The following is a 101,122-nucleotide window of genomic DNA, read 5'->3' on the forward strand; positions in this document are numbered from 1 at the left end:
ATGGAATACTGTGTACAGTACTGGTCATACCAGACATGGAATACTGTGTACAGTACTGGTCAGACCACACATGGAATACTGTGTACAGTACTGGTCAGACCCCACATGGAATACTGTGTACAGTACTGGTCAGACCACACATAGAATACTGTGTACAGTACTAGTCAGACCACACATGGAATACTGTGTACAGTACTGGTCAGACCACACATGGAATACTGTGTACAGTACTGGTCAGACCAGACATGGAATACTGTTTACAGTACTGGTCAGACCACACATAGAATACTGTGTACAGTACTGGTCAGACCACACATGGAATACTGTGTACAGTACTGGTCAGACCACACATGGAATACTGTGTACAGTACTGGTCAGACCACACATACAATACTGTGTACAGTACTGGTCAGACCACACATGGAATACTGTGTACAGTACTGGTCAGACCACACATGGAATACTGTGTACAGTACTGGTCAGACCACACGTAGAATACTGTATACGGTACTGGTCAGACCATACATGGAATACTGTGTACAGTACTGGGCACCAGTGTACAAGAAAGATATAGTGGAGCTGGAGAGGGTTCAAAGACGGGTAAAAAGAAGGCTTAGTGGTGACCTAATAACTATGTATAAATATATCAGAGGACAGTACAGAGATCTCTCCATGATCTATTTATACCCAGGACTGTATATATAACAAGGAGGTGACCTAATAATATATATAATATATCAGGAAAGTACAGAGATCTCTCCATGATCTATTTATACCCAGGACTGTATATATAACAAGGAGGTGACCTAATAATATATATATAATATATCAGGACAGTACAGAGATCTCTCCATGATCTATTTATACCCAGGACTGTATATATAACAAGGAGGTGACCTAATAATATATATAATATATCAGGACAGTACAGAGATCTCTCCATGATCTATTTATACCCAGGACTGTATATATAACAAGGAGGTGACCTAATAATATATATAATATATCAGCACAGTACAGAGATCTCTCCATGATCTATTTATACCCAGGACTGTATATATAACAAGGAGGTGACCTAATAATATATATAATATATCAGGACAGTACAGAGATCTCTCCATGATCAATTTATACCCAGGACTGTATATATAACAAGGAGGTGATCTAATAACATATATAATATATATCAGGACAGTACAGAGATCTCTCCATGATCTATTTATACCCAGGACTGTATATATAACAAGCAGGCTTCTACGTCTAGAGAAAAGGAGGTTTCTACACCAGCACAGACGGGGGTTCTTTACTGTTAGAGCAGTGAGACTGTGGAATTCTCTCCCGGAGGAGGTGTCATGGTGAACTCTGCAAAAGAATATTAAAGGGGTCTGGATGCATTTTTGGAGAGTAATAACATTACAGGTTATGTATACTAGATTTATTGGGACAGAACGTTGATCCAGGGATTTATTCTGATACTTGGAGTCGGGAAGGAATTTTTACCTCTAGTATGAGGGTTTTTACCTCCTCTGGATCAACTCAGTAGGGACTCATTAGGGATATAGGTTGAACTTTATGACTCCGGTCTTTTTTCACCCTCATGAACTATGTTACTAAGTTAGATTTGGTGGATCAGATCTGATGGACTTCAGGACTGCAGAAGAATGTGCTTGAGACCCATGGGACACTACAATTCTCTGATGAGGACCATTACAGGCACCCCTCCATTCTTACATTGTAGATGTCACCCCTGGAGCTTTGGACTCTTGACATATACATTTTTTATCCCCATTTTTGGTTTTTGTAGGAGATGACCCCTCAGAGAACATCTAAAACCTTCCCCTGCCCAGAGACTCTTCAGGGTGAGAGCAGCCAACCTATGGGTCATTTTGGCTCAGCCATCACCGTTCTCCCGGACCTGACTGCCGACCAGTATCCTGAATTAGCTATAGGGGCTCCCTTAGAGGACAATGGTCGAGGAGCTCTGTACATCTTCCCAGGAAAACCTGGTGGCTTCAGGACTTCTTATATACAGGTAAATGGATGAACGCCTACATGTGCAGGATGAACCCTCAGAGAATGTTCAAAAAGTCCATAGAATGGAGAAATGTTCAGTTAAAGTGTTGCTGTCATCAAACACAAGTTTTCACATGCCAACCACTGCTGAGAGCGACCGCTGCCGGGACCCACTGTGATGTGCGTTATTCGCTGGGGAAGCAGGCGGCATTGCTCTCCACTCCTCAGACAGAGACTTGTATGCTGAGAAATGTACATATCTTGAACAGGTAGAGGAGCACAATGCCGCCCAGATCCTTGGAGAATAACTAACCATCATGGTCGGTCTTAGCGGTGTTCATTCTTAGCAGACCTGGTGTGTCTGATCCAAATGTCAAAAGTTGTTTTTAATGTCAGTAACATCTTTAATTGAGAGTTTCACCCCCGCGCCTCTCCTGTTTCCTCCTGTATATGCAGCAGGCGTCGTTTGTTACACTGGACACCACTGCACCTGTGGCTCTCCCAGGACTATCAGAAGGTGTGGAGTCTCATCCAGTCCAGTTCACTCCCAGCGTCCACATCTCTCTCAGTTGGATATTTATAGTTCCCCTTGCTCGGATTATTGGATCCTTTCTTATTGCTAGCTTTGTGATTGTATCTCCTGGTTTTCTGTACTGCGCTGCTATCTGTTACCGACCTGGCTCGTTTGACTTTTCTTATACATTTAGTTTGTGCTTCCTGTGTTTGTTTTGTTTGCTCTTTAGTTTGTCCTTTGCCGATTGTGTCCTGACCTGATCCCTGAGTCTTGCCCTGTGTTGCATTATTACTTTGCAATATCTAGGACTTTAGATAGGAAGGGACCAACAATGTTGTTGGTGCCATCCTATTAAGGAGGTGGGTACCCCAAAAGGCAGTGAAAGAGGTTTGAGCAAGCTCAGGGCCACACTTATGTCTGCCTGATGTGACAGTGAGTTCACGACCATCATGTAGTGAAAGGTAACCTGAGATTGTAGCACCACAAGAGTGCTCTGTGGGATCCCAGGCTTTCTGCATCATATCTAGTCTCATCTAGTTCATGACAGCTTTGTGCCATTTTCTGTTCGGAAAAGTTCGATACCTTAATTCTTAATTTTTTTCCACTTATGTCATTCTCCAGCGCATTTCAGGAAGTCTTCTGGGAGGTGGAGCTCAGTTCTTTGGAAGGTCAGTGGCTGGTGACAAAGACATGACAGGCGATGGTCTGCCAGATGTGACGGTGGGGGGTGAAGGCATCGCTGTCATACTGAGGTAAGAACAAGACCTCTGCCCATGGGACATGCATTATTATCCTTACACTGCTCTGCGCTGAGATGTCTCATAGGAAACGTAAGGAGCCTTTACCTAAAACATTAATCAGACATGAGCTTGAGATGGGTCTGTACTGGGCACATTTACCACCAGGTGACGACCACTATGGTGCCCATATTGGATGTTCCCAGATATAACAGGATCATAATTATCAGTAGGAGATGACTACAGCGCGTTATGTATGGATGGATCTTGAGTTTTGGGAGAAATTTCCCTTTGATCCTTCTTTGTTTTTTGTCTTCCTTGTTGATGATGTTTCTCTGGTTTAGATCTCGGCCCGTACTCCAGGCTTCGGTGTCCATGACATTCAGTCCCCGCAAGTTTCCACTTTCTTCATTTGAATGTGGAGAAAAAATCCAACGACACACGACAGAGATAAATGTCTGCTTCAACAATGAGCTAAAGAGCCGCGGAGGTGAGGTGGAAACAACCGAGGAATGGGCTGAACATAGGAAAATATTCCCACTACAGTATAGGAGAAGGAACGATATGGGGTCAGGAATAGATGGGTCCAGTAGAGGATCCACCACTATAGAAGGAATGATAGATATGGGGTCAGGATTAAATAGGTCCAGTAGAGGATCCTCCACTATAGAAGGAATGATATGGGGTCAGGATTAGATGGGTCCAGTAGAGGATCCTCCACTATAGAAGGAATTATATGAGGTCAGGATTAGATGAATCCAGTAGAGGATCCTCCACTCTAGAAGGGATGATATGGGGTCAGGATTAGATGGGTCCAGTAGAGGATCCTCCACTTTAGAAGGAATGATATGGGGTCAGGATTAGATGGGTCCAGTAGAAGATCCTCCACTATAGAATGAATGATATGGGGTCAGGATTAGATGGGTCCAGTAGAGGATCCTCCACTATAGAAGTAATGATATGGGGTCAGGATTAAATAGGTCCAGTAGAGGATCCTCCACTATAGAAGGAATGATATGGGGTCAGGATTAGATGGGTCCAGTAGAAGATCCTCCACTATAGAAGGAATGATATGGGGTCAGGATTAGATGGGTCCAGTAGAGGATCCTCCACTATAGAAGGAATGATATGGGGTCAGGATTAGATGGGTCCAGTAGAAGATCCTCCACTATAGAAGGAATGATATGGGATCAGGATTAGATGGGTCCAGTAGAGGATCCTCCACTATAGAAGGAATGATAGATATGGGGTCAGGATTAAATAGGTCCAGTAGAGGATCCTCCACTATAGAAGGAATGATATGGGGTCAGGATGTGATCAGCATTATCGGCGCTTGACTGCTCCTGCCTGGATCTCAGGCACGGAGCAGTCGCAAGTTTCCACTTTCTTCATTTGAATGTGGAGAAAAAATCCAACGACACACGACAGAGATAAATGTCTGCTTCAACAATGAGCTAAAGAGCCGCGGAGGTGAGGTGGAAACAACCGAGGAATGGGCTGAACATAGGAAAATATTCCCACTACAGTATAGGAGAAGGAACGATATGGGGTCAGGAATAGATGGGTCCAGTAGAGGATCCACCACTATAGAAGGAATGATAGATATGGGGTCAGGATTAAATAGGTCCAGTAGAGGATCCTCCACTATAGAAGGAATGATATGGGGTCAGGATTAGATGGGTCCAGTAGAGGATCCTCCACTATAGAAGGAATTATATGAGGTCAGGATTAGATGAATCCAGTAGAGGATCCTCCACTCTAGAAGGGATGATATGGGGTCAGGATTAGATGGGTCCAGTAGAGGATCCTCCACTTTAGAAGGAATGATATGGGGTCAGGATTAGATGGGTCCAGTAGAAGATCCTCCACTATAGAATGAATGATATGGGGTCAGGATTAGATGGGTCCAGTAGAGGATCCTCCACTATAGAAGTAATGATATGGGGTCAGGATTAAATAGGTCCAGTAGAGGATCCTCCACTATAGAAGGAATGATATGGGGTCAGGATTAGATGGGTCCAGTAGAAGATCCTCCACTATAGAAGGAATGATATGGGGTCAGGATTAGATGGGTCCAGTAGAGGATCCTCCACTATAGAAGGAATGATATGGGGTCAGGATTAGATGGGTCCAGTAGAAGATCCTCCACTATAGAAGGAATGATATGGGATCAGGATTAGATGGGTCCAGTAGAGGATCCTCCACTATAGAAGGAATGATAGATATGGGGTCAGGATTAAATAGGTCCAGTAGAGGATCCTCCACTATAGAAGGAATGATATGGGGTCAGGATTAGATGGATCCAGTAGAGGATCCTCCACTATAGAAGGAATGATATGAGGTCAGGATTAGATGGGTCCAGTAGGGGATCCTCCACTTTAGAAGGAATGATATGGGGTCAGGATTAGATGGGTCCAGTAGAAGATCCTCCACTCTAGAAGAAGGAATGATATGGGATCAGGATTAGATAGGTCCAGTAGAGGATCCTCCACTATTGAAAGGATGATATGGGGTCAGGATTAGATGGGTACAGTAGAGGATCCTCCACTATAAAATAAATTATATGTGGTCAGGATTAGATGGGTCCAGTAGAGGATCCTCCACTATAGAATGAATGATATGGGGTCAGGATTAGATGGGTCCAGTAGAGGATCCTCCACTATAGAAGGAATGATATGGGGTCAGGATTAAATGGGTCCAGTAGAGGATCCTCCACTATAGAAGGAATGATATGGGGTCAGGATTAAATGGGTCCAGTAGAGGATCCTCCACTGTAGAAGGAATGATATGGGGTCAGGATTAGATGGGTCCAGTAGAGAATCCTCCACTATAGAAGGAATGATATGGGGTCAGGATTAGATGGGTCCAGTAGAAGATCCTCCACTATAGAAGGAATGATATGGGATCAGGATTAGATGGGTCCAGTATAGGATCCTCCACTATAGGAGAATTAATAATATGGGGTCAGTATTAGATGGGTCCAGTAGAGGAACCTCCACTATAGAAGGGATGATACAGGGTCAGGATTAGATGGGTCCAGTAGAGGATCCTCCACTATAGAAGGAATGATATGGGGTCAGGATTAGATGGGTCCAGTAGAGGATCCTCCACTATAGAAGGAATGATATGGGGTCAGGATTAGATGGGTCCAGTAGAGGATCCTCCACTATAGAAGGAATGATATGGGGTCAGGATTAGATGGGTCCAGTAGAGAATCCTCCACTATAGAAGGAATGATATGGGGTCAGGATTAGATGGGTCCAGTAGAGGATCCTCCACTATAGAAGGAATGATATGGGGTCAGGATTAGATGGGTCCAGTAGAGGATCCTCCACTATAGAAGGAATGATATGGGGTCAGGATTAGATGGGTCCAGTAGAAGATCCTCCACTATAGAAGGAATGATACGGGGTCAGGATTAGATGGGTCCAGTAGAGGAACCTCCACTATAGAAGGAATGATACGGGGTCAGGATTAGATGGGTCCAGTAGAGGATCCTCCACTATAGAAGGAATGATATGGGTTCAGGATTAGATGGGTCCAGTAGAGGATCCTCCACTATAGAAAGAATGATAGATATGGGGTCAGGATTAGATAGGTCCAGTAGAGGATCCTCCACTATAGAAGTAAAGATATGAGGTCAGGATTAGATGGGTCCAGTAGAGAATCCTCCACTATAGGAGAAGGAATGATATGGGGTCCGGATTAGATGGGTTCAGTAGAGGATCCTCCACTATGGAAGGGATGATATGGGGTCAGGATTAGATGGGTCCAGTAAAGGGTCCTCCACTATAGAAGGAATGATATGAGGTCAGGATTAGATGGGTCCAGTAGAGGATCCTCCACTTTAGAAGGAATGATATGGGGTCAGGATTAGATGGGTCCAGTAGAAGATCCTCCACTCTAGAAGAAGGAATGATATGGGATCAGGATTAGATAGGTCCAGTAGAGGATCCTCCACTATTGAAAGGATGATATGGGGTCAGGATTAGATGGGTACAGTAGAGGATCCTCCACTATAAAAGAAATTATATGTGGTCAGGATTAGATGGGTCCAGTAGAGGATCCTCCACTATAGAATGAATGATATGGGGTCAGGATTAGATGGGTCCAGTAGAGGATCCTCCACTATAGAAGGAATGATATGGGGTCAGGATTAAATGGGTCCAGTAGAGGATCCTCCACTATAGAAGGAATGATATGGGGTCAGGATTAAATGGGTCCAGTAGAGGATCCTCCACTGTAGAAGGAATGATATGGGGTCAGGATTAGATGGGTCCAGTAGAGAATCCTCCACTATAGAAGGAATGATATGGGGTCAGGATTAGATGGGTCCAGTAAAAGATCCTCCACTATAGAAGGAATGATATGGGATCAGGATTAGATGGGTCCAGTAGAGGATCCTCCACTATAGAAGGAATGATAGATATGGGGTCAGGATTAAATAGGTCCAGTAGAGGATCCTCCACTGTAGAAGGAATGATATGGGGTCAGGATTAGATGGGTCCAGTAGAGAATCCTCCACTATAGAAGGAATGATATGGGGTCAGAATTAGATGGGTCCAGTAAAAGATCCTCCACTATAGAAGGAATGATATGGGATCAGGATTAGATGGGTCCAGTAGAGGATCCTCCACTATAGAAGGAATGATAGATATGGGGTCAGGATTAAATAGGTCCAGTAGAGGATCCTCCACTATAGAAGGAATGATATGGGGTCAGGATTAGATGGATCCAGTAGAGGATCCTCCACTATAGAAGGAATGATATGAGGTCAGGATTAGATGGGTCCAGTAGAGGATCCTCCACTTTAGAAGGAATGATATGGGGTCAGGATTAGATGGGTCCAGTAGAAGATCCTCCACTCTAGAAGAAGGAATGATATGGGATCAGGATTAGATGGGTCCAGTAGAGGATCCTCCACTATTGAAAGGATGATATGGGGTCAGGATTAGATGGGTCCAGTAGAGGATCCTCCACTTTAGAAGGAATGATATGGGGTCAGGATTAGATGGGTACAGTAGAGGATCCTCCACTATAAAAGAAATTATATGTGGTCAGGATTAGATGGGTCCAGTAGAGGATCCTCCACTATAGAATGAATGATATGGGGTCAGGATTAGATGGGTCCAGTAGAGGATCCTCCACTATAGAAGGAATGATATGGGGTCAGGATTAAATGGGTCCAGTAGAGGATCCTCCACTATAGAAGGAATGATATGGGGTCAGGATTAAATGGGTCCAGTAGAGGATCCTCCACTGTAAAAGGAATGATATGGGGTCAGGATTAGATGGGTCCAGTAGAGAATCCTCCACTATAGAAGGAATGATATGGGGTCAGGATTAGATGGGTCCAGTAGAAGATCCTCCACTATAGAAGGAATGATATGGGATCAGGATTAGATGGGTCCAGTATAGGATCCTCCACTATAGGAGAATTAATGATATGGGGTCAGTATTAGATGGGTCCAGTAGAGGAACCTCCACTATAGAAGGGATGATACAGGGTCAGGATTAGATGGGTCCAGTAGAGGATCCTCCACTATAGAAGGAATGATATGGGGTCAGGATTAGATGGGTCCAGTAGAGGATCCTCCACTATAGAAGGAATGATATGGGGTCAGGATTAGATGGGTCCAGTAGAGGATCCTCCACTATAGAAGGAATGATATGGGGTCAGGATTAGATGGGTCCAGTAGAGAATCCTCCACTATAGAAGGAATGATATGGGGTCAGGATTAGATGGGTCCAGTAGAGGATCCTCCACTATAGAAGGAATGATATGGGGTCAGGATTAGATGGGTCCAGTAGAGGATCCTCCACTATAGAAGGAATGATATGGGGTCAGGATTAGATGGGTCCAGTAGAAGATCCTCCACTATAGAAGGAATGATACGGGGTCAGGATTAGATGGGTCCAGTAGAGGAACCTCCACTATAGAAGGAATGATACGGGGTCAGGATTAGATGGGTCCAGTAGAGGATCCTCCACTATAGAAGGAATGATATGGGTTCAGGATTAGATGGGTCCAGTAGAGGATCCTCCACTATAGAAAGAATGATAGATATGGGGTCAGGATTAGATAGGTCCAGTAGAGGATCCTCCACTATAGAAGTAAAGATATGAGGTCAGGATTAGATGGGTCCAGTAGAGAATCCTCCACTATAGGAGAAGGAATGATATGGGGTCCGGATTAGATGGGTTCAGTAGAGGATCCTCCACTATGGAAGGGATGATATGGGGTCAGGATTAGATGGGTCCAGTAGAGGATCCTCCACTATAGAAGGAATGATATGAGGTCAGGATTAGATGGGTCCAGTAGAGGATCCTCCACTATAGAAGGAATGATATGGGGTCAGGATTAGATGGGTCCAGTAGAGGGTCCTCCACTATAAAAGGAATGATATGGGGTCAGGATTAGATGGGTCCAGTAGAGGATCCTTCACTATAGAATGAATGATATGGGGTCAGGATTAGATGGGTCCAGTAGAGGATCCTCCACTATAGAAGGAATTATATGGGGTCAGGATTAGATGGGTCCAGTAGAGGATCCTCCACTATAGAAGGAATGATATGGGGTTAGGATTAAATGGGTCCAGTAGAGGATCCTCCACTATAGAAGGAATGATATGGGGTCAGGATTAGATGGGTCCAGTAGAAGATCCTCCACTATAAAAGGAATGATATGGGATCAGGATTAGATGGGTCCAGTAGAGGATCCTCCACTATAGGAGAATGAATGATATGGGGTCAGGATTAGATGGGTCCAGTAGAGGATCCTCCACTTTAGAAGGAATGATATAGGGTCAGGATTAGATGGGTCCAGTAGAAGATACTCCACTATAAAAGAAATTATATGTGGTCAGGATTAGATGGGTCCAGTAGAGGATCCTCTACTATAGGAGAAGGAATGATATGGGGCCAGGATTAGATGGGTCCAGTAGAGGATCCTCCACTATAGAAGGAATTATATGGGGTCAGGAATAGATGGGTCCAGTAGAGGATCCTCCACTATAAAAGGAATGATATGGGGTCAGGATTAGATGGGTCCAGTAGAAGATCCTCCACTATAGAAGGAATCATATGGGATCAGGATTAGTTGGGTCCAGTAGAGGATCCTCCACTATAGGAGAATGAATGATATGGGGTCAGGATTAGATGGGTCCAGTAGAGGAACCTCCACTATAGAAGGGATGATATGGGGTCAGGATTAAAGGGGTCCAGTAGAGGATCCTCCACTATAGAAGGAATGATACGGGGTCAGGATTAGATGGGTCCAGTAGAGGATCCTCCACTATAGAAGGAATGATATGGGGTCAGGATTAGATGGGTCCAGTAGAGGATCCTCCACTTTAGAAGGAATGATATGGGGTCAGGATTAGATGGGTCCAGTAGAAGATACTCCACTATAAAAGAAATTATATGTGGTCAGGATTAGATGGGTCCAGTAGAGGATCCTCTACTATAGGAGAAGGAATGATATGGGGCCAGGATTAGATGGGTCCAGTAGAGGATCCTCCACTATAGAAGGAATGATATGGGGTCAGGATTAGATGGGTCCAGTAGAAGATCCTCCACTATAGAAGGAATCATATGGGATCAGGATTAGTTGGGTCCAGTAGAGGATCCTCCACTATAGGAGAATGAATGATATGGGGTCAGGATTAGATGGGTCCAGTAGAGGAACCTCCACTATAGAAGGGATGATATGGGGTCAGGATTAGATGGGTCCAGTAGAGGATCCTCCACTATAGAAGAAATTATATGGGGTCAGGATTAGATGGGTCCAGTAGAGGATCCTCCACTATAGAAGGAATGATATGGGGTCAGGATTAGATGGATCCAGTAGAGGATCCTCCACTATAGAAGGAATTATATGGGGTCAGGATTAGATGGGTCCAGTAGAGGATCCTCCACTATAGAAGGAATGATATGGGGTCAGGATTAGATGGGTCCAGTAGAGGATCCTCCACTATAGAAGGAATGATATGGGGTCAGGATTAGATGGGTCCAGTAGAAGATCCTCTACTATAGAAGGAATGATATGTGGTCAGGATTAGATGGGTCCAGTAAAGGATCCTCCACTATAGAAGGAATGATATGGGGTCAGGATTAGATGGGTCCAGTAGAGGATCCTCCACTATAGAAGGAATGATATGGGATCAGGATTAGATGGGTCCAGTAGAGGATCCTCCACTATAGAAGGGATGATACGGGGTCAGGATTAGATGGGTCCAGTAGAAGATCCTCCACTATAGAAGGAATTATATGGGATCAGGATTAGATGGGTGCAGTAGAGGATCCTCCACTATAGGAGAAGGAATGATATGGGGTCAGGATTAGATGGGTCCAGTAGAGGATCCTCCACTATAGGAGAAGGAATGATATGGGGTCAGGATTAGAGGGGTCCAGTAGAGGATCCTCCACTATAGGAGAAGGAATGATATGGGGTCAGGATTAGATGGGTCCAGTGGAGGATCCTCCACTATAGAAGGAATGATAGATATGGGGTCAGGATTAGAGGGGTCCAGTAGAGGATCCTCCACTATATGAGAAGGAATGATACGGGGTCAGGATTACATGGGTCCAGTAGAAGATCCTCCACTATAGAAGGAATGATATGGGATCAGGATTAGATGGGTCCAGTAGAGGATCCTTCACTATAGGAGAATGAATGATATGGGGTCAGGATTAGATGGGTCCAGTAGAGGATCCTCCACTTTAGAAGGAATGATATGGGGTCAGGATTAGATGGGTCCAGTAGAAGATACTCCACTATAAAAGAAATTATATGTGGTCAGGATTAGATGGGTCCAGTAGAGGATCCTCTACTATAGGAGAAGGAATGATATGGGGCCAGGATTAGATGGGTCCAGTAGAGGATCCTCCACTATAGAAGGAATTATATGGGGTCAGGAATAGATGGGTCCAGTAGAGGATCCTCCACTATAGAAGGAATGATATGGGGTCAGGATTAGATGGGTCCAGTAGAAGATCCTCCACTATAGAAGGAATCATATGGGATCAGGATTAGTTGGGTCCAGTAGAGGATCCTCCACTATAGGAGAATGAATGATATGGGGTCAGGATTAGATGGGTCCAGTAGAGGAACCTCCACTATAGAAGGGATGATATGGGGTCAGGATTAGATGGGTCCAGTAGAGGATCCTCCACTATAGAAGAAATTATATGGGGTCAGGATTAGATGGGTCCAGTAGAGGATCCTCCACTATAGAAGGGATGATATGGGGTCAGGATTAGATGGGTCCAGTAGAGGATCCTCCACTATAGAAGGAATGATATGGGGTCAGGATTAGATGGGTCCAGTAGAAGATCCTCTACTATAGAAGGAATGATATGTGGTCAGGATTAGATGGGTCCAGTAGAAGATACTCCACTATAAAAGAAATTATATGTGGTCAGGATTAGATGGGTCCAGTAGAGGATCCTCTACTATAGGAGAAGGAATGATATGGGGCCAGGATTAGATGGGTCCAGTAGAGGATCCTCCACTATAGAAGGAATTATATGGGGTCAGGAATAGATGGGTCCAGTAGAGGATCCTCCACTATAGAAGGAATGATATGGGGTCAGGATTAGATGGGTCCAGTAGAAGATCCTCCACTATAGAAGGAATCATATGGGATCAGGATTAGTTGGGTCCAGTAGAGGATCCTCCACTATAGGAGAATGAATGATATGGGGTCAGGATTAGATGGGTCCAGTAGAGGAACCTCCACTATAGAAGGGATGATATGGGGTCAGGATTAGATGGGTCCAGTAGAGGATCCTCCACTATAGAAGAAATTATATGGGGTCAGGATTAGATGGGTCCAGTAGAGGATCCTCCACTATAGAAGGAATGATATCGGGTCAGGATTAGATGGATCCAGTAGAGGATCCTCCACTATAGAAGGAATTATATGGGGTCAGGATTAGATGGGTCCAGTAGAGGATCCTCCACTATAGAAGGAATGATATGGGGTCAGGATTAGATGGGTCCAGTAAAGGATCCTCCACTATAGAAGGAATGATATGGGGTCAGGATTAGATGGGTCCAGTAAAGGATCCTCCACTATAGAAGGAATGATATGGGGTCAGGATTAGATGGGTCCAGTAGAGGATCCTCCACTATAGAAGGAATGATATGTGGTCAGGATTAGATGGGTCCAGTAAAGGATCCTCCACTATAGAAGGAATGATATGGGGTCAGGATTAGATGGGTCCAGTAGAGGATCCTCCACTATAGAAGGAATGATATGGGATCAGGATTAGATGGGTCCAGTAGAGGATCCTCCACTATAGAAGGGATGATACGGGGTCAGGATTAGATGGGTCCAGTAGAGGATCCTCCACTATAGAAGGAATTATATGGGATCAGGATTAGATGGGTGCAGTAGAGGATCCTCCACTATAGGAGAAGGAATGATATGGGGTCAGGATTAGATGGGTCCAGTAGAGGATCCTCCACTATAGGAGAAGGAATTATATGGGGTCAGGATTAGAGGGGTCCAGTAGAGGATCCTCCACTATAGGAGAAGGAATGATATGGGGTCAGGATTAGATGGGTCCAGTGGAGGATCCTCCACTATAGAAGGAATGATAGATATGGGGTCAGGATTAGAGGGGTCCAGTAGAGGATCCTCCACTATATGAGAAGGAATGATACGGGGTCAGGATTAGGTGGGTCCAGTAGAGGATCCTCCAGTTCCCACCAATTGTCCCTTTATTCCAGGTGAGACCTCGGCCTCGGTACAGTACACCCTTCTGTTGGATGCGGGCCGTACCCAGACTCGCGCCGTCTTCTCTGACACCCCACAACCCAACACCCGTATGATAAATTCATCTCAGGAACTCCAAAGAAGACAACAGTGCATTGAATACAAGATTGTCCTTCCTGTTAGTATTGTGAGAGGTGCATGAGAGGGCAGTGTATGGGGGATAGTGTATGATGGATAGTGAATTGGGGCGCTGCATGGGGGGGCAGTGTATGGGAGATAGTGTATGAGGATAGTGTATGGGGGATAGTGTATGAGGGATAGTGTATGGGGGGCGCTGTATGCGGGGGCAGTGTATGGGACAGTGTATGAGGATAGTGTATGACGATAGTGTATAGGGAATAGTGCATAAACATAGTGTATGAATATAATGTAGGAGGATAGTGTATGGGAGATAGGGTATGGGGAAGGGGTATGGGGATAGTGCATCAGGATAGTGCATGAGGAATAGTGGATTGGGGGCAGTGTATGAGGATAGTGTATGAGGATAGTGTATGGGGATAGTGTATGGGAAAGGGGTATGGGGATAGTGTATGGGGATAGTGTATGGGGATAGTGTATGAGGATAGTGTATGAATATAATGTAGGAGGATAGTGTATGGGAGATAGGGTATGGGGAAGGGGTATGGTGATAGTGTATGAGGATAGTGTATGAGGATAGTGTATGGGGATATTGTATGGGGATAGTGTATGGGGATAGTGTATGGGGATAGTTTTTGGGGATAGTGTATGGGGATAGTGTATGGGGATAGTGTATGGGGATAGTGTTTGGGGATAGTGTATGGGGATAGTGTATGGGGATAGTGTATGGGGATAGTGTATGGGGATAGTGTATGGGGATAGTGTTTGGGGATAGTGTATCGGGATAGTGTATGAGGATAGTGTATGGGGATGTGTATGAGGATTGTGTATGAGGATAGTGTATGAGGATATTGTATGGGGATAGTGTATGTGGATAGTGCATGAGGGATAGTGGATTGGGGACAGTGTATGGGGGATAGTGTATGAGGATAGTGTATGGGGGGAGGGGTTTGGGAGATAGTGTATGAGGGTAGTGTATAGGGATAGTGTATGAGGGATAGTGGGTTGGGGCAGTGTACTGGGGGGCAGTGTATGAGGATAGTATCCGGGGAAGGGGTATGGGGATAGTGTATGGGAATAGTGTATGAAGATATCGTATGGGGGGATAATGTATGGGGATAGTGTATGGGGGATAGTGTATGAGGGAAAGTGGATTGGGGTCTGTGTATGGGGGATAGTGTATGAGGATAATGTATGGGAGATAGTGAATTAGTGGGGGAAAGTGGGGGATAGTGTGTGGGGGCAGTGTATGGGGGAGTGGTGGATGGGTGGGCAGTAAATGATGGGGGATGGGGACGTGGTATTAGGAAAACAATTAGGACGCCCCATATAAGGACAATGAAGCTGCTTATACGTTTCTCTCCTGTCCCCAGGACTGTGTGGAGGACTCTCTCTCTCCTCTCCGTGTCAGTCTCAGTTTCTCATTGATTGGAAATCCTGTTCTTAGTGAGGACTCTCGGAACAACCACTTAGGAGAGGTATGAGGCCTGGGGGAGTTAGGTAGTGCTGTATGATGTGTGTGTGTGGGAGGGGGGGAAGGTGGGGCTCTAAGATGGGGGGATAGGTGGTGCTGTATGATGTGTGTGTGGGGGGTTAGGTGGGGCTCTAAGATGGGGGGATAGGTGGTGCTGTATGATGTGTGTGTGGGGGGTTAGGTGGGGCTCTAAGATGGGGGGATAGGTGGTGCTGTATGATGGGGGATAGGTGGTGCTGTATGATGAGGGATAGGTGGTGCTGTATGATGGGTGGTAGGAGAGATAGGTGGTGATGTATGATGGGTGGTAGGAGAAATAGGTGGTGCTGTATGATGGGTGGTAGGAGAGATAGGTGGAGGTGTATGATGGGTGGTAGGAGAGATAGGTGGTGATGTATGATGGGTGGTTGGAGAGATAGGTGGTGTTGTATGATGGGTGGTAGGAGATATAGGTGGTGCTGTATGATGGGTGGTAGGAGAGATAGGTGGTGCTGTATGATGGGTGGTAGGAAAGATAGGTGGTGCTGTATGATGGAAGGTAGGAGAGATAGGTGATGTTGTATGATGGGTGGTAGGAGAGATAGGTGGTGCTGTATGATAGGAGAGATAGGTGGTGCTGTATGATGGGTGGTAGGAGAGATAGGTGGTGATGTATGATGGGTGGTTGTAGAGATAGGTGGTGCTGTATGATGGGTGGTAGGAGGGATAGGTGGTGCTGTATGATGGGTGGTAGGAGAGATAGGTGGTGCTGTAGGATGGGTGGTAGGAGAGATAGGTGGTGATGTATGATGGGTGGTAGGAGAGATAGGTGGTGCTGTATGATGGGTGGTAGGAGAGATAGGTGGTGCTGTATGATGGGTGGTAGGAAAGAGAGGTGGTGCTGTATGATGGGTGGTAGGAGAGATAGGTGGTGCTGTAGGATGGGTGGTAGGAGGGATAGGTGGAGCTGTATGATGGGTGGTAGGAGAGATAGGTGGTGATGTATGATGGTTGATAGGAGAGATAGGTGGTGCTGTATGATAGGAGAGATAGGTGGTGATGTATGATGGGTGGTAGGAGAGATAGGTGGTGAGGTATGATGGGTGGTAGGAGATATAGGTGGTGCTGTATGATGGGTGGTAGGAGAGATAGGTGGAGCTGTATGATGGGTGGTAGGAGAGATAGGTGGTGCTGTATGATAGGAGAGATAGGTGGTGATGTATGATGGGTGGTTGGAGAGATAGGTGTTGCTGTATGATGGGTGGTAGGAGAGATAGGTGGGGCTGTGTGATGGATGGGAGGAGAGATAGGTGGAGGTGTATGATGGGTGGTAGGAGAGATAGGTGGTGCTGTGTGATGGATGGTAGGAGAGATAGGTGGAGGTGTATGATGGGTGGTAGGAGAGATAGGTGGAGGTGTATGATGGGTGGTAGGAGAGATAGGTGGTGATGTATGATGGGTGGTAGGAGGGATAGGTGGTGCTGTATGATGGGTGGTAGGAGAGATAGGTGGTGCTGTATGATGGGTGGTAGGAGATATAGGTGGTGATGTATGATGGGTGGTAGGAGAGATAGGTGGTGCTGTATGATGGGTGGTAGGAGAGATAGGTGGTGCTGTATTATGGATGGTAGGAGAGATAGGTGGAGGTGCATGATGGGTGGTAGGAGAGATAGGTGGAGGTGTATGATGGGTGGTAGGAGAGATAGGTGATGATGTATGATGGGTGGTAGGAGAGATAGGTGGTGCTGTATGATGGGTGGTAGGAGATATAGGTGGAGCTGTATGATGGGTGGTAGGAGAGATAGGTGGTGATGTATGATGGGTGGTAGGAGAGATAGGTGGTGCTGTGTGATGGATGGTAGGAGAGATAGGTTGAGGTGTGTGATCGGTGGTAGGAGAGATAGGTGGTGCTGTATGATGGGTGGTAGGAGAGATAGGTGGTGCTGTATGATGGGTGGTAGGAGAGATAGGTGGTGCTGTATGATGGGTGGTAGGAGAGATAGGTGGAGGTGTATGATGGGTGGTAGGAGAGATAGGTGGAGGTGTATGATGGGTGGTAGGAGAGATAGGTGATGATGTATGATGGGTGGTAGGAGGGATAGGTGGTGCTGTATGATGGGTGGTAGGAGGGATAGGTGGAGCTGTATGATGGGTGGTAGGAGAGATAGGTGGTGATGTATGATGGGTGATAGGAGAGATAGGTGGTGCTGTATGATAGGAGAGATAGGTGGTGATGTATGATGGGTGGTAGGAGAGATAGGTGGTGCTGTATGATGGGTGGTAGGAGAGATAGGTGGTGCTGTATTATGGATGGTAGGAGAGATAGGTGGAGGTGCATGATGGGTGGTAGGAGAGATAGGTGGAGGTGTATGATGGGTGGTTGGAGAGATAGGTGATGATGTATGATGGGTTGTAGGAGAGATAGGTGGTGCTGTATGATGGGTGGTAGGAGATATAGGTGGTGCTGTATGATGGGTGGTAGGAGAGATAGGTGGAGGTGTATGATGGGTGGTAGGAGAGATAGGTGATGATGTATGATGGGTGGTAGGAGAGATAGGTGGTGCTGTATGATGGGTGGTAGGAGATATAGGTGGAGCTGTATGATGGGTGGTAGGAGAGATAGGTGGTGATGTATGATGGGTGGTAGGAGAGATAGGTGGTGCTGTGTGATGGATGGTAGGAGAGATAGGTTGAGGTGTGTGATCGGTGGTAGGAGAGATAGGTGGTGCTGTATGATGGGTGGTAGGAGAGATAGGTGGTGCTGTATGATGGGTGGTAGGAGAGATAGGTGGTGATGTATGATGGGTGGTAGGAGAGATAGGTGGTGCTGTGTGATGGATGGTAGGAGAGATAGGTTGAGGTGTATGATGGGTGGTAGGAGAGATAGGTGGTGCTGTATGATGGGTGGTAGGAGAGATAGGTGGTGCTGTATGATGGGTGGTAGGAGAGATAGGTGGTGCTGTATGATGGGTGGTAGGAGAGATAGGTGGTGCTGTATGATGGGTGGTAGGAGAGACAGGTGGTGCTGTATGATGGGTGGTAGGAGGGATAGGTGGTGCTGTATGATGGATGGTAGGAGAGATAGGTGGAGCTGTATGATGGGTTGTAGGAGAGATAGGTGGTGCTGTATGATGGATGGTAGGAGAGATAGGTGGTGCTGTATGATAGGTGGTAGGAGATATAGGTGGTACTGTATGATGGGTGGTAGGAGATATAGGTGGTACTGTCTGATGGGTGGTAGGAGAGATAGGTGGAGCTGTATGATGGGTGGTAGGAGAGATAGGTGGTGTTGTATGATGGATGGTAGGAGAGATAGGTGGTGCTGTATGATAGGTGGTAGGAGATATAGGTGGTACTGTATGATGGGTGGTAGGAGATATAGGTGGTACTGTATGATGGGTTGTAGGAGAGATAGGTGGTGCTGTATGATGAGTGGTAGGAGAGATAGGTGGTGCTGTATGATGGATGGTAGGAGAGATAGGTGGTGCTGTATGATTGGTGGTAGGAGGGATAGGTGGTGCTGTATGATGGGTGGTAGGAGAGATAGGTGGTGCTGTATGATGAGTGGTAGGAGAGATAGGTGGTGCTGTATGATTGGTGGTAGGAGGGATAGGTGGTGCTGTATGATGGGTGGTAGGAGAGATAGGTGGTGCTATATGATGGGTGGTAGGAGAGATAGGTGGTGCTGTATGATGGATGGTAGGAGAGATAGGTGGTGCTGTATGATGGGTGGTAGGAGGGATAGGTGGTGCTGTATGATGGGTGGTAGGAGAGATAGGTGGTGCTGTATGATGGGTGGTAGGAGGGATAGGTGGTGCTGTATGATGGGTGGTAGGAGAGATAGGTGGTGCTGTATGATGGGTGGTAGGAGAGATAGGTGGTGCTGTATGATGGATGGTAGGAGAGATAGGTGGTGCTGTATGATGGGTGGTTTAAATAATTTTTATTGAAATTTTTTTGAGAAATTTACAACAAAGGAAAGATTGGCCAAAGAAAACAACGTGGCCAAGGAACAATACATAACAAATATAACACAGTTATATAAATATTACTAACGCAATCACTCAGCTGTATGTAGAAATATTAATTTGCAGAATCATGTCTTTGGATGTTGCGGATATTATAGACATATCCGGTAGATCATTATAGGTCATCTTGAAAAATAAAAACGTCACATAAGTAGTGTTGCTCGCGAATATTCGTAATTTTTTTTATTTTATTTTTTTTTACTTTTTATTTTTTTTTCACAGTACACATCACAGTGATCTCCCCTCTCTGATTCCAGCTTGTGTGGTGTAAAGAAGGCTCTAATACTACTGTGTGAGACCGGTGTATGAATTTTCGCATATGCGAAAATTTGTATATGCAAATTTTCGTATATGCGGATTTTTGCTTATGTTAATTAATATATATGCAAATTTCGCATATGTTAATTTTTGAATATGCGAAAATAAATCGAGAATATTACGGATATGCGAATATTCGCGAATATATGACGACTATTCGTCCATATATTCGCGAATATTCGCAAATTCGAATATGGCCTATGCCGCTCAACACTACACATAAGCAGTTTTAAAGTATTTTATAGTCCTACCTATAACTCTGCAGCGAAGAATAGGATTTTTCATGACTAGATCCCGTAGTCCTCCCCTCTCCCGTCACAGGAAGACTTACCGGAAATATGTGCAAAGTGTGACACCCAATAATCATAAGTAGTAATGGGTAGTTAGAGTAGTACCATTTAATAATATAGGCTGAACATAATTTAATGGAATGGATCCCAGAACAGCATGAAATCTAATAAAACCGTGATAGAAGTGATGTGCAGGGTTAATTAGCAACACCTAGGCCAGTGGGTAGTGCTTCGTCCAGGTCTTCTATCTCGACTCGCAGGTCCGTCTATTGTTTAGCTTCCAAGCGTACGTCGTTTCGTAAAAACAATTGGACTTGACTGCTTCTATAATGTCGGCTGTAGAAGGGACAGAAGAGGATTTCCACCTAGCTGCAAGTTGGGATCTGTAGGCTATTAGGATATGGCATAGAGGTGTTCTATAAGCGGTGTCTGCTGTGTGAAGGCCTATGTTTAAAAGTACCAGTTTGCTGGATATGGATAATGACTTGTGTGAAACCAGTTGTACTAATTCCTTCACACCTTTTTTCTTATGGTGCCTGTCAACCCGCATCCCCTCCAACATAGTTGGGAACATGAGGGGATCATGTAATGCAATTTGGCCGGGGTATAGTACCACATAGAGACCATCTTGAAAAATTGTTCTCTATGGCCTAAACACGATGTGTGTTCATTTAAAGATTTAAGAGCCTGAGCCCATTCATAGTTAGAGATTGTCAGGTTTAATTCTTTTTCCCACTTAGAATGCTGTGGCCCATTATTTATATATAGGTCGTTATTGTAGAACTGATATCATGGGGTAATTTTCTAGATGGAGTCAGAGGATAGGTTCATGAGGTCTACAAGTGTTTGAGGAATGGAGACTGTGGGTTGGGGAAATTGTTTCAAATGTTTGACAATGGTGTTATATGATCTTCTCTCTGCATCTGGTAAACCGTATATCGATTGGAGTTCTTCAAAAGATCTTAGTTTATTGTCTCTGTACAAATGTTTTAGTGAAGTAATGCCTCTATCTGTCCAAGTTTGAAGGTCAGAGAGTGGAGTATAGAGTAGGACAGATTGTATGGTCAGGTTGATTGAGTAATCAGTAGCAGTATCATTGTTTGCAGTGGGCCTTATATTCCACATTTTTATGTTGTTCGAGACTATTTTGTTTATTCTAAGTTTAGTTTTGTTTATTTTATGAGAGTTTAATAATAATGGTGTCCAGTCTTCAATACCGCATAAAGATTCCTCTAGAAGGACCCATGGCTTTTTGTCAATGGGAGGCTTCAGCCACTCTAATGACTGTTTCAGTAGTGTGGCTTGAAGATATGCCGACAAGTTAGGTAGCCCAGTTCCTCCACTTTCAGCTTTTTTAGTCATAAGTGATGCTGACAATCTTGGTTTAGATTTTTGCCATACAAAGTCTGACATTTGTCTCCTAAATTTATTCAGTAAGCTCACGGGTAATGCCAGAGGAATAGTTCGCATAAGGTACAGAAGCTTTGGGAGGATGAACATCTTGTAGACGCTAATCCTACCAAACCAACTCCAAGAGTATCTACCAAATGATGTGAAGTCTTTCTGGATGGAAGAATAAAGCTCATGGTAATTTTCCGGTATCAAATTATTGATGTCTATTGTTAGGTTAATGCCTAAATAGGAAAGAGAAGTTGTTTCCCATTTATACGGAAATGATTGTTGGATGTGTGAAGTGAGTTGTTTGGAAATCCAGGATGTTGTCTGCGAAAAGGCTGATTTTATTGATCCCATGGTCTGATGCTAAACCATATATTGAATTGTTATTTCTAATTTTAATAGCAAGGGGTTCTATGACAAGTACAAATAGAAGCGGAGAAAGTGGGCAACCTTGCCTAGTCCCATTGGTTAAGGGGAAGGGGTCGGAAACATTGTTGTTTATGAACACCCTAGCAGACGGGTTAGTATATAGAGCAAAAACTGAATTTATAAACTCTTCAGGGAACTCGTTATGGTGCAGGACTCTACTCATGAACGCCCAATTGACTCTGTCGAAGGCCTTCTCTGAGTCCAGTGATAGGAGCAGAGAAGGCTTCCGGTGACCTCTGGTCCATGAAATAAGGTCTATAACTCTACGAGCCCCATGACTAGCCTGACGCCCAGTAGTGAATCCCACCTGGTCAGGGTGTAGCAACTCTGGTAGCATATTTTTCATACGGTTGGCCAAAATTTTGCGTAAATTTTTATGTCAAAATTTATAAGGGAAATAGGTCTGAAGTTAGCTGGGGTGGTTGGATCTTTGCCTGGTTTAGGCAGGGCAACTATATTTGATGCTAGCATATCTTTCGAGAATGAACCTGTAGTGGCTGCATAGTTAAATACATTACATATGTGTGGGGATAGTGTGGTCATGAATGCGCTGTAGTATTCCGCCGAGTATCCATCCGGCCCCGGGGCCTTTCTACATTTAAGTCGTTTAATGACATTTTCAACCTCTGTGATGGTGAATGAATTTTTTAAAGCAGAGATGTTTTCTGGTCTTAATTTAGGTAGTGGACATGAAGACAAGTATTTATCTATGTCGTCGATTTCTGGATGGGACGTGTCGGGATCATCTTTAAGATTATATAGGGATTTATAAAATTTGGCTATTTCATTTGCAATTTGTTTGGGGTGGATTATTTTCGAATTATCTTTTGCATTAATCAGGAATGGGATTCTACTCTTTCTCCTAGGGCCTTTAGCAAGGGTGGCGGTGAGTCTAGAAGCTTTATTGATTTGGTGATAACCATTGCATTGAAGGTTCCTGAAATGTCTGTCTAATTCGTTAGATAGAAGGCCATACAACAGCAGTCTTTTTTTCTCTTAGTGTTTGTAAGGTTATTAAGGGTGGTAGGAGAGATAGGTGGTGCTGTATGTTGGGTGGTAGGAGAGATAGGTGGCGATATATGATGGGTGGTAATAGAGATAGGTGGTGATGTATGATGAGTGGTAGGAGAGATAGGTGGTGTTGTATAATGGGTGGTAGGAGAGGTAGGTGGTGCTGTATGATGGAAGGTAGGAGAGATAGGTGGTGCTGTATGATGAGTGATAGGAGAGATAGGTGGTGCTGTATGATGGATGGTAGGAGAGATAGGTGGTGCTGTATGATGGGTGGTTGGAGAGATAGGTGGTGATGTATGATGGGTGGTAGGAGGGGTAGGTGGTGTTGTATGATGGGTGGTAGATGAGATAGGTGGTGTTGTATGATGGGAGGTAGGAGAGATAGGTGGTGCTGTATGATGGGTGGTAGGAAAGATAGGTGGTGCTGTATGATGGGTGGTAGGAGAGATAGGTGGTGCTGTATGATGGGCGGTAGGAGAGATAGGTGGTGCTGTATGATGGGTTGTAGGAGAGATATGTGGTGCTGTATGATGGGTGGTAGGAGAGATAGGTGGTGCTGTATGATGGGTGGTAGGAGAGATAGGTGGTGATGTATGATGGGTGGTTGGAGAGATAGGTGGTGCTGTATGATGGGTGGTAGGAGGGATAGGTGGTGATGTATGATGGATGGTAGGAGAGATAGGTGGCGATATATGATGGGTGGTAATAGAGATAGGTGGTGATGTATGATGAGTGGTAGGAGAGATAGGTGGTGTTGAATGATGAGTGATAGGAGAGATAGGTGGTGCTGTATGATGGATGGTAGGAGAGATAGGTGGTGTTGTATGATGGGTGGTAGGAGGGGTAGGTGGTGCTGTATGATGGAAGGTAGGAGAGATAGGTGGTGCTGTATGATGGGTGGTAGGAGAGATAGGTGGTGCTGTATGATGGGTGGTTGAAGAGATAGGTGGTGATGTATGATGGGTGGTAGGAGGGGTAGGTGTTGTTGTATGATGGGTGGTAGGAGAGATAGGTGGTGCTGTATGATGGGTGGTAGGAGAGATAGGTGGTGCTGTATGATGGGTGGTAGGAGAGATAGGTGGTGCTGTATGATGGGTGGTAGATGAGATAGGTGGTGTTGTATGATGGGAGGTAGGAGAGATAGGTGGTGCTGTATGATGGGTGGTAGGAAAGATAGGTGGTGCTATATGATGGGTGGTTGGAGAGATAGGTGGAGGTGTATGATGGGTGGTAGGAGAGATAGGTGGTGCTGTATGATGGGTGGTAGGAGAGATAGGTGGTGCTGTATGATGGGTGGTAGGAGAGATAGGTGGTGCTGTATGATGGGTGGTTGGAGAGATAGGTGGTGCTGTATGATGGGTGGTAGGGGAGATAAGTGGTGATGTATGATGGGTGGTAGGAGAGATAGGTGGTGTTGTATGATGGGTGGTAGGGGAGATAAGTGGTGATGTATGATGGGTGGTAGGAGATATAGGTGGTGTTGTATAATGGGTGGTAGGGGAGATAAGTGGTGATGTATGATGGGTGGTTGGAGAGATAGGGGGAGACGTATGATGGGTCTGTGATCTATTTGGCCCATTCAGTCCTATAAATACCCTTTGTAGATTCCCTTTGAGAAGAACTGTGGTGTGGACGGGGTGTGTGAGGACGACCTGAGGATGAGTCTGACCTTCAGCAGGTAAGAACCAACTCCTCTCTACACAGCAGATCTCATCCTGTGTGATATAGGACGAGGACATGTAAGTCTGGGGTCATATATGTGCAGGGCCCCGGGAGGGAGTGGTAAATGTTGGGCCGCCCTTAGGATTGACTGCGGCTGTTGGGGAGATTCTTTTTGGTGCTAATCTTCCCAATTGACTCTACCTGTATATATGTGTATGTAACTATTAAGCTTAAAGCACCTCCAAGGAGCACCCCCAGCGACTGTACTTGAATATGTGGTGGCTACCTGAGGCAATGGCGTGTATATAGTACTGTTGGGGTGCTGTGACTAAAGTAGAGTTTGTGACGCTAGGGTAGAATTGACCTCCACACTCCAAAGGTAGTAGCTTCCTGGGCCAAGTACTGAGTTAATAAAGACCACAGATACAGGGTTAGGGAAACTACTTCAGTTTTACTCAGTAACAGAAACAGTTAAACATTTAGTGCACATTTGGCTGGACAATGCTTCAGGGATCACAGTTGCTTCTATTCACTATGGGACTTGTAGTCTTCCCTGACTGACTAGCTTCTTGCTTGACAGAGATTTACTTTAGACAGGTCTGAACTGAAGAACATGCACAAGACTTTGGAGCTGACAAACACTGACTCTACTCACCACCTAGGAATCCTATATCGGCACTTACCGCCAGCTTTGGACTGTAGATTTATGGACTGGAGTTGCCTGAGGGTTTTTATCTCCTGTTATCCTCTTCTTTACTAACAGGGTCTTTGGGCACTCTTCACTCCTCACCCCACTGCAGACTTGGTTCTGACTTGCTGTACCACCTGGTCGTGGGATCCTGTGGGGGGTGTTGTCACTCACAATAGATTAGTGCAGCAACTGGGTATCCTTAGGCCTGTCCTCATGTGGTGAGGTGACGGTCCACAGCAGAGGTCTGGAGGGGTCCTCCTATCTCCCTCCTCTATAACACTCAACTAACTAGCTCCTCCCCATCTACCCAGACTTGGGGGTGTGGGGCAGAAGCCCTGATTGGCTGAAGCAGTCATGTGATCCACTCACCATCCTCCTGCACAAACAAGTTAACTCTTTAACACACAAGAGCATTATAGTGCATTGACAATACATTACAGTGCAAGAAATTATACATTTATACCTGAGTAGTGGGCACAGAGCAGACACGCAAGGTGACATTACACATATACAGTATATATATATATATAGGTCTCTATGGTGTAAAGTCTACCTTAGTTTATTGCACGTCCTGTATCTGTGTCACGTCCTCCCCCAGCGCTCTCCTCCAGTTCACACTCGGTGACAGTCTCTGTTCTCTCTCGCAGTCTCTACCTGGTGGTCGGATTGTCTCTGGATGTGAACCTGACAGTGTCAGTGACCAATGCCGGGGAGGAATCATACAATACTCGTGTCCTCATCCCCTTCCCCCCAGACCTCTCTTACCGCAGGGTGTCTCTTATACAGGTATGTCTCTCTTCCCTCTCCTGTCTCTTATACAGATATGTCTCTCTCTTCTCTCTCCTGTCTCTTATACAGGTATGTCTCTCTCTTCTCTCTCCTGTCTCTTATACAGGTATGTCTCTCTCTTCTCTCCTGTCTCTTATACAGGTATGTCTCTCTCTTCTCTCTCCTGTCTCTTATACAGGTATGTCTCTCTCTTCCCTCTCCTGTCTCTTATACAGGTATGTCTCTCTCTTCTCTCCTGTCTTTTATACAGGTATGTCTCTCTCTTCTCTCTCCTGTCTCTTATACAGGTATGTCTCTCTCCTCTCTCTCCTGTCTCTTTTACAGATATGTCTCCCTCTTCTCTCTCCTGTCTCTTATACAGATATGTATCTCTCTTCTCTCTCCTGTCTCTTATACAGGTATGTCTCTCTCCTCTCTCTCCTGTCTCTTATACAGGTATGTCTCTCTCTTCCCTCTCCTGTCTCTTATACAGGTATGTCTCTCTCTTCTCTCCTGTCTCTTATACAGGTATGTCTCTCTCTTCTCTCTCCTGTCTCTTATACAGGTATGTCTCTCTCTTCTCTCTCCTGTCTCTTATACAGATGTCTCTCTCTTCTCTGATTTGTAGAGTAACAAGCGAGTGACAATTACATGTTCATCAGAGGAGACCCAGAGAGTGCTGACCTGTGGGGTGAACAGACCGCTGCTGAGACCCAACACTACGGTAAGAGACAGCTGACATGGTGCGAGACCTCATGTCATAGGAACCTAAGAGGAACCTAAGAGACAGATGACAGTCTGAGACAAAGCCCTTATCTCAAACTTATTAGACACCAGAACCATGTGATCATTATGTCCCATCAGAGAAGACACCAGAACCATGTGATCCTTATGTCCTCTCAGAGAAGACACCAGAACCATGTGATCATTATGTCCCCTCAGAGAAGACCCCAGAACCATGTGATCATTATGTCCCATCAGAGAAGACACCAGAACCATGTGATCATTATGTCCCCTCAGAGAAGACACCAGAACCATGTGATCATTATGTCCCCTCAGAGAAGACCCCAGAACCATGTGATCATTATGTCCCATCAGAGAAGACACCAGAACCATGTGATCCTTATGTCCTCTCAGAGAAGACACCAGAACCATGTGATCCTTATGTCCTCTCAGAGAAGACCCCAGAACCATGTGATCCTTATGTCCTCTCAGAGAAGACACCAGAACCATGTGATCATTATGTCCTCTCAGAGAAGACCCCAGAACCATGTGATCCTTATGTCCCCTCAGAGAAGACACCAGAACCATGTGATCATTATGTCCTCTCAGAGAAGACACCAGAACCATGTGATCATTATGTCCTCTCAGAGAAGACCCCAGAACCATGTGATCCTTATGTCCCCTCAGAGAAGACACCAGAACCATGTGATCCTTATGTCCCATCAGAGAAGACACCAGAACCATGTGATCATTATGTCCTCTCAGACCCCAGAACCATGTGATCCTTATGTCCCCTCAGAGAAGACCCCAGAACCATGTGATCCTTATGTCCCATCAGAAAAGACACCAGAACCATGTGATCATTATGTCCTCTCAGAGAAGACCCCAGAACCATGTGATCCTTATGTCCCCTCAGAGAAGACACCAGAACCATGTGATCCTTATGTCCCATCAGAGAAGACACCAGAACCATGTGATCATTATGTCCTCTCAGACCCCAGAACCATGTGATCCTTATGTCCCCTCAGAGAAGACACCAGAACCATGTGATCATTATGTCCCCTCAGAGAAGACCCCAGAACCATGTGATCATTATGTCTCCTCAGAGATGACACCAGAACCATGTGATCATTATGTCCCCTCAGAGAAGACACCAGAACCATGTGATCATTATGTCCTCTCAGAGAAGACACCAGAACCATGTGATCATTATGTCCCCTCAGAGAAGACACCAGAACCATGTGATCCTTATGTCCTCTCAGAGAAGACACCAAAATCATGTGATCATTATGTCCCCTCAGAGAAGACACCAGAACCATGTGATCATTATGTCCTCCCAGAGAAGACACCAGAACCATGTGATCATTATGTCCTCATAGAAGACACCAGAACCATGTGATCCTTATGTCCCCTCAGAGAAGACACCAGAACCATGTGATCATTATGTCCTCTCAGAAAAGACACCAGAACCATGTGATCCTTATGTCCCCTCAGAGAAAACACCAGAACCATGTGATCCTTATGTCCTCTCAGAGAAGACCCCAGAACCATGTGATCATTATGTCCTCTCAGAGAAGACACCTGAACCATGTGATCATTATGTCCCCTCAGAGAAGACACCAGAACCATGTGATCATTATGTCCCCTCAGAGAAAACACCAGAACCATGTGATCCTTATGTCCCCTCAGAGAAGACCCCAGAACCATGTGATCATTATGTCCCCTCAGAGAAGACACCAGAACCATGTGATCCTTATGTCCCCTCAGAGAAGACACCAGAACCATGTGATCCTTATGTCCTCTCAGAGAAGACACCAGAACCATGTGATCATTATGTCCTCTCAGAGAAGACACCAGAACCATGTGATCATTATGTCCCCTCAGAGAAGACACCAGAACCATGTGATCATTATGTCCCCTCAGAGAAGACACCAGAACCGTGTGATCATTATGTCCCCTCAGAGAAGACACCAGAACCATGTGATCATTATGTCCCCTCAGAGAAGACCCCAGAACCATGTGATCATTATGTCCCCTCAGAGAAGACCCCAGAACCATGTGATCATTATGTCTCCTCAGAGAAGACACCAGAACCATGTGATCATTATGTCTCCTCAGAGAAGACACCAGAACCATGTGATCATTATGTCCTCTCAGAGAAGACCCTAGAACCATGTGATCATTATGTCCCCTCAGAGAAGACACCAGAACCATGTGATCATTATGTCCCCTCAGAGAAGACACCAGAACCATGTGATCATTATGTCCCCTCAGAGAAGACACCAGAACCATGTGATCATTATGTCCCCTCAGAGAAGACACCAGAACCATGTGATCATTATGTCCTCTCAGAGAAGACACCAGAACCATGTGATCATTATGTCCCATCAGAGAAGACACCAGAACCATGTGATCATTATGTCACCTCAGAGAAGACCCCAGAACCATGTGATCCTTATGTCCTCTCAGAGAAGACCCCAGAACCATGTGATCCTTATGTCCTCTCAGAGAAGACCCCAGAACCATGTGATCCTTATGTCCTCTCAGAGAAGACACCAGAACCATGTGATCCTTATGTCTCCTCAGAGAAGACACCAGAACCATGTGATCATTATGTCCCCTCAGAGAAGACACCAGAACCATGTGATCATTATGTCTCCTCAGAGAAGACACCAGAACCATGTGATCATTATGTCCCATCAGAGAAGACACCAGAACCATGTGATCATTATGTCACCTCAGAGAAGACCCCAGAACCATGTGATCCTTATGTCCTCTCAGAGAAGACCCCAGAACCATGTGATCCTTATGTCCTCTCAGAGAAGACCCCAGAACCATGTGATCCTTATGTCCTCTCAGAGAAGACACCAGAACCATGTGATCCTTATGTCTCCTCAGAGAAGACACCAGAACCATGTGATCATTATGTCCTCTCAGAGAAGACACCAGAACCATGTGATCATTATGTCCTCTCAGAGAAGACACCAGAACCATGTGATCCTTATGTTCCCTCAGAGAAGACAGCAGAACCATGTGATCATTATGTCCTCTCAAAGACACCAGAACCATGTGATCATTATGTCTCCTCAGAGAAGACACCAGAACCATGTGATCATTATGTCCCCTCAGAGAAGACACCAGAACCATGTGATCATTATGTCCCCTCAGAGAAGACACCAGAACCATGTGATCATTATGTCCCCTCAGAGAAGACACCAGAACCATGTGATCATTATGTCCCCTCAGAGAAGACACCAGAACCATGTGATCATTATGTCCTCTCAGAGAAGACACCAGAACCATGTGATCATTATGTCCCCTCAGAGAAGACACCAGAACCATGTGATCCTTATGTCCTCAGAGAAGACACCAGAACCATGTGATCCTTATGTCCTCTCAGAGAAGACACCAGAACCATGTGATCATTATGTCCCCTCAGACCCCAGAACCATGTGATCATTGTCTCCTCAGAGAAGACACCAGAACCATGTGATCCTTATGTCCCCTCAGAGAAGACACCAGAACCATGTGATCATAATGTCCTCTCAGAGAAGACACCAGAACCATGTGATCATTATGTCCTCAGAGAAGACCCCAGAACCATGTGATCCTTATGTCCCCTCAGAGAAGACACCAGAACCATGTGATCATTATGTCCTCTCAGAGAAGACACCAGAACCATGTGATCATTATGTCCCCTCAGAGAAGACACCAGAACCATGTGATCATTATGTCCTCTCAGAGAAGACACCAGAACCATGTGATCCTTATGTCCCCTCAGAGAAGACACCAGAACCATGTGATCATTATGTCTCCTCAGAGAAGACCCCAGAACCATGTGATCCTTATGTCCTCTCAGAGAAGACACCAGAACCATGTGATCATTATGTCCCCTCAGAGAAGACACCAGAATCATGTGATCCTTATGTCCCCTCAGAGAAGACACCAGAACCATGTGATCCTTATGTCCCCTCAGAGAAGACACCAGAACCATGTGATCCTTATGTCCCCTCAGAGAAGACACCAGAACCATGTGATCCTTATGTCCTCTCAGAGAAGATCCCAGAACCATGTGATCCTTATGTCCCCTCAGAGAAGACACCAGAACCATGTGATCATTATGTCCTCTCAGAGAAGACCCCACAACCATGTGATCATTATGTCCCCTCAGAGGACATAAGGATCACATGGTTCTGGGGTCTTCTCTGAGGGGACATAAGGATCACATGGTTCTGGGGTCTTCTCTGAGGGGACATAAGGATCACATGGTTGTGGGGTCTTCTCTGAGAGGACATAAGGATCACATAGTTGTGGGGTCTTCTCTGAGAGGACATAAGGATCACATGGTTCTGGGGTCTTCTCTCAGAGAAGACCCCACAACCATGTGATCCTTATGTCCTCTCAGAGAAGACCCCACAACCATGTGATCCTTATGTCCCCTCAGAGAAAACACCAGAACCATGTGATCATTATGTCCCCTCAGAGATGACCCCAGAACCATGTGATCCTTATGTCCCCTCAGAGAAAACACCAGAATAATGTGATCATTATGTCCCCTCAGAGAAGACACCAGAACCATGTGATCCTTATGTCCCCTCAGAGAAGACACCAGAACCATGTGATCCTTATGTCCCCTCAGAGAAGACACCAGAACCATGTGATCCTTATGTCCCCTCAGAGAAAACACCAGAACCATGTGATCATTATGTCCCCTCAGAGAAGACCCCAGAACCATGTGATCATTATGTCCTCTCAGAGAAGACACCAGAACCGTGTGATCCTTATGTCCCCTCAGAGAAGACACCAGAACCATGTGATCATTATGTCCTCTCAGAGAAGACACCAGAACCATGTGATCATTATGTCCCCTCAGAGAAGACACCAGAACCATGTGATCATTATGTCCCCTCAGAGATGACCCCAGAACCATGTGATCCTTATGTCCCCTCAGAGAAGACACCAGAACCATGTGATCATTATGTCTGCTCAGAGAAGACACCAGAACCATGTGATCATTATGTCTCCTCAGAGAAGACACCAGAACCATTTGATCATTATGTCCTCTCAGAGAAGACACCAGAACCATGTGATCATTATGTCCCCTCAGAGAAGACACCAGAACCATGTGATCATTATGTCCTCAGAGAAGACACCAGAACCATGTGATCATTATGTCCTCTCAGAGATGACACCAGAACCATGTGATCATTATGTCCTCTCAGAGAAGACCCCAGAACCATGTGATCATTATGTCCTCTCAGAGAAGACACCAGAACCATGTGATCATTATGTCCTCTCAGAGAAGACACCAGAACCATGTGATCATTATGTCCTCTCAGAGATGACACCAGAACCATGTGATCATTATGTCCCCTCAGAGAAGACCCCGGAACCATGTGATCATTATGTCCTCTCAGAGAAGACCCCAGAACCATGTGATCATTATGTCCTCTCAGAGAAGACACATGACATAAGACACAGCTGACTGTGTGAGACCTCATGACATAAAAGACAGCTGACAGTGTGAGACCTCATGACATAAGAGACAGCTGACGGTGTGAGACCTCATGACATAAGAGACAGCCGACGGTGTGAGACCTCATGACATAAAAGACAGCTGATGGTGTGAGACCTTATGACATAAGAGACAGCTGACGGTGTGAGACCTCATGACAGAAGAGACAGCTGTTCTTTCAATAACCTATCCCGTGGCAGACACCCCTGGAGTTCAGTTCTGATCCCCATCTTAATGTCTGATCCTGTTCTCTTGGCCGGTCCCCATTGGCCGTGTTCACATTACACATTTACCCCATAGTCTCCTGTAATACATTCCCTATCACAGCCATCGCATGGTCAAGGACCTCCGGGGCCCGGGGCCGCTCCTGCATTCAGTCTTCTCCTCCATCTCTTTCAGGCTATCTTCTTGGTCAGTTTTCATGTTGCACCAACAGCGTCTTTGGGAGACTCCTTAGCCATGGTGGCCAATGTAACCAGGTAACCGAGCGGAGCGCCCCCCTGGGGTCCAGATGGGAGGTGACAGGTTCTGGGCTGTGGATAACTCTTCATGTGTCTCTACAGTGACAATGGGGGGTTCCCCAATGATCTCATGAAGTCTTCTACCACCATAAAAGTGCAGTACTCGGTCTACCTGACCATCACCAGGTGAGTGAAGACCAGAGACATCTGTGGTGTATGTGAGAGCGCTGATAACTCCTCTATAGATATCAGACATCTGTGGTGTATGTGAGAGCGCTGATAACTCCTCTATAGATATGAGACATCTGTGGTGTATGTGAGAGCGCTGATAACTCCTCTATAGATATGAGACATCTGTGGTGTATGTGAGAGCGCTGATAACTCCTCTATAGATATGATACATCTGTGGTGTATGTGAGAGCGCTCATAACTCCTCTATAGATATGAGACATCTGTGGTGTATGTGAGAGTGCTCATAGCTCTTCTATAGATATGAGACATCTGTGATGTATGTGAGAGCGCTGATAACTCCTCTATAGATATGAGACATCTGTGAGGTATGTGAGAGCGCTCATAACTCTTCTATAGATATGAGACATCTGTGGTGTATGTGAGAGTGCTCATAACTCTTCTATAGATATGAGACATCTGTGGTGTATGTGAGAGTGCTCATAACTCCTCATTAGATATTAGACATCTGTGGAGGATGTGAGTAGAGCAGACAATGGATGTGACCACCATAAGACCACTATTAGACCTCCATGAGACCACTATTAGACCAGACCTCCATGAGACCTCCATGAGACCAATATGAGACCACTATTAGACCACTATTAGACCACCATGAGACCATTATGAGACCACTATTAGACCACCATGAGACCACTATTAGACGGCCATGAGACCTTGTTTGAACCACTATGAGACCACTATTAGACCTCATGAGACCTCCATGAGACCACTCTTAGACCTCCATGAGACCTCCATGAGACCACTATTAAACCACCATGACACCTCCATGAGACCTCTATGAGACGACCATGAGATCTCCATGGCACTACCATGACACCTCCATGAGACCACCATGACACCTCCATAAGACCTCCATGAGACCACATGAGACCTCCATGAGACCACCATGAGACCACCATGAGACCTCCATGAGACCACCATAAGACCTCCATGACACCTCCATGAGACCACCATGAGACCACCATGAGACCACCATGAGACCTCCATGAGACCTCCATGAGACAACCATAAGACCTCCATGACACCTCCATGACACCACCATGACAACTCCATGAGACCTCCATGACACCACCATGACACCTCCATGACACCACCGTGACACCTCCATGGGACCTCCATGACACCACCATGACACCTCCATGGGACCTCCATGACACAACCATGACACCTCCTTGGAACCACCATGAGACCTCCATGAGACCTCCATGAGACCACCATGGGGCCACCATGGGGCCACCATGAGACCTCCATGAGACCTCCATGAGACCTCCATGACACCACCATGACACCTCCATGAGACCGCCATGACACCACCATGAGACCTCCATGACACCACCATGACAACTCCATGATACCTCCATGGGATCTCCATGAGACCACCATGAGACCCCCATGAGACCACCATGAGACCACCATGAGACCTCCACGAGACCACCATATTAGAGTATGTAGATGTATTCCTTTGTCTTTCAGCCTTGAAGAGTCCAGTAAATATGAGAACTTTACATCCCTGGAGCCGAGCATCAAACACGTCTACACGGTGAGGGCGGCCATGTGACCTGGGGGAATACTGGGGTATAAATACCGGTACTGCCCCCCCGGAGGCAGCTGTGACCTGGGGGGAATACTGGGGTATAAATACCGGTACTGCCCCCTGGAGGCAGCCATGTGACCTGGGGAGAATACTGGGGTATAAATACCGGTACTGCCCCCCCCCCAGGAGGCGGCCATGTGACCTGGGGGGAATACTGGGGTATAAATACCGGTACTGCCCCCTGGAGGCAGCCATGTGACCTGGGGAGAATACTGGGGTATAAATACCGGTACTGCCCCCTGGAGGCAGCCATGTGACCTGGGGAGAATACTGGGGTATAAATACCGGTACTGCCCCCCCCCCCCCCCCCCCCCGGAGGCAGCCATGTGACCTGGGGGGAATACTGGGTTGTAAATACTGGTACTGCCCCCCCGGAGGCAGCCACGTGACCTGGGGGGAATACTGGTGAATAAATACCGGTACTGCCCCCCCCGGAGGCAGCTGTGACCTGGGGGGAATACTGGGGTATAAATACCGGTACTGCCCCACTGGAGGCAGCCATGTGACCTGGGGAGAATACTGGGGTATAAATACCAGTACTGCCCCACTGGAGGCAGCCATGTGACCTGGGAGAATACTGGGGTATAAATACCGGTACTGCCCTCCGGAGGCAGCCACGTGACCTGGGGAGAACACTGGGGTATAAATACCCGTACTACACCCCCACTCCCCCTGAGGCAGCCATGTGACCTGGGGGGAATACTGGGGTATAAATACTGCTACTGCCCCCCGGAGGACATCTGTGCGCACTAATCCTTCCTATATCCCTCCGCTCTGCAGGTGAAGAATCTCGGGGTACACCCGCTCCCTCTCTCTGTCACCTTCCTGATTCCTGTCCGTCTTGGGGAAAGCACCGTCTGGGACAAGCCCAACATCACCAGTTCTGAGGTAAGTCCTAAAGGGTAAGTCCTAAAATCTCTACCGGGACTGAGATCACAATATTCTGCCCCAAAACAGCGGAAATCTCCACTGGTACTGCATGTAGACTATGGGTAATACTGAGGACTACACCTGATCCTGAGGACTACACCTGATCCTGAGGACTACACCTAATCCTGAGGACTACACCTAATCCTGAGGACTACACCTGATCCTGAGGACTACACCTGATCCTGAGGACTACACCTAATCCTGAGGACTACACCTGATCCTGAGGACTACACCTGATCCTGAGGACTACACCAGATCCAGAGGACTACACCTGACCCTGAGGACTACACCTAATCCTGAGGACTACACCTAATCCTGAGGACTACACCTAATCCTGAGAAATACACCTAATCCTGAGGAATACACCTAATCCTGAGGACTACACCTAATCCTGAGGACTACACCTGATCCTGAGGACTACACCTGACATTGAGGACTACACCTGATCCTGAGGACTACACCTAAACCTGAGGACTACACCTAATCCTGAGGACTACACCTAATCCTGAGGACTACACCTGATCCTGAGGACTACACCTGATCCTGAGGACTACACCTGATATTGAGGACTACACCTGATCCTGAGGACTACACCTGATATTGAGGACTACACCTGATCCTGAGGACTACACCTAATCCTGAGGACTACACCTAATCCTGAGGACTACACCTGATCCTGAGGACTACACCTGATCCTGAGGACTACACCTGATCCTGAGGACTACACCTAATCCTGAGGACTACACCTGATCCTGAGGACTACACCTGATCCTGAGGACTACACCAGATCCAGAGGACTACACCTGACCCTGAGGACTACACCTAATCCCGAGGGCTACACCTAATCCTGAGAAATATACCTAATCCTGAGGAATACACCTAATCCTGAGGACTACACCTAATCCTGAGGACTACACCTAATCCTGAGGACTACACCTGATCCTGAGGACTACACCTGATCCTGAGGACTACACCTAAACCTGAGGACTACACCTAATCCTGAGGACTACACCTAATCCTGAGGACTATATCTAATCCTGAGGACTACACGTAATCCTGAGGACTACACCTAATCCTGAGAAATACACCTAATCCTGAGGACTACACCTGATCCTGAGGAATACACCTAATCCTGAGGACTACACCTAATCCTGAGGACTACACCTGATCCTGAGGACTACACCTAATCCTGAGGACTACACCTGACCCTGAGGACTACACCTAATCCTGAGGACTACACCTGATCCTGAGGACTACACCTGATCCTGAGGACTACACCTGATCCTGAGGACTACACCTAATCTTGAGGACTACACCTGATCCTGAGGAATACACCTAATCCTGAGGACTACACCTAATCCTGAGGACTACACCTGATCCTGAGGACTACACCTAATCCTGAGGACTACACCTGATCCTGAGGACTACACCTAATCCTGAGGACTACAGCTGATCCTGAGGACTACACCTGATCCTGAGGACTACACCTGATCCTGAGGACTACACCTAATCCTGAGGACTACAGCTGATCCTGAGGACTACACCTGATCCTGAGGACTACACCTGATCCTGAGGACTACACCTGATCCTGAGGACTTCACCTCACTCTAGGGATGACATTAGGAACATCCACACTTTTGTATTTTTTTGTTGATTTTCATTCTTTTTTACACAACCATTTGCTGCTCCTTTTATATATATGTGTATATATATATATATATATATATATATATATATATATATATATATATTTTTTTTTTTTTTTTTTTCCGACCATTTTCTGCTCCTTTTATATATATTACCATTTTCTGCACCTTTTATATATTTAGATATTTTATCATTTTCTGCACCTTTTATATATTTTACCATTTTCTGCCCCTTTTATATATTTATATATTTTACCATTTGCTGCTCCTTTTATATATTTTACCATTTTCTGCTCCTTTTATATATATATATATATATATATATATTTTACCATTTTCTGCACCTTTTATATATATATTTTACCATTTTCTGCACCTTTTATATATATATATATATATATATTGTCACGATGCCGGCTGGCAGGTAGTGGATCCTCTGTGCCAGAGAGGGATTGGCGTGGACCGTGCTAGAGGATCGGTTCTAAGTCACTACTGGTTTTCACCAGAGCCCGCCGCAAAGCGGGATGGTCTTGCTGCGGCGGTAGTGACCAGGTCGTATCCCCTAGCAACGGCTCAACCTCTCTGGCTGCTGAAGATAGGCGCGGTACAAGGGAGTAGACAGAAGCAAGGTCGGACGTAGCAGAAGGTCGGGGCAGGCAGCAAGGATCGTAGTCAGGGGCAACGGCAGAAGGTCTGGAATCACAGGCAAGGAACACACAAGGAACGCTTTCTCTGGCACTAGGGCAACAAGATCCGGCGAGGGAGTGAAGGGGAAGTGAGGTGATATAGGGAAGTGCACAGGTGTAAACACTAATTGGAACCACTGCACCAATCAGCGGTGCAGTGGCCCTTTAAATCGCAAAGACCCGGCGCGCGCGCGCCCTAGGGAGCGGGGCCGCGCGCGCCGGGACAGAACTGACGGGGAGCGAGTAAGGTACGGGAGCCGGGGTGCGCATCGCGAGCGGGCGCTACCCGCATCGCGAATCGCATCCCGGCCGGAGGTGGTAACGCAGCGCCCCGGGTCCGTGGAACCGACCGGGGCGCTGCAGTGAGGGAAGTGTAGCGAGCGCTCCGGGGAGGAGCGGGGACCCGGAGCGCTCGGCGTAACAGTACCCCCCCCCTTGGGTCTCCCCCTCTTCTTGGGGCCTGAGAACCTGAGGATCAGACTTTTGTCCAGGATATTGTCCTCAGGTTCCCAGGACCTCTCTTCTGGACCACAACCCTCCCAATCCACTAAAAAAAAAGTTCTTCCCCTGACCTTTTTAGAGGCCAAAATCTCTTTGACAGAGAAGATGTCCGAGGAGCCGGAAACAGGAGTGGGAGGAACAGATTTAGGAGAAAAACGGTTGAGGATGAGAGGTTTAAGAAGAGAGACGTGAAAGGCATTAGGGATACGAAGAGAAGGAGGAAGAAGAAGTTTGTAAGAGACAGGATTAATTTGACACAAAACTTTAAAAGGACCAAGATAGCGTGGTCCCAACTTATAGCTCGGGACACGGAAACGGACATATTTAGCGGAGAGCCATACCTTGTCTCCAGGGGAAAAAATGGGAGGAGCTCTTCTTTTCTTATCTGCGAATCTCTTCATGCGAGAAGAAGCCTGTAAGAGAGAATTTTGGGTCTCTTTCCATATGGTGGAAAGATCACGAGAAATTTCATCCACAGCGGGCAGACCAGAGGGCAAGGGGGTAGGGAGGGGGGGAAGAGGGTGACGGCCGTACACCACGAAAAACGGAGATTTGGAGGAAGATTCAGAGATTCTGAAATTATACGAGAATTCGGCCCAAGGTAGAAGATCTGCCCAGTCATCCTGGCGGGAGGAAACAAAATGTCGTAAATAGTCACCCAAGATCTGGTTAATTCTCTCTACTTGTCCATTGGATTGAGGATGGTATGCAGAAGAAAAATTTAATTTAATCTTGAGTTGTTTACAGAGAGCCCTCCAGAATTTAGACACAAATTGGACGCCTCTATCCGAGACGATCTGTGTAGGCAACCCGTGAAGACGAAAAATGTGTACAAAAAATTGTTTAGCCAACTGAGGCGCTGAAGGAAGGCCAGGAAGAGGGATGAAATGTGCCATTTTGGAGAATCGATCAACGACCACCCAAATAACAGTGTTGCCATGGGATGGGGGTAAGTCAGTAATAAAATCCATACCAATCAGAGACCAAGGTTGTTCGGGGACAGGTAGAGGATGAAGAAAACCAGCGGGCTTCTGGCGAGGAGTCTTATCCCGGGCACAGATAGTGCAGGCTCGCACAAAGTCCACCACATCAGTCTCTAGGGTCGGCCACCAATAGAAGCGAGAGATGAGTTGCACAGATTTCTTGATGCCCGCATGACCTGCGAGATGGGAGGAGTGACCCCATTTGAGGATCCCAAGGCGTTGGCGTGGAGAAACAAAGGTCTTTCCTGGAGGAGTTTGCCTGATGGAGGCTGGAGAAGTGGAAATCAGGCAGTCAGGAGGAATGATGTGTTGAGGAGAGAGTTCAATTTCAGAGGCATCTGAGGAACGAGAGAGAGCATCGGCCCTAATGTTTTTATCAGCAGGCCGAAAGTGAATTTCAAAATTAAATCGGGCAAAGAACAGAGACCACCTGGCCTGACGAGGATTCAGCCGTTGGGCAGACTGGAGGTAGGAGAGGTTCTTGTGATCGGTGTAAATAATAACTGGAAATCTTGATCCCTCCAGCAGATGCCTCCATTCCTCAAGTGCTAATTTAATGGCTAGAAGCTCTCGATCCCCGATGGAGTAGTTCCTCTCCGCCGGAGAGAAGGTCCTGGAAAAAAAACCACAAGTAACAGCATGCCCGGAAGAGTTTTTTTGTAGAAGGACAGCTCCAGCTCCCACTGAGGAGGCATCAACCTCCAATAGGAAGGGTTTAGATGGGTCAGGTCTGGAGAGCACGGGAGCCGAAGAAAAGGCAGACTTGAGTCGTTTAAAGGCGTCTTCCGCTTGAGGAGGCCAGGACTTGGGATCGGCATTTTTTTTTGTTAAAGCCACAATAGGAGCCACAATGGTAGAAAAATGTGGAATAAATTGCCTGTAATAATTGGCGAACCCCAAAAAACGTTGGATGGCACGGAGTCCGGAGGGGCGTGGCCAATCTAAGACGGCAGAGAGTTTATCTGGGTCCATTTGTAGTCCCTGGCCAGAGACCAAGTATCCTAGAAAAGGAAGAGATTGGCATTCAAACAGACATTTCTCTATTTTGGCATAGAGTTGATTATCACGAAGTCTCTGAAGAACCATACGGACATGCTGGCGGTGTTCTTCTAGATTGGCAGAAAAAATCAGGATATCGTCCAGATATACAACAACACAGGAGTATAGTAGATCACGAAAAATTTCATTAACAAAGTCTTGGAAGACGGCAGGGGCGTTGCATAGACCAAAGGGCATGACCAGATACTCAAAGTGTCCATCTCTGGTGTTAAATGCCGTTTTCCATTCATCCCCCTCTCTGATGCGGATGAGATTATAAGCACCTCTTAAGTCCAGTTTGGTAAAAATATGGGCACCTTGGAGACGATCAAAGAGTTCAGAGATGAGGGGTAGGGGGTAGCGGTTCTTAACCGTGATTTTATTAAGACCGCGGTAGTCAATGCAAGGACGTAGAGAGCCATCTTTTTTGGACACAAAGAAAAATCCGGCTCCGGCAGGAGAGGAGGATTTACGGATAAAGCCCTTTTTTAAATTTTCTTGGACGTATTCAGACATGGCAAGAGTCTCTGGGACGGACAGAGGATAGATTCTGCCCCGGGGTGGAGTAGTGCCCGGGAGGAGGTCAATGGGACAATCATAAGGCCTGTGAGGAGGTAGAGTCTCAGCTTGTTTTTTGCAAAAAACGTCCGCAAAGTCCATATAGGCCTTAGGGAGACCGGTTACATGAGGAAGCACAGGGACACGGCAAGGTTTACTGGGAACCGGTTTTAAGCAGTCCTTGGAACAAGAGGGCCCCCAACTCTTGATCTCCCCAGTGGACCAATCCAGGATTGGGGAATGGAGTTGAAGCCAGGGAAGTCCAAGAAGGATTTCAGAAGTGCAATTGGGGAGGACCAACAGTTCAATCCTCTCGTGATGAGATCCGATGCACATTAGAAGGGGCTCCGTGCGAAAACGTATAGTACAGTCCAATCTTTCATTGTTTACACAATTGATGTAGAGGGGTCTGGCGAGACTGGTCACCGGGATGTTGAACTTGTTGACGAGAGAGGCTAAGATGAAATTTCCTGCAGATCCAGAGTCCAAGAAGGCCACAGCAGAGAAGGAGAAGGCAGAGGCAGACATCCGCACAGGCACAGTAAGACGTGGAGAAGCAGAGTAGACATCAAGGACTGTCTCACCTTTGTGCGGAGTCAGCGGACGTCTTTCCAGGCGGGGAGGACGGATAGGACAATCCTTCAGGAAGTGTTCGGTACTAGCACAGTACAGGCAGAGATTCTCCATGCGGCGTCGTGTCCTCTCTTGGGGTGTCAGGCGAGACCGGTCGACCTGCATAGCCTCCACGGCGGGAGGCACAGGAACAGATTGCAGGGGACCAGAGGAGAGAGGAGCCGGGGAGAAGAAACGCCTCGTGCGAACAGAGTCCATATCCTGGCGGAGCTCCTGACGCCGTTCGGAAAAACGCATGTCAATGCGAGTGGCAAGATGGATGAGCTCATGTAGGTTAGCAGGGATTTCTCGTGCGGCCAGAACATCTTTAATGTTGCTGGATAGGCCTTTTTTAAAGGTCGCGCAGAGTGCCTCATTATTCCAGGATAATTCTGAAGCAAGGGTACGGAACTGTACGGCATACTCGCCAACGGAAGAATTACCCTGGACCAGGTTCAACAGGGCAGTCTCAGCAGAAGAGGCTCGGGCAGGTTCCTCAAAGACACTTCGAATTTCCGAGAAGAAGGAGTGTACAGAGGCAGTGACGGGGTCATTGCGGTCCCAGAGCGGTGTGGCCCAAGCCAGGGCTTTTCCAGACAGCAGGCTGACTACGAAAGCCACCTTAGACCTTTCAGTGGGGAACTGGTCCGACATCATCTCCAAGTGTAATGAACATTGGGAAAGAAAGCCACGGCAAAACTTAGAGTCCCCATCAAATTTATCCGGCAAGGATAGTCGTATTCCAGAAGCGGCCACTCGCTGCGGAGGAGGTACAGGAGCTGGCGGAGGAGATGATTGCTGGAGCTGTGGTAGTAACTGTTGTAGCATAACAGTCAGTTGAGACAGCTGTTGGCCTTGTTGCGCAATCTGTTGTGACTGCTGGGCGACCACCGTGGTGAGGTCAGCGACAACTGGCAGAGGAACTTCAGCGGGATCCATGGCCGGATCTACTGTCACGATGCCGGCTGGCAGGTAGTGGATCCTCTGTGCCAGAGAGGGATTGGCGTGGACCGTGCTAGAGGATCGGTTCTAAGTCACTACTGGTTTTCACCAGAGCCCGCCGCAAAGCGGGATGGTCTTGCTGCGGCGGTAGTGACCAGGTCGTATCCCCTAGCAACGGCTCAACCTCTCTGGCTGCTGAAGATAGGCGCGGTACAAGGGAGTAGACAGAAGCAAGGTCGGACGTAGCAGAAGGTCGGGGCAGGCAGCAAGGATCGTAGTCAGGGGCAACGGCAGAAGGTCTGGAATCACAGGCAAGGAACACACAAGGAACGCTTTCTCTGGCACTAGGGCAACAAGATCCGGCGAGGGAGTGAAGGGGAAGTGAGGTGATATAGGGAAGTGCACAGGTGTAAACACTAATTGGAACCACTGCACCAATCAGCGGTGCAGTGGCCCTTTAAATCGCAAAGACCCGGCGCGCGCGCGCCCTAGGGAGCGGGGCCGCGCGCGCCGGGACAGAACTGACGGGGAGCGAGTAAGGTACGGGAGCCGGGGTGCGCATCGCGAGCGGGCGCTACCCGCATCGCGAATCGCATCCCGGCCGGAGGTGGTAACGCAGCGCCCCGGGTCCGTGGAACCGACCGGGGCGCTGCAGTGAGGGAAGTGTAGCGAGCGCTCCGGGGAGGAGCGGGGACCCGGAGCGCTCGGCGTAACATATATATATATATATATATATATATATATTTTACCATTTTCTGCTCCTTTTATATATATATATATATATTACCATTTTCTGCTCCTTTTATATATTTATATATTTTACCATTTTCTGCTCCTTTTATATATTTATATATTTTACCATTTTCTGCTCCTTTTATATATTTATATATTTTACCATTTTCTGCTCCTTTTATATATTTATATATTTTACCATTTGCTGCTCCTTTTATATATTTATATATTTTACCATTTTCTGCTCCTTTTATATATATATATATATTTTACCATTTTCTGCACCTTTTCCTGTCATCTGATTCCTCGGTGTCCATTGTCTCTTCTCGCCCTTTAGCCTCAGGTCACCAGATGTAGAACAATAAATGAACCTGAAGGGCCACAGAACCCCCGGGAGCTCCTGAGGACCAGTCCAGTTCTGGTAAGAACCTTCCCCATCATCACAAGATAACCCAGCAATGACCACACATCATATAGAACCTATAGGACCGCCCCGGTGGGGTCAGCCCAGAGTGCCCTCCATGACCCTTCACCCTTCTTCTCCCTCCACAGAACTGCTCCGTCGGGACGTGTCTCAGATCCGTTTGTAACATCAGCAATATGGCGCTTGGGGAAGTGGTGACGTTCACCATCAGCGGACCAGTGACCAAGGACTGGGAGACGCAGGTCCTGATGTTGTCTATGTGTCCTGTGTGATGAACACGTCCCCTTTATTATAGACAATACTATGGGGTTATGGTCTGTAGTAATATCAGGCTCCTGTACAGTATATAGGCTGTCCCATTGGAGACGTCTAGTCAGTTAGTCCTTCATGTTGGATGTATACACCATGAGAACCTCACTGGGACCACATAAGTTCTGTCCATTGATGTATATGACCCAGAGGAGGTGGTCCCATCACTCCCCGCCATCTTGTCATTCCTGGTGGATGATGGAGCTGTCCTCCCTCCGGATGTCCTCTCCTCACCCCACACACAGTCCTTGGGATACAGAGATCACGTGATTATATCCTGTATATTGGACAGTAATGGGGAAATATCATTTTCATTCTCAGACTGATCAGCAGAAAGTGACCCTCCAGAGCGCGGCCGAAATTCACTATGACCGGCAGATGTATTTCATGGAGCAGAACTTCACCCGAGCTCAGGTACAGCCATGAGACGTGTGAGAGGGGATGAGGGTCATGGTCCTTCTGGTTGGTCCTGTCAGGGTCCTCTACATGTGCTGGGACTTTATCCCTCGCTTCAGGACTGAGCAGATCTTCATGTCTCCTCCTGGTTGTCCTCATTGTCCTCTCTCTCTCTCCGCAGGCTCAGACGGTGCTGGAGGTGATCGTTCAGTATAACTACCTACCTATAATAGTTGGGAGCAGTATCGGAGGATTGGTCCTCCTGGCGCTGATCACTGCCGGCCTCTACAAGGTGACTATTATTCATGCACCAATGAACTCTATGACTAACTTCACATTTCTTACATCTGCTACATAAATGAGAACTTATATTAGAAAATAGGGGGCGGGACCATTTAGAGGAAGGGGTTTGGCCTAGCATGACAAAGGCGGCGGCTCTGAGTGCAGACTCCAGTTCTCTCTGAGTGCAGACTCCAGTTCTCTCTGAGTGCAGACTCCAGTTCTCTCTGAGTGCAGACTCCAGTTCACTCTGAGTGCAGACTCCAGTTCTCTCTGAGTGCAGACTCCAGTTCTCTCTGAGTGCAGACTCCAGTTCTCTCTGAGTGCAGACTCCAGTTCACTCTGAGTGCAGACTCCAGTTCTCTCTGAGAGCAGACTCCAGTTCTCTCTGAGAGCAGACTCCAGTTCTCTCTGAGAGCAGACTCCAGTTCTCTCTGAGAGCAGACTCCAGTTCTCTCTGAGTGCAGACTCCAGTTCTCTCTAAATACAGACTCAGTTCTCTCTGAGTGCAGACTCCAGTACTCTCTGAGTGCAGACTCCAGTTCTCTCTGAGTGTAGACTCCAGTTCTCTCTGAGTGCAGACTCCAGTACTCTGAGTGTAGACTCCAGTACTCTGAGTGTAGACTCCAGTACTCTGAGTGCAGACTCCAGTTCTCTCTGAGTGCAGACTCAAGTTCTCTCTGAGTGCAAACTCCAGTTCTCTCTGAGTGCAGACTCCAGTTCTCTCTGAGTGCAGACTCAAGTTCTCTCTGAGTGCAGACTCCAGTTCTCTCTGAGTGCAGACTCCAGTTCTCTCTGAGTGCAGACTCAAGTTCTCTCTGAGTGCAGACTCCAGTACTCTGAGTGTAGACTCCAGTACTCTGCATGTAGACTCCAATACTCTGAGTGCAGACTCCAGTACTCCCGCATCTATCCTCGCTAACAGCCCGGACTGATTAAACAATTACCCGGCTGACGCACCACCTCTTGGGGTTGCTGTTGTTGCTGAGCCGGTGGTATTGCTGCGCTAGCTGGCCCCACGGCTGAAACACTGACGCTCTTGCCTGCTTGAAGTTTCGGCTATCTGGCGCTGGGCGGTGCTGTGGGGGAGGTTGGAGGTGCCGGGACCCCCGGAGTCGGCTCCTGTGATATATAGTGAGGGCCCTGCCACCCCCAGTGTATATCCTCTGCTTACTCTGGCTGCTCCCCCTGGGGCTTTGGTGGTCCCTGAGTGTTTGATAGATGGTCTATTTCATACTGCCGACAGATATGGCCCCAAAGCGAAACAAGTCGGCGTTATTGGTAGAGACTCCCGAGTGCCGTCAAGGCTTGGAATATGAACAGATGAACTATTATTACCTTCATGCGATGATATTACCACCCGGCTACAGCGATTCGTTCGCATTGATTCTGATAAAGAGACCCCCGGGAATCTAGACAGGGAAGACTCCATCAGTTGGGGGGGCCATACTCTGCCGAAGGACAATATTGATGCCGTGAGTGAAATCTCTAATGTTTCATTGCTAAATATTATAGAGTCCAGTAGGTCAAGTGAGGATGGAGGCGGTGGCGAAGATACGATTAATATAAATGCGCCATCATTAAGGGAGGATGGAGGCGGTGGCGAAGATACGATTAATATAAATGCGCCATCATTAAGAGAGATTATTTTCTTTTAGCAATAATGGCTTGTCTGCTCAGTTGGGTCACTAACAGCAAGATGTTTCTTTTCTGCGCCACGATTTTCACAAAATGAATTCACGTATAAGAGAAGCTGCACGTATGGCTGAGGACAAACTTCATGATATCGATAGAGACTCGTCTGAGGCTACTAAAGCAATTGCTCTACTTACTTATAAAATGTTCAATGCAGATAAACAGTAGTGTTGAGCGACATAGGCCATATTCGAATATTCGTCATATTCGCTAAATTCGCATATTCGTAATATTCGCGGTTTATTTTTGCATATGCGAAAATTCGTGCATGCGAAAATTAGCATATACGAAAATTAGCATATACGAAAATTAGCATATGCGAAAATTTGTACGCCAGTCTCACACAGTAGTATTAGAGCCTTCTTTACACCACACAAGCTGGAAGCAGAGAGGGATGATCACTGTGATGTGTACTGTGAAAGAAAAAAAATATATATATATAAAAAAAACACGAATATTCGTAATTACGAATATATAGTGCTATATTCGCGAATATTCGCGAATTCGCCAATATGCGATATTCGCGAATAAAATTTGCATTGCGAATATTCGCGAGCAACACTAATAAACAGGAGAATGGAGCATGTGGTAAAACTTCTTTATTGTATCACGACATGCTTAGCGTTCCATAACATGCAGGGGAGGCGGACGGAACAGGCGGGGTGGGGAGTGGGATGGGCATCGGTCCGTATCTCCCAATCAGCGCTTCGTCAGGCCCCTTGAGGTGGGGGAGTGGGATGGGCGACAGTCCGTATGGTGCAATTAGTGCTTCGTCAGGCTTCTTGAGGTCTGACGGTCCGTATCACAAAATCAGCGCCTCGTCAGGCCCCTTGAGGTCCGACAGTCTGGCAGGTTGGGGAAGTGGGATGGGTGACGGTCCGTATCGCGCAATCAGCACTTCATCAGGCCCCTCAAGGGGCCTGACGAAGCGCAGATTGTGCGATACGGACTGTCGGACCTCAAGGGGCCTGACGAAGTGCTGATTGTGCGATATGGACTGTCGGACCTCAAGGGGCCTGACGAAGCATTGATTGCGCGATACGGACCATCGGACCTCAAGGGGCCTGACGAAGCGCTGATTGCGCGATACGGACCATCGGACCTCAAGGGGCCTGACGAAGCGCTGATTGCACGATACAGACCGTCGGACCTCAAGGGGCCTGACGAAGCGCTGATTGTGCGATACAGACTGTCGGACCTCAAGGAGCCTGACGAAGCGCTGATTGTGCAATACGGACCATCAGACCTCAAGGGGCCTGACGAAGCGATGATTGCGCGATACGGACCGTCGGACCTCAAGGGGCCTGACGAAGCGCTGATTGCACAATACAGACCGTCGGACCTCAAGGGGCCTGACGAAGCGCTGATTGTGCGATACGGACCATCAGACCTCAAGGGGCCTGACAAAGCGCTGATTGCGCGATACGGACCGTCGGACCTCAAGGGGCCTGACGAAGCGATGATTGCGCGATACGGACCGTCGGACCTCAAGGGGCCTGACGAAGCGCTGATTGCACAATACAGACCGTCGGACCTCAAGGGGCCTGACGAAGCGCTGATTGTGCGATACAGACTGTCGGACCTCAAGGAGCCTGACGAAGCGCTGATTGTGCAATACGGACCATCAGACCTCAAGGGGCCTGACGAAGCGATGATTGCGCGATACGGACCGTCGGACCTCAAGGGGCCTGACGAAGCGCTGATTGCACAATACAGACCGTCGGACCTCAAGGGGCCTGACGAAGCGCTGATTGTGCGATACGGACCATCAGACCTCAAGGGGCCTGACAAAGCTCTGATTGCGCGATACGGACCGTCGGACCTCAAGGGGCCTGACGAAGCGATGATTGCGCGATACGGACCGTCGGACCTCAAGGGGCCTGACGAAGCACTGATTGCACAATACAGACCGTCGGACCTCAAGGGGCCTGACGAAGCGCTGATTGTGCGATACGGACCATCAGACCTCAAGGGGCCTGACGAAGCGCTGATTGCGCAATATGGACCGTCGGACCTCAAGGGGCCTGACGAAGCGCTGATTGTGCGATACAGACTGTCGGACCTCAAGGAGCCTGACGAAGCGCTGATTGTGCAATACGGACCATCAGACCTCAAGGGGCCTGACGAAGCGCTGATTGTGCGATACAGACTGTCGGACCTCAAGGAGCCTGACGAAGTGCTGATTGTGCAATACGGACCATCAGACCTCAAGGGGCCTGACGAAGCGATGATTGCGCGATACGGACCGTCGGACCTCAAGGGGCCTGACGAAGCGCTGATTGCACAATACAGACCGTCGGACCTCAAGGGGCCTGACGAAGCGCTGATTGTGCGATACGGACCATCAGACCTCAAGGGGCCTGACAAAGCGCTGATTGCGCGATACGGACCGTCGGACCTCAAGGGGCCTGACGAAGCGATGATTGCGCGATACGGACCGTCGGACCTCAAGGGGCCTGACGAAGCGCTGATTGCACAATACAGACCGTCGGACCTCAAGGGGCCTGACGAAGCGCTGATTGTGCGATACAGACTGTCGAACCTCAAGGAGCCTGACGAAGCGCTGATTGTGCAATACGGACCATCAGACCTCAAGGGGCCTGACGAAGCGATGATTGCGCGATACGGACCGTCGGACCTCAAGGGGCCTGACGAAGCGCTGATTGCACAATACAGACCGTCGGACCTCAAGGGGCCTGACGAAGCGCTGATTGTGCGATACGGACCATCAGACCTCAAGGGGCCTGACAAAGCTCTGATTGCGCGATACGGACCGTCGGACCTCAAGGGGCCTGACGAAGCGATGATTGCGCGATACGGACCGTCGGACCTCAAGGGGCCTGACGAAGCGCTGATTGCACAATACAGACCGTCGGACCTCAAGGGGCCTGACGAAGCGCTGATTGTGCGATACGGACCATCAGACCTCAAGGGGCCTGACGAAGCGCTGATTGCGTGATATGGACCGTCGGACCTCAAGGGGCCTGACGAAGCGATGATTGCGCGATACGGACCGTCGGACCTCAAGGGGCCTGACGAAGCACTGGGGGTTTATGGGGCTGCAGGTGGGGATTTTTCTTTTTCCTTTTTTTTCTTCTCTTCTCTCTCCTTTTTTGGAAGGGTTACTTGCTGGGTTTACTATTACTATAATACTATGGATTTGTTTAAGCCCGGGGGGTTACTTTGTATACAGTATTAGATTTTTTTCATTTTTTTATTCTTGTTTTGAATAAATGTAATTGATTATAGTTAGTTGGAGTGTGCGTGGGATGTTAAATATTAATAAACGAAATATCTCCGTTCAGTATCTATCAAAGTTCCAACCAGCAATTTACGGCTTACAGGAGACTCTAGAGCGCGTTTGGATATATTTCAAAGTGGCGTCAGTATCCTGGTTCATCGGAATATACCGTTCAACTGTCTTAATGTATATATTGATGTTCGAGTTCGATATATATGTTTGCTGTGCACTATATATAATGTAAAACATTTTCTAATTAATATATATATCCCTCCCGCTCCCAATATGTAAAATAATGGCTATAATATCATTGTATCCAGATATTCCAATAGTCATGCTCGGTGATTTTAATATTGTAGTAAATCCAGGCTTAGATAGATGTTCACCGAAACAAACTGGTACGGGGACAAAAATACGCCATTTGGGGATTTAATGGAGGAGGCAGTTTTTTGGATTTATGGAGTTTTTTCTTGCTATTCCCCTGATTTTAACTCCTTATTTAGAATAGATTTGGCAATGGGGAATTCCATATTTAAAGGAAATTGCCTATAACGTTAGAGGTCTAAAAAATCATTCTCCATTACACCTAAAATGTTGCAGTTATAAAGATGGACCCACAAAACTAGGCTGAAAACTGAACCCAAATTGGCTCTCAACTCTGGATGAGGAAGTTATACATTTAAGTTTAGTCTTAAAGGGGTACTACCGTGCTGACAACTTATCCCCTATCTAAAGGATAGGGGATAAGTTGCCTGATCGTGCGGGGTCCCGCCACTGGGGACCCCCGCGATCTCCCACGCAGCACCCCGCTCTCATCAGGCCCCGGAGCGAACATCCGCTCCGGGTCTGATGATGGGGCCAGTGATCGTGATGTCCCAGCTCCGCCCCTGTGTGATGTCACGCTCTGCCCTCAATGCAAGTCTATGGCAGGGGGCGAGACAGCTGTTTCACCCCCAGCCATAGACTTACATTGAGGGGCGGAGCGTGACATCACATGGGGGCGGAGCCGTGACATTACGATACTCCGGCCTTGTGATCGGCAGTCATCAGACCCAGACCGAATGTTTGCTCCGGGGCCTGATGAGAGCGGGGTGCTGCCTGCGAGATCGCGGGGGTCCCCAGCGGCGGGACCCCGCGTGATCAGGCAACTTATCCCCAATCCTTTGGATAGGGGATAAGTTGTCAGCACGGTAGTACCCCTTTAAGGCACAACTCGCGGAATACTTTTTATTTAATGAAAACAGCGCCCCCCTCTGTACTGTATGGGAAGCGATGAAAGATTTCCTCAGAGGTATATTGATAAATTATACTGCGGTTAAAAAGGCAAAAATATCCGAGGTTAAACTTCATTTAACTAAGGAGGCAGCGAGGCTGGGAGGGCTGATCATTGAAAATGTTTCTTTATATAAGGGGAATATGTCAAAGGCTCAGGACCCCCCCTTATATTGTGAATGAACAGGGTGACGCTGCAGATTCTGATATTCTCAATGTTTTACAAAGATTTTATTCTTCTTTATATACATCAGGTTCTAATTCATCTACTAATGAAATATTAGAGAGGCGACCGACCCAAATTATCCAGATCTGATATATTGGAAGCCGCATTGTCCATAGAGGAGACTGTAGTGGCCTCAACTCCTAATAATACAGCACCCGGGGTGGATGGACGCCCCCGGAGACCTAGACATTTATCGCTAAGATACTTTTACCTAAATTATTAAAGGGGTACTCCGGTGGAATTTTATTTTTTTATCAACTGGTGCCAGAAAGGTAAACAGATTTGTAAATTACTTCTATAAAAAATCTTAATCCTTCCTGTACTTATTAGCTGCTGAATACTACAGCAGAAATTCTTTTCTTTTTGAAACACAGAGCTCTCTGCTGACATCACGAGCACAGTGCTCTCTGCTGACATCTCTGTCCATTTAAGGAACTGTCCAGAACAGCATATGTTTACTATGGGGATTTCCTTTTACTCTGGACAGTTCCTAAAATGGACGGAGATGTCAGCAGAGAGCACTGTGCTCATGATGTCAGCAGAGAGCTCTGTGCTCATGATGTCAGCAGAGAGCTCTGTGTTCCAAAAAGAAAAGAATTTCCTCTGTAGCATTCAGCAGCTAATAAGTACAGGAAGGATTTGAATTTTTTAGAAGTAATTTACAAATCTGTTTAACTTTCTGGCACCAGTTGATTAAAAAAAAAAAAAAAAAAAGTTTTTCACCGGAGTACCCCTTTAAGGACCAGGCCAATTTTATTTTTGCGTTTTGGTTTTTTCCTCCTCGCCTTCTAAATTCCATAACTCTTTTATATTTCCATCTACAGACCCATATCAGGGCTTGTTTTTTGTGTGACCAATTGTACTTTGTAATGAAATCCCTCATTTTACCATAAAATGTACAGCAAACCCCCCCAAATTTTTTTTTAGGGAGGACATTTAAATGAAAACTACAATTTTCCACATTTTGGAGGGTTTTGTTTTCACACTGTACACTTTATGGTAAAAATGACACGTGATTTTTATTCTGTGGGTCAATACGATTAAAATGATACCCATGGCGAGATACTTTTATATTTTTGTACCACTTAAAAAAAATCTAAAACTTTTTGTACAAAATCAGTAATCTAAAATCGCCCTATCTTGACCACCTATAACTTTTTCATTTTTCCGTATATAGGGCGGTATGAGGGCTCATTTTTTTTGCGCCGTCATGTGAACTTTTTATTGATACCACATTATATAAAACTTTGATAATTTTTTATTTATTTTTTTCAATAAAATGTGACAAAAAAGCAGAATTTGGGGACTTTTTTTTTATTTTTTACGTTTACGCCATTCACCATACGGGATCATTAACATTATATTTTGATAGTTCTGACATTTATGCACGCGGCGATATCAAATATGTTTATGGGGGAAAAAATTACGCTTTTTGGGGGTAAAATGGGAAATACTGACAATTTTTATTTTTATTGGGGGAGGGGATTTTTTTATACTTTTTATTTTTACATTTTTCTACTTTTTTATTTTTACACTTTTCATGTCCCCATAGGAGACTATTTATAGCAATCATTCGATTGGTAATACTGTTCAGTGTTATGTATAGGACATAGCACTGATCAGTATTATCGGTCATCTTCTTGTATTGTCTACTCGATCTCAGACCAGAGCAGGAGACGCCGGGAGATGGCTGGAGCCAGGTGAGGGGACCTCCGGCCGCCATGCTGGATGATCGGATCACTGCGGCAGCGCTGCGGGCGATCTGATCATCCATTCTAAGTACCGCGCTGCCGCTGTATTGATCACGGCATTCGAGGGGTTAATGGTGGACATCTGCGCAATCGCGGATGTCGGCCATTACCGGCGGGTCTCCGTTCCGATGCTTGTGGTCATACACAGGACATAAATGTACGTCCTGGTGCGGGAAGTACCGCCAAACTAGGACATACATTTACGTCCGTGGTCATTAAGGGGTTAAGAGTAATTCCTCTTGAATTCTCCGCTCCACATTAATTCCCATCTCCTCCGCCCATTGACTTTAATGTTATTTCCGTTGTCCTGTTCGCACTGCGGAAATCCAACGCTGAATTCCTTTCCGCTTGAAGTAAGAACATTCTCATTCTTCACCCGGAATCCGCGAGCAGAATCCAATAGAAAACAATGGTTAAAATAATCCTGCCCGACATCGTTTTCAAGCGGAATTCAGAAAAGTTCCTCTTCATCTCCGCGTGATGGAGAAGACAACAATTTCCTGACTGAAATGATTCCTCGTGAATTCCTCAATGTGAATGCAAATATACCGTATTTTTCGCCGTATAAGACGCACTTTTTCTTCCCCAAAACTGGGGGGAAAAAGTCGGTGCGTCTTATACGGCGAATACGCCCCTATCGCAGTGGTCCCTGCGGCCATCAATGGCCGGGACCCGCAGCTAATACAGGACATCACCGATCGCGGTGATTCCCTGTATTAACCCTTCAGACGCGGCGATCAAAGCTGACCGCCGCGTCTGAAGGGAAAGCGACACTAACCCGGCTGTTCAGTGATTTCACCGCGGCGTCCCGAACAGCCCGACTGAATAGCCGGGTTAGTGCTTACAGGACACCGGGAGGGACCTTACCTGCCTCCTCGGTGTCTTCTCCGTTCAGGGATCCCCTGTATGGCCGGCGCTCTCCTTCCTCATCATCACGTCGCGTACGTGCGTCGGCGTGCGTAACGACGTGATGACGGCGACGGAGAGTGAGGATACCCGGCCGGCAGCAGAGACGTTCCGGAGCGACGGGGACACATGAGTATTACCTCCTATGCAGTGGTCTTCAATCTGCGGACCTCCAGATGTTGCAAAACTACAACTCCCAGCATGTCCGGACAGCCAACGGCTGTCCGGGCATGCTGGGAGTTGTAGTTTTGCAACATCTGGAGGTCCGCAGGTTGAAGACCACTATTGGGTTCAAAATCTTTATTTTTTTAGATTTTGCACCTATAAATTGGGTGCGTCTTATACGCCGGTGCGTCCTATAGGGCGAAATATACGGTATATTTTGTGCAGGGTCTATAAGACCCCCATCTTCCTTCATAAAACTGGTCTCTGTAATGATTCCAGATGATTCCAGGGGCCGATTGACTACACATGTTCTGGGATTGTATTCTGGTCCTCTATATTACAGAGACCCCCAAATACCAGAAGACCCCAAGATATATCTGCTGGGATATATGGGCGGTATACGGCAAGGACAACATTTCAGAATAGCGGGGGGTAGAATTTAATATATATTGTTAGAAACAATGGAACAGTGAAAAATCCGAAAAATGAATCAGTGAAAAATCCACACCTCTTAAAGAGCCCCACCTCGTAGACTCCTCACTAGAGAAGCTATCTAAGAGAAACCTAATAATATCTATAAACAGATATGGTCAGAATGTTATCTAAAAAGGTCAAATAAAATGCTGTTTCCCTTTTTTCTTCTTTTTCCCGATCTGCAGCAAGACTTGGGGGGGGGGGGTTTATAAAATATAAAGTAAGATAGAATACATATCCTATAGGTCCAGATTATTATCTTTGTAAGAATTCGGCTTTGTTGTTTGTTTTACTATGTAACAGAATTTCTTGAATAAAAAATTATAAAGGGTGACAATAGGGGCCATTGTTCATGGGGGGAGACAATAGGGGCCATTGTTCATGGGGGGAGACAATAGGGGCCATTGTTCATGGGGGGGGACAAGGAGCCCGATGTGCAGCTCTACAGTGAAACCGAAAGCAACAAAACGAGGTCCAGCGAGACGAGGACACAGATGAGTTCTGGATCCACCATACTGGAGCTTCTCATGGTTCCTAACAGGGACTTTGTTACAGACAGTCCGGGCCCCATAACATGTATTTCCATCTCAGTCATTTATGGCTCATCCACAGGTTATGGCAATGTCTGATATATGAGGGATCTTTGTTGTTTAAGTTACTCAGGGACAGTTACGACCTCATCTAGGACTATATTAATAGCTGCTCATGATGGGTGATATAGAGTAATTATATTCTCATACCGCCTGCATAATCATATCCTCATACCGCCTGTATAATTATATTCTCATACCGCCTACATAATTATATCCTCATACCGCCTGTATAATTATATCCTCATACCGCCTGCATAATCATATCCTCATACCGCCTACATAATTATATCCTCATACCGCCTACATAATTATATCCTCATACCGCCTGCATAATCATATCCTCATACCGCCTACATAATTATATCCTCATACCGCCTGCATAATTATATCCTCATACCGCCTGTATAATTATATCCTCATACCGCCCGCATAATTATATCCTCATACCGCCTACATAATTATATCCTCATACCGCCTACATAATTATATCCTCATACCGCCTGCATAATTATATCCTCATACCGCCTGCATAATTATATCCTCATACCGCCTGCATAATTATATCCTCATACCGCCTACATAATTATATCCTCATACCGCCTGCATAATCATATCTTCATACCGCCTGCATAATTATATCCTCATACCGCCTGCATAATTATATCCTCATACCGCCTACATAATTATATCCTCATACCGCCTGCATAATTATATCCTCATACCGCCTGCATAATTATATCATCATACCGCCTGCATAATTATATCCTCATACCGCCTGCATAATTATATCCTCATACCGCCTGCATAATTATATCCTCATACCGCCTGTATAATTATATCCTCATACCGCCTGCATAATTATATCCTCATACCGCCTGCATAATTATATCCTCATACCGCCTGCATAATTATATCCTCATACCGCCTGCATAATTATATCCTCATACCGCCTACATAATTATATCCTCATACCGCCTGTATAATTATATCCTCATACCGCCTGCATAATCATATCCTCATACCGCCTGCATAATTATATCATCATACCGCCTGTATAATTATATCCTCATACCGCCTGCATAATTATATAATTATATCCTCATACCGCCTGTATAATTATATCCTCATACCGCCTGCATAATTACATCCTCATACCGCCTACATAATTATATCCTCATACCGCCTGCATAATTATATCCTCATACCGCCTGCATAATTATATCCTCATACCGCCTGCATAATTATATCCTCATACCGCCTGCATAATTATATCCTCATACCGCCTACATAATTATATCCTCATACCGCCTGCATAATTACATCCTCATACCGCCTACATAATTATATCCTCATACCGCCTGCATAATTATATCCTCATACCGCCTGCATAATTATATCCTCATACCGCCTGCATAATTATATCCTCATACCGCCTGCATAATTATATCCTCATACCGCCTACATAATTATATCCTCATACCGCCTGTATAATTATATCATCATACTGCCTGCATAATTATATCCTCATACCGCCTGCATAATTATATCATCATACCACCTGCATAATTATATCCTCATACCGCCTGCATAATTATATCCTCATACCGCCTACATAATTATATCCTCATACCACCTGCATAATTATATCCTCATACCGCCTGCATAATTATATCCTCATACTGCCTGCATAATTATATCCTCATACCGCCTACATAATTATATCCTCATACCGCCTGCATAATTATATCCTCATACCGCCTGCATAATTATATCCTCATACCGCCTGCATAATTATATCCTCATACCGCCTGCATAATTATATCCTCATACCGCCTGCATAATTATATCCTCATACCGCTTGCATAATTATATCCTCATACCGCCTGCATAATTATATCCTCATACCGCCCGCATAATTATATCCTCATACCGCCTGCATAATTATATCCTCATACCGCCTGTATAATTATATCCTCATACCGCCTACATAATTATATCCTCATACCGCCTGCATAATTATATCCTCATACCGCTTGCATAATTATATCCTCATACCGCCTGCATAATTATATCCTCATACCGCCCGCATAATTATATCCTCATACCGCCTGCATAATTATATCCTCATACCGCTTGCATAATTATATCCTCATACCGCCTACATAATTATATCCTCATACCGCCTGCATAATTATATCCTCATACCGCTTGCATAATTATATCCTCATACCGCCTACATAATTATATCCTCATACCGCCTGCATAATTATATCCTCATACCGCCTGCATAATTATATCCTCATACTGCCTGCATAATTATATCCTCATACCGCCTACATAATTATATCCTCATACCGCCTGCATAATCATATCCTCATACCGCCTACATAATTATATCCTCATACCGCCTGCATAATTATATCCTCATACCGCCTGTATAATTACATCCTCATACCGCCTACATAATTATATCCTCATACCGCCTACATAATTATATCCTCATACCGCCTGCATAATTATATCCTCATACCGCCTGCATAATTATATCCTCATACCGCCTGTATAATTACATCCTCATACCGCCTACATAATTATATCCTCATACCGCCTACATAATTATATCCTCATACCGCCTGCATAATTATATCCTCATACCGCCTACATAATTATATCCTCATACCGCCCGCATAATTATATCCTCATACCGCCTGCATAATCATATCCTCATACCGCCTGCATAATTATATAATTATATCCTCATACCGCCTGTATAATTATATCCTCATACCGCCCGCATAATTATATCCTCATACCGCTTGCATAATTATATCCTCATACCGCCTGCATAATTATATCCTCATACCGCCTGCATAATTATATCATCATACCGCCTGCATAATTATATCCTCATACCGCCTGCATAATTATATCCTCATACCGCCTGCATAATTATATCCTCATACCGCCTGCATAATTATATCCTCATACCGTCTGCATAATCATATCCTCATACCGCCTGCATAATTATATCCTCATACCGCTTGCATAATTATATCCTCATACCGCCTGCATAATTATATCCTCATACTGCCTGCATAATTATATCCTCATACTGCCTGCATAATTATATCCTTATACCGCCTGCATAATTATATCCTCATACCGTCTGCATAATTATATCATCATACCGCCTGTATAATTATATCCTCATACCGCCTGCATAATTATATCCTCATACCGCCCGCATAATTATATCCTCATACCGCCTGCATAATTATATCCTCATACTGCCTGCATAATTATATCCTCATACCGCCTGCATAATTATATCCTCATACCGCCTGTATAATTATATCCTCATACCGCCTGCATAATTATATCCTCATACCGCCTGCATAATTATATCCTCATACCGCCTGTATAATTATATCCTCATACCGCCTGCATAATTATATCCTCATACCGCCTGTATAATTATATCCTCATACCGCCTGCATAATTATATCCTCATACCGCCTACATAATTATATCCTCATACCGCCTGTATAATTATATCCTCATACCGCCTACATAATTACATCCTTATACCGCCTGCAACCCCCCTCTATATACTCAGCCCCCCCTCTATATACACAGTCCCCTCTATATACACAGCCCTCCCCTCTATATACACAGCCCCCCTCTATATACACAGCCCCCCTCTATATACACAGCCCCCCTCTATATACACAGCCCCCCTCTATATACACAGCCCCCCTCTATATCCACAGCCACCCTCTATATACACAGCCCCCCTCTATATACACAGCCCCCCCTCTATATACACAGCGTCCCTCTATATACACAGCCCCCCCTCTATATACACAGCCCCCCTCTATATGCACAGCCCCCCCTCTATATACACAGCCCCCCTCTATATACACAGCCCCCTCTATATACACAGCCCCCTCTATATACACAGCCCCCCTCTATATACACAGCCCCCCCACTATATACACAGCCCCCCACTATATACACAGCCCCCCTCTATATACACAGCCCCCCCACTTTATACTCAGCCCCCCTCTATATCCACAGCCCCCCCTCTATACACAGCCCCCCCCTATATACTCAGCCCCCCTCTATATCCACAGCCATTCCTCTGTCAAGGCTTCTACTCACCTCTTCATAAAAGCAAATTAGATTGGTGACAACTTCTATCCTTAGTAAACCCATGCTGGCTATCACTTATAATACTATTATCCCCTATGTATTCCTGTATGTAATCCCTTATAAGTCCTTCAAACAATTTACCCACAATGCACGTTAGACTTATCGGTCTACAATTGCCTGGAGAAGACCTAGAGCCCTTCTTGAAGATTGGTACCACATTTGCCTTGCGCCAGTCCCCTGGCACAATACCAGACACCATAGAATCTCGAAATATCATGAACAGGGGTACAGATATTACTGAACTTACCTCTCTAAGAACTCTTGGGTGCAATCCATCTGGTACTTAACTTACCTTGTACCATCTCTACATTAAGCCAGTTCAGTACATTACATGATGTGTTACCAGCACTGACCTGTACATGATGTGTTACCAGCACTGACCTGTACATGATGTGTTACCAGCATTGACCTGTACATGATGTGTTACCAGCACTGACCTGTAGATGATGTGTTACCAGCACTGACCTGTACATGATGTGTTACCAGCACTGACCTGTACATGATGTGTTACCAGCACTGACCTGTACATGATGTGTTACCAGCACTGACCTGGCCAATGTCAGCTCCTCCTTCTTCCCTTGTATATACAGAACTAAAGAACCCATTCAGTAGCTCCGCCTTCTCTTGATCGCCCGTGACAACCTCCCCATTATCATTATTAAGGGGTCCTACATGCTCTGTCCTTGTTTTTTTTGTATTTATATATCTAAAAAAATATTTAGGATTAGTTTTGCTTTCTATGGCCACCTGTCTCTCATTTTGAATTTTTGCTGTTTTTATTACATTTTTACAGATTTTATTAAGCTCTTTGTACTGTATAAATGTTATCGCTGACCCATCAGATTTGTATTTTTTGAAGGCTATTTTTTTGTTGTTTATTGCTCTTTTAACATCATTTGTCAGCCATGTAGGATTTAGTTTTAATGGTTTATATTTGTTCCCCTTTGGTATATATTTAGCTGTATAGTTATTTAGAGTTGATATAAAGATGTCCCATTTACCTTCTGTATCAGTATTTGACAACCCCTCCCCCAGTCTATGTCCTGTAGTGCAGATCTCAGCCCAGGGAAATTTGCCTTTTTAAAGTTATATGTTTTTGCCTTCCCCGCCTGTCTTTGTTTTCTACATTTTAAGTGAAAAGTAACTATATTGTGGTCGCTATTCCCAAGGTTTTCCCGCACAGTTACATTACCAACCAGCTCTGCGTTGTTGGAAATGATCAGATCCCACAAGGCATCACTTCTTGTTGGGTCCTCCACAAACTGGCCCATAAAATTATCCTGCAATAAATTTAGGAATTGTCGCCCCTTTGTAGTTTTAGCCAACCCCGGACCCCAATCTATATCTGGATAGTTATAATCTCCCATTATTACCACTGTACCTGCCCGGGCGGCCTCTCTATTTGTTTATACAGCCGACCTTCTATCTCTTCAGTGATATTAGGGGGTCTGTAGATTACACCAAATATTATTTTTTCAGTATTTCCCTCCTTTTGTAATTCTTCTCCTCCTCATATCATTGTTCTTATCTTCTCCTCATATCATTGTTCTTATCTTCTCCTCCTCATATCATTGTTATTATCTTCTCCTCATATCATTGTTCTTATCTTCTCCTCCTCATATCATTGTTCTTATCTTCTCCTCATATCATTGTTCTTATCTTCTCCTCCTCATATCATTGTTCTTATCTTCTCCTCATATCATTGTTCTTATCTTCTTCTACTCATATCATTGTTATTATCTTCTCCTCATATCATTGTTCTTATCTTCTCCTCATATCATTGTTCTTATCTTCTCCTCATAACATTGTTCTTATCTTCTCCTCCTCATATCATTGTTCTTATCTTCTCCTCCTCATATCATTGTTCTTATCTCCTCCTCCTCATATCATTGTTCTTATCTTCTCCTCCTCATATCATTATTCTTATCTTCTCCTCCTCATATCATTGTTCTTATCTTCTCCTCCTCATATCATTGTTCTTATCTTCTCCTCCTCATATCATTGTTCTTATCTCCTCCTCATATAATTGTTATTATCTTCTCCTCATATCATTGTTCTTATCTTTTCCTCCTCATATCATTGTTCTTATCTTCTCCTCCTCATATCATTGTTCTTATCTTTTCCTCCTCATATCATTGTTCTTATCTTCTCCTCCTCACATCATTGTTCTTATCTTCTCCTCCTCATATCATTGTTCTTATCTTCTCCTCCTCATATCATTGTTCTTATCTTCTCCTCCTCATATCATTGTTCTTATCTCCTCCTCATATCATTGTTCTTATCTTCTCCTCCTCATTTCATTGTTCTTATCTTCTCCTCCTCATATCATTGTTCTTATCTTTTCCTCCTCATACCATTGTTCTTATCTTCTCCTCCTCATATCATTGTTCTTATCTTCTCCTCCTCATATCATTGTTCTTATCTTCTCCTCCTCATATCATTGTTCTTATCTTCTCCTCCTCATATCATTGTTCTTATCTTCTACTCCTCATATCATTGTTCTTATCTTCTCCTCCTCATATCATTGTTCTTATCTTCTCCTCATATCATTGTTCTTATCTTCTCCTCCTCATATCATTGTTCTTATCTTCTCCTCCTCATATCATTGTTCTTAACTTCTCCTCATATCATTGTTCTTATCTTCTCCTCCTCATATCATTGTTCTTATCTTCTCCTCCTCATATCATTGTTCTTAACTTCTCCTCATATCATTGTTCTTATCTTCTCCTCCTCATATCATTGTTCTTAACTTCTCCTCATATCATTGTTCTTATCTTCTCCTCCTCATATCATTGTTCTTATCTTCTCCTCATATCATTGTTCTTATCTTCTCCTTATATCATTGTTCTTATCTTCTCCTCCTCATATCATTGTTCTTATCTTCTCCTCATAACATTGTTCTTATCTTCTCCTCCTCATATCATTGTTCTTATCTTCTCCTCCTCATATCATTGTTCTTATCTTCTCCTCCTCATATCATTGTTCTTATCTTCTCCTCCTCATTACATTGTTCTTATCTTCTCCTCATATCATTGTTCTTATCTTCTCCTCCTCATATCATTGTTCTTATCTTCTCCTCCTCTTATCATTGTTCTTATCTTCTCATCCTCATATCATTGTTCTTATCTTCTCCTCCTCATATCATTGTTCTTATCTTCTTCTCCTCATATCATTGTTCTTATCTTCTCCTCCTCATGTCATTGTTCTTATCTTCTCCTCCTCATGTCATTGTTCTTATCTTCTCCTCCTCATATCATTGTTCTTATCTTCTCCTCATATCATTGTTCTTATCTTCTCCTCCTCATATCATTGTTCTTATCTTCTCCTCCTCATATCATTGTTCTTATCTCCTCCTCATATCATTGTTCTTATCTTCTCCTCCTCATTTCATTGTTCTTATCTTCTCCTCCTCATATCATTGTTCTTATCTTTTCCTCCTCATATCATTGTTCTTATCTTCTCCTCCTCATATCATTGTTCTTATCTTCTCCTCCTCATATCATTGTTCTTATCTTCTCCTCCTCATATCATTGTTCTTATCTTCTCCTCCTCATATCATTGTTCTTATCTTCTACTCCTCATATCATTGTTCTTATCTTCTCCTCCTCATATCATTGTTCTTATCTTCTCCTCATGTCATTGTTCTTATCTTCTCCTCCTCATATCATTGTTCTTATCTTCTCCTCCTCATATCATTGTTCTTAACTTCTCCTCATATCATTGTTCTTATCTTCTCCTCCTCATATCATTGTTCTTATCTTCTCCTCCTCATATCATTGTTCTTAACTTCTCCTCATATCATTGTTCTTATCTTCTCCTCCTCATATCATTGTTCTTAACTTCTCCTCATATCATTGTTCTTATCTTCTCCTCCTCATATCATTGTTCTTATCTTCTCCTCATATCATTGTTCTTATCTTCTCCTTATATCATTGTTCTTATCTTCTCCTCCTCATATCATTGTTCTTATCTTCTCCTCATAACATTGTTCTTATCTTCTCCTCCTCAAACCATTGTTCTTATCTTCTCCTCCTCATATCATTGTTCTTATCTTCTCCTCCTCATATCATTGTTCTTATCTTCTCCTCCTCATATCATTGTTCTTATCTTCTCCTCCTCATATCATTGTTCTTATCTTCTCCTCCTCATATCATTGTTCTTATCTTCTCCTCCTCATACCATTGTTCTTATCTTCTCCTCCTCATATCATTGTTCTTATCTTCTCCTCCTCATATCATTGTTCTTATCTTCTCCTCCTCATATCATTGTTCTTATCTTCTCCTCCTCATATCATTGTTCTTATCTTCTCCTCCTCATATCATTGTTCTTATCTTCTCCTCCTCATATCATTGTTCTTATCTTCTCCTCCTCATTACATTGTTCTTATCTTCTCCTCATATCATTGTTCTTATCTTCTCCTCCTCATATCATTGTTCTTATCTTCTCCTCCTCATATCATTATTCTTATCTTCTCATCCTCATATCATTGTTCTTATCTTCTCCTCCTCATTTCATTGTTCTTATCTTCTTCTCCTCATATCATTGTTCTTATCTTCTCCTCCTCATGTCATTGTTCTTATCTTCTCCTCCTCATGTCATTGTTCTTATCTTCTCCTCCTCATGTCATTGTTCTTATCTTCTCCTCCTCATGTCATTGTTCTTATCTATTCCTCATATCATTGTTCTTATCTTCTCCTCCTCATATCATTGTTCTTATCTTCTCCTCATATCATTGTTCTTATCTTCTCCTCATATCATTGTTCTTATCTTCTCCTCCTCATATCATTGTTCTTATCTTCTCCTCCTCATATCATTGTTCTTATCTTCTCCTCCTCATATCATTGTTCTTATCTTCTCCTCCTCATGTCATTGTTCTTATCTTCTTCTCCTCATATCATTGTTCTTATCTTCTCCTCATATCATTGTTCTTATCTTCTACTCCTCATATCATTGTTCTTATGTTCTTCTCCTCATATTATTGTCTTATCTTCTTCTCCTCATATCATTGTTCTTATCTTCTCCTCCTCATATCATTGTCCTTATCTTCTCCTCATATCATTGTTCTTATCTTCTTCTCCTCATATCATTGTCTTATCTTCTCCTCCTCATATTATTGTTCTTATCTTCTCCTCCTCATATCATTGTTCTTATCTTCTCCTCCTCATATCATTGTTCTTATCTATTCCTCATATCATTGTTCTTATCTTCTCCTCCTCATATCATTGTTCTTATCTTCTTCTCCTCATATCATTGTTCTTATCTTCTCCTCCTCATATCATTGTTCTTATCTTCTCCTCCTCATATCATTGTTCTTATCTTCTCCTCCTCATATCATTGTTCTTATCTTCTCCTCATATCATTGTTCTTATCTTCTCCTCCTCATATCATTGTTCTTATCTTCTTCTCCTCATATCATTGTTCTTATCTTCTAATCCTCATATCATTGTTCTTATCTTCTCCTCCTCATACCATTGTTCTTATCTTCTCCTCCTCATATCATTGTTCTTATCTTCTCCTCATATCATTGTTCTTATCTTCTCCTCATATCATTGTTCTTATCTTCTTCTCATATCATTGTTCTTATCTTCTCCTCATATCATTGTTCTTATCTTCTCTTCCTCATATCATTGTTCCTATCTTCTCCTCATATCATTGTTCTTAACTTCTCCTCCTCATATCATTGTTCTTATCTTCTTCTCCTCATATCATTGTTCTTATCTTCTCCTCATATCATTGTTCTTATCTTCTCCTCCTCATATCATTGTTCTTATCTTCTCCTCCTCATATCATTGTTCTTATCTTCTCCTCCTCACATCATTGTTCTTATCTTCTCCTCATATCATTGTTCTTATCTTCTCCTCCTCATATCATTGTTCTTATCTTCTCATATCATTGTTCTTATCTTCTCCTCCTCATATCATTGTTCTTATCTTCTCCTCATATCATTGTTCTTATCTTCTCCTCCTCATATCATCGTTCTTATCTTCTCCTCCTCATATCATTGTTCTTATCTTCTCCTCCTCATATCATTGTTCTTATCTTCTCCTCCTCATATCATTGTTCTTATCTTCTCCTCCTCATATCATTGTTCTTATCTTCTCCTCCTCATATCATTGTTCTTATCTTCTTCTCATATCATTGTTCTTATCTTCTCCTCCTCATATCATTGTTCATATCTTCTCCTCCTCATATCATTGTTCTTATCTTCTCCTCCTCATATCATTGTTCTTATCTTCTCCTCATAAGATTGTTCTTATCTTCTCCTCCTCATACCATTGTTCTTATCTTCTCCTCCTCATATCATTGTTCTTATCTTCTCCTCCTCATATCATTGTTCTTATCTTCTCCTCCTCATATCATTGTTCTTATCTTCTCCTCATAACATTGTTCTTATCTTCTCCTCCTCAAACCATTGTTCTTATCTTCTCCTCCTCATATCATTGTTCTTATCTTCTCCTCCTCATATCATTGTTCTTATCTTCTCCTCCTCATATCATTGTTCTTATCTTCTCCTCCTCATATCATTGTTCTTATCTTCTCCTCCTCATATCATTGTTCTTATCTTCTCCTCACATCATTGTTCTTATCTTCTTCTCCTCATATCATTGTTCTTATCTTCTCCTCCTCATGTCATTGTTCTTATCTTCTCCTCCTCATGTCATTGTTCTTATCTTCTCCTCCTCATATCATTGTTCTTATCTTCTCCTCATATCATTGTTCTTATCTTCTTCTCCTCATATCATTGTTCTTATCTTCTCCTCCTCATGTCATTGTTCTTATCTTCTTCTCCTCATATCATTGTTCTTATCTTCTCCTCATAACATTGTTCTTATCTTCTACTCCTCATATCATTGTTCTTATGTTCTTCTCCTCATATTATTGTCTTATCTTCTTCTCCTCATATCATTGTTCTTATCTTCTCCTCCTCATATCATTGTTCTTATCTTTTCCTCCTCATATCATTGTTCTTATCTTCTCCTCATATCATTGTTCTTATCTTCTACTCCTCATATCATTGTTCTTATGTTCTTCTCCTCATATTATTGTCTTGTCTTCTTCTCCTCATATCATTGTTCTTATCTTCTCCTCCTCATATCATTGTTCTTATCTTCTCCTCCTCATATCATTGTTCTTATCTTCTTCTCCTCATATCATTGTCCTTATCTTCTCCTCCTCATATCATTGTTCTTATCTTCTCCTCCTCATATCATTGTTCTTATCTTCTCCTCCTCATATCATTGTTCTTATCTTCTCCTCCTCATATCATTGTTCTTATCTTCTCCTCCTCATATCATTGTTCTTATCTTCTCCTCATATCATTGTTCTTATCTTCTTCTCCTCATATCATTGTTCTTATCTATTCCTCATATCATTGTTCTTATCTTCTCCTCCTCATATCATTGTTCTTATCTTCTCCTCATATCATTGTTCTTATCTTCTCCTCCTCATATCATTGTTCTTATCTTCTCCTCCTCATATCATTGTTCTTATCTATTCCTCATATCATTGTTCTTATCTTCTCCTCCTCATATCATTGTTCTTATCTTCTTCTCCTCATATCATTGTTCTTATCTTCTCCTCCTCATATCATTGTTCTTATCATCTTCTCCTCATATCATTGTTCTTATCTTCTCCTCCTCATATCATTGTTCTTATCTATTCCTCATATCATTGTTCTTATCTTCTCCTCCTCATATCATTGTTCTTATCTTCTCCTCCTCATATCATTGTTCTTATCATCTTCTCCTCATATCATTGTTCTTATCTTCTCCTCCTCATATCATTGTTCTTATCTTCTCCTCCTCATATCATTGTTCTTATCTTCTCCTCCTCACATCATTGTTCTTATCTTCTCCTCATATCATTGTTCTTATCTTCTCCTCCTCATATCATTGTTCTTATCTTCTCATATCATTGTTCTTATCTTCTCCTCCTCATATCATTGTTCTTATCTTCTCCTCATATCATTGTTCTTATCTTCTCCTCCTCATATCATTGTTCTTATCTTCTCCTCCTCATATCATTGTTCTTATCTTCTCCTCCTCATATCATTGTTCTTATCATCTTCTCCTCATATCATTGTTCTTATCTTCTCCTCCTCATATCATTGTTCTTATCTTCTCCTCCTCATATCATTGTTCTTATCTTCTCCTCCTCACATCATTGTTCTTATCTTCTCCTCATATCATTGTTCTTATCTTCTCCTCCTCATATCATTGTTCTTATCTTCTCATATCATTGTTCTTATCTTCTCCTCCTCATATCATTGTTCTTATCTTCTCCTCATATCATTGTTCTTATCTTCTCCTCCTCATACCATTGTTCTTATCTTCTCCTCCTCATATCATTGTTCTTATCTTCTCCTCATATCATTGTTCTTATCTTCTCCTCATATCATTGTTCTTATCTTCTCCTCCTCATTACATTGGTCTTATCTTCTCCTCATATCATTGTTCTTATCTTCTCCTCATATCATTGTTCTTATCTTCTCCTCCTCATTACATTGGTCTTATCTTCTCCTCATATCATTGTTCTTACCTTCTTCTCATATCATTGTTCTTATCTTCTCCTCATATCATTGTTCTTATCTTCTCCTCCTCATATCATTGTTCTTATCTTCTCCTCCTCATATCATTGTTCTTATCTTCTTCTCATATCATTGTTCTTATCTTCTCCTCATATCATTGTTCTTATCTTCTCCTCCTCATATCATTGTTCTTATCTTCTCCTCATATCATTGTTCTTATCTTCTTCTCCTCATATCATTGTTCTTATCTTCTCCTCCTCATATCATTGTTCTTATCTTCTTCTCCTCATATCATTGTTCTTATCTTCTCCTCCTCATATCATTGTTCTTATCTTCTCCTCCTCATACCATTGTTCTTATCTTCTCCTCCTCATATCATTGTTCTTATCTTCTCCTCATATCATTGTTCTTATCTTCTCCTCATATCATTGTTCTTATCTTCTCCTCCTCATATAATTGTTCTTATCTTCTCCGCCTCATATCATTGTTCTTATCTTCTCCTCCTCATATCATTGTTCTTATCTTCTCCTCCTCATTACATTGTTCTTATCTTCTCCTCATATCATTGTTCTTATCTTCTTCTCATATCATTGTTCTTATCTTCTCCTCATATCATTGTTCTTATCTTCTCCTCCTCATATCATTGTTCTTATCTTCTCCTCATATCATTGTTCTTATCTTCTCCTCATATCATTGTTCTTATCTTCTCCTCCTCATATCATTGTTCTTATCTTCTTCTCCTCCTCATATCATTGTTCTTATCTTCTCCTCATATCATTGTTCTTATCTTCTCCTCCTCATATCATTGTTCTTATCTTCTCCTCCTCATATCATTGTTCTTATCTTCTCCTCATATCATTGTTCTTATCTTCTCCTCCTCATATCATTGTTCTTATCTTCTCCTCATATCATTGTTCTTATCTTCTCCTCCTCATATCATTGTTCTTATCTTCTTCTCCTCATATCATTGTTCTTATCTTCTCCTCCTCATATAATTGTTCTTATCTTCTCCTCCTCATATCATTGTTCTTATCTTCTCCTCATATCATTGTTCTTATCTTCTCCTCATATCATTGTTCTTATCTTCTCCTCATATCATTGTTTTTATCTTCTCCTCATTACATTGTTCTTATCTTCTCCTCATATCATTGTTCTTATCTTCTTCTCATATCATTGTTCTTATCTTCTTCTCCTCCTCATATCATTGTTCTTATCTTCTCCTCATATCATTGTTCTTATCTTCTCCTCCTCATATCATTGTTCTTATCTATTCCTCATATCATTGTTCTTATCTTCTCCTCCTCATATCATTGTTCTTATCTTCTCCTCCTCATATCATTGTTCTTATCATCTTCTCCTCATATCATTGTTCTTATCTTCTCCTCCTCATATCATTGTTCTTATCTTCTCCTCCTCATATCATTGTTCTTATCTTCTCCTCCTCACATCATTGTTCTTATCTTCTCCTCATATCATTGTTCTTATCTTCTCCTCCTCATATCATTGTTCTTATCTTCTCATATCATTGTTCTTATCTTCTCCTCCTCATATCATTGTTCTTATCTTCTCCTCATATCATTGTTCTTATCTTCTCCTCCTCATACCATTGTTCTTATCTTCTCCTCCTCATATCATTGTTCTTATCTTCTCCTCATATCATTGTTCTTATCTTCTCCTCATATCATTGTTCTTATCTTCTCCTCCTCATTACATTGGTCTTATCTTCTCCTCATATCATTGTTCTTATCTTCTCCTCATATCATTGTTCTTATCTTCTCCTCCTCATTACATTGGTCTTATCTTCTCCTCATATCATTGTTCTTACCTTCTTCTCATATCATTGTTCTTATCTTCTCCTCATATCATTGTTCTTATCTTCTCCTCCTCATATCATTGTTCTTATCTTCTCCTCCTCATATCATTGTTCTTATCTTCTTCTCATATCATTGTTCTTATCTTCTCCTCATATCATTGTTCTTATCTTCTCCTCCTCATATCATTGTTCTTATCTTCTCCTCATATCATTGTTCTTATCTTCTTCTCCTCATATCATTGTTCTTATCTTCTCCTCCTCATATCATTGTTCTTATCTTCTTCTCCTCATATCATTGTTCTTATCTTCTCCTCCTCATATCATTGTTCTTATCTTCTCCTCCTCATACCATTGTTCTTATCTTCTCCTCCTCATATCATTGTTCTTATCTTCTCCTCATATCATTGTTCTTATCTTCTCCTCATATCATTGTTCTTATCTTCTCCTCCTCATATAATTGTTCTTATCTTCTCCGCCTCATATCATTGTTCTTATCTTCTCCTCCTCATATCATTGTTCTTATCTTCTCCTCCTCATTACATTGTTCTTATCTTCTCCTCATATCATTGTTCTTATCTTCTTCTCATATCATTGTTCTTATCTTCTCCTCATATCATTGTTCTTATCTTCTCCTCCTCATATCATTGTTCTTATCTTCTCCTCATATCATTGTTCTTATCTTCTCCTCATATCATTGTTCTTATCTTCTCCTCCTCATATCATTGTTCTTATCTTCTTCTCCTCCTCATATCATTGTTCTTATCTTCTCCTCATATCATTGTTCTTATCTTCTCCTCCTCATATCATTGTTCTTATCTTCTCCTCCTCATATCATTGTTCTTATCTTCTCCTCATATCATTGTTCTTATCTTCTCCTCCTCATATCATTGTTCTTATCTTCTCCTCATATCATTGTTCTTATCTTCTCCTCCTCATATCATTGTTCTTATCTTCTTCTCCTCATATCATTGTTCTTATCTTCTCCTCCTCATATAATTGTTCTTATCTTCTCCTCCTCATATCATTGTTCTTATCTTCTCCTCATATCATTGTTCTTATCTTCTCCTCATATCATTGTTCTTATCTTCTCCTCATATCATTGTTTTTATCTTCTCCTCATTACATTGTTCTTATCTTCTCCTCATATCATTGTTCTTATCTTCTTCTCATATCATTGTTCTTATCTTCTCCTCATATCATTGTTCTTATCTTCTCCTCCTCATATCATTGTTCTTATCTTCTCCTCATATCATTGTTCTTATCTTCTCCTCCTCATATCATTGTTCTTATCTTCTTCTTCTCATATCATTGTTCTTATCTTCTCCTCATATCATTGTTCTTATCTTCTCCTCCTCATATCATTGTTCTTATCTTCTCCTCATATCATTGTTCTTATCTTCTCCTCCTCATATCATTGTTCTTATCTTCTCCTCATATCATTGTTCTTATCTTCTTCTCCTCATATCATTGTCCTTATCTTCTCCTCATATCATTGTTCTTATCTTCTTCTCCTCATATCATTGTTCTTATCTTCTTCTCCTCATATCATTGTCCTTATCTTCTCCTCATATCATTGTTCTTATCTTCTCCTCCTCATATCATTGTTCTTATCTTCTCCTCCTCATATCATTGTTCTTATCTTCTCCTGATATCATTGTTCTTATCTTCTCCTCCTCATATCATTGTTCTTATCTTCTCCTCCTCATATCATTGTTCTTATCTTCTCCTCATATCATTGTTCTTATCTTCTTCTCCTCATATCATTGTTCTTATCTTCTCCTCCTCATATCATTGTTCTTATCTTCTCCTGATATCATTGTTCTTATCTTCTCCTCCTCATATCATTGTTCTTATCTTCTCCTCCTCATATCATTGTTCTTATCTTCTCCTCATACCATTATTCTTATCTTCTCCTCCTCATATCATTGTTCTTATTTTCTCCTCCTCATATCATTGTTCTTATCTTCTCCTCCTCATATCATTGTTCTTATCTTCTCCTCCTCATATCATTGTTCTTATCTTCTCCTCCTCATATCATTGTTCTTATCTTCTTCTCCTCATATCATTGTTCTTATCTCCTCCTCCTCATATCATTGTTCTTATCTTCTCCTCCTCATATCATTGTCCTTATCTTCTCCTCATATAATTGTTCTTATCTCCTCCTCCTCATATCATTGTTCTTATCTTCTCCTCCTCATATCATTGTCCTTATCTTCTCCTCATATAATTGTTCTTATCTTCTCCTGATATCATTGTTCTTATCTTCTTCTCCTCATATCATTGTTCTTATCTTCTCCTCCTCATATCATTGTTCTTATCTTCTCCTCCTCATATCATTGTTCTTATCTTCTCCTCCTCATATCATTGTTCTTATCTTCTCCTCCTCATATCATTGTTCTTATCTTCTCCTCCTCATATCATTGTTCTTATCTTCTCCTCCTCATATCATTGTTCTTATCTTCTTCTCCTCATATCATTGTTCTTATCTTCTCCTCCTCATATCATTGTTCTTATCTTCTCCTCCTCATACCATTATTCTTATCTTCTCCTCCTCATATCATTGTTCTTATCTTCTCCTCCTCATATCATTGTTCTTATCTTCTCCTCATATCATTGTTCTTATCTTCTTCTCATTTCATTGTTCTTTTCTTCTCTCCTGTAGCTTGGATTCTTTAAGCGTCAATACAAACAGATGCTGGAAGACACAGAAGGTGAAAATGCAGCAAACAATGGACCTGTGGACGCCCCAACCAGCGGAGGCCCGGAATGAGGAGGCCGTGTATAACCTGTGTCGGTTCTTATAGGACATCAAGCTTCTCCATATCCCCCCCACCCCCCAGTATTTTCTGACTCCGCCCATACTCTGCACATAAATGGAACATTACCCTCCCATAATCCTCTCCTCTAGCCATCCAGCTGAGGACAAAATAAATGTCTTATTAGGAAATAATTTTATAAACCAGTTTTACTATTAAACAAATTTATTTTAAAAGTTTAGTTTTTTTTTTTTTTTTCCACCATTGACGATAGACTGACAGGTAACACCTATATATATATAGATAACACAGGATCCACCATTCACTATAGACTGACAGGTAACACCTATATATATATATATATATAGATAACACAGGATCCACCATTCACTATAGACTGACAGGTAACACCTATTTATATATATATATAGATAACACAGGATCCACCATTCACTATAGACTGACAGGTAACACCTATATATAGATAACACAGGATCCACCATTCACTATAGACTGACAGGTAACACCTATATATATATAGATAACACAGGATCCACCATTCACTATAGACTGACAGGTAACACCTATATATATATATATATATATATATATATATATATATAGATAACACAGGATCCACCATTCACTATAGACTGACAGGTAACACCTATATATATAGATAACACAGGATCCACCATTCACTATAGACTGACAGGTAACACCTATATATATATAGATAACAGAGGATCCACCATTCACTATAGACTGACAGGTAACACCTCTATATATATATATATATATATATATATATATATATATATATATATAGATAACACAGGATCCACCATCCACTATAGACTGACAGGTAACACCTATATATATAGATAACACAGGATCCACCATTCACTATAGACTGACAGGTAACACCTATATATATATATATATATATATATATATATATATATATATATATATATATATATATAGATAACACAGGATCCACCATTCACTATAGACTGACAGGTAACACCTATATATATATATATATATATATATATATATATATATATATATATAGATAACACAGGATCCACCATTCACTATAGACTGACAGGTAACACCTATATATATACATAACACAGGATCCACCATTCACTATAGACTGACAGCTAACACCTATATATATAGATAACACAGGATCCACCATTCACTATAGACTGACAGCTAACACCTATATATATAGATAACACAGGATCCGCCATTCACTATAGACTGACAGGTAACACCTATATATATAGATAACACAGGATCCACCATTCACTATAGACTGACAGGTAACACCTATATATATAGATAACACAGGATCCGCCATTCACTATAGACTGACAGCTAACACCTATATATATAGATAACACAGGATCCGCCATTCACTATAGACTGACAGATAACACCTATATATATAGATAACACAGGATCCACCATTCACTATAGACTGACAGGTAACACCTATATATATATATATATATATATATATATATATATATATATATATATAGATAGATAACACAGGATCCACCATTCACTATAGACTGACAGGTAACACCTATATATATAGATAACACAGGATCCGCCATTCACTATAGACTGACAGGTAACACCTATATATATATATATATATATATATATATATATATATAGATAACACAGGATCCACCATTCACTATAGACTGACAGGTAACACCTATATATATACATAACACAGGATCCACCATTCACTATAGACTGACAGCTAACACCTATATATATAGATAACACAGGATCCACCATTCACTATAGACTGACAGCTAACACCTATATATATAGATAACACAGGATCCGCCATTCACTATAGACTGACAGGTAACACCTATATATATAGATAACACAGGATCCACCATTCACTATAGACTGACAGGTAACACCTATATATATAGATAACACAGGATCCGCCATTCACTATAGACTGACAGCTAACACCTATATATATAGATAACACAGGATCCGCCATTCACTATAGACTGACAGATAACACCTATATATATAGATAACACAGGATCCACCATTCACTATAGACTGACAGGTAACACCTATATATATATATAGATAACACAGGATCCACCATTCACTATAGACTGACAGGTAACACCTATATATATAGATAACACAGGATCCACCATTCACTATAGACTGACAGGTAAAACCTATATATAGATAACACAGGATCCACCATTCACTATAGACTGACAGGTAACACCTATATATATATATATATAGATAACACAGGATCCACCATTCACTATAGACTGACAGGTAACACCTATATATATAGATAACACAGGATCCACCATTCACTATAGACTGACAGGTAACACCTATATATATATATATATATATATATATATATATATATATATATATATATATATAGATAACACAGGATCCACCATTCACTATAGACTGACAGGTAACACCTATATATAGATAACACAGGATCCACCATTCACTATAGACTGACAGGTAACACCTATATATATATATATAGATAACACAGGATCCGCTATTCACTATAGACTGACAGATAACACCTATATATAGATAACACAGGATCCGCCATTCACTATAGACTGACAGGTAACACATATATATATAGATAACACAGGATCCACCATTCACTATAGACTGACAGGTAACACCTATATATATAGATAACACAGGATCCACCATTCACTATAGACTGACAGGTAACACCTATATATATAGATAACACAGGGTCCACCATTCACTATAGACTGACAGGTAACACCTATATATATAGATAACACAGGATCCACCATTCACTATAGACTGACAGGTAACACCTATATATATAGATAACACAGAATCCACCATTCACTATAGACTGACAGGCAACACCTATATATATATATATATATATATATATATATATATATATATATATAGATAACACAGGATCCACCATTCACTATAGACTGACAGGTAACACCTATATATATATATATATATATATATATATATATAGATAACACAGGATCCACCATTCACTATAGACTGACAGGTAACACCTATATATATATATATATATATATATATATATATATATATATATATATATATATATAGATAACACAGGATTCACCATTCACTATAGACTGACAGGTAACACCTATATATATATATAGATAACACAGGATCAACCATTCACTATAGACTGACAGGTAACACCTATATATATGGATAACACAGGATCCACCATTCACTATAGACTGACAGGTAACACCTATATATATAGATAACACAGGATCCACCATTCACTATAGACTGACAGGTAACACCTATATATATAGATAACACAGGATCCACCATTCACTATAGACTGACAGGTAACACCTATATATATATATATATAGATAACACAGGATCCACCATTCACTATAGACTGACAGGTAACACCTATATATATATATAGATAACACAGGATCCACCATTCACTATAGACTGACAGGTAAAACCTATATATAGATAACACAGGATCCGCCATTCACTATAGACTGACAGGTAACACCTATATATATATATAGATAACACAGGATCCACCATTCACTATAGACTGACAGGTAAAACCTATATATAGATAACACAGGATCCACCATTCACTATAGACTGACAGGTAACACCTATATATAGATAACACAGGATCCACCATTCACTATAGACTGACAGGTAACACCTATATATAGATAACACAGGATCCACCTTTCACTATAGACTGACCCCTCCTGTTCTGTAGAGATCACTTCTCAGCAGTCTCCTCCTCATCACCACAGACAGGATTATACTGACAGGTAACACCTATATATATAGATAACACAGGATCCACCATTCACTGTAGACTGACTCCTGTTCTGTAGAGATCACTTCTCAGCAGTCTCCATCATCCCAGACAGGATTACACTGACATGTAACACTATATATAGATAACACAGGATCCACCATTCACTATAGGCTGACCCCTCCTGTTCTGTAGAGATCACTTCTCAGCAGTCTCCTCCTCATCACAGACAGGATTACACTGACAGGTAACACCTATATATAGATAACACAGGATCCACCATTCACTATAGACTGACAGGTAACACCTATATATATATATATAGATAACACAGGATCCACCATTCACTATAGGCTGACACCTCCTGTTCTGTAGAGATCACTTCTCAGCAGTCTCCTCCTCATCACAGACAGGATTACACTGACAGGTAACACCTATATATAGATAACACAGGATCCACCATTCACTATAGACTGACCCCTCCTGTTCTGTAGAGATCACTTCTCAGCAGTCTCCTCCTCATCACCACAGACAGGATTATACTGACAGGTAACAACTATATATATAGATAACACAGGATCCACCATTCACTATAGACTGACAGGTAACACCTATATATATATATATAGATAACACAGGATCCACCATTCACTATAGACTGACAGGTAACACCTATATATATAGATAACACAGGATCCACCATTCACTGTAGACTGACTCCTGTTCTGTAGAGATCACTTCTCAGCAGTCTCCATCATCCCAGACAGGATTATACTGACAGGTAACAACTATATATATAGATAACACAGGATCCACCATTCACTATAGACTGACAGGTAACACCTATATATATATAGATAACACAGGATCCACCATTCACTATAGACTGACAGGTAACACCTATATATATATAGATAACACAGGATCCACCATTCACTATAGACTGACAGGTAACACCTATATATATATATATATATAGATAACACAGGATCCACCATTCACTATAGACTGACAGGTAACACCTATATATATATATAGATAACACAGGATCCACCATTCACTATAGACTGACAGGTAACACCTATATATATATATAGATAACACAGGATTCACCATTCACTATAGACTGACAGGTAAAACCTATATATAGATAACACAGGATCCGCCATTCACTATAGACTGACAGGTAACACCTATATATATATATATAGATAACACAGGATCCACCATTCACTATAGACTGACAGGTAAAACCTATATATAGATAACACAGGATCCACCATTCACTATAGACTGACAGGTAACACCTATATATAGATAACACAGGATCCACCTTTCACTATAGACTGACCCCTCCTGTTCTGTAGAGATCACTTCTCAGCAGTCTCCTCCTCATCACCACAGACAGGATTATACTGACAGGTAACACCTATATATATAGATAACACAGGATCCACCATTCACTGTAGACTGACTCCTGTTCTGTAGAGATCACTTCTCAGCAGTCTCCATCATCCCAGACAGGATTACACTGACATGTAACACTATATATAGATAACACAGGATCCACCATTCACTATAGGCTGACCCCTCCTGTTCTGTAGAGATCACTTCTCAGCAGTCTCCTCCTCATCACAGACAGGATTACACTGACAGGTAACACCTATATATAGATAACACAGGATCCACCATTCACTATAGACTGACAGGTAACACCTATATATATATATATAGATAACACAGGATCCACCATTCACTATAGGCTGACACCTCCTGTTCTGTAGAGATCACTTCTCAGCAGTCTCCTCCTCATCACAGACAGGATTACACTGACAGGTAACACCTATATATAGATAACACAGGATCCACCATTCACTATAGACTGACCCCTCCTGTTCTGTAGAGATCACTTCTCAGCAGTCTCCTCCTCATCACCACAGACAGGATTATACTGACAGGTAACAACTATATATATAGATAACACAGGATCCACCATTCACTATAGACTGACAGGTAACACCTATATATATATATAGATAACACAGGATCCACCATTCACTATAGACTGACAGGTAACACCTATATATATAGATAACACAGGATCCACCATTCACTGTAGACTGACTCCTGTTCTGTAGAGATCACTTCTCAGCAGTCTCCATCATCCCAGACAGGATTATACTGACAGGTAACAACTATATATATAGATAACACAGGATCCACCATTCACTATAGACTGACAGGTAACACCTATATATATATAGATAACACAGGATCCACCATTCACTATAGACTGACAGGTAACACCTATATATATATAGATAACACAGGATCCACCATTCACTATAGACTGACAGGTAACACTATATATAGATAACACAGGATCCACCATTCACTATAGACTGACAGGTAACACCTATATATATATAGATAACACAGGATCCACCATTCACTATAGACTGACAGGTAACACCTATATATATAGATAACACAGGATCCACCATTCACTATAGACTGACAGGTAAAACCTATATATAGATAACACAGGATCCACCATTCACTATAGACTGACAGGTAACACCTATATATATATATAGATAACACAGGATCCACCATTCACTATAGACTGACAGGTAACACCTATATATATATATAGATAACACAGGATCCACCATTCACTATAGACTGACAGGTAACACCTATATATATAGATAACACAGGATCCACCATTCACTATAGACTGACAGGTAACACCTATATATATAGATAACACAGGATCCACCATTCACTATAGACTGACAGGTAACACCTATATATATATAGATAACACAGGATCCACCATTCACTATAGACTGACAGGTAACACCTATATATAGATAACACAGGATCCGCCATTCACTATAGACTGACAGGTAACACCTATATATATAGATAACACAGGATCCACCATTCACTATAGACTGACAGGTAACACCTATATATATAGATAACACAGGATCCACCATTCACTATAGACTGACAGCTAACACCTATATATATCTATAGATAACACAGGATCCGCCATTCACTATAGACTGACAGGTAACACCTATATATATAGATAACACAGGATCCACCATTCACTATAGACTGACAGGTAACACCTATATATATATATAGATAACACAGGATCCACCATTCACTATAGACTGACAGGTAACACCTATATATATATATAGATAACACAGGATCCACCATTCACTATAGACTGACAGGTAACACCTATATATATATATATAGATAACACAGGATCCACCATTCACTATAGACTGACAGGTAACACCTATATATAGATAACACAGGATCCACCATTCACTATAGACTGACAGGTAACACCTATATATATATAGATAACACAGGATCCACCATTCACTATAGACTGACAGGTAACACCTATATATATAGATAACACAGGATCCACCATTCACTATAGACTGACAGGTAACACCTATATATATATAGATAACACAGGATCCACCTTTCACTATAGACTGACCCCTCCTGTTCTGTAGAGATCACTTCTCAGCAGTCTCCTCCTCATCACCACAGACAGGATTATACTGACAGGTAACACCTATATATATAGATAACACAGGATCCACCATTCACTATAGACTGACAGGTAACACCTATATATATAGATAACACAGGATCCACCATTCACTATAGACTGACAGGTAACACCTATATATATATATAGATAACACAGGATCCACCATTCACTATAGACTGACCCCTCCTGTTCTGTAGAGATCACTTCTCAGCAGTCTCCTCCTCATCACCACAGACAGGATTATACTGACAGGTAACACCTATATATATAGATAACACAGGATCCACCATTCACTATAGACTGACTCCTGTTCTGTAGAGATCACTTCTCAGCAGTCTCCATCATCCCAGACAGGATTACACTGACAGGTAACACCTATATATAGATAACACAGGATCCACCATTCACTATAGACTGACAGGTAACACCTATATATATAGATAACTCAGGATCCACCTTTCACTATAGACTGACCCCTCCTGTTCTGTAGAGATCACTTCTCAGCAGTCTCCTCCTCATCACCACAGACAGGATTATACTGACAGGTAACACCTATATATATAGATAACACAGGATCCACCATTCACTGTAGACTGACTCCTGTTCTGTAGAGATCACTTCTGTTACGCCGAGCGCTCCGGGTCCCCGCTCCTCCCCGGAGCGCTCGCTACACTCTCCTCACTGCAGCGCTCCGGTCAGATCCACTGACCCGGGGCGCTGCGATACCGCCTCCAGCCGGGATGCGATTTGCGATGCGGGTAGCGCCCGCTCGCGATGCGCACCCCGGCTCCCGTACCTGACTCGCTCTCCGTCAGTCCTGTCCCGGCGCGCGCGGCCCCGCTCCCTAGGGCGCGCGCGCGCCGGGTCTTTGCGATTTAAAGGGCCACTGCGCCGCTGATTGGCGCAGTGGTTCCAATTAGTGTGTTCACCTGTGCACTTCCCTATATCACCTCACTTCCCCTGCACTTCCTTGCCGGATCTTGTTGCCATTGTGCCAGTGAAAGCGTTTCCTTGTGTGTTCCTAGCCTGTGTTCCAGACCTCCTGCCGTTGCCCCTGACTACGATCCTTGCTGCCTGCCCCGACCTTCTGCTACGTCCGACCTTGCTTCTGTCTACTCCCTTGTACCGCGCCTATCTTCAGCAGCCAGAGAGGTTGAGCCGTTGCTAGTGGATACGACCTGGTCACTACCGCCGCAGCAAGACCATCCCGCTTTGCGGCGGGCTCTGGTGAAAACCAGTAGTGACTTAGAACCGGTCCACTAGCACGGTCCACGCCAATCCCTCTCTGGCACAGAGGATCCACTACCTGCCAGCCGGCATCGTGACAGTAGATCCGGCCATGGATCCCGCTGAAGTTCCTCTGCCAGTTGTCGCTGACCTCACCACGGTGGTCGCCCAGCAGTCACAACAGATAGCGCAACAAGGCCAACAGCTGTCTCAACTGACCGTTATGCTACAGCAGTTACTACCACAGCTTCAGCAATCATCTCCTCCGCCAGCTCCTGCACCTCCTCCGCAGCGAGTGGCCGCTTCTGGTCTACGACTATCCTTGCCGGATAAATTTGATGGGGACTCTAAGTTTTGCCGTGGCTTTCTTTCCCAATGTTCCCTGCACTTGGAGATGATGTCGGACCAGTTTCCCACTGAAAGGTCTAAGGTGGCTTTCGTAGTCAGCCTTCTGTCTGGAAAAGCCCTGTCTTGGGCCACACCGCTCTGGGACCGCAATGACCCCGTCACTGCCTCTGTACACTCCTTCTTCTCGGAAATTCGAAGTGTCTTTGAGGAACCTGCCCGAGCCTCTTCTGCTGAGACTGCCCTGTTGAACCTGGTCCAGGGTAATTCTTCCGTTGGCGAGTATGCCGTACAATTCCGTACTCTTGCTTCAGAATTATCCTGGAATAATGAGGCCCTCTGCGCGACCTTTAAAAAAGGCCTATCCAGCAACATTAAAGATGTTCTGGCCGCACGAGAAATCCCTGCTAATCTACATGAACTCATTCACCTAGCCACTCGCATTGACATGCGTTTTTCCGAAAGGCGTCAGGAGCTCCGCCAGGATATGGACTCTGTTCGCACGAGGCGTTTCTTCTCCCCGGCTCCTCTCTCCTCTGGTCCCCTGCAATCTGTTCCTGTGCCTCCCGCCGTGGAGGCTATGCAGGTCGACCGGTCTCGCCTGACACCTCAAGAGAGGACACGACGCCGCATGGAGAATCTCTGCCTGTACTGTGCCAGTACCGAACACTTCCTGAAGGATTGTCCTATCCGTCCTCCCCGCCTGGAAAGACGTACGCTGACTCCGCACAAAGGTGAGACAGTCCTTGATGTCTACTCTGCTTCTCCACGTCTTACTGTGCCTGTGCGGATATCTGCCTCTGCCTTCTCCTTCTCTGCTGTGGCCTTCTTGGACTCCGGATCTGCAGGAAATTTTATTTTGGCCTCTCTCGTCAACAGGTTCAACATCCCGGTGACCAGTCTCGCCAGACCCCTCTACATCAATTGTGTAAACAATGAAAGATTGGACTGTACCATACGTTTCCGCACGGAGCCCCTTCTAATGTGCATCGGACCTCATCACGAGAGGATTGAACTTTTGGTCCTCCCCAATTGCACTTCTGAAATTCTCCTTGGACTTCCCTGGCTTCAACTTCATTCCCCAACCCTGGATTGGTCCACTGGGGAGATCAAGAGTTGGGGGCCCTCTTGTTCCAAGTACTGCCTAAAACCGGTTCCCAGTAACCCTTGCCGTGACTCTGTGGTTCCTCCTGTAACCGGTCTCCCTAAGGCCTATATGGACTTTGCGGATGTTTTTTGCAAAAAACAAGCTGAGACTCTACCTCCTCACAGGCCTTATGATTGTCCTATCGACCTCCTCCCGGGCACTACTCCACCCCGGGGCAGAATTTATCCTCTGTCCGCCCCAGAGACTCTTGCCATGTCTGAATACGTCCAGGAAAATTTAAAAAAGGGCTTTATCCGTAAATCCTCCTCTCCTGCCGGAGCCGGATTTTTCTTTGTGTCCAAAAAAGATGGCTCTCTACGTCCTTGCATTGACTACCGCGGTCTTAATAAAATCACGGTTAAGAACCGCTACCCCTTACCCCTCATCTCTGAACTCTTTGATCGCCTCCAAGGTGCCCACATCTTTACCAAACTGGACTTAAGAGGTGCTTATAATCTCATCCGCATCAGAGAGGGGGATGAATGGAAAACGGCATTTAACACCAGAGATGGACACTTTGAGTATCTGGTCATGCCCTTTGGCCTGTGCAACGCCCCTGCCGTCTTCCAAGACTTTGTTAATGAAATTTTTCGTGATCTCTTATACTCCTGTGTTGTTGTATATCTGGACGATATCCTGATTTTTTCTGCCAATCTAGAAGAACACCGCCAGCATGTCCGTATGGTTCTTCAGAGACTTTGTGACAATCAACTTTATGCCAAAATAGAGAAATGTCTGTTTGAATGCCAATCTCTTCCTTTCCTAGGATACTTGGTCTCTGGCCAGGGACTACAAATGGATCCAGACAAACTCTCTGCCGTCTTAGATTGGCCACGCCCCTCCGGACTCCGTGCTATCCAACGTTTTTTGGGGTTCGCCAATTATTACAGGCAATTTATTCCACATTTTTCTACCGTTGTGGCTCCTATTGTGGCTTTAACCAAAAAAAATGCCGATCCCAAGTCTTGGCCTCCTCAAGCGGAAGACGCCTTTAAACGGCTCAAGTCTGCCTTTTCTTCGGCTCCCGTGCTCTCCAGACCTGACCCATCTAAACCCTTCCTATTGGAGGTTGATGCCTCCTCTGTGGGAGCTGGAGCTGTCCTTCTACAAAAAAATTCTTCCGGGCATGCTGTTACTTGTGGTTTTTTTTCTAGGACCTTCTCTCCGGCGGAGAGGAACTACTCCATCGGGGATCGAGAGCTTCTAGCCATTAAATTAGCACTTGAGGAATGGAGGCATCTGCTGGAGGGATCAAGATTTCCAGTTATTATTTACACCGATCACAAGAATCTCTCCTATCTCCAGTCTGCCAAACGACTGAACCCTCGCCAGGCCAGGTGGTCTCTGTTCTTTGCCCGATTTAATTTTGAAATTCACTTTCGGCCTGCCGATAAGAACATTAGGGCCGATGCTCTCTCTCGTTCCTCGGATGCTTCTGAAGTTGAACTCTCTCCGCAACACATCATTCCTCCTGACTGCCTGATTTCCACTTCTCCAGCCTCCATCAGGCAAACTCCTCCAGGAAAGACCTTTGTTTCTCCACGCCAACGCCTCGGAATCCTCAAATGGGGCCACTCCTCCCATCTCGCAGGTCATGCGGGCATCAAGAAATCTGTGCAACTCATCTCTCGCTTCTATTGGTGGCCGACTCTGGAGACGGATGTTGTGGACTTTGTGCGAGCCTGCACTATCTGTGCCCGGGATAAGACTCCTCGCCAGAAGCCCGCTGGTTTTCTTCATCCTCTGCCTGTCCCCGAACAGCCTTGGTCTCTGATTGGTATGGATTTTATTACTGACTTAGCCCCTTCCCGTGGCAACACTGTTATTTGGGTGGTCGTTGATCGATTCTCCAAAATGGCACATTTCATCCCTCTTCCTGGTCTTCCTTCAGCGCCTCAGTTGGCTAAACAATTTTTTGTACACATTTTTCGTCTTCACGGGTTGCCCACGCAGATCGTCTCGGATAGAGGCGTCCAATTCGTGTCTAAATTCTGGAGGGCTCTCTGTAAACAACTCAAGATTAAATTAAATTTTTCTTCTGCATATCATCCTCAATCCAATGGACAAGTAGAAAGAATTAACCAGGTCCTGGGTGATTATTTACGACATTTTGTTTCCTCCCGCCAGGATGACTGGGCAGATCTTCTACCATGGGCCGAATTCTCGTATAACTTCAGAGTCTCTGAATCTTCCTCCAAATCCCCATTTTTCGTGGTGTACGGCCGTCACCCTCTTCCCCCCCTCCCTACCCCCTTGCCCTCTGGTTTGCCCGCTGTGGATGAAATTTCTCGTGATCTTTCCATCATATGGAGAGAGACCCAAAATTCTCTCTTACAGGCTTCATCACGCATGAAGAAGTTCGCGGATAAGAAAAGAAGAGCTCCTCCCATTTTTTCCCCTGGAGACAAGGTATGGCTCTCCGCTAAATATGTCCGCTTCCGTGTCCCTAGCTATAAGTTGGGACCACGCTATCTTGGTCCTTTCAAAATTTTGTGCCAGATTAATCCTGTCTCTTACAAACTTCTTCTTCCTCCTTCTCTTCGTATTCCTAATGCCTTTCACGTTTCTCTTCTTAAACCACTTATCATTAACCGTTTCTCTCCCAAATCTGTTCCTCCCACTCCTGTTTCCGGCTCCTCGGACATCTTCTCCGTCAAAGAGATTCTGGCATCCAAAAAGGTCAGAGGGAAAACCTTTTTTTTAGTGGATTGGGAGGGTTGTGGTCCAGAAGAGAGATCCTGGGAACCTGAGGACAATATCCTAGACAAAAGTCTGCTCCTCAGGTTCTCAGGCTCTAAGAAGAGGGGGAGACCCAAGGGGGGGGGGTACTGTTACGCCGAGCGCTCCGGGTCCCCGCTCCTCCCCGGAGCGCTCGCTACACTCTCCTCACTGCAGCGCTCCGGTCAGATCCACTGACCCGGGGCGCTGCGATACCGCCTCCAGCCGGGATGCGATTCGCGATGCGGGTAGCGCCCGCTCGCGATGCGCACCCCGGCTCCCGTACCTGACTCGCTCTCCGTCAGTCCTGTCCCGGCGCGCGCGGCCCCGCTCCCTAGGGCGCGCGCGCGCCGGGTCTCTGCGATTTAAAGGGCCACTGCGCCGCTGATTGGCGCAGTGGTTCCAATTAGTGTTATCACCTGTGCACTTCCCTATATCACCTCACTTCCCCTGCACTTCCTTGCCGGATCTTGTTGCCATCGTGCCAGTGAAAGCGTTTCCTTGTGTGTTCCTAGCCTGTGTTCCAGACCTCCTGCCGTTGCCCCTGACTACGATCCTTGCTGCCTGCCCCGACCTTCTGCTACGTCCGACCTTGCTTCTGTCTACTCCCTTGTACCGCACCTATCTTCAGCAGCCAGAGAGGTTGAGCCGTTGCTAGTGGATACGAACTGGTCACTACCGCCGCAGCAAGACCATCCCGCTTTGCGGCGGGCTCTGGTGAAAACCAGTAGTGACTTAGAACCGGTCCACTAGCACGGTCCACGCCAATCCCTCTCTGGCACAGAGGATCCACTACCTGCCAGCCGGCATCGTGACAACTTCTCAGCAGTCTCCATCATCCCAGACAGGATTACACTGACAGGTAACACTATATATAGATAACACAGGATCCACCATTCACTATAGGCTGACACCTCCTGTTCTGTAGAGATCACTTCTCAGCAGTCTCCTCCTCATCACAGACAGGATTACACTGACAGGTAACACTATATATAGATAACACAGGATCCACCATTCACTATAGACTGACAGGTAACACCTATATATATAGATAACACAGGATCCACCATTCACTATAGACTGACAGGTAACACCTATATATATAGATAACACAGGATCCACCATTCACTATAGACTGACAGGTAACACCTATATATATAGATAACACAGGATCCACCATTCACTATAGACTGACAGGTAACACCTATATATAGATAACACAGGATCCACCATTCACTATAGACTGACAGGTAACACCTATATATAGATAACACAGGATCCACCATTCACTATAGACTGACAGGTAAAACCTATATATAGATAACACAGGATCCACCATTCACTATAGACTGACAGGTAACACCTATATCTATAGATAACACAGGATCCACCATTCACTATAGACTGACAGGTAACACCTATATATATATAGATAACACAGGATCCACCATTCACTATAGACTGACAGGTAACACCTATATATATATATATATATATATATATATATATAGATAACACAGGATCCACCATTCACTATAGACTGACAGGTAACACCTATATATATATATATATATATATATATATATATATATATATATATAGATAACACAGGATCCACCATTCACTATAGACTGACAGGTAAAACCTATATATAGATAACACAGGATCCGATATTCACTATAGACTGACAAGTAACACCTATATATATATAGAGAGATAACAGAATATACCATTCACTATAGACTGACAGGTAACACCTATATATATATATATATATATATATAGATAACACAGGATCCACCATTCACTATAGACTGACAGGTAACACCTATATATATAGATAACACAGGATCCACCATTCACTATAGACTGACAGGTAACACCTATATATAGATAACACAGGATCCACCATTCACTATAGACTGACAGGTAACACCTATATATATAGATAACACAGGATCCACCATTCACTATAGACTGACAGGTAAAACCTATATATAGATAACACAGGATCCACCATTCACTATAGACTGACAGGTAACACCTATATCTATAGATAACACAGGATCCACCATTCACTATAGACTGACAGGTAACACCTATATATATAGATAACACAGGATCCACCATTCACTATAGACTGACAGGTAACACCTATATATATAGATAACACAGGATCCACCTTTCACTATAGACTGACAGGTAACACCTATATATATAGATAACACAGGATCCACCATTCACTATAGACTGACAGGTAACACCTATATCTATAGATAACACAGGATCCACCATTCACTATAGACTGACAGGTAACACCTATATCTATAGATAACACAGGGTCCACCATTCACTATAGACTGACAGGTAACACCTATATATATATAGATAACACAGGATCCACCATTCACTATAGACTGACAGGTAACACCTATATATATATATATATATATATATATATATATATATATATATAGATAACACAGGATCCGATATTCACTATAGACTGACAAGTAACACCTATATATATATATATATAGAGATAACAGAATATACCATTCACTATAGACTGACAGGTAACACCTATATATATATATATATATATATAGATAACACAGGATCCACCATTCACTATAGACTGACAGGTAACACCTATATATATATATATATATATATATATATATATATATATATATATATATAGATAACACAGGATCCACCATGCACTATAGACTGACAGGTAACACCTATATATATAGATAACACAGGATCCACCATTCACTATAGACTGACAGGTAACACCTATATATATATATATATATATATATATATATATATATATAGATAACACAGGATCCACCATTCACTATAGACTGACAGGTAACACCTATATATATATATAGATAACACAGGATCCACCATTCACTATAGACTGACAGGTAACACCTATATATAGATAACACAGGATCAACCATTCACTATAGACTGACAGGTAACACCTATATATATAGATAACACAGGATCCGCCATTCACTATAGACTGACAGGTAACACCTATATATATATATAGATAACACAGGATCCATCATTCACTATAGACTGACAGGTAACACCTATATATATATATATAGATAACACAGGATCCACCATTCACTATAGACTGACAGGTAACACCTATATATATAGATAACACAGGATCCGCCATTCACTATAGACTGACAGGTAACACCTATATATATATATAGATAACACAGGATCCATCATTCACTATAGACTGACAGGTAACACCTATATATATATATAGATAACACAGGATCCACCATTCACTATAGACTGACAGGTAACACCTATATATATATATAGATAGATAACACAGGATCCACCATTCACTATAGACTGACAGGTAACACCTATATATATATATAGATAACACAGGATCCACCATTCACTATAGACTGACAGGTAACACCTATATATATATATAGATAACACAGGATCCACCATTCACTATAGACTGACAGGTAACACCTATATATATATATATATATATAGATAACACAGGATCCACCATTCACTATAGACTGACAGGTAACACCTATATATAAAGATAACACAGGATCCACCATTCACTATAGACTGACAGGTAACACCTATATATAGATAACACAGGATCCGCCATTCACTATAGACTGACAGGTAACACCTATATATATATATATATATATATATATATATATATATATATATATATATAGATAACACAGGATCCACCATGCACTATAGACTGACAGGTAACACCTATATATATAGATAACACAGGATCCACCATTCACTATAGACTGACAGGTAACACCTATATATATATAGATAACACAGGATCCACCATTCACTATAGACTGACAGGTAACACCTATATATATATATATATATATATATAGATAACACAGGATCCACCATTCACTATAGACTGACAGGTAACACCTATATATATATATAGATAACACAGGATCCACCATTCACTATAGACTGACAGGTAACACCTATATATAGATAACACAGGATCAACCATTCACTATAGACTGACAGGTAACACCTATATATATAGATAACACAGGATCCGCCATTCACTATAGACTGACAGGTAACACCTATATATATAGATAACACAGGATCCGCCATTCACTATAGACTGACAGGTAACACCTATATATATATATAGATAACACAGGATCCACCATTCACTATAGACTGACAGGTAACACCTATATATATATATATAGATAACACAGGATCCACCATTCACTATAGACTGACAGGTAACACCTATATATATATATAGATAACACAGGATCCACCATTCACTATAGACTGACAGGTAACACCTATATATATATATAGATAGATAACACAGGATCCACCATTCACTATAGACTGACAGGTAACACCTATATATATAGATAACACAGGATCCACCATTCACTATAGACTGACAGGTAACACCTATATATAGATAACACAGGATCCGCCATTCACTATAGACTGACAGGTAACACCTATATATATATATATATATATATATATATATATATATATATAGATAACACAGGATCCACCATTCACTATAGACTGACAGGTAACACCTATATATATAGATAACACAGGATCCACCATTCACTATAGACTGACAGGTAACACCTATATATATAGATAACACAGGATCCACCATTCACTATAGACTGACAGGTAACACCTATATATATAGATAACACAGGATCCACCATTCACTATAGTCCATACGTCTCATATACATCTCTATATACTATAGGTCTCATATACATCTCTATATACTGCAGGTCTCATATACATCTCTATATACTATAGGTCTCATATACATCTCTATATACTGCAGGTCTCATATACATCTCTATATACTATTGGTCTCATATACATCTCTATATACTGCAGGTCTCATATACATCTCTATATACTGCAGGTCTCATATACATCTCTATATACTATAGGTCTCATATACATCTCTATATACTGCAGGTCTCATATACATCTCTATATACTATAGGTCTCATATACATCTCTATATACTGCAGGTCTCATATACATCTCTATATACTATAGGTCTCATATACATCTCTATATACTGCAGGTCTCATATACATCTCTATATACTATAGGTCTCATATACATCTCTATATACTATAGGTCTCATATACATCTCTATATACTGCAGGTCTCATATACATCTCTATATACTATAGGTCTCATATACATCTCTATATACTATAGGTCTCATATACATCTCTATATACTGCAGGTCTCATATACATCTCTATATACTGCAGGTCTCATATACATCTCTATATACTGCAGGTCTCATATACATCTCTATATACTGCAGGTCTTATATACATCTCTATATACTGCAGGTCTCATATACATCTCTATATACTGCAGGTCTCATATACATCTCTATATACTGCAGGTCTCATATACATCTCTATATACTGCAGGTCTCATATACATCTCTATATACTGCAGGTCTCATATACATCTCTATATACTATAGGTCTCATATACATCTCTATATACTATAGGTCTCATATACATCTCTATATACTGCAGGTCTCATATACATCTCTATATACTGCAGGTCTCATATACATCTCTATATACTATAGGTCTCATATACATCTCTATATACTATAGGTCTCATATACATCTCTATATACTGCAGGTCTCATATACATCTCTATATACTATAGGTCTCATATACATCTCTATATACTGCAGGTCTCATATACATCTCTATATACTGCAGGTCTTATATACATCTCTATATACTGCAGGTCTCATATACATCTCTATATACTGCAGGTCTCATATACATCTCTATATACTGCAGGTCTCATATACATCTCTATATACTGCAGGTCTCATATACATCTCTATATACTATAGGTCTCATATACATCTCTATATACTGCAGGTCTCATATGCATCTCTATATACTGCAGGTCTCATATACATCTCTATATACTGCAGGTCTCATATACATCTCTATATACTGCAGGTCTCATATACATCTCTATATACTATAGGTCTCATATACATCTCTATATACTGCAGGTCTCATATACATCTCTATATACTATAGGTCTCATATACATCTCTATATACTGCAGGTCTCATATACATCTCTATATACTGCAGGTCTCATATACATCTCTATATACTGCAGGTCTCATATACATCTCTATATACTGCAGGTCTCATATACATCTCTATATACTGCAGGTCTCATATACATCTCTATATACTGCAGGTCTCATATACATCTCTATATACTGCAGGTCTCATATACATCTCTATATACTATAGGTCTCATATACATCTCTATATACTGCAGGTCTCATATACATCTCTATATACTATAGGTCTCATATACATCTCTATATACTGCAGGTCTCATATACATCTCTATATACTGCAGGTCTCATATACATCTCTATATACTGCAGGTCTCATATAAATCTCTATATACTGCAGGTCTCATATACATCTCTATATACTGCAGGTCTCATATACATCTCTATATACTGCAGGTCTCATATACATCTCTATATACTATAGGTCTCATATACATCTCTATATACTATAGGTCTCATATACATCTCTATATACTGCAGGTCTCATATACATCTCTATATACTGCAGGTCTCATATACATCTCTATATACTGCAGGTCTCATATACATCTCTATATACTACAGGTCAATAGGTCTCATATACATCTCTATATACTGCAGGTCTCATATACGTCTCTATATACTGCAGGTCTCATATACATCTCTATATACTGCAGGTCTCATATACATCTCTATATACTGCAGGTCTCATCTACATCTCTATATACTGCAGGTCTCATATACATCTCTATATACTACAGGTCAATAGGTCTCATATACATCTCTATATACTGCAGGTCTCATATACATCTCTATATACTGCAGGTATCATATACATCTCTATATACTGCAGGTCTCATATACATCTCTATATACTGCAGGTCTCATATACATCTCTATATACTGCAGGTCTCATATACATCTCTATATACTATAGGTCTCATATACATCTCTATATACTGCAGGTCTCATATACATCTCTATATACTGCAGGTCTCATATACATCTCTATATACTGCAGGTATCATATACATCTCTATATACTGCAGGTCTCATATACATCTCTATATACTGCAGGTCTCATATACATCTCTATATACTATAAGTCTCATATACATCTCTATATACTGCCGGTCTCATATACATCTCTATATACTGCAGGTCTCATATACATCTCTATATACTGCAGGTATCATATACATCTCTATATACTGCAGGTCTCATATACATCTCTATATACTGCAGGTATCATATACATCTCTATATACTGCAGGTCTCATATACATCTCTATATACTATAGGTCTCATATACATCTCTATATACTGCAGGTCTCATATACATCTCTATATTCTGCAGGTCTCATATACATCTCTATATACTGCAGGTCTCATATACATCTCTATATACTGCAGGTCTCATATACATCTCTATATACTATAAGTCTCATATACATCTCTATATACTGCCGGTCTCATATACATCTCTATATACTGCAGGTCTCATATACATCTCTATATACTATAGGTCTCATATACATCTCTATATACTATAGGTCTCATATACATCTCTATATACTGCAGGTCTCATATACATCTCTATATACTGCAGGTCTCATATACATCTCTATATACTATAGGTCTCATATACATCTCTATATACTGCAGGTCTCATATACATCTCTATATACTGCAGGTCTCATATACATCTCTATATACTGCAGGTATCATATACATCTCTATATACTGCAGGTCTCATATACATCTCTATATACTGCAGGTCTCATATACATCTCTATATACTATAGGTCTCATATACATCTCTATATACTGCAGGTCTCATATACATCTCTATATACTGCAGGTCTCATATACATCTCTATATACTGCAGGTCTCATATACATCTCTATATACTGCAGGTCTCATATACATCTCTATATACTGCAGGTCTCATATACATCTCTATATACTGCAGGTCTCATATACATCTCTATATACTGCAGGTCTCATATACATCTCTATATACTGCAGGTCTCATATACATCTCTATATACTGCAGGTCTCATATACATCTCTATATACTGCAGGTCTCATATACATCTCTATATACTGCAGGTCTCATATACATCTCTATATACTGCAGGTCTCATATACATCTCTATATACTGCAGGTCTCATATACATCTCTATATACTGCAGGTCTCGTATACATCTCTATATACTGCAGGTCTCATATACATCTCTATATACTATAGGTCTCATATACATCTCTATATACTGCAGGTCTCATATACATCTCTATATACTGCAGGTCTCATATACATCTCTATATACTGCAGGTCTCATATACATCTCTATATACTGCAGGTCTCATATACATCTCTATATACTGCAGGTCTCATATACATCTCTATATACTGCAGGTCTCATATATATCTCTATATACTGCAGGTCTCATATACATCTCTATATACTGCAGGTCTCATATACATCTCTATATACTATTGGTCTCATATACATCTCTATATACTGCAGGTCTCATATACATCTCTATATACTGCAGGTCTCATATACATCTCTATATACTGCAGGTATCATATACATCTCTATATACTGCAGGTCTCATATACATCTCTATATACTGCAGGTCTCATATACATCTCTATATACTATAGGTCTCATATACATCTCTATATACTGCAGGTCTCATATACATCTCTATATACTGCAGGTCTCATATACATCTCTATATACTGCAGGTCTCATATACATCTCTATATACTGCAGGTCTCATATACATCTCTATATACTGCAGGTCTCATATATATCTCTATATACTGCAGGTCTCATATACATCTCTATATACTGCAGGTCTCATATAAATCTCTATATACTATTGGTCTCATATACATCTCTATATACTGCAGGTCTCATATACATCTCTATATACTGCAGGTCTCATATTCATCTCTATATACTGCAGGTCTCATATACATCTCTATATACTGCAGGTCTCATATACATCTCTATATACTGCAGGTCTTATATACATCTCTATATACTGCAGGTCTTATATACATCTCTATATACTGCAGGTCTCATATACATCTCTATATACTGCAGGTCTCATATACATCTCTATATACTGCAGGTCTCATATACATCTCTATATACTGCAGGTCTCATATACATCTCTATATACTGCAGGTCTCATATACATCTCTATATACTGCAGGTCTCATATACATCTCTATATACTGCAGGTCTCATATACATCTCTATATACTGCAGGTCTTATATACATCTCTATATACTGCAGGTCTTATATACATCTCTATATACTGCAGGTCTCATATACATCTCTATATACTGCAGGTCTCATATACATCTCTATATACTGCAGGTCTCATATACATCTCTATATACTGCAGGTCTCATATACATCTCTATATACTGCAGGTCTCATATACATCTCTATATACTGCAGGTCTCATATACATCTCTATATACTGCAGGATCTCATATACATCTCTATATACTGCAGGTCTTATATACATCTCTATATACTATAGGTCTCATATACATCTCTATATACTGCAGGTCTCATATACATCTCTATATACTGCAGGTCTCATATACATCTCTATATACTGCAGGTCTCATATACATCTCTATATACTGCAGGTCTAATATACATCTCTATATACTATAGGTCTCATATACATCTCTATATACTGCAGGTCTCATATACATCTCTATATACTGCAGGTCTCATATACATCTCTATATACTGCAGGTCTCATATACATCTCTATATACTGCAGGTCTCATATACATCTCTATATACTATTGGTCTCATATACATCTCTATATACTGCAGGTCTCATATACATCTCTATATACTGCAGGTCTCGTATACATCTCTATATACTGCAGGTCTCATATACATCTCTATATACTGCAGGTCTCATATACATCTCTATATACTGCAGGTCTCATATACATCTCTATATACTGCAGGTCTCATATACATCTCTATATACTGCAGGTCTCATATACATCTCTATATACTGCAGGTCTCATATACATCTCTATATACTATAAGTCTCATATACATCTCTATATACTGCAGGTCTCATATACATCTCTATACTGCAGGTCTCATATACATCTCTATATACTATAAGTCTCATATACATCTCTATATACTGCAGGTCTCATATACATCTCTATATACTGCAGGTCTAATATACATCTCTATATTACTATAGGTCTCATATACATCTCTATATACTATAAGTCTCATATACATCTCTATATACTGCAGGTCTCATATACATCTCTATATACTGCAGGTCTAATATACATCTCTATATACTATAGGTCTCATATACATCTCTATATACTGCAGGTCTCATATACATCTCTATATACTGCAGGTCTCATATACATATCTATATACTGCAGGTCTCGTATACATCTCTATATACTGCAGGTCTCATATACATCTCTATATACTGCAGGTCTCATATACATCTCTATATACTGCAGGTCTCATATACATCTCTATATACTGCAGGTCTCATATACATCTCTATATACTGCAGGTCTCATATACATCTCTATATACTGCAGGTCTCATATACATCTCTATATACTGCAGGTCTCATATACATCTCTATATACTGCAGGTCTAATATACATCTCTATATACTATAGTCTCATATACATCTCTATATACTGCCAGGTCTCATATACATCTCTATATACTGCAGGTCTCATATACATCTCTATATACTGCAGGTCTCATATACATCTCTATATACTGCAGGTCTCATATACATCTCTATATACTGCAGGTCTCATATACATCTCTATATACTATAAGTCTCATATACATCTCTATATACTGCAGGTCTCATATACATCTCTATATACTGCAGGTCTCATATACATCTCTATATACTGCAGGTCTCATATACATCTCTATATACTGCAGGTCTCATATACATCTCTATATACTGCAGGTCTCATATACATCTCTATATACTAGAGGTCTCATATTCATCTCTATATACTGCAGGTCTCATATAAATCTCTATATACTATTGGTCTCATATACATCTCTATATACTGCAGGTCTCATATACATCTCTATATACTGCAGTCTCATATCATCTCTATATACTGCAGGTCTCATATACATCTCTATATACTGCAGGTCTCATATACATCTCTATATACTGCAGGTCTTATATACATCTCTATATACTGCAGGTCTTATATACATCTCTATATACTGCAGGTCTCATATACATCTCTATATACTGCAGATCTCATATACATCTCTATATACTGCAGGTCTTATATACATCTCTATATACTGCAGGTCTCATATTCATCTCTATATACTGCAGGTCTCATATACATCTCTATATACTGCAGGTCTCATATACATCTCTATATACTGCAGGTCTTATATACATCTCTATATACTGCAGGTCTCATATAAATCTCTATATACTGCAGGTCTATATACATCTCTATATACTGCAGGTCTCATATACATCTCTATATACTGCAGATCTCATATACATCTCTATATACTGCAGGTCTTATATACATCTCTATATTCTGCAGGTCTTATATACATCTCTATATACTGCAGGTCTCATATACATCTCTATATACTGCAGGTCTCATATACATCTCTATATACTGCAGGTCTCATATACATCTCTATATACTGCAGGTCTCATATACATCTCTATATACTGCAGGTCTCGTATACATCTCTATATACTGCAGGTCTATAGGTTTATATACATCTCTATATACTGCAGGTCTCATATACATCTCTATATACTGCAGGTCTCATATACATCTCTATATACTGCAGGTATCATATACATCTCTATATACTGCAGGTCTCATATACATCTCTATATACTGCAGGTCTCATATACATCTCTATATACTATAGGTCTCATATACATCTCTATATACTGCAGGTCTCATATACATCTCTATATACTGCAGGTCTCATATACATCTCTATATACTGCAGGTCTCATATACATCTCTATATACTGCAGGTCTCATATACATCTCTATATACTGCAGGTCTCATATACATCTCTATATACTGCAGGTCTCATATACATCTCTATATACTGCAGGTCTCATATACATCTCTATATACTGCAGGTCTCATATACATCTCTATATACTGCAGGTCTCATATACATCTCTATATACTGCAGGTCTCATATACATCTCTATATACTGCAGGTCTCATATACATCTCTATATACTGCAGGTCTCATATACATCTCTATATACTGCAGGTCTCATATACATCTCTATATACTGCAGGTCTCATATACATCTCTATATACTGCAGGTCTCATATACATCTCTATATACTATAGGTCTCATATACATCTCTATATACTGCAGGTCTCATATACATCTCTATATACTGCAGGTCTCATATACATCTCTATATACTGCAGGTCTCATATACATCTCTATATACTGCAGGTCTCATATACATCTCTATATACTGCAGGTCTCATATACATCTCTATATACTGCAGGTCTCATATACATCTCTATATACTGCAGGTCTCATATACATCTCTATATACTGCAGGTCTCATATACATCTCTATATACTGAGGTCTCATATACATCTCTATATACTGAGGTCTCATATACATCTCTATATACTGCAGGTCTCATATACATCTCTATATACTGCAGGTCTCATATACATCTCTATATACTGCAGGTCTCATATACATCTCTATATACTGCAGGTCTCATATACATCTCTATATACTGCAGGTCTCATATACATCTCTATATACTGCAGGTCTCATATACATCTCTATATACTGCAGGTCTCATATACATCTCTATATACTGCAGGTCTCATATACATCTCTATATACTGCAGGTCTCATATACATCTCTATATACTGCAGGTCTCATATACATCTCTATATACTGCAGGTCTCATATACATCTCTATATACTATTGGTCTCATATACATCTCTATATACTGCAGGTCTCATATACATCTCTATATACTGCAGGTCTCATATACATCTCTATATACTGCAGGTCTTATATACATCTCTATATACTGCAGGTCTTATATACATCTCTATATACTAGCAGGTCTCATATACATCTCTATATACTGCAGGTCTCATATACATCTCTATATACTGCAGGTCTCATATACATCTCTATATACTGCAGGTCTCATATTCATCTCTATATACTGCAGGTCTCATATACATCTCTATATACTGCAGGTCTCATATACATCTCTATATACTGCAGGTCTTATATACATCTCTATATACTGCAGGTCTTATATACATCTCTATATACTGCAGGTCTCATATACATCTCTATATACTGCAGGTCTCATATACATCTCTATATACTGCAGGTCTCATATACATCTCTATATACTGCAGGTCTCATATACATCTCTATATACTGCAGGTCTCATACATCTCTATATACTGCAGGTCTCATATACATCTCTATATACTGCAGGTCTCATATACATCTCTATATACTGCAGATCTCATATACATCTCTATATACTGCAGGTCTTATATACATCTCTATATACTGCAGGTCTTATATACATCTCTATATACTGCAGGTCTCATATACATCTCTATATACTGCAGGTCTCATATACATCTCTATATACTGCAGGTCTCATATACATCTCTATATACTGCAGGTCTCATATACATCTCTATATACTGCAGGTCTCATATACATCTCTATATACTGCAGGTCTCATATACATCTCTATATACTGCAGATCTCATATACATCTCTATATACTGCAGGTCTTATATACATCTCTATATTCTGCAGGTCTTATATACATCTCTATATACTATAGGTCTCATATACATCTCTATATACTGCAGGTCTCATATACATCTCTATATACTGCAGGTCTCATATACATCTCTATATACTGCAGGTCTAATATACATCTCTATATACTATAGGTCTCATATACATCTCTATATACTGCAGGTCTCATATACATCTCTATATACTGCAGGTCTCATATACATCTCTATATACTATTGGTCTCATATACATCTCTATATACTGCAGGTCTCATATACATCTCTATATACTGCAGGTCTCGTATACATCTCTATATACTGCAGGTCTCATATACATCTCTATATACTGCAGGTATCATATACATCTCTATATACTGCAGGTCTCATATACATCTCTATATACTGCAGGTCTCATATACATCTCTATATACTGCAGGTCTCATATACATCTCTATATACTGCAGGTCTCATATACATCTCTATATACTATAGGTCTCATATACATCTCTATATACTGCAGGTCTCATATACATCTCTATATACTGAAGGTCTCATATACATCTCTATATACTGCAGGTCTCATATACATCTCTATATACTGCAGGTCTCATATACATCTCTATATACTGCAGGTCTCATATACATCTCTATATACTGCAGGTCTCATATACATCTCTATATACTGCAGGTCTCATATACATCTCTATATACTGCAGGTCTCATATACATCTCTATATACTGCAGGTCTCATATACATCTCTATATACTGCAGGTCTCATATACATCTCTATATACTGCAGGTCTCATATACATCTCTATATACTGCAGGTCTCATATACATCTCTATATACTGCAGGTCTCATATACATCTCTATATACTGCAGGTCTCATATACATCTCTATATACTGCAGGTCTCATATACATCTCTATATACTGCAGGTCTCATATACATCTCTATATACTATAGGTCTCATATACATCTCTATATACTGCAGGTCTCATATACATCTCTATATACTGCAGGTCTCATATACATCTCTATATACTGCAGGTCTCATATACATCTCTATATACTGCAGGTCTCATATACATCTCTATATACTGCAGGTCTCATATACATCTCTATATACTATAGTCTCATATACATCTCTATATACTGCAGGTCTCATATACATCTCTATATACTGCAGGTCTCATATACATCTCTATATACTGCAGGTCTCATATACATCTCTATATACTGCAGGTCTCATATACATCTCTATATACTGCAGGTCTCATATACATCTCTATATACTATAGGTCTCATATACATCTCTATATACTGCAGGTCTCATATACATCTCTATATACTGCAGGGTCTCATATACATCTCTATATACTGCAGGTCTCATATACATCTCTATATACTGCAGGTCTCATATTCATCTCTATATACTGCAGGTCTCATATACATCTCTATATACTGCAGGTCTCATATACATCTCTATATACTGCAGGTCTCATATACATCTCTATATACTGCAGGTCTCATATACATCTCTATATACTCAGGTCTCATATACATCTCTATATACTGCAGGTCTCATATACATCTCTATATACTGCAGGTCTCATATACATCTCTATATACTGCAGGTCTTATATACATCTCTATATACTGCAGGTCTCATATTCATCTCTATATACTGCAGGTCTCATATACATCTCTATATAACTGCAG

The 101,122-nt window shown here is 42.6% G+C and overlaps 1 protein-coding gene across 1 annotated transcript; it reads left to right on the forward strand.

Moving 5' to 3' along the window:
* Positions 1-1,804: 1,804 nt before the first annotated feature.
* LOC130305018 (integrin alpha-M-like) lies at positions 1,805-72,587 on the forward strand (the record flags this gene model as incomplete). The annotated part of the gene is given in 18 exon segments (XM_056551971.1): positions 1,805-2,032; positions 3,149-3,279; positions 3,609-3,759; positions 4,623-4,734; positions 14,000-14,163; positions 15,497-15,601; positions 24,658-24,731; positions 26,054-26,192; positions 26,803-26,898; positions 32,812-32,891; positions 32,976-33,059; positions 34,599-34,665; positions 35,500-35,607; positions 43,685-43,768; positions 43,900-44,013; positions 44,402-44,494; positions 44,658-44,768; positions 72,293-72,587. Coding segments are annotated over 18 exon segments (2,049 nt in total), but the record flags the coding sequence as incomplete, so codon positions are not given.
* Between the last annotated feature and the right edge of the window lie 28,535 nt (positions 72,588-101,122).

This window comes from Hyla sarda, unplaced genomic scaffold (genome assembly GCF_029499605.1).
Source record: "Hyla sarda isolate aHylSar1 unplaced genomic scaffold, aHylSar1.hap1 scaffold_1305, whole genome shotgun sequence".
Taxonomy (NCBI): Eukaryota; Metazoa; Chordata; class Amphibia; order Anura; family Hylidae; genus Hyla; species Hyla sarda.